The sequence below is a fragment of the Nomascus leucogenys genome, chromosome 22a (genome assembly GCF_006542625.1).
Source record: "Nomascus leucogenys isolate Asia chromosome 22a, Asia_NLE_v1, whole genome shotgun sequence".
Taxonomy (NCBI): Eukaryota; Metazoa; Chordata; class Mammalia; order Primates; family Hylobatidae; genus Nomascus; species Nomascus leucogenys.
In genome coordinates, this window is record NC_044402.1 from 142,169,404 (window position 1) to 142,306,347 (window position 136,944).

At 56.8% G+C, this 136,944-nt stretch overlaps 5 protein-coding genes across 7 annotated transcripts; 4 read left to right on the forward strand and 1 right to left on the reverse strand.

The window, feature by feature from the left end:
• The first annotated feature begins 4,242 nt into the window (after positions 1–4,242).
• Positions 4,243–37,068, forward strand: LOC100598101 (D-2-hydroxyglutarate dehydrogenase, mitochondrial). Its single transcript, XM_030802377.1, has 10 exons — positions 4,243–4,353; positions 4,783–5,169; positions 10,838–10,895; positions 11,803–11,942; positions 13,240–13,433; positions 14,299–14,467; positions 21,026–21,169; positions 22,166–22,308; positions 26,740–26,905; positions 35,996–37,068. Exons 2-10 carry the CDS (start codon positions 4,878–4,880, stop codon positions 36,073–36,075), a joined length of 1,386 nt encoding a protein of 461 aa, XP_030658237.1. The 5' UTR covers positions 4,243–4,353; positions 4,783–4,877; the 3' UTR covers positions 36,076–37,068.
• A 31,023-nt stretch (positions 37,069–68,091) lies between these two features.
• On the forward strand, positions 68,092–70,961 carry GAL3ST2 (galactose-3-O-sulfotransferase 2). The gene is made up of 2 exons (XM_030803384.1): positions 68,092–68,713; positions 70,019–70,961. Exons 1-2 carry the CDS (start codon positions 68,303–68,305, stop codon positions 70,838–70,840), a joined length of 1,233 nt encoding a protein of 410 aa, XP_030659244.1. The 5' UTR covers positions 68,092–68,302; the 3' UTR covers positions 70,841–70,961.
• A 4,267-nt stretch (positions 70,962–75,228) lies between these two features.
• Positions 75,229–81,223, forward strand: NEU4 (neuraminidase 4). Of its 2 annotated transcripts, none has more exons than XM_030803383.1 (4): positions 75,229–75,401; positions 78,087–78,290; positions 78,881–79,136; positions 79,913–81,223. In XM_030803383.1, the coding sequence occupies exons 1-4, from the start codon at positions 75,369–75,371 to the stop codon at positions 80,881–80,883; spliced, it is 1,464 nt and encodes a 487-aa protein (XP_030659243.1). In that variant the 5' UTR covers positions 75,229–75,368; the 3' UTR covers positions 80,884–81,223. The 2 variants fall into 2 exon arrangements, with proteins under 2 accessions (XP_030659243.1, XP_030659242.1); XM_030803382.1 differs by having other exon boundaries at positions 75,344–75,401; positions 78,084–78,290.
• A 17,279-nt stretch (positions 81,224–98,502) lies between these two features.
• PDCD1 (programmed cell death 1) lies at positions 98,503–107,713 on the reverse strand. The gene is made up of 5 exons (XM_003281970.3): positions 107,573–107,713; positions 101,417–101,776; positions 100,994–101,149; positions 100,744–100,778; positions 98,503–99,914 (listed from the first exon to the last, which is right to left on the reverse strand). Exons 1-5 carry the CDS (start codon positions 107,646–107,648, stop codon positions 99,675–99,677), a joined length of 867 nt encoding a protein of 288 aa, XP_003282018.1. The 5' UTR covers positions 107,649–107,713; the 3' UTR covers positions 98,503–99,674.
• Positions 107,714–117,022: 9,309 nt separating this feature from the next.
• RTP5 (receptor transporter protein 5 (putative)) lies at positions 117,023–120,738 on the forward strand. 2 transcript variants are annotated; one of them, XR_004027921.1, is made up of 3 exons: positions 117,023–117,270; positions 119,062–120,675; positions 120,720–120,738. XR_004027921.1 is itself a non-coding variant. In XM_030803381.1 (2 exons), exons 1-2 carry the CDS (start codon positions 117,113–117,115, stop codon positions 120,620–120,622), a joined length of 1,719 nt encoding a protein of 572 aa, XP_030659241.1. In that variant the 5' UTR covers positions 117,024–117,112; the 3' UTR covers positions 120,623–120,710. The 2 variants fall into 2 exon arrangements, 1 of the variants encoding a protein (XP_030659241.1); XM_030803381.1 differs by lacking the exon at positions 120,720–120,738 and having other exon boundaries at positions 117,024–117,270; positions 119,062–120,710.
• The last annotated feature ends 16,206 nt before the right edge of the window (positions 120,739–136,944 follow it).

Sequence of the window (136,944 nt, forward strand, 5' to 3'; positions counted from 1 at the left end):
GGATCACAGGCGTGAGCCACCGTGCCCGGCCGCTGCAGTTGCTTTCTAAAGGAGTACTGTGCTTGCTCTGGAAGGGCAAGACTTACTGTGTTGCACTTGCCCCTTGGAAGCTGCTGGAGTCAGCTTGGGCTCTGTATTAGTCCATTCTTGTATTGCTATAAAGAACGACCTGAGACTGTGTAATTTATAAAGAAATGAGGTTTAATTGACTCACAGTTCTGCAGGCTGTACAGGAAGCGTGGTGCGGAGGCCTCAGGAAACTTACATCATGGCAGAAGGCGAAGGGGAAGCAAGCACGTTTTACCATGGTGGACCAGGAGAGAGAGGGAGCAAAGGGGAAAGGAGCCACACTTTTAAACAAGCAAGTCTCCTGAGAGTTCACTCACTTTCACAAGAACAGCAAAGGGGAAATCTGCCCCCATGAGCCAATCACCTCCTACTAGGCCCATCCCCCAACACTGAGGATTATAATTCAACATAAGATTTGGGCGGGGACACACATCCAAACCATATCAGGCTGTTATCACAATACCACAGACTGGGAGGCTTAACAAAAATGTCTCGTATTTCTGGAGATTGGAAGTCCAAGATTAAGGCGCTGGTGTTGTCTGGTGCCTGTCCAGGGCTCTTCCCTTGGGTTGCAAACGCTGCCTTCTCATGTGTGCCTACATGAGTGACTGGGAGAGGGAGCTCTCTGGTGTCTCTTTTTTACGGATGCCTGTCCTGTCGGATCAGGACCCCACCCTTGTGACTGACTTTAACCTTAATTACTTCTTCAGAAGTCTCATCTCCAAATACAGCCATATTGGGTGTATGAATTCCGCATATGAATTCTGGGGGACACAAACATAACAGGAGCTGATGGGTCTCAAGATGTTGCCTTGAGGAGTGCATTAACAGAACCTGGGAAGAGCTTGGTCATCACGAGGTACAGTCGGCCTCTCACCCACCATCCAGGTGAAAACCAATCCACAGACCGGAGTCCCTGCTGGAAGAGGAGACTGAGATGCTGGGGGAAGGGCCCCACAACGTCGAAACCAGCACATGCCATCTCGCTGGAAGAGGAGGCTGAGATGCTGGGGGAAGGGCCCCACAACGTCGAAACCAGCACATGCCATCTCGCTGGAAGAGGAGGCTGAGATGCTGGGGGAAGGGCCCCACAACGTCGAAACCAGCACATGCCATCTCGCTGGAAGAGGAGGCTGAGATGCTGGGGGAAGGGCCCCACAACGTCGAAACCAGCACATGCCATCTCGCTGGAAGAGGAGGCTGAGATGCTGGGGGAAGGGCCCCACAATGCTGAAACCGGCACATGCCGTATTTTCCTCCAAGCATTCTCCGAGGGTACATGTGGGCTTTGCTAGGGTGACTGTGGCCCTGGGAAAAAGAAAAATCAGTTGTTATTATTTTTTGAGACAGTTTTTTTTTTTTTTTTTTTGAGACAGACTCTCGCTCTGTCGCCAGGCTGGAGTGCAGTGGCATGATCTCAGCTCACCACACCCTCTGCCTCCCAGGTTCAAGCCATTCTCTTCCCTCAGTCTCCCAAGTAGCTGGGATTATAGGCGCCGACCACCATGCCCAGCTAATTTTTGTATTGTTGGTAGAGACAGGGTTTCACCATGTTGGCCAGGTTGGTGTAGGGACCAGCCCCACAGGGTCGGTGGGTCCCTCCCCATGTGTGGAGACGAGAGAGTGTAGAAATAAAGACACGAGACAAAGAAATAAAAGGCAGCTGGGCCCAGGGGACCACTACCACCAAGTCGCAGAGACTGGTAGGGGCCCCGAATGCCAAGCTGCACTGATATTTATTGGATACAAGACAAAGGGGCAGGATAAGGAGAGTGAGCCATCTCCAATGATAGGTAAGGCCACGTGGGTCACGTGTCCACTGGACGGGGGCCCTTCCCTGCCTGGCAGCCAAGGTAGAGAGAGAGGAGACAGAGAGACAGCTTACGCCATTATTTCTGCTTATTAGAGACTTTCAGTACTTTCACTAATTTTGCTACTGCTATCTAGAAGGCAGAGCCAGGTGTACAGGATGGAACATGAAGGCGGATTAGGAGCGTGACCACTGAAGCACAGCATCACAGGGAGACGGTTAGGCCTCCGGATAACTGTGGGAAAGCCTGACTGGTGTCAGACCCTCCACAAGAGGTGGAGGAGCACAGTCTTCTCTAAACTCCCCCGGGGAAAAGGAGACTCCCTTTCCCGGTCTGCTAAGTAGCGGGTGTTGTTCCTTGACACTTAACACTGGCTGCCGCTAGCCCACGTTCCACTTGGCAACAGGCATCTTCCCAGACGCTGGCGTTACTGCTAGACCAAGGAGCCCTCTGGTGGCCCTGTCTGGGCATAACAGAAGGCTCACACTCTTGTCTTCTGGTCACACCTCACTATGTCCCCTCAGCTCCTATCTCTGTATGGCCTGGTTTTTCCTAGGTTATGATTATAGAGCGAGGATGATAATAATATTGGAATAAAGAGCAATTGCTACCAACTAATGATTAATGATATTCATATATAATCATATCTAAGATCTATATCTGGTATAACTATTCTTGTTTTAATATTTTATTATCCTGGAATGGCTCGTGTCCTCGGTCTCTTGCCTCGGCGCCTGGGTGGCTTGCCACCCACAGTTGGTCTTGAACTCCTGACCTCAGGTGATCCACCTGCCTCAGCCTCCCAAAGTGCTGGGATTACGGGCATGAGCCACCGTGCCTGCCAGAAAAATCAGTTATTTTAGGGGATGGTATGGGTGGTAATCTTTATGGGTTCTGAATCATTCCTAATCCCAGGGGTCCAAGATGCCACTGGCCTGCTAGTCAAAGGTACGGCGTTTGGAGGTCAGGTGGTAAGGGGGTCCACAAACCTCATCTGTGGTCGTCTTTCCAGTTCCTGAATGTGTAATTGAAACTGTTACACTTGACAATGGGCAAACTCCCACACTTATCTGCAGATCAAGGGCCAGCCAGGTAGGAAGGGCCAGGTGGACGTCTCCTTTCCAGGGTTGTAGTTGAAAGGCAAAATGCATTGCTGACTTGGAAGAGTCTTGCATGGGTGATTCACCTGGGAAGAAGGTGAGTGGCCCCTGGGGATGTGGTTAAGGAGGACAGGAATGACTCCATGCAACTGCTGCTCCAGAGCCTCATCACCAGGATACATCCAGCTCGCCGATTTTCTGTGTGACTACCAGGACCCATCTGCTGTCACGGGCGTAGCCTCCACCTCCTGCACAGCTCCGAAGTCCTGCCTCGGGCCGAGTGTGGGTTCCTGCTCTCTGCCCTCATCTGCTCAGAGATCTGCATCGTCTGCACCCCCTAGGGTTCTATGGAATTGGGTGAGCTGAAGTAACAAGTGCTTTGGGAGGCCGAGGCGGGCGGATCGCTTGAGTCCAGGAGTTCGAGACCAGCCTGGGCAGAACATGAGACCCCCCCCCATCTCTACCAAATTACAACAACAACAAAAAATTAGCCGGGCGTGGTGGCGCACGCCCGTAGTCCCAGCTACTTTGGTGGCTGAGGTGGGAGGATGGTTTGAGCTCGGGAGGCAGAGGTTGCAGTGAGCTGAGATCACCCCCGGAACTCCAGCCTGGGCAACAGAGCTAGACCCTGTCTCAAAAAACCACAAAACAAGTGCTGGCGATGCCTCAGGCAGGGGAGCCCAGGCCGGGAGGCTCCTCGGGACAGCAGTTACTGCGTCAGGGGGGCAGGAGCTCCCCAGGTGTGCAAAGGGTTTGAGGGCACGGAGGGCTGAACAGGCAGAAGGGGACACGGAGGCAAGAAAACACCTGCAGGAGGCAGCTGCCCCCTAAGCTAAGGCTGGGGACCCAGGAGGGGTGGTCCATGCAGGAGCTGGGGGAGGCCGCTGGGGAAAGGGGCGCCCCCGGGTTCGGCCTCGGAGGAGCGGGCCGGCCCCCAGGTCCCTCGGCCAAGCCCCCGTCCCGGGCCTCGTTCTGAAGAACGCTCCAGTTGCTGCTTGGGCGTCTTGGGCTGCGCTCAGCCTAGTCCCTTCTCTACCTGGAGGGATGCGCCCGACAGCCGGGGCGCCGGAGGCCCTCAGGGAACGCAGGACGAGGGAGTGGCCGTCGACCCTCCGGTGCCAGTCGGGGCGGGGCTTGGACGGCGGGGCGGGGACGGTAGGCGCGCGGGGCGGGGCTTGGACGGCGGGGCGGGGACTGTAGGCACGCGGGGCGGGGCCTGGAGGTCGGGCGGGGACTGTAGACGCGCGGGGCGGGGCTTCGGCCGCGGGGCGGAGCCGTTAATGCGCAGGCGCGGCGTCTCCACGCCCACTCCGGCTCGGCGGCTCTGGGCCTGCCGCGGACGCTGCGGGTTGGAGCCCGGGACGTGGTCGTGGGTGCGTGCGCGCGACCGCGCGGAGCGCTGGGCTGGGGGTCCCGGGCTGCGGTTCAGCCGCGGGGCGGGGTGGCGGGGCGCGATCTCGGGCGCCGTCAGCCAGTCGGTGCCTGTGGGGGGAGGGGGACGGCGCTGCAGCTCGTCACGTGACCGCGTGCAACACGCGCGCGTCCGCGGGGTCCCGTCGGGGACGAGCGTGGCGGATCGGGGTCCTTGGCAAGGTCCCGGCGAGGCCGCCCCGAGCCTGCGCGTCGCTAGGTCCAGGCCGGCTGCGTGGGGCTTCGCGCGCTCGCGGGGTTGCGGCCCGCGCTGGGGGAGGGCCCGGGTGCTCGGAGCCTTCGCTGCCCTCCTGCCCCCTCCCTGCTTCTGCAAGCGTGTTTCAATTTGTACAACGTGCATAAAACGTGAAATTCCCCTTGGCCACTTCCAGGCGCGCAGCCAGCGGCTCCCGGCCCTTCGCCTCCGGGCCCCGAGTACCACGCCCCCCCCCCCAAGGAGGAGCCCGAGGTCTCCGTCCCGGCGGCGATGCTGCCCCGTCGGCCTCTGGCGTGGCCCGCGTGGCTGTTGCGGGGTGTCCCGGGAGCCGCGGGTTCTTGGGGTCGGCCGGTTGGCCCCCTGGCCCGCAGGGGCTGCTGCTCCGCCCCCGGGACCCCCGAGGTGCCGCTGACCCGGGAGCGCTACCCCGTGCGGCGCTTGCCGTTCTCCACGGTGTCTAAGCAGGACCTGGCCGCCTTTGAGCGCATCGTGCCCGGCGGGGTCGTCACGGACCCGGAGGCGCTGCAGGCTCCCAACGTGGACTGGCTGCGGACGCTGCGAGGTGGGTGAGGCTTGGGAAGCTGCGGCGGGGCCGCGTCCCTGCTCCCCTGCGCCTTCCCGTGGAGGCTTCAAAGCGGGCTGAGAACAAGCTGGGTGGGGGTGCCAGCCTTGCGACGAGAGGGGCGTGGGCACCGCCACAGGCTGCTGGAATAAATGACCACGAACGAGTCGCTTAGAACAACCCAAGTTTTGTTGTTGTTTTGTTTTTTTCTTTTTTTTTGAGACGGAGTCTCACTCTGTCGCCAGGCCGGAGTGCAGTGGCGCGATGTCGGCTCACTGCAACCTCTGCCCCCAGGGTTCAAGCGATTTGCCTGCCTCAGCCTCCCTAGTAGCTGCGACTACAGGCGCCCGCCACCATGTCCCGCTAATTTTTGTATTTTTAGTAGAGACAGGGTGTCACCATGTTGGCCAGGATGGTCTCGATCTGTTGACCTCGTGATCCGTCCGCCTCGGCCTCCCAAATTGCCGGGATTACAGGCGTGAGCCACTCCGCCCTGCCAACAACCCAAGTTTGCCTGGCGCAGTGGCTCTGCCTGTAATCTCGGCTGCCCTGGAGGTTGAAGCCAGAAGTTTAAGACCAGCCTGGGCAGCATAGCCAGAACCCCCGCCCCCCTCACCTCTAAAAATAAAAATAAATAAATAAAATTAGCCGGCCCAGGATTAAAAAAACAAAAAGTAAAAAAGTTACTCCAGCCCAGGAGTTCAAGAGTGGACTGTGATCTCACCACTGCCTTCCAGCCTGGGCAACAGAGCGAGACTACATCTCTAAAACAAAACAGAATTCCCTCCCCACCAAACCCCACAAGTTTATTCTCTAAGCTCTGGAGGCCAAAAGTGTGAAATAGGGTATCACAGGGCTGCGCTCCCTCCACTGCCTCCAAAGCCTCCAGAGGAGGCTCCTTCCTGCCTCTTCTAGCTCTAGCTCCTGGTGGCCCCAGGTACCAAATTACTCCAGTCTCTGCCTCTGTTTTTCATACAGGTTTCTCTTCTCTGTGACTCTTCTCCAGTTACATAAAGACACTTCTCATTGGATTGAGGGCCCACCCTAATCCAGGATGATTGCATCTCAGTACTGTCAACTTAATTACATCTGCAAAGACCGTTTTTCCTTTTTTTTTTTTTTTTTTTTGAGTTGAAGTCTCCCTCTTGTTGCCCAAGCTGGAGTGCAATGGTGCGATCTTGGCTCACTGCAACCTTCCCCTCCTGGGTGCAAGCAATTCTGCTTTAGCCTCCCAAGTAACTGGGATTACAGGTGCCCGCCACCATGCCTGGCTAATTTTTATATTTTTAGTAGAGACAGAGTTTCACCATGTTGACCAGGCTGGTCTCGAACTCCTGACCAGGTGATCAGGTGATCCACTCACACTGGCCTCCCAAAGTGCTGAGATGACAGGCATGAGCCACTGCACTTAGCTGGACCGTTTTTTCTTTTTGTTTTTTTGAGATGGACTCTTGCTCTGTCGCCCAGGCTGGAGTGCAATGGCGTGATCTCGGCTTACTGCAAGCTCTGCCTCCTGGCTTCACGCCATTCTCCTGCCTCCGCCTCCCGAGTAGCTGGGACTACAGGCGCCCACCACCTCGCCCGGCTAATTGTTTTTGTATGTTTAGTAGAGACAGGGTTTCACCGTGTTAGCCAGAGTGGTCTCAATCTTCTGACCTTGTGATCCACCTGCCTCGGCCTCCCAAAGTGCTGGGATTACAGGCGTGAGCCACCGTGCCCAGCAGCCCCATTTTTTCAAATAAGGTCCCATTCGCAGGTCTTGGGGCATTGGGAAGCGGACGTATCTTTTTGGAGCCCATTAGGTAAGATGCAGGGCTCCTGGCCAGCCATGCCTGCTCCTCTCCTCCCACTGCACTCCTGCCCACTGGCATACAAGTCTGTGCACGAATGAAGGACTTCTCAGCCTCTGGGGCTGGCACTTCCTTTTGGTAACAGTGCCCAGTTTTCTCTTATTTTATTTATTTATTTTTTTGAGACGGAGTCTTGCCCTGTCACTCAGGGTGGAGTGCAGTGGCACCATCTCCCCTTACTGCAACCTCCACCTCCTGGGGTCAAGCGATTTTCCTGTCTCAGCCTCCTGAGTAGCTGGGACTACAGCTGGGTTACACACCTGTAACCCAGTTCTGTGGGAGATCGCTTGAGCCCAGGAGTTCAAGACCAGCCTGGGCAACGTGGAGAAACTCTATCTCTACAAAAAATTAAAAATTAGCCAGGTGTGGTGGCATGTGTCTGTGGTCCCAGCTACTTGGGAGGCTGAGGTAGGAGGACAGCTTGAGCCTGGGAGGTTGAGGCTGCGGTAACTATGATAGTGCCACTGCTCTCTAGCCTGGGTGACAGAAAAAGAAAATGATTTCTGAGATAACCTACGTGCTTACACAACTTGAAAAAATCCACATGGTGTTTTTGCTAAAATAGTAAAGCGAGGTAGAAGAGAATTGGTTGACTCTTAATTTACAACAAAATGATGTATTTAAACCTGTAGCACTGGCACCAGGTCCTGGGGCTAAATGTAGGGTGTGCTGTCATTGGGAAGACCTGGAATTGTTTTTATATTTTTTGTTGGCCCTTGTAGAAGATTGAAATTATTAAGAACACTCAGAAGGTTTCCAGACCGTGTAATCTGGGAGTGCAGTGTATGTTAAAACAGTTCAGAAAGTTAGCAAGTTGAACTGGGGTCTAGGCTAAGCTAATGCAAGCAGCTCTTTATCCGCAGAAAGCCTGGGAGTCACTGGAAATCGCTGGACCAATGGTCACTGTGTAGGAGCTGTCTTGAGTGGAAGGGCCCCCACCCTCACCCTGCCCCCTAAGTAAGGGCCCCTCTGGGGCGATCTCAAGCTGCTGCCTCGAGCGCCCACCATGGCCCAGGGCCTGTGGGCTCACGAATGTTGTCCCCGGAGGCAGGTGAGGATGGACGCCCACCCTGGGCTTGGCTAAGTCGGGCCCCAGTCCTGGCTCAGCACTGCTGTCTGGGTGGCCCTAGGCAGATGACCCTCAGTGCATGCCCTACAAAATGGGACTTGGAGTCACTGCCTCAGGAATGCCGTGTGGGTAAGTGGGGCAGGAACCTAGCATGAGCTCTGAGCACAAGGCTTGGGTTCCCGTGCTCCCAGTCTGCTTGGAGGCCAGCACCCTGGGCTATGCCGCTGCTGCCCTAGTGGGCAAGGGGGCCCCCCTGGGGCTTGCAGGAGCAGGGAGGGAGCTGTAACTGAGATTGAGGGGTGACCATATTCTTCCTCTCCTCTGCCTTGCCTGAGCCTGACTGGGCAAGAACTGGCTGTCCCCCTGGGTCCCCTCTCTCTGGTCAGCACCTTTCTGGGAATCCGTGGCCATGGACACCCTGTCCTGCTGCAGGGCCGCCCCTCGGTGTCTGTGTGCGCCTGTGGGAGGGCGCCTTCCTCTGCGTCCTGCTGCCCTGAGTTTGGTGAGGGCAAGGCCGAATTTCACTCATCTTTGAGTCCACAGGTTTGGTCCTGAATGTCTGCTCAGTAGGTGTTTGCTGATGTGAGGCTTAGTTGTGGAATTTTAGATGAATTATCCCTTCATGTGGCTTGCTTTTGGAGAGAGAGAGCTTGTCTAGACTTTTGAAAACTCATTAAGCATCATATTAAAAAATCTAGGCCATTGCTCAGGATGGATGCTGCAGATGTTTAGTGAGCACGCCTGCACTGGCGGGAAGGTGGGAGCTTCGCGGTGTGAAAACAGGCTGGGCCCTTGCGTCACCTCTGGCGGCTCTGCCCCCACGGCCCCCTCTCTGTTTGTGGGGCTCCCATCGTTAACACTGGACAACTGGGAGGGAGCCCTCCTTTTCATCTTTCCCGTTAGAAGGTAAACATCACAGGAGTGGGAAATTCTGTCCTCATTCTGTGTCTGGAACGCGGCCTGGCCTGCATTCTTGGGGTGTACTCATGTTTGTGTTGAGAACCCTGCCACAGGCGCGTCACAAGTGTGCCCGAGTCGAAAGCTTTGCCATGAGTCCTGGGGCCCCTGAGCCCACTCGGGGACAGGGACACCGTGAGCTCAGGTGCCAGAGTTCCCTCAGGTGCTGTGCTGAAGTGTCGGGCCGAGGCCCAGGGGCCCAGCAGGCCCCTCTGCAAAAATTGCTCATTTGATGAAAGAGAGATAAGTGGCTTTCCAATCAGAAAAGTTAGGTGGACACCACAGCCTGGTTCTCAGAGCTCCATGAAGAGGTGACAGGCACCTGTGACTGTACCTGCTGCCTCTCTGCAGCCCCCATCACCTGGGAAAGTCGTCTCAAGGAAACCCAAAGGCAGAAAGATGCCTGCTCACTTGGGGGCAGCAGTGGTTAGCAACACCGGCCAACTAGCTTAGACGGCTCTTGCTGGTCACATCCAGGCATTCAGCAAATAAGGCAGCCAAGACTTATAGTCCAGTAAATAAAATGAGAAGCCGAGAGCCCACATCACTGTGAATAAGCAGCTACATAAACACGTCAGTGGGAGCGAGGGGAATGCCCTCCCTCGTGGCAGGGTCAGCTAAGAGGCTGGGCGCGGCGACTCATGCTTGTAACCCCAGCCCTTAGGGAGGCTGAGGTGGGTGGATTGCTTGAGGCCATGAGTTCAAGACCAGCCTGGGGAACATGGCGAAACCCTGTTTCTACTAAAAATATCAAAATTAGCCCGGCATGGTGGCAGGCACCTGTAGTCCCAGCTGCTTGGGAGGCTGAAGCGGGAGGATCTCTTGAGCCCAGGAGGTTGAGGCTGCAGTGAGTTGTGATTGTGTCACTGTACTCCAGCCTGGGTGACAGAGTGAGACCCTGCCTCAAAAGAAAAGGAAATGTAGGTGGACGGATGGATTTAGGAAAATCACCATTTGGCAACCACCCTAGTAACTGATTTGGTCTAGGATAATCAAAGATGTCAATGGGTGAAGCTGGAGGAGCAGCAGGTTGTCCATGTGGTCTCAAGCGTCTCCTTGGGAGGTGCACACACATCACAAAAGGAAGTGTGGTGGCGTGGCAGGAGGGAAGCCTGCAGACACCCTGTTACCATGGGACCGAGCCGACCTCACCACAAGTGGGTGGGCAACCTCGGAGCTGCCAGTGCCTGGCCTGTGGGAGTCTCCTCCATGGGCCCAGCCTCACCCACCTCTGCACACTGCCCAGTGCCTGGCCCGCCACCTCCCACGTGGGACCTAGTTTTGGTTTTTTTGAGATGGGTTCTCGCTCTGTCACCCAGGCTGGAGTGCAGTGTTGTGATCATAGCTCACTGCAGCCTCCACCTCCTGGGCTCAGATGATTCTCCCTCCTCAGCTTCCCAAATAAGATCACTCTCTGGGGGCTGGGCAAGGTGGCTCATGCCTGTAATCCCAACACTTTGGGAGGCTGCGGCGGGCGGATCACGAGGTCAGGAGTTCGAGACCAGCCTGGCCGACATGGTGAAACCCTCTCTCTACTAAAAATACAAAAATTAGCCAGGAGTGGTGGTGGGTGCCTATAATCCCAGCTACTCGGGAGGCTGAGGCAGGAGAATCGCTTGAACCTGGGAGGGAGAGGTTGCAATGAGTCAGGATCGTGGCACTTCAGCCTGGGCAACAGAGTGAGTCTGTCTCCAAAAAAAAAAAAAAAAAGCTCGCTCTCTGGGGCAAGCGACCACTGGCCTCATCTGCAGCTCCCCCCACGCTGTCTCACAGGGTCTCCTTCCTGTCACAGGCTGTAGCAAGGTGCTGCTGAGGCCACGGACGTCGGAGGAGGTGTCCCACATCCTCAGGTGAGGTGGTGGCGCCCGGCTCCCTGAGCCGTTCTATGTTGCCTGTGGGTCATTACCTTATGGAGCCTGCGGGCAGCTGGGGTGATGTGGTGCGAAGCCAGCCGATGACATCTTGGTTTGTGTGTCAGTGTTCTGTGGTTTTTCGGTGCTGTCTCAATGCATCTGTGTTGTGTAACCATTTCCCCCCATTTGGCAATGCCCATACCCATTTCTTGGCACCGTCTGTAACAGCAAAGCCCCTCCCCCATGAACACACCACAGGGCGGCGCTGGTCTCCAGGTTTCCATGATTGTAGACAGTGCTTTAGACCATCCTCAGCAGGTGCTTTGGGGCAATGTGCACTTCCTCTGTTAAACTCCATCCCTGGGGCTTGCTGCCTCCAGGGTTGATTTCATGTATGTGGGCAGATTCCTCTCCCCAGGGCATGGAACTTTGGTTTCTCCAAACCCCTACCCACTGGGTGTGCTCAAGGCTTTGGGGCTTTGCAGAGGTGCAGACTGGTTGGGAGGGAGGTATCCTTGGGCACACATCTGGGGGATGATGGGCCAAGGGTCGGGAGATGCAGGCGGAGGGTGGAAGGGAGTGGGGGCAGTGCGGTCAAGGAGCCCTGAGCTGGACCCTCTGTGAGCACGGTGTGAATGGGATGGATGGGAGCCGGGCGTGTAGGACGTTCTGTCCTTTGAGGGAAGCCTTGTAGGACATTAGAATCGGGGCCTCCACTTCCGTCCCCCTGTGCACAGCTTTCGGATTGGCAGATGCGTGGGGTGGGGAGGAGTCCCCGCTGAGGCTGCAGGCAGGGCAAGGTAATCAGGGTTTGGGGTCAGGCACTGGTCCTGCAGCATGTCCTTGGGGATGGTGGCGTGGGGGTGGGGACAGAGCCCCGATGTCCCTCCTGTCCTCATCCCAGGCACTGCCATGAGAGGAACCTGGCCGTGAACCCACAGGGGGGCAACACAGGCATGGTAGGTGGCAGCGTGCCCGTCTTTGACGAGATCATCCTCTCCACTGCCCGCATGAACCGGGTCCTCAGCTTCCACAGCGTGTCTGGTAAGCCTGTGCCGCCCGTCGGGGCCCAGGAATCCCCCTGGTGCTGGTGGAGTTCTTCCTTGCCAGCGTCTGCGACTGTGGGGTGCTTGGGTGGGTGTGGCGCTGGGGAAAGAACCAGCGTCTGTAGTCTGGCCGCCTGGCCCCACCTCGCCTGGCCCCTCCAGACGTGCCTGCTGGTGAGGGCTTGTCACTCTGGTCCCTTCCGACTCCATCCTGCTCTGGAGGTGTGTGAGGTGCAGAGAGTGGCAGGTGTGAGGGGATCCTGACCCAGGGCGTCAGGGCGTGGCAGGCGTGAGTGGATCCTGACCCAGGGCGTGGCAGGCGTGAGCGGATCCTGACCCAGGGCGTCAGGGCGTGGCAGGCGTGAGCGGATCCTGACCCAGGGCGTCAGGGCGTGGCAGGCGTGAGGGGATCCTGACCCAGGGCGTCAGGGCGTGGCAGGCGTGAGCGGATCCTGACCCAGGGCGTCAGGGCGTGGCAGGCGTGAGCGGATCCTGACCCAGGGCGTCAGGGCGTGGCAGGCGTGAGTGGATCCTGACCCAGGGCGTCAGGGCGTGGCAGGCGTGAGTGGATCCTGACCCAGGGCGTGGCAGGCGTGAGTGGATCCTGACCCAGGGCGTCAGGGCGTGGCAGGCGTGAGTGGATCCTGACCCAGGGCGTGGCAGGCGTGAGGGGATCCTGACCCAGGGCGTGGCAGGCGTGAGTGGATCCTGACCCAGGGTGTCAGGGCGTGGCAGGCGTGAGTGGATCCTGACCCAGGGTGTCAGGGCATGGCAGGCGTGAGCGGATCCTGACCCAGGGTGTCAGGGCGTGGCAGGCGTGAGTGGATCCTCTCCCCACAAGGCCGGGCTCCAGGCCCCGGTCACTCTGTGGTCGGGCGCCTGCATTGTAGGGTGTTGAGCAGCATCCCTGGCCTCCGCCTACAAGGTGCCCGTGGCGCCCCCAACCCAGAACGTCTCCAGACATTGTCCCACGTGCCCAGGGGCAGGATCAGCCCCAGCTGAGAATCTTCCCTCTTCTACTCCTTTCCACGAGCGTGTGTGGGGGTGGGAAGTTTTTTCCTCTCTTTTCATGTCACCCATTTTTCTTCTGTGTCACTATAATCATAAAGGTCCCGTTAGGCCCGGACGTTTTCGTCCTTGGGCCAGCGATGTGGGGGCGCCTCTTCTCCTCGGCCCTGGCGCTGAGGCTGATGTTCCTTCTGGGTGGCTTGCCTGTGCAGGACGGGGGGTGGGACCCACCAGCCCGGGGGCCCACTGGGAGCCGAGTGCTGCGGCAGCCTGGTCACTCTCTGCAGGAATTCTGGTTTGCCAGGCGGGCTGCGTCCTGGAGGAGCTGAGCCGGTACGTGGAGGAACGGGACTTCATCATGCCGCTGGACTTAGGAGCCAAGGGCAGCTGCCACATCGGGGGAAACGTGGCAACCAACGCCGGAGGCCTGCGGTTTCTTCGCTACGGCTCACTGCACGGGACTGTCCTGGGCCTGGAAGTGGTGAGCTGGGGCAGCCGCTTGGTGCAGAGGTCGCCACGGGGTGTCCTCTCACGGCTCTCGTGGGCCCACATGGTGACGCAGGTGCATGGGGCCCCTCAAGGACATGCAGGCTACATACACCCCCATCCTGAGGGAGGCCTGGCCTGCCTTGTCCTCCCACGAGAGGGTGATTTTGTGTCCACTGCCTCGGGGCCACACAGAGAGGATGCAGTTACAGGGGACACCGCCCCGGCAGTGGCGGGCTTCTGGGAGCCGGGTGTGAAGGAAAGCTCATCCAGGGTCAGCTTTGTGACCTTCTGCCGCCCACTGTTCCTCCAGGGCCCCTCTGTTTACCTGCACCCTCGCCAACCGAGTGTCACAGGCAGAGCTGTCTGTCCTGTTTACCCAAGTGGACAGAGCAAACACGAAACCATGCTTTGCTGCCATCCAGTAAATTGTGACGCTCCAGTAGCTTTTTTTTCTGGCCAGCCACTGATTATCTTTATTGTAAATTACTTGTTTGCACTCACGAGCTGTATGAGCCTCCCACTGACAGTCCCAGCACACAGGACTCGGAGAGGCCCGCAGCTCGGGGGCTTTGATGCCTTATGGCTGGTGGGTCCGGAGGTGGCTGGGTCCTGGGCTGGGCTCACTGGGCTCATGCCCCACTTCCAGGCAGCCTCCCCACTGCCCCCGACCCCGGGCATGCCCCCCGGGCAGTGAGGTGCTGTGTGTGGAGGGGTGTCACTCGTACGGGAGGAAAGTCCGTCCTTCAGCCTCTTGGCATGACCTCAGGCTGTTGCAGAAGTGACACCTGGCCCCGGAGGTGACTGACGTCTTGTCAGGAGGCTGGCAGGTGGGTGAACGTGCTTCTCTTCGCCCCCAGGTGCTGGCCGACGGCACCGTCCTGGACTGCCTGACCTCCCTGAGGAAGGACAACACGGGTTATGACCTGAAGCAGCTGTTCATTGGGTCGGAGGGCACTTTGGGGGTCATCACCGCGGTGTCCATCTTGTGTCCACCCAAGCCCAGGGCTGTGAACGTGGCTTTCCTCGGTGGGTTTTCTCGATTGGTGCCTTGAGATGGGTGGTTGGGCTCGAGCGTCTGCTCTGATGGTGCTGCTGTGGGTGTGAGGAAGGGGACGGAGGGACCCACCCAGGACAGTCGGCTCCCGTGTCTCCTGACATCTCTGCTTCCAAAGGAATCAGGAATCCAGGACCTGGCCTTCCTGGTGGTCACGGGTAAAGGTGTGGAGTGAGGCCTCTCTCTGTCTCTGGTCAGAGGACACTTCATTTCATAACAAAACCGAGGCTTGTGTTGCCTCCTTCACCCCATCGTGTCGGTTAAGTAGCTTGTGGCGTAAGATTGAGGGGCATGCCGTCATTTGGCATCAGTTCAGGACACCACTCTTAGTTACAGCGGGGATAAAGAATTCTCTCCTGCATGGGGGGCTTCCCCAGTCAGCTCAGATTGGGGGTCTCCGCAGACCTGCCTGCTGCCCCGTCTCCACAGGCCTGCTTCCCTCACAGCCACTTCTTTAGTTCTCCCGGGACCTGCCTTCGGCTCCTTTCTTGCTCCATTTGAATCGGGCGGGTTTATCCAGCATTTCCTCCTCAGGAGTTCAGAAGTCGCACAGCCCAGCAGTCTTCGCGCAGGAGGTGGCGGGTCTAGCTCACCAACTCCCAGTTCAGTGTCTTGAGCTGCCGGAAGGTTGGGCAGCCCTGGAGGATGCCGAGACTCTGCGTGCTTGTTCCCTCGGCCGCCTACATCTTCTTCTTGTGATGTGTGTTCCGTGTTTTAAACAGTCTCACCAGGATTATTATTTTATGGCCACTTTCTCTGCCCTCCACTCTCTCGCGTCCGATCTTCCGTTTGGGATATGTTGCAGGCGTATCCTCGTTCATTTCCTGCGGTAAAGTCTCCTGGTGACCACTTCCTCACTTCTGCTGTGTCTGAAAATAACCTTTATTTCACCCTCATTCTCGAAGGCTCTTTTCCGCAGGCGCATGGCTTCAGGCTGGCGTTTGTTTTCTTTCATGCCGGTGGAATGCTGGCCCGCTGTCCTCTACCCTCCTTGCTGTTGGGAACTTCGCTGTCGGTAGCCGCTGCTGTGAAGGGATTCTGCCTCTCTCCCGGCCCGCCTTGGGCCACTTAAAGATCATTCTTTCTGATCTTCTAAAGTTTTCAGTGTGTGGTGTGTGTGTGTATATGTTCTTTTTCATCTTTTTGGAATTACTGAATTTCTTAAACCTGTGGCTTGATATCTTTTACCAGTTCTAGAAATTCTTGGCCATTATTGCTTCAGATATTGCCTGTGTTTCCCTCTCCTTTTGGGACTGTGATTCAGCATAGAGTGTCTCAGTCCGTCTTCTGTGTCTCTTAATCTGCCCTCCATATTGTCATCATCGTGTCTCTCTGTGCTGCATTCTGTGCAGTTTCTTCTCATCTGTCTTCCAGTTCACGAATACCCTCTTCTGCTGTGTTTTATATGCTGCTGAACCCCTCCGTGGGTGATTCCCTCCTTCCATTGAGTTTTACATTTTGATTATGAAAGTTTTCATTTCTAAAAGTTTTATTATTTTTTTTAAATCTGCAATGTTACTTTTTATAGTTTTCTATTCTAGGTATTCTCAAGCTCACCACTTGTGTCTTTAAACATAGTTTGATGTCTGTAATCCCAGCACTTTGGGAGGCCAAGGTGGGTGGGTCATTTGAGGTCAGGAGTTGGAGACCAGTCTGGCCAACATGATGAAACCCCATCTCTACTAAAAGTACAAAAATTAGACTGGGCACAGTGGCTCACGCCTGTAATCCCAGCACTTGGGGAGGCTGAGGCAGGCGGATCACGAGGTCAGGAGTTCGAGACCAGCCTGGTCAACAGGGTGAAAACCCGTCTCTACTAAAAATACAAAAACTAGCCAGGCATGGTGGCGGATGCCTGTAATCCCAGCTACTTGGGAGGCTGAGGCAGGAGAATCGCCTGAAACCGGAAGGCAGAGGTTGCAGTGAGCTGAGATCACGCCACTGCACTCCAGCCTAGGTGACAGAGCAAGACTCCGTCTCAAAAAAAAAAACTTTGAATAATTTTTTATGATGTTTTATAATCAGGCAATTCCATTTTTTCAAGTCTGTGTAGTCTGTAAAAGTTTTTTTTAGAGACAAGGTCTCACTCTGTTGCCCACGCTGGAGTGCAATGGTGTGGTCATAGCCCCTGGGCTCAAGCCATCCTCTTGAGTAGCTGGGATTACAGGTGCACACCACCACACCTAGGTAATTACAAAAATTTCTGTGTGTAGAAACAGGGTCTCATTATGTTGCCTAGGCTGCTCTTGAACTCCTGGGCTCAAACGGTCCTCCCACCGTGGCCTCCTAAAGCGTGGGGGTTATAGGTGTGAGCCTGAGCCGCTGCACCCAGCCTGTGTGGTCTGCTTTTAGTGTCTGTTGTTTCTGCTGGTTCATGCTCCTGGCTCCTTAGTTTCTTGTGTGCTTGGCTGCCTGGCAGTGTGCAGCTCATTATGTTTGAAGAATTATTTATAGGGGTTCCTAGATGCCAAAGATGAGGTACCTTCCTCCAGAGAGGGTTTGCTTTTGCTTTTGCTAGGGGGCTGTGTGTCTGTTCAGCCTGGGAGTGACCAAGTTCACAGGATGAAATTCTGTGAACCTCCCAGGCAGCAGGTCAGTGTAGGGCTGCGTAGGGCTGATCCATGGTCATGATTTATCAGGAGAGGTTTTTTTTTATTACATTATTCTTCTGTATTTTTTTGAGAGACAAGGTCTCGCTCTGTCACCCAGGCTGGAGTGCAGTGGTGCAATGGTGGCTCACTGCAGCCTTGACCTCCTGCGCTGAAGGGATCCTCCTGCCTCAGCCTCCCACGTAGCCGGGACCAGGTGTGTACCACCATGCCTGGCTAAATTTTTTAAATTGTGTTGTAGAGACAGGGTCTCCCGTGATGCCCAGGCTGGTCTTGAACTCCTGAGCTCAAACAGTTCTCGTGCCTTGGCCTCCCAAAGTGCTGGGGCTACAGGCATGAGCGCCTGCACAGGCTCCATTCTGCCTTTTTCTCATTGTGTTCAGCCACTTCCCCTGCAGTCTTCAGGGCAAGTTGGTTGGGACAGGCTTGCTTCTGGCCCTGAGTCCTAAGATGTGGCCCTGTGGGGGTCTCCTGGATTCCTCACTCTGGGTAGGCTGGGAAGCTTGAGGCCAAACCTGCTGGCGGGGCAAGGGCTGTCGGCCGAGAGCGTTAGCTTGGTGCTGTTCAGCCCCCAGGTCAGGCTCTTCCTCGCTCTTGATGCTCTTCAGCGTTTTTTTGTTTTTGTTTTTGTTTTTGAGACACAGTCTCACTCTTTTCCCCCAGGCTGGAGTGCAGTGGTGTGATCTCGGCTCACTGAAACCTCCGCCTCCTGGTTCAAGCGATTCTCCTGCCTCAGCCTCCCAAGTAGCTGGGATTACAGGCGCCCGTCACCACGCCCAGCTAATTTTTGTATTTTTAGTAGAGACAGGGTTTCACCATGTTGGCCAGGCTGGCCTCCAACTCCTGACCTCAAGTGATCTGCCCGCCTCGGCCTCCCAAAGTGCTGGGATCACAGGCGTGAGCCACCGCGCCAGCCTCTTCAGCGTTCTTCTTTGGTGTTTTTTGGCCCAGCGTTTGTGGTGTTTTCACTGGGCACTGGGTCATGTGGCCTAGCCCATTGCTGCTGGGTGGAGGCCCCTTCTTCTGGATCTGCCCTAATCAGGCCTTGCCCACTTCCCCGGTGCCCCTCCCACCATGGCTGCCACTGTCCTCCCACAGCCAACCCAGCCGTCAGTTCTCATTGCCCCTCTCGCCCATTGCCTCTGGCACAAGCCTGGCCTGTGATGCTGCCCCCACACCCTCTCCTTGCCCACCCTCCACCTTCAGCCCCTGGTGCGGCTCCTCACCCCCGGACCCCGGAACGGCTGGGGCAGCCCTGACTGCTTCTGCCGACTTACTCTCTGGGTGGCAGTGCCATCTGGATCAGTGGTTCCTCTTCATCCACGTTTTCTGTTTTCTGCTCTGATCCCACTCCGACTGCAGTCACCTGTGTGCCGCCCGCCTGTGGTCCTGGGAGCCCGAGGCCAGCCCGGCTGCCGCATCCTGCTCTTCCCACCTCCAGCTCTCAGATAGGAGTCACTCGCCTCTTTGTGCCACACCCACGTTTAAACCGTGTAGAACAGGCCCCTGTGAGGTTGGCCCTGGTGTCCCTCATGCTCGTGGGCTCGGTCTGGCTCTCCAGGGCCCCGGCCAGCCCTGGCTCCTGCCCTCCTGCAGCTGGGGCGACTTCCGACGAGGCACTCTTGTCCCACTTCCTGGGGCTTCCTACCTGCTCTGAGCAAGATGCCGAGTCCTCACCGCCAGACCCTCCAACACCACCGCCACCTCCCACACCCCCGCCCTCTACGAGTCTGCAGCCACACCCGGACATGGTGCTCGGGTCACAGGCCTTGAGGTGTTCCTGTGCCACCCAGTGCAGGTGTCTGCCCCCAGGCTCTGCACTTGTGAGACCTTCTCTCTGGAAAATTCTCTGATATCCACATGCCTTCACGTTGCCTCCCTGTCTTGCCCTGAAAGATGGGCACAGGCACCCTCCTGCTGCAGCGTCTCTGGGGCTGCCCGCCTGTAGACACCTCCACTCAGTTCCTTTCCATCTTTGCCCTTGAGGGTCGGCTTCCCCAGGGCAGCGGCCTCGCTGGTAGCCCCCCCAACCCTGGAGCACCAACACGCCTGTTGGATGAGGTCCCAAGTGCAGGGAAGACCTGAGTGCTGATTGTGTTAAGAGAAATGCAGCCATTCCCAAAGGCTGCCTGTTGCTGGCTCTGTGTTTGCAGAATTCCCAGGATATGCCCCCTCTGAGTCCCACTGCCATCTCAGGTGCTGTGTGGTTCTTTGGTGCCTTCCCCTCCTGATCAGATGCTGGTGGTAACACCAGGCGTGCACCTGCCCCTCCTGATCAGATGCTGGTGGTGACACCAGGCGTGCACCTGCCCCTCCTGATCAGATGCTGGTGGTGACACCAGGCGTGCACCTGCCCCTCCTGATCAGATGCTGGTGGTGACACCAGGCGTGCACCTGCCCCCCTGATCAGATGCTGGTGGTGACACCAGGCGTGCACCTGCCCTCCTGGTCAGATGCTGGTGGTGACACCAGGCGTGCACCTGCCCTCCTGGTCAGATGCTGGTGGTGACACCAGGCGTGCACCTGCCCCTCCTGGTCAGATGCTGGTGGTGACACCAGGCGTGCACCTGCCCTCCTGGTCAGATGCTGGTGGTGACACCAGGCGTGCACCTGCCCCTCCTGGTCAGATGCTGGTGGTGACACCAGGCGTGCACCTGCCCCTCCTGATCAGATGCTGGTGGTGACACCAGGCGTGCACCTGCCCCTCCTGATCTGATGCTGGTGGTGACACCAGGCGTGCACCTGCCCCTCCTGATCAGATGCTGGTGGTGACACCAGGCGTGCACCTGCCCCTCCTGATCAGATGCTGGTGGTGACACCAGGCGTGCACCTGCCCCTCCTGATCTGATGCTGGTGGTGACACCAGGCGTGCACCTGCCCCTCCTGATCTGATGCTGGTGGTGACACCAGGCGTGCACCTGCCCCTCCTGATCAGATGCTGGTGGTGACACCAGGCGTGCACCTGCCCCTCCTGATCAGATGCTGGTGGTGACACCAGGCGTGCACCTGCCCCTCCTGATCTGATGCTGGTGGTGACACCAGGCGTGCACCTGCCCCTCCTGATCTGATGCTGGTGGTGACACCAGGCGTGCACCTGCCCCTCCTGATCAGATGCTGGTGGTGACACCAGGTGTGCACCTGCCCCTCCTGATCAGATGCTGGTGGTGACACCAGGCGTGCACCTGCCCCTCCTGATCAGATGCTGGTGGTGACACCAGGCGTGCACCTGCCCCTCCTGATCTGATGCTGGTGGTGACACCTGGCGTGCACCTGCCCCTCCTGATCAGATGCTGGTGGTGACACCAGGCGTGCACCTGCCCCTCCTGATCTGATGCTGGTGGTGACACCAGGCGTGCACCTGCCCCTCCTGATCAGATGCTGGTGGTGACACCAGGCGTGCACCTGCCCCTCCTGATCAGATGCTGGTGGTGACACCAGGCGTGCACCTGCCCCTCCTGATCTGATGCTGGTGGTGACACAGGCGTGCACCTGCCCCTCCTGATCAGATGCTGGTGGTGACACCAGGCGTGCACCTGCCCCTCCTGATCAGATGCTGGTGGTGACACCAGGCGTGCACCTGCCCCTCCTGATCTGATGCCGGTGGTGACACTGGCGTGCACCTGCCCCTCCTGATCTGATGCCGGTGGTGACACCAGGCGTGCACCTGCCCCTCCTGATCAGATGCTGGTGGTGACACCAGGTGTGCACCTGCCCCTCCTGATCAGATGCTGGTGGTGACATCAGGCGTGCACCTGCCAGGCAAACCCTGGGCTGTTTGTTGCAGTGCCAGTCCTCGCGCTCCTCGCGGCTGCCCAGCTCACCCACCCACATGAGTCAGGCTGATATTGCTGCTTTGAAGGGGGACTTGGGTGGGCTGGGTTTGGCTCTGTGCGGTGCTTGACGTGCTGTGACCCGTTTCAGGCTGCCCAGGCTTTGCTGAGGTTCTGCAGACCTTCAGCACCTGCAAAGGGATGCTGGGCGAGATCCTGTCTGCATTCGAGTTCATGGATGCTGTGTGCATGCAGCTGGTCGGGCGCCATCTCCATCTGGCCAGCCCGGTGCAAGGTACTGACCCCTCACACAGCGGGCAGCTGGTCCTGCAGCTGCTTCTGCATGTCTGGACACATGGGACGGCTCAGAGACCCCGGGTGGGCGGGGAGTCCCCGGGCGGGTGGAGGGTCCCCGGGCGGAGCATGGAGTGGCCGTTGGGCTCATGTGTAAGAAAGCTGCTCTTAACATATTTAGGACAAAGAATAGGCTGCCCTGGTCCTGTGTAAGGTTTGTAGTTACACAGATTTCCTGATCTTCTGCAGGAAGGACGGGAAGGAACTAAGTGGCTATTTTTGGTGAGCTGGGAGACTTTCTTTCCATTTCTACTTTTTTTTGTTTTCCCACGTTGCTTTCTGTAAGCATGTTTTACTTTTATGCTGGGAAAAAAGCCAATAATTTTTTTTTTGTTGGGGGATGGAGTTTTGCACTGTGGCCCAGGCTGAAGTACAATGCCACGATCTTGGCTCACTGCAGCCTCCACCTCCCGGGTTCAAACGATTCTCCTGCCTCTGCAGCCTCCACCTCCCGGGTTCAAACGATTCTCCTGCCTCTGCAGCCTCCACCTCCCGGGTTCAAACAATTCTCCTGCCTCTGCAGCCTCCACCTCCCGGGTTCAAACGATTCTCCTGCCTCTGCAGCCTCCTGAGTAGCTGGGATTATGGGCACCTGCCACCACACTCGGCTAATTTTTGTATTTTTAGTACAGACAGGGTTTTGCCATGTTGTCCAGGCTGATCTCGAACTCGTGACCTCAGGTGATCGATCCACCCACCTCAGCCTCCCAAAGTGCTGGGATTACAGGTGTGAGCCACTGTGCCCAGCCAAAGACGACTTTTTAAACCTTCTGAAAGTCAGCTTAGCCAGAGAGCTGTGTACTCCGCAGGCTGCCTGGGTCTTTCTTGGCCACAAAAGATCAGTGGTTTCTATTACAGCCGTTCTGCCCGAGCAGCCCTGATTCTTGCCCTGGCAGCCGGAGCCTCTGCTCACTCTGCCTTCCTTGCTCACTTCTAGAGAGTCCGTTTTACGTCCTCATCGAGACTTCAGGCTCCAACGCAGGCCACGATGCTGAGAAGCTGGGCCACTTCCTGGAGCATGCGCTGGGCTCCGGCCTGGTGACCGATGGGACCATGGCCACCGACCAGAGGAAAGTCAAGGTGCCCTGTGTTCTGCCCGCAGGTCCCCCCTCTCTGTCCGTCCAGTCCAGCCTTGTCTCGGGATGCCTGGAGGGTCATTGGTGCGGCCTAGACAGTGTGGAATGTGGTTGAAATGTGACTGGGTTTCATGGCTTTGAGGGAGTAGCCTCTCTGGATGGAAAATGTGTTCCTGGTGTCTAGGCCATTTTCATTAATATTTAAAAAGTACTTCTTCCCCACCGTGTTCCTCCCCAACCCATGCTATGGGATGAGCAAGGGGACTGCCCCATTGCTGGTCCCCTGCAGCCTGTATTTCAGCGGCCAATCAGCAGCAGCTCCGCATAGAGTTGTGTGGAAGGAGTGGAGGCAGGAGGAGCCCCTGGGGCTGTGGAGGCTTAGCCTGGACCTCGGGAGTCCTAGGGTGGGCAGTTTTCCAGAGGAAGGGGCGTTGACTGTGTTGCCAGGTGATTTGGCCTTTTGAGGCCAAAGGAAGGAGGGGCAAGACCTGGGGCAGTGAGAGACCCAGTCACCGTCACCAGGGCCTGGGCAGGGGGATCCCTCGGTCACCATCACCAGGGCCTGGATAGTGGTAGCCCTCGCTCACCATTACCAGGACCTGGGCAGCGGGAGCCATCGGTCACCGTTACCAGGGCGTGGGTGGGAGGAACCCTCAGTTACCTTCACCGGGGCCTGGGCAGTGGGAGGCGCCCTCGGTCACCATCACCGGGGCCTGGGCAGTGGGAGGCGCCCTCGGTCACCATCACCGGGGCCTGGGCAGTGGGAGGCGCCCTCGCTCACCATCACCGGGGCCTAGGCAGTGGGAGGCGCCCTCGGTCACCATCACCGGGGCCTGGGCAGTGGGAGGCGCCCTCGGTCACCATCACCGGGGCCTGGGCAGTGGGAGGCGCCCTCGGTCACCATCACTGGGGCCTGGGCAGTGGGAGGCGCCCTCGGTCACCATCACCGGGGCCTGGGCAGTGAGTGCAGGCCTTTACTCCCGCTTAGTTGATTCCAGGCTCGTGTTAGCCTGGGTGTTGCCCTTACCATCTTCCCCCCTCACCTTTGCCGCCTGACTGTCGTGATTCCAGTGCTTCTGGGCAAAACGGTGTCTGCTCCCAAGGGCTGGGGTGCGGTCGGCTGGGCTCACTCGTGTGTCCTGGTGCCCAGCCCAGGGGCATCCTCTGGGCGAATGGCAGCTGTGTGATGCCGTCTCTGTTGACTGAGAGGTATGATCAAGTGTGCGTCCTTCCTAGGTCTCTGCCTGCCATTCCTGCATTTTTCTAAGTGGACTGTGACAGTCAGCTCCCTTACATTCTGCCGCAGTAACAAGCAGTCCTCAGGCCCCAGTGACCACACGAACAGAGGCTCACCCTCCCTTGCGTTCTGTGTGGGCGATCGCGGTGGCTGCATCTGCTCCTGTGCCTTCCAATCCAGGGGCCCGGGCTGAAGCAGCTGTTCAGCCAGTCTGTCTGTTTTCCCAGCAGAAAGAGCAGGACGGCCGCCGGGGCTTCTCTCAGCTTCTGCTTGAGATGGGGCGGGAACGTGAGCCCAACCGCCCTTGGTGGTGCAGGCGGGGACCCTCATCCCACACTGGCTGCTTTGCTGGAGTGGCAGAGTCATGCAGCCCCCACACCAGCCCCAGGAGGGTGACCCTGACACCCCGGCCTCCACACATCAGCCCCCCACCCCAAAGGAAGGCTGCCCCCAACACCCCCAACCTCTCTACCAGCCCCCACGCCACCCCCAGGGCGGACTGTCCCCAGTGCCCCCATCTGCATATCAGTCCCCAGCCCCTCCACAGCCTGGTCCAGTCCTAGATTTGTGCCTTGAACATTAATGCCCAGAGCCGGGTTCATGACCAGGACAGGGCCGGGCGGGGCTGGTCCTGTGTTTACAAAGTCACCTCCAGAAGCTTCCTGGGACAGGTTTAGGAGAGGCCTTGCGTGTCTGTCAGTACCTCATTCTGGCTCATGCTCGACGGGTAGGTTATCTGGCCTTTGTTTTATGCAGATAGCAAAACCACCCTTTCTTAGGTGTGCGGCTCAATGGCTTGGCCCGGATATGCGGTTGTGTGCAGTTGCCCTGAGGCTTTTCTGTGCCGTTGTTCGGCGTTGGCGAGGCTCTGGGCAGGTCCTGAGGCATTCTGCCTTCCACTCTGTGGTCTTTCCCTTCTGGGAGCCCTGGGTTTTTGGACTTGTTGAGACAATGGGGCTTGCGCAGGTGCAGCCGCTGCCGCAGGGGTCCTGCGTTTAACGGGGGACTCTCAGCCCTGCCCAGGCCCCGTTGTAGCCTCAGCCCACCCGAGTGGAAGCCACACTGGTCATGCCAGATGCCCCGGGCTCCTCTGAGTAGTGACCACGGCGGGTCTCATTGGCACTGCCTGTCCACCCGTCACGTGTCATTCAGTTAGCAAACCTGTTAGGGAGATGCCTCCTGTGCCCCGTGCCTGCCGGGCGGCAGCAGTGACCAGGGCAGGAGAAGCCTTGCCCCATAAAACTTACGCAGCAGAAGAAACAAGCCCAGCCCATGGCCCCTCAGAGCCAGGAAGCGCTGGGGAGGAGGGCAGGGCCAGGCAGGGTCATGGGGTGTGCCTGGGAGTGCCGGGAGGGCCGGAAAGATGACCCTGAGGGGTCATTTCAGCAAAGATGAGGTGTGGGGAGCAGAAAGTCTGGTGCAGGAGCACCAAGGCCCTGAGGGGCACGTGCCTGCCATGTTTTAAAACCTTCCAGAGATGGTGGGTGTGGAGCCGAGTGACTGAGGCATGAGCAGACAAGGGTAGAGCCCATCTTGTGGCCACGGGGACACATGGGGCGGCCGGTCTGATGAGGAGGTGAGAAGGCCCCGCAGGCAGCTGGTGCCTGCCAGACGGTGGAGGTGAAAGCCGGCCTTGCAGCCATGCACGTGTGGTGTGACGAAGGGTCTGTAGGAGGTGCTCTTGCTCAGGGCATGGTGTGACCCAAGGGTCTGATCTGACCAAACTAGCTCTAAAAGTTTATGAGAGGGGCTGGGCACGGTGGCTCATGCCTGTAATCCCAGAGCTTTGGGAGGCCGAAGCAGGAGGGTCACTTGAGCCCAGGAGTTTGAGACCAGCCTGGGCAACATGGTAAGACTTCAAAAAAATAAAAAATGGATGGTGGGGAAATGGGGGAATTTTGGACACTGGCTGGATTCCCAGTGGTGGTGAGGAGTTGTTATTTTTTTAAGTGTCAGTGTGGCATTGTGGTTATCTCAATAAAACAGAGTCTTTTTTTTCTTTTTTTTTTTTGAGACAGGGTCTCACTGTCACCCAGGCTAGAGTGCAGTGACACAGTCGCAGCTCACTGCAGCCTCGACCTCCTGGGCTCGAGCGATCCTCCTGCCTCAGCCTCCTGAGTAGCTGAGTCTACAGGTGCCCACCACCAAACCCAGCTGATTTTTATTGTTTTTAAGAGACGGGGTCTCCCTATGTGGCTCAGGCTGGTCTCAAACTCCTGGGCTCAAGTGATCCTCCTGCCTCAGCCTCCCAAAGTTCTGGGAATACAGGCGTGAGCCACTGCGCCCGGCCAAGTCTTTCTCTTAGAATTTCCTGAAATGATGGGGTCTCTGGAGGGGCAGGTGCTGGGCTTGAGCCCTGTGTGGGACCCTCCAGGGGGAGGTGGTCCTGCAGCCCAGAGAGGATGGCTCTGTCCTCTTCCTCGTGGTACAGATCTCCACAGTGGAAGTTCCAAGCAAGCCACAGGCCGATCTGTCTGAGCCCCAGGATTTGGCCCCAGGTTCCGCTTCAGCCAGCACCGTCTGCTCCTCCTCAGAATCCTTCCTCCCCCTTGGCCCGCCTGCCGTGTCCCTCCTCCCCCACGACCCGCCCACCATGTCCTTCCCTCCCCTGTGGCCCGCCTGCCGTGTCCCTGCCTCCCACCCCGACATGCCCCTTGAGCTGCCTGGGCCCTGCTGTCGTCCCCACTGCCTGTGTGACTCTTTGCGCCCCTTCCCTACCCTGCCCCGCCCTGGTTCAGGGAGTGTCCAGGCCCATCCTCATCCTCAGGGCCTTCCCTGGCCCCTGCCACTCCGTGCCGTGACATGAGCTGAAGTTGCAGGTGGGCACCTCCCCCTTCCGTCATCGCTATCCCCCTTCTGTGAGGTGTCCCAGCCGCCTGACTGCCGGAGTCCCAGGGTGCTCGGTGCTGTCGTGGAGCCTGGGACGTTCCCTGTCTGGGGTTGATTCCGGGGTCGGAGCCACACCTGGGGCATTCGCTGTCCGGGGTCGGAGCCACACCTGGGGCATTCGCTGTCCGGGGTCAATTCCGGGGTCGGAGCCTCACCTGGGGCATTCGCTGTCCGGGGTCGATTCCGGGGTCGGAGCCTCACCTGGTGAAGATGCAGAACGTGCTGCTGCCCTAACCCCGTGCAGTGTGCCCCCGTCCCTGGGTGTCGTTCCCATAGCCAGCCCTTGTCTCATCTCGTCTCATCCCCTAGATGCTGTGGGCCCTGAGGGAAAGGATCACAGAGGCGCTGAGCCGGGACGGCTACGTGTACAAGTACGACCTCTCCCTCCCCGTGGAGCGGCTCTACGACATCGTGAATGACCTGCGCGCCCGCCTCGGCCCGCACGCCAAGCATGTGGTGGGCTATGGCCACCTCGGTGAGCGGCGCCCCGGGGCCACGGTCCTGTGTGTGCTTGGTGGGGAGCGCCACGGTCACCGTCACCCCCCAGGCTGCGAGGCAGGGCAGATGGACCATGGTCTCTGGCTTAGCATATCTCCCGTAGACACTGGCAGGACCACGGTGTCTAACAGGGAAGGGAAAATCCTAATCGTTGTCATGGCTCATTTTGAGTATTTTGGAAAAGACTGCCATCCTGCACTTTTAATGGCAGAGTGCATGGCTCAGCCAGAACATTCTGGGATCTTCACTGGGATGCAGGGTTGGAGGGCATCAGCCTTAACCCCAGAGTCCGGGATGCGGGTCTCAGGGGCTCTCTCACAGGGCCCGGCCCCCAAGGCCTTTTCAGTGCTTGGCGCGCAGCCCCCAGCTGCGGCTACCCCTTCAGATGGGAGAGTTTCAAAACCACGTTCAGATCGTCTTTTTTTTTGCAGAAAAATCATGCTTTAACTTGCAAGCTATTAATTCATAGGAAGAAAATGTTTCAATCCTATCAGTTCTTTTTTTTGAGACGCAGTTTCACTCTTGTCACCCAGGCTGGAGTGCAGTGGCGCAATCTCGGCTCACTGCAACCTCCACCTCCCATGTTCAAGCAATTCTGCCCCAGCCTCCCGAGTTGCCGGGATTACAGGCGCCCACCACCAGGCCTGGCTAATTTTTATATTTTTAGAAGAGACAGGGTTTTGCCATGTTGGCCAGGCTAGTCTCGAACTCCTGACCTCTGGTGATCTGCCCACCTCGGACTCTCAAAGTGCTGGGATTACAGGAGTGAGCCACCGTGCCCAGCTGTTTTCCTGTCAGTTCTTTGGAGCCTTGGAGCGAGGTGTCTAAAAGGTCAGCTTATAGGGCAGGGGTGGGGGCAGGGCTGGGGGTGTGGAACGTGGCTTTGGGGCCTGACAGGTGCTCACTCTGGCTTCTTCCCTGGCCTGGTGGCACTGGAGTCACTGACCTGAAGCCTCCATCCACCTGCCAGTAAATGGGATTCAGGTGCCACCTCTGTGGTTACAGGAGGGTCTAGGGTTTTGTGCGTGACGATGATAACACGTATCACTTACGAAGGACCCGTGCTGTCCCAGGCATCATTCTAAGCACCTGATGTGGAGAAAGTTCTCTGCACAACAGCTGTCAGGACTGGTGTTGCTTCCCTTTTACACACCTGTAAACAGGTTCAGAGAATTTAAGTAACTTGCCCAAAGTTGCCCAGCCTGCGGAAGGGTACATCTGGAGGATTTGACATAGATGGATGGTAATCTTCTGTGATAGGAAGGCAGGACTCCTGAATGGGAAGGGGGTAAGGGCATGATCCAGAGAAGAGGGGTGCGGGAGCCCTAATATTTCAGAATATGACCGCAAGCCAGGAGGCTTCCTCCTGTTCAGGTAACTTCAGTGTCTCTTGGCCACAGATGAAGCAGACCATCTTGGTCAGAAATGGAATGAGCCCTCTGTTACTTTGTAAAAGCAAGAATGGGCCGGGCACAGTGGCTCATGCCTGTAATCCCAGCACTTTGGGAGGCTGAGGCAGGTGGATCACCTGAGGTCAGGAGTTCGAGACCAGCCTGGCCAACATGATGAAACCCCGTCTCTACTAAAAATACAAAAAATTAACTGGGCATGGTGGCGGGCACCTGTTATCCCAGCTACTCGAGAGGCTGAAGTAGGAGAATCACTTGAACCCAGGAGGCGGAGGTTGCAGTGAGCAGAGATTGCACCATTGCACTCCAGCCTGGGCAACAAGAGTGAAACTCCATCTCAAAAAAGAAAAAAAAAAAAGCAAGAATGAATGTTGAATTTTTAAACTGCTTTTCCTGCATCCACCATGGTGACCAGGTGCTTGTCTACCTGTAATCAGTGTGGTAAGTGACACTGATTGGTCCCCCTGGAGTCAGAGGAGTCTGTGTTTCTGGGGTAGGCCCAAGGTGGCCATGATCCTTTTTGTATCTTGCTAGATGAGTTTGTTTATGTTTGGTGTGGCATTTTGACGGGGGTCTTGGTGGGCGATTCTATTCCACACTGTTCCTTTCTTCTGTCCATGCTGGATTTTGGTATCAAACTCATAACGTGAATAGCCTGGAGGTTTTTTGGGGGGGTATTTTAAAATTATAGCTCTGTTTCTTCAATAGCTGTAGGACTTTCAAGCTTTCTTCTAGATTGGTATTGCTAATTTTTTTTCCATATCGGCATAAAGTTGTTCAAATATTCTTTTGTTGTCTTTGTATCTAGCATTTGTGGGATGCCCCCGACACCGTTTTTTTTTGTGGGGGCAGCGTCTCGCTGTCACTCAGGCTGTAGTGCAGTGGCTCACCACAGCCTCGACCTTCTGGGATCAAGCAGGCCCGCCACCTCACACACGCCAGCAGGCCTGGCTAACTAAAAAAAAATTTTTTGTAGGCCTGGTGCAGTGGCTCACGCCTATAATCTCAGTACTTCAAGAAGCCAAGGTGGGAGGATCACTGGAGTCCAGTAGTTCTAAACCAGCCTGGGCAACACAGTGAGATCTGATGTATACCGCCCCCCCCACACACATAATATGTGTGTGTGTGTGTGTGTGTGTGTGTGTGTGTGTGTATGTATACATATATATGTAGAGCCAGAGTCATGTAGAGCCAGTTGTGTGGCCAGACCGGTCTTGAACTCCGGGGCCTCAAGCAATGCTCCCTCCTTGGCCTCTAAAAGCCAGAGATTACAGGCGTGAGGTACTGTGCCTGGCATTATTTGCTGCTTGCATTATCATTTCTTCTTTGACCCATGAGTTATGCAGACGTGTATTTCTTAATTTCCAAACGTGGTGGTTTTCTAGTTATTTTAAAAATTATTGATTTCTTTTTATTGCATTATACCCAGGAAACTTGGTCCGTATCAGATCAGATTTTTGAAACTTGGTCAGTGGCCGGCTTGTGATCAGCTTTCATAACTGTGGAGGGCTTGAAAAGAATGTGCTCTCTGCAGTTGGTGGAATCAGTGTTTGTACAGATCCATCAGATAAAATGTATACGTCGCGTGTTCATTCTACATCCTGCTGACCTGTCACTCCCTGAGGGAGGTGTTAGAAATCCGCTGACAACAGACTACTGTCCCTCCTGTAGCTTTGCCAGTTCTGGAGACGTGTTCTTAGGGGCACAGGACATGAGGTTCGTCTCTTTGTTCTGGGAAACTGAATCTCCTAACGCGATGGACTCACTCTTTGTCTCCAGCATTGCCCGCTGCCTTGGTGTCTGCTTTGCTTATTACACAGTGATGCTCACTTTCTTTTATTTAGTGTTTGCCTGACGTGTTGTTTTTCCTCCTGTTAGTTTCAGCTTTTCCATCCTTAGTGATTGAGATGTGTTTCTTGTGGACGCCCCCGGACAGGTTTCTCACGTGCTTGTTTGCCGTCTTGAATGAGAGCGTTTGGCTGCTGAGCACGTGCTGTGGCCCACTGTTTGGATTTGTTTACTTCACCCTGCTCTTTGTCTCTCACTTCTTGTCTGTTTTTTCCTCTGTATTTTGCTCTTCTTCTGGTTTATGTTCTTTGTCATTTAGCTTTTTGCCGTTTACTAACTGTTGGTGGTTGCCCTAGCACCACAGTGGGCATTTCTAGCCCTCTGGGTTTGAGGTTAATCAGAGTCACTATCTTCCTCCCAAACAATGTGTGATGGTGAATTCTCTGTGTCCGCTTGTCTGGGCCCTGGTACCCTCGTTTGGTCAAACTCCAGTCTGGATGTTTCTGTGAGGATATTTTTTATGTGTGATTAACATTTAAATCAGATGTTGAGTACAGGAGATCTCCCACCACAGCGTGGGTGGGCCTTACCCAATGAGTCAAAGGCCTTTGCTACAGTCTGGGTGGGCCTTACCCAATGAGTCAAAGGCCTTTGCTAGCGTGGGTGGGCCTTACCCAATCAGTCGAAGGCCTTTGCCACAGTGTGGGTGGGCCTTACCCAGTCAGTCGAAGGCCGTAGCCACAGTGTGGGTGGGCCTTAATCAGTCGAAGGCCTTTGCTACAGTGTGGATGGGCCTTAATCAGTCGAAGGCCGTCACCACAGTATGGGTGGGCCTTACCCAATCAGTCGAAGGCCACAAGAGCAAAAATCTAAGATCTCTCAAGGAAGAGAGGATTCTGACCCAGATGGAGACTCGAGCTGCAGCACCAGCTCCTGCTGGGATCTCCAGCCTGCTGACTTGGACTTCAGATTTTAGACTTAGCTCCCTCAGTCACATGAGTCAGTTCATTAAAATCAGTGTCTGTCATCTCTCTGTTCTCAGTGTGTCTCTCCATCTTTCTCTCTCTGTATCTTTCTCTAAAGATGTATAATCTCACTCTCTTGCTCGCTCTGTCTGTACACACACATCCTGCTGGTTCTGCCTCTCTGGGAGCCCTGATGGCTGCATAGTGAGAGGACTTCAGGGCCCCGTCACTTTGGCTGTCGTTTACCCCCCAGTTTATGGTGGCCCCTGTATTTGCGGGCTCCACATCTGCAGATTCAACCATAAAAATAACAATACAACAATAAAAAATAAACAAAAGACGATGTAGTATAACAGTGACAGACACAGCATTTCCATCGTACCAGGAATCGTAAGTAATCTAGAGGTGATTTAAAGTATACAGGAGGGGCCGGGCACGGTGGCTCACATCTGTAATCCCAGCAGTACGGGAGGCAAAGTGGGTGGATCACTGGAGGTCAGGAGTTCAAGACCAGCCTGGCCAACATAGTGAAACCCCATCTCTACTAAAAATACAAAAATTAGCCAGGTGTGGTGGCGTGTGCCTGTAATCCCAGCTGCTTGGGAGGCTGAGCCAGGAGAATTGCTTGAACCTGGGAGGCGGAGGTTGCAGTGAGCCGAGGTTGTGCCACTTCACTCCAGCCTGGGCAAAAGAGCGAAACTCCGTCTCAAGAAAAAAAATATACAGGAGGATGTGTGTCGTTTATATGCAAATCCCATGCCATTTCATGTCAGAGACTTGAGCATCTGAGGATTTTGATATCCGAGGGGTCCTGTATCCAGTCCCCCAGGGACACTGAGGGGCCCCTGCATGCTGTTCGGTGGTGTATTCTGGTTCTGCCTTGTTCAGTCACGCATAACCCTGTCACCATGTCACCGTCCTGATTCTGTGTAGCCAGTTTGCACACAGCTTCTGCTTGAATCTCAGCCTCCAGAATTTTCCCTGGCATGGAAAAATAGGTGACGGAACAGCTCAGATTTTGTCTGGAAATGTACTGATTTAGTTGATGAAAATGTCTTTTCCTCAGTGGATTTCAGTGGTTCTGGGTTGACAGTTGCTTCCCAGTGGCAGAAGGGAGCCTCTGTTCTCTCTTCTGATGTCTGCTGGTGCGGAGACAGCCTCAGTGCAGGGCTGTTCCCCTCGGGGGAATGGAGAGAATGGAGGGAAATAAATAATTTCTTTCTTTTTCTTTTCCTTTTTTTCTTTTTTTTTTTTTTTGAGATGGAGTCCCGCTCTGTCACCCAGGCTGGAGTGAAGTGGTGCGATCTCGGCTCACTGCAATCTCTGCCTCCCGGGTTCAGGCGATTCTCCTGCCTCAGCCTCCCGAGCAGCTGGGATTACAGGCGTGCGCCACCACGCCCAGCTAATTTTTGTATTTTTGGTAGAGATGGGGTTTCACCATATTGGCCAGGCTGGTCTCGAACTCCTGACCTCGTGATCCACCTGCCACGGTGTCCCAAAGTGCTGGGATTGCAGGCGTGAGCTGCCGCGCCCGGCCCGCTTTTTCCTTTTGGCTGCTTTCAGCTCCTTCCGTTGTCTTTGGGGTTTCGCGGTTTCACTCTGGTTCGGCCGGGTGTCGGCCGGGTGAGTGTTTGTTTACCTGCCTGGCACTTGTGGGGCCCTGGGGTCTTGCTGGCTTTAGAAATTCCTCAGCCACCAGAGTCTCTTCAAACACCGTTTCTCCCTCCCTCTGTTCTCTTCCTGGAACTCAGTCCGAGCGCCCTCGTTTCTTGTCCGCCGCTGCCAGGGTCCCGCCTCTGGCGTTTGGATGCTATTTGCAGTGTCTCCAGCTTGGCGTTCTCTGCCGTGTGTGATCGGCCGTCAGACCTGTCTGCTAAGGTCCACAGGCCAGCCATGATGCGTTTCATCTCCGGAAGATTGGCGTGGATATTTAAAAATTGCTTGGTCAGATTTTTTGGTTTTATATTTTTGTCTTATTTCTTTACACGACACATTTGTGTTCTGTGTCTGGAAATGACAGCGTCTGAGGTGTTTGTGGGTCTGATTCTGACCTTACCCGTGGTGGTTTGTCTTCTTGTGTGTGTGATTTTTGGCATGAGCTCATATTCGTTAGATTTTTATCTGTAGGAATTATTTGAGGCCTGCAGGGGAGGTGGTTTGCTTCTGCAGTGGGTGGGGAGGGTGAGGGCCTGGGCCCCGCCCGGAACCTCTTTAATCTGCGCATTCTCAGCCTTTGGGACCCGAGGCAGTGTGAGTTCCGGGTGCAGGCTGGCGGTTGCTTGGGAATACAGTTGGGTGTTGCTGAGTGATGGGGATGCGTCCTGAGAAATGTGTCATTAGGTGGTTTCGTTTTGTGCGAACATCACGGAGGGCACTCACACCCAGATGGGACAGCCTCTTCCACCCCAAGGCTGTGTGGTGTAGCCATTGCCCCTAGGTGACAAACCACAGCTGTCATCCACTTAATTCCGGAAGCAGTTGTGACATGATGCTGAGTATGTGCCTGAACACAAAAGCTAATCCTAGAAAAGGGACCATAAAAATACGGTATAAAAGGTAAAATGCCACACCTGCGTGGGCTGCTCATCACGAGTGGGTCTCGCGGGACTGGAGGTTGCTCTGGCGAGGCAGTCGGTGAGGGGTGAGGGATTGCGAAGGCCTAGGAGATGACCCTACTCTACTCTAGACTTTATAAACACCGCACACTGAGGCTACACTAAACTGATATTAACAAGTAATTGTGCTACAACATGGTGACATCATCATTAAGGTGATGGCAATTTTTCAGCTCCATTTTAATGTCATGGGACCAGCATCATCTCTGTGGTCTGGTGTTGGGGGGAAACGTTGTTATGAAGCGTGACTGTATTCACATACTTCGTGGACGCCAGGCACGTGGCTCACGCCTGTAATCTCAGCGCTTTGGGAAGCTGAGGTGGGAGGATTGCTTGAGGTCAGGAGTTCAAGACCAGCCTGGGCAACATGGTGAGACCGGCCCCCCCCTCCCCGCCACCCGCTGTTTCTACAAAAAAAATAATCAGCCAGGCATGGTGGTACATGCCTGAAGTCCCAACTACTCAGGAGGCAGAGGTAGGAGGACTGCTTGAGCTCAGGAGGTTGAAGCGTGAGCTAGGATTGCTCTATTGCCCTCTGGCCTGGGTGACAGAGGGGGACCCTGTCTCAAAAAAACAAAACAAAACGAACACATTCTGTGGATGTGGTTTTTCTTCTTTCACAACCAGCCCTTCCTGGGCAAGTCCCTGGGCAGGGGTTGTGTTCAGCCCTCTCTGGCCTGAGCACGCGTCCGTGGGGACTGTGGGAGGGGTGGGGACGGTGAGAGGGGCGGGGACGGTGTGAGGGGCGGGGACGGTGTGAGGGGCGGGGACGGTGAGGGGCGGGGACTGTGGGTGGGGCGGGGACTGAGGGGGGTGGGGACTGGGAAGGGCGGGGACTGTGGGGGGGCGGGGACTGTGGGAGGGGCGGGGACTGGGAGAGGGGCGGGGACTGGGAGGGGTGGGGACTGGGAGGGGCGGGGACTGGGAGAGGGGTGGGGACTGTGGGAGGGGCGGGGACTGGGAGAGGGGCGGGGACTGTGAGGGGTGGGGACTGTGGGAGGGGTCCCTGCTGTGCTCCCTGCCTCGCGTTTGTTCTCGTAGAGATGGAGAAATCGTTTTCTGTCTACCCTTTCGAGTTCCCAGCTGGGATGGACCCTGCAGCTACAGGCAGATTAACAGGAGAAATACAGAGGCTCATGACGTGCATGTTTCACATCTACTTGGGAGTGGCCAGGGAATGAGTGATTCTCAAAGAGCTGGCTGTGAATTCAGGCCCACGTGGCGTCTTCAACAAACAGTCAAGTTTTAGGGACGTCACATGACAGGACATGGACTATGAGTCTCCAGGTGGCATCTCGGAGGAGGCAGGGAGCTGGCAGAGGACGGCAGGGCCTGAAGCTGCCTTGACCTTTGTCGGCTCTGGTGGAGGGAGGGGCCTTGCCCTTGTCAGTCATTCCTGTGCTGCTCTGAGGCAGGACCTGAGTTGGGGGAGCTTTTCTTGGATCTGCCGCTTCTCAGTTGCCCTTGTGGGAAAACAGCCCTCACCCCAACATGGCACAGTTTGGGGTGGTGCGTCCTTGTTTGCCTCTGGGGCTCCTCCTCAGTGTGCACCTCTGCGTTAAAAGCCACTGGCCTCGTCTGGGCAGCCCTTGAGCTGGTTGGTTTCTGGCTCCCTCTCCTGCTGGCCCGGAGGTGGGCTGGGGTCCTCACTTGACTCTGACGCTGGCGCTCCCCAGCCTCTTCTCTGAGCCGTCGCCTTCTTGACCTCTGAGGTCAGAAGAGGAGGTTGTGCGTGGGGCGGGCCAGGGCCAGGGTGTGCTTGGAGAGCCACTGCCCTGGGGACTCAGTGTGGGGTAAGTGGACCAGAGAGGAGGCGGCTGGGAGCCAGGGCTTCGTCTGCAGTGGGCACTGGCTGGGCAGCTCCAGGGGTGACGCCTGTGGGGTGGGGGCATCCAGATAGAGCTGCCCTGGGCGCCACTGTGGACCCCTCCATCTGACCAGGTGCTGGGGGTACAGACTGGGAGACGGTCTGGGCTCTTCCAGCTCGGGAGGGAGGCAGTGGTGGGCCCTGCGGTAACTCATGTGGTCACTCTCCGCCTGAGGAGATGGGGGCCCTGGGCAGAGGGAGTAGGAAGCGGGGAGAACTTGGGGACAGAAGCAGGGAGAAGCCAAGGTAGCAGCGGCCCCAGAGGAGGGGTCAGCACGTCCGGGATGAGTGGCATGAGGGTGAGGCTCAGCCAGGGGTCTCGGGGTTGCTGGGGAGGGGATCTTGGGGAGGGGCTGTTGGGGGAGGAGTGGGGTCCTGGGGGCTGCCCTGCCCAGCCTGACCCGTGTGCCCTTGTTCCTCCAGGAGATGGTAACCTGCACCTCAACGTGACAGCGGAGGCCTTCAGCCCGTCGCTCCTGGGTGCCCTGGAGCCCCACGTGTAGGAGGGGACGGCCGGGCAGCAGGGCAGCGTCAGCGCGGAGCACGGCGTGGGCTTCAGGAAGAGGGATGTCCTGGGCTACAGCAAGCCCCCCGAGGTCCTGCAGCTGATGCAGCAGCTCAAGGTCCTGCTGGACCCCAAGGGCATCCTCAACCCCTACAAGACGCTGCCCAGCCAGGCCTGATGGCCGCTCCCGCTGCTGCCAAGGCCCACTGGGGGTCAGCGGATGGCTCTCGGGCGAGGGTGTTGTGGTGGCTCTGAGTGGTGAGCCAGCAGTGGGCAGGGGACCAGGCACCTGGTCGAAGGGACCGGGAGACCCCATTGGGGAACTGCCGGACGCAGGCCCTCGGGCAGGAGCGTCTGGCAGAATGGGGAGCGCGGCAGGCTCCCTCCTTTGCAGGGCGAGGTGGGGCGTCTGCAGCCATCCTGGACAGGCCGGCGTGGCGGCAGCTTTGCCCACGTGGAAGCGGGGCTGGGTTTCACTTGCGTGGTAGTGGTCCCTGGCTCCACCTTGCCTGCTGCAGCCTGGGGAGAGGCACTGGGTGGTTATTCCACCTATTTGCTGCTCGTTCCCCGGGCATGCGTGGGCAGCGGGGGGCTGTGGGCAGGACCCCATGGGCCGTGATCGTGGGTTGCCGAGAGGACCCGAGGGCTGTGGCTCTGCTGAATGGAGCCGGGTCCCTCAGGCCGTGGACTCCCTTGGGAGGGTGACTGTGGCTTATGTCTGGGCCTGAGTGACAGAAATGTCATTTCCCGCCCCTTCTAGAGGGCTGCCAGCTGGGAAGACAGTTATCAGGACAAGCTGTGCTCTGAGTCTCGGGTTCTGCTTCTACAAAGAATGTGTGGTGCTGCGGGCGAGGCCCTGGCACGGGCAAGGGCCGCTGCAGCGTGCGTTTCTGCTCGTCAGCCGCCCTGGGCAGCGGATGGGCTGGGCGACGCAGCTGGACGCACATCTCTTTCTGTCATGAATGTCCAGTAAAAATCTGAATTGGTTGCAGCCTTCTCTTTGCTTCTGTTACTGGAAAATCATCTTTCAGAGCCCATTGTGAAGGGCCTGTGCATCCCATTCCCACAGCCCCTGGACCACTGGGGCCATAGTGTGGCCGGGCCTGACGCTACTGTGACTGTCACTGTGCCTCCTGTCCCCGTGCACTGTCCTGGTGGCGGCTGAGCTCCCACCGGCTGCACAGGGCAGGCCTGGACATGGAACGGGCACCTCGTAGCCCTTGGTGGCCCTGGAGGTCCTCAGCGGCTGGGCCTGACCGAGGTGGATCCATGGGCCCCTCCTGTCCCTGTGGGCATTGAGGACCTCGGATCCTGCTCAGAGGGGGAGACGTACCTCTGACCCACTGCCCTGCAGAGCGCGCCTGCCTAGCCGGGGCCTCTGTGTGGACAGGCCACGTCCTCCTGGTGGAGGTCCTCGGGGGGTGGGTGGGGGCCTTGGGCCAGCATGATTTTTTTTTTTTGAGACAGGATCTCACTCTGTCACCCAGGCTGGAGTGCAGGGGTATAGTCACAGCTCACTGCAGCCTCGACCTCTTGGGCTCAAGTGATCCTCCCACCTCAGCCTCCTGAGTAGCTGGGAGTACAGGTGTGAGCCATCATGCCCAGATAATTTTTTTTTTTTGAGACGGAGTCTCGTTCTGTCGCCCAGGCTGGAGTGCAGTGGCGTGATCTCAGCTCACTGCAAGTTCCACCTCCCGGGTTTACGCCATTCTCCTGCCTCAGCCTCCCAAGTAGCTGGGACTACAGGCGCCTGCCACCGAGCCCGGCTAATTTTTTGTATTTTTAGTAGAGACGGGGTTTCACCGTGTTAGCCAGGATGGTCTCGATCTCCTGACCTCATGATCCGCCCGCCTCAGCCTCCCAAAGTGCTGGGATTACAGGCGTGAGCCTCTGTGTCCAGCCGATCCAGCATGCTTTGAAGGCACAAATCAGGGGCACTTTGATGCTGGCCCAGCAGAGCCAGTGGGTCCCGCTCGATGCCTGGGCTACTTCCTGCTGTGCCTGGGGGCACCTGGGGCTGTCCTGCCTTGCTGGCCAAGGCCCAGCTCTGTCCCTGGGCTCTGGCCACTGTTCTGCCATCCCAGGCTGGGTACCCATGGGCAGCCCTACAGTATCTGTTGCACAGAGCAGACCCGAGGCCCCATGGGTGCCTGGCACAAAGCCCCACAGCGTGTGCCCGTGTCCCCCGAGGTCAGCCACTCGTGTCCTCTGAGGTCAGCTGGCGGCTCCTGCCCTTCAGTCTCTGCTACTGGGCACATGGTCCCTGCTGGGCAGGCCGCAGGCCAGGGGGAGTTGCTGACCCGCTGACCCTGGCTGTGCACCTGCCCTCCTGCCCTGGGTGGCTGCTGCTGGCCCAGGGGTGACTTGGGGGGCTTTCAAGCTTCTGCCCATGCTGGCCGCACGACCCCACGTCCCACCCCGGGTAGGGACTTGTGATTCTCAGACCTGGGGTCCACTGCTCTCCTAAGGACCTCCGGCCCTGGCCATGGTCTAAATGCTCACTCCTGTTGCTGGAGAGGCCAGCCGGGTGACAGCGAAAAGCCCAGAGCCCCGGGCTTGCCGTGAGGATCTGGGCTCAGCATGGGCTGTGGGGCTGCAGAGGCCTGGCCTTGCCTGCTGAGGGCGGAGGAGGGATTCCTTCCTCTAGTGCCCTCTGGACCCTGGGAGAGCAGGACCTCTGCGTCCACACTGCCTGCCGCTGGGCCTCTGGGGACTGGGAAAGCAGACACAGTCCCAGGACTGTTGGAGGAGGAAGAGGCCATGGCTGCTCTTCCCTGGGGTCTGGCTCCAGGAGGCTGCGGTGGCCATTGGGCCGGAGCAGGCCAGTGCCGGGCATGTCCTGCCAGTGCCAGCCCTGCCACCAGCCGTGGGCACTTGTTCCCGGAGCTCTGTGGCTGAGTCCCGCCGTCTCCGCTGCTGCCCTGCCCTGCCATGTTCGCCTCCAGTTTATCCAGCAATGGGGAGAGGGGCTTCTTAGATCCCCCTCAGGCTTTACTTTTGTTCCTTTAGATGATGTGAACTGCAACACAGCCAGGCGAAGCAGGTGCCGGTGAGACACCTGGCTGGCCCGAGCTGGCCCGAAGAACGGCCTGTCTGCCGTGAGGAAAACCCACACTGTGTGGTGGATGGGAGGCCAGTTTTCACATGCCAGAAACCTGTTAGATTTCTCTACCTGACAGCGGGAAAACCTGATGAGACCCGATCACATCCAGGCAGACTGTGTGCCTCGCAACCCGCGGAGTTAACACAGTGACGCCAATGCGGGAGAACTCGGTGGATCTGTGTGAGGCCGGCCACCGGCCTTGGTGCCCCGGAGACAGCTCCGCCAGCGGCCATGTACGGCGTTGAGCGTCCGTGGTCAGGTGTGTGTAAAAGACGCGCAGAAAATTCCACACCACCCCAACCTCCCAGCCAGAGGCTCTGACAAGGCCTGCAGCCACGCGGAAAGAGCAATGAAGAGCAGAGTGTGTGGGGAGGACCCTGTTCCTTTGTTCTTTCCGCAGCGGCTCCCGCCAGGCAGGTTCTGATGGAATTCTGCAGCGGATCCAGCCAGGGTCGTCGGGGTGGGGTAGGTGCCGAGGGGTGGCCTTTGTGTTCGGATTAGAAACTGGTGATTGTCACATTAAGACCTCTAAGCTGCTGCAACGTGAGAAGATGTTACACAACCAGGGCCCCTGAGCTGAGGCCGAGGAGGGGGCCAGGAGAGTGGCGGGAGGGGCCCCAGGCAGGGCCAGAGCTGCCCGTGTGCAGCAGGGGAGAGGGGAGAGGGTGCGGGCCTGGTGGTCTCAGCCCCAGGGAGAGTGGAGTGTGGGGGAGAAGACTGCCCGCCCCTCCCCTCCCCCAGGACGGCTGCCCCTGGGAGAGCCCCTGGGGGAGCCAGTTTCCTGTAAGCAGAAGGGCAAGTGGTCGGGACCCAGGGGTGTCTGACGGTTGTGGACTCAGCACCCAGTGGAAGGGTTTGGGGTTGGGGCCCCTGTGACCCCGCAGGCCCCTGAGGGTTCCTGTGGAGATGAGAGATTGTAATAAATAAAGACACAAGATAAAGAGATAAAGAGAAAGCAGCTGGGCCCCGGGGACCACTACCATCAAGACGCAGGGACCGGTAGTGGTTCCAGACGGCTGGGCCCGCTGATATTTATTACATACAAGACAAGGGGGCAGGGTAAGGAGGGTGAATCTTCTAAGTGATTGACAAGGTGAAGTAAGGCACGTGATTACAGGACAGGGGGCCCTTCCCTCTTAGGTAGCTAAAGCAGAGCGGGAAGGCAGCAAACGTCAGCGTTTTCTTCTCTGCACTTATAAGAAAGATCAAAGACTTTAAGACTTTCACTATTTCTTTTACTGCTATCTGCTACGAACTTCAAAGAGGAACCCGGAGTACAGGAGGAGTATGAAATGCAACAAAGAGTAATATTAAAAGCTAATGATTAATAATGTTTATAATAATGATTGATAATTGTCCATGATCATCTCTATCTAATTTGTATTATGACTATTCTTATTCTAACTATTTACTATACTGAAACAGTTTGTGCCTTCAGTCTCTTGCCTCGGCACCTAGGTACTTTCGCCCACATGGAGGCAGAGGTGACAGGCGTGCAGGGCAGTGGGTCTGGACCCAGATGGCAGGCACGTTAACGACCAGTGACCAGGGCTCTGCCCACCTGGCCTGGCGCGTTGGCCCCCCAGCAATGCGGCTTCACGCCAGCTGCTTTCCTGAGCACTCAGGGTTTAGGTCCTGTTCTGCTGCCTCTGAGCGCCTGTGACCTGCAAAGGCCCTACCCTCGGCCTAGGTCCCTTGGGGTACCACTGACCTTCTGGGACCCTGAAGCTGCCTGTGTGGCAGGCCTGTCCACCCCCACACCCGCCCAAACAACGCAGAGGAATGAAAAATGATTCCTCAAGGAGCCGGTCCAGGGCCAGGCGCGGTGGCTCACGCCTGGAATCCCAGCACTTTGAGGGGCCGAGGTGGGAGGATTGCTTGAGCCCAGGAGTTTGAGAACAGCTTGAGCACACATGGTGAGACTCTGTCTCTGCCAAAAATTAAAAATAGCCAGGCGCGGTGGCATGCACCTAGAGTTCCAGCTGCAGGAGGCTCTTACAGGGAGGAGGGACAAGCCTGAGCTCAGGAGGTCAAGGCTGTGGGGAGCCCCACGTGACTGCACCACTGCACTCCAACCTGGGTGACAGAGCGAGACCCTCTCTGGAAAAATAAAAAGGAGCTGGACAGGGAGGCCGAGAGCAAATAGCTGCAAGAATGTGGTGCTGCCCAGGGTGGGGAGGGCTGGGGAACCTTGGGGTAGACCAGGAGCCTGAATTGAGGGTTGGGGGCAGGTGGAGGGGCCGGGAGGCCCGGGGCTGTCTTAGGAGAGCCCTCCTGACACCTAGTCCCTGGGCCAGGTTCCTCCTGGTGGAGCATCCCAAACCTGAGCCCTCCCACTCTTTTCCTTGGACCCACATGCAAGGAGCTGGGGCGGCTGTCTGCTCCCAGGCTGAGGCCCCAGATGGGCCCTTCCTCGCTTTGGTAGCCGGTCAGACCCAGGGCGGGCGCAAGCCCTTGGCAGTGCTCCCCGACACTGCCCCTTGGACCTCAGGGTGTGGGGAGGACAGACCAGGGCAGGACCCAGGAGGCCACGAGGGCTGGTAGGGGTCATGGTCCTGGCAGTCCCACAGTCAAGGGCTCTGCCCTCCTGCAGGCACCCCCAGAGGGGGATCCTCTCGAGGGAGCATGGGCCCTGTCTCCCCACCTGCCCTTCTGGGAGATCAAGAGTTGCTGTGAAGTTTCTAGAACAGTGCCCAGCCTGGCAGACGGGCATGCAAGTGCCTCCTGGGTGTGCCCGGGTGCGGCCTGACAGGGCTGGGGTCCTGTTGGGCTGTGGGCAGGTCCTCAGACGGCCTCCTGGCTCCTGCTTTGCCCCCTCCCCATGGGCCCTGTGCCAGCGGCTGTGCAAACAGAGGCCAGGAAGCGAGGTGATGCTCCCTTTGTTTCTGGCAAAGTGTGTGGCACCTGGAGCCACCTTCCGGGTTCCACGGCCCTGGGGCCTTGGGGCTCTGGGGACAGGGAGGGAATGGGGTGCACAGCGGCCAGGGATGTTCAGCGTCACCGGTGGAAGGGGTGAAACCTGTTCTTCCTGGTGGTGAGGGTTTGCCCCTTGACTCTGGAAAGCAGAGACTGTGGAGCAGGGCCCACTTCAAAGCACAGGGCTGGGGGCTGTGGCCTGGTCCCTCTGTGGATGTGGCGGATGGGTGGCCCTGGACTGGTGAAGGACTGGCCGGGAGTTCTGTAGGGGCCCCCCTCCTGCCAGCCCCCAGCCCACAGTCGACCACTGCCTGCCCCAGGGCAGGAGACTTCCTTCCTGCAGCTCCGGACCTGGGATCTGAGACCCAGAAGCTGACTCCATCCTTTGTCTGCCCCTGCCCCGAGGTGGCCCTGGGCTTGCCCACCCGCCTGCAGTGTCGGCTGAAGAGGGCAACGTGCATGCGCCCCAGCTGCTCCCAGCTGCTCCCCGGCTGCTCCCGGCTGCTCCCGGCTGCTCCCGGCTGCTCCCCGGCTGCTCCCCGGCTGCTCCCCAGCCTTGGGTCTGGTGGGTGCAGCCCTCCTGGTGGGACCAGGCCACACACTGGAGCACATGGGCATGGCGATGCGGATGCCGATGGAGGCGGGTTCCTGGGCATGTGGACCTGTCCCTTACACGAAGCAGCCGAGGGGCCTCCAGCCAGCCCCGCCCCCACCCCAGGGGTTAGGGCTCTGCCATGGGGGTGTGGGCATCTGCTCTGGCAAACGACGTGTGCATTTGATTGGTGTTCCTGAGTCACCGTGGACCAGGCAGGCTGCCAGAGCGGCTGATTCTTAGCAGGGAGCTGGGGCTGGGCAGACACACCCTGACTCCCTGGGGCTCCCAGCAGGGCCCCACTGGCAACAGGCAGCCTCCTCCCTCTGGCCGCCGGGCCTCTGTCCCTTTCCCAGCCTGGGGCTGGGGCCGCCACTCCACGCCACACCGCACTGTCCCTGTCTGCCCCAGCAGGGGGTGAAGGTGGCTGGTGGCTGAGGACCTCCTGCCCAGGCCCACACTTCTTGCGCAGGCCCCATAAGTCACTTGGGATCTGGAGAGCTGGGGACTTTGACCTGGGAGGGAGGTGCCCGGCCGTGACCCTCAGGCGTGTGTAGGGAGGTGCCCGCCGTGACCTCAGGCGTGTGTAGGGAGGTGCCCGGCCGTGACCCTCAGGCGTGTGTAGGGAGGTGCCCGGCCGTGACCCTCAGGCGTGTGTAGGGAGGTGCCCGGCCGCGACCCTCAGGCGTGTGTAGGGAGGTGCCCGGCCGCGACCCTCAGGCGTGTGTAGGGAGGTGCCCGGCCGTGACCCTCAGGCGTGTGTAGGGAGGTGCCCGGCCGTGACCCTCAGGCGTGTGTAGGGAGGTGCCCGGCCGTGACCCTCAGGCGTGTGTAGGGAGGTGCCCGGCCGTGACCCTCAGGCGTGTGTAGGGAGGTGCCTGGCCGTGACCCTCAGGCGTGTGTAGGGAGGTGCCCGGCCGTGACCCTCAGGTGTGTGTAGGGAGGTGCCTGGCTGTGACCCTCAGGCTGTGACCCTCAGACGTGTGTCCCTGGCAAGTTGCTCTCCACCGGCCCCACCGTTTGTAATATGGTGGCTCGGCCAAGGTGATTCTGGGGTAAGGACCCATGAGATGCCGTCTTCTTCGTTCCTAGGCTGAGCCTAGGGCAGGGTGGGTGGAGGAAGCAGCAGGGAGGCTCCTTAATGGTGGAGTGAACACCTACACGGATGTCTCTGGATAGTGGAATGTGGAGGATGCAGGGCACGCCGGTGGAGAGCTGCCCAGCCGTGCCAGCAAGGCCCTGGCGGCGTCCCCCGGCTTGCCGTTAGCACCAGAGCTGCTCTGCTGGCCCCTCCCACAGACTCGGGCTCTGGAGGTCTACAGAGCAGCTGGGAGGGTGATGCCTAAGGGACGCCAGGCCCCTGGGCTGCAGGTGGAGGTAAATGGGGAAGGGAGGCCGGGGGTCTCTGGGCCTCTCGCCAGCAGCCGCCCAGCCCAGGGTCTCCGATGCCAGGGAGTCCATGTCTGCTTGGCCGCTCCTCTGAGCCCCTCAGCCCACCCTCGTTTCTGCCTCCATGGCTGTGGGGCCTGCACCCATCCGAGCCAGGCACTGGTTGGGGCAGGGAGGCCGCCTTGGGCTGGGGCCAATCCCAGAATCCAGGCTCAGTTGGCACCGACAGGGAGGGGTTGTGGGAAGGTGACCAGCCATGTGGAGAGCTTGGCGTCGGAGGGCATGGCGGGCACCAGGGCTGGTGGGATGCGGCGAGGGTGGTGGTGACTCGTGGCCCGTGGCCGGTAGCTCTGAGGAGCATTTGCGTTTTCCTGTGGATTTGCTGTAGTGCCTGGTCACAATGTTGCAGCATTTCTGTGGCTGCTTGTCTCGGAATTAATATCTATTTCCTGAAAAGAGAAATGAACTTTCATGCAATAAAATCTAAACAAATATTTATATTTATTTTCCACCTCTGTGTCCTATTTCAAACTTACTGTCCAGCCCAAGATTTTAAAAAGTCGGATTTTCTTTTGGTGTGAAGCAGGTTCAGGGGGAGGAGGGGGAGGAAGAAGAGGAGGACGAGGAGGGGGAGGAGGGGGAGGAAGAAGAGGAGGACGAGGAGGGGGAGGAGGGGGAGGAAGAAGAGGAGGACGAGGAGGGGGAGGAGGGGGAGGAAGAGGAGGACGAGGAGGGGGAGGAGGGGGAGGAAGAAGAGGAGGACGAGGAGGGGGAGGACGAGGAGGACGAGGAGGGGGAGGACGAGGAGGACGAGGAGGGGGAGGACGAGGAGGACGAGGAGGGGGAGGACGAGGAGGACGAGGAGGGGGAGGACGAGGAGGGGGAGGACGAGGAGGGGGAGGACGAGGAGGACGAGGAGGGGGAGGAAGAAGAGGAGGACGAGGAGGGGGAGGAAGAAGAGGAGGACGAGGAGGGGGAGGAGGGGGAGGAAGCTGGGAATTGGGCTGAGCTTTCCTTGCTCATCCTCCCAATGGCCACAGGGCCCTCTGCCCTCTCGTCTGTGTCAGGTCCTGAGTTCTGATTCCAGAAGCCCTCGCTGTGCTGTTGGAGCCCACCAAGCCGGTCCCTGGTGGGGACAGCTCCCTCCAAGCCCCCCGGGGGGTGGACGCTGAGGGTGGGGCAGGGGGGCAGGGGTAGGCCCAGGCAGGTCCTCCCAGGGCCTGGGGAACACAGGGGCCCATCGAGGGCTCCCCAGACTCCCTCAGCCAGTTCTTCCCGAGAACAGAACAGTTAAAACCGAGCCCTCCGATGGAGATGCGGGGGAGAGGGTGTGGCTGCCGTCCCAGGAGGCAGGTGAGCTTCTGAGGATTCCAGTTCACCTGCCCCACAGCCGCACCCTGCCTGTGCCTGCGTCCTGGGGAGCCCAGAGCCGCCAGGGGCCGAGGTGGTGGGACCTCAGGGGAGCTGAATCCTCGACTGCTCCTCGCTGGAGGCCATGCTGGGCGGCTTGCAGAGGTAAGGGGGGCACCTGGACCCTCCCAGGTGGACAAAGTGTTTCATCTGTGGCTATTCTGAGAGACTGACAGGAGTGGGGTTTTGTGTTTGTCTTTCAAAGGAAATGACTTGGATTTGGAGGCTGTTCCTACTCAGGCTTCCCTGAATTCACCTGCCTTGGCTTCGTTTCGGAAGTAGGGGGCCCCTCCTGCCCAGGCTTGGGGCTGCTTCTGGGTATTTGGGGGTTCTGGGATGTGGGGCCCAGTGAGAAAGCTGCCTCCCAACACTGTGGTATGGAGACGCTCGAGTGTCCGTGTGACGGCCGGGGAGGGCGAGACCTGCCGGGCTTGGGACCTCCCGGCCTGGGTCTGCGGCTCAGGCCCGTGGCTGGGCCGTGTTGGTGGGAGTGCTGGGCGCTTGCTGGAGCGTTGGTCGTGCGTGCACTTTAGGATGCTCCCGGGGCTGTGGGTGGTGAGGGGGAGGCTGGGCTCCGCTGTGCTGTCTCCCTTCTGTAAACAGAGGGGAGGTGGATTTCTTCCCACTTAGGTTTGGAGGGGTGGTGAGTGTGGCTAGGAATGCCTTGCGTTTTCCTTCTGCTCGCCATCCTGTCTGGGGTGATTCCAGGGCAGTTTGAAGCCGTCCCTGCGCTGGCAGGTCCCTGCCTCCCCGGGCATGTGCCGCCATGAATTCAGTTACCTTCCTTTAAGGGGTGACTTAAGACCAGCTGCTGGGACACTGGCCCAGGACACCCCGTCACAGGGCTGAGAGGTGTGGGGCCGGCTGCCTGGCCTGGACCATCCTAGGTGGCCCCTCCTGTGGATGTTGTGACCATATTGTGAAGAAGAGGCCCAGGGGCTGGGGAATCAGGCTCACCTGATTAGCTGGGGGCCCCCTGAGGTCGGCCAGGGCGGGTGTGCCTGACCCCAGCCGGGCTCTGTGGGTGACATGGGAGGCATATTGCAGCCGAAGGCCCTCGGGGAGCCCAGGGCACAGGCTCCTCGGCTGCTGGTCTCACCGCCTGGCAGGATGGGCTCACTGCGGCGGCTCTTGCAGGCTGCACGTCCCACACTAAGGCCAGGGAGCTTTGGCTCCGGGTGTCCCAGGCGTCACTGAGCACGGCCCCCAGGAGGGAAGCCCCGAGTCACTTCCCCACAGCCCTGGACAGCAGCCTTCCTGAGCCTCGCATTTATGTTCCTGGGATTGGGCAAGTGTGGGAGGCTCACCTCGCTTGTCCCAGCTTGCTTGGCCTGTGGATGGAACAAATCAACAGCCCTGGGGACAAAGGGGACGGTAGTGTGTGGTGCTGCCGGCACCCACCTGGGTGGTTCAAGGAGCCGCCCAGAACAGAGGAGAGACTTTGCCTGCGCTAGTGAGGCCTCGTCTTGACCACTGGCCACGGGAAATCCAGGCCGCCGGGCAAAGTGCTCACCTGGATGCTTGCTGATCTTTTGTTTTGCTGGTGATGATTCAGGCACAAAACTCTGAGCTATGGCACTTGGGGGTGTTGCCTCCCTGGGGTGTGGCCAGGTATCTGTGGTGAGGAAGGGACTCATGATCAGAGAAGATGTGGTACAGAGCCCATGGGGGTCACCATGCCGGTGTGAACCCCCAAAATTTGAGACAGGTCTTGGTTAATTTAGAAAGTTTATTTTGCCAAGAGTGAGGACGTGCGCCTGTGACCCAGGCTCAGGAGGTCCTGATGACGTGTGCCCAAGGTGGTCAGAGCACAGTTTGGCTTTATACATTGTAGGGAGACATGAGACATCAGTCAGCATATGCAGGACGAACATTGGTTCGGTCTGGAGAGGTGGGACAACTCGAAGCAAAGGCAGGAAGACTCCAAGTGGGGAGGGGACTTCCAGGTCATAGGCAGGTAAGAGACAAATGGTTGCATTCTTTTGAGTTTCTGATGAGCCTCTCCAAAGGAGGCAGTCAGATAGGCATTTATCTCAGTGAGCAGAGGGGAGACTTTGAATACAATGGGGGCAGGTTTGCCCTGAGCAGTTCCCACTTTGGCTTTTCCTTTTAGCTTAGTGATCTGGGGGCCCCAAGATTTATTTTCCTTCCACATTTCCCCTCATTTCTTTTTAAAAATCTTTTAGAGAAAGTATTTTAGAAGAAAATGAGTCTCTGGTCCCAGGTTTTGTCTGATCTCTCACAGCTAGGATAGTTTATTTCTAGACGGGCAGGTCCTGAGTTACTAGGAAAGGTCATTGTTTTTTTGAGACGGAGTCTTGCTCTGTCGCCCAGGCTGGAGTGCAGTGGCGCAATCTCGGCTCACTGCAAGCTCCGCCTCCCGGGTTCACGTCATTCTCCTGCCTCAGCCTCCCGAGTAGCTGGGACTACAGGCGCCCGCCACCACGCCCGGCTAATTTTTTGTATTTTTAGTAGAGACGGGGTTTCACCTTGTTAGCCAGGATGCTGTCCATCTCCTGACCTCGTGATCCACCCACCTTGGCCTCCCAAAGTGCTGGGATTACAGGCGTGAGCCACTGTGCCCAGCCCTAGGAAGTTCATTTTTTAGCAGGTTGTGAAGTGTCAAGTCCTAGGAAGACAAAATAGGAGGAGGAAGGGAGAAAAACAACAACAAAGAAAAATGCAATCCTGGAAAGTCTATACAGGCCACACTGCTCCGAAGTCCAAACATCAGTAGGCAAACATGAAAGTGGCTTATGTGGCCGGGCGCGGTGGCTCACACCTGTAATCCCAGCACTTTGTGAGGCCGAGGCAGGTGGATCACCTGAGATCAGGAGTTTGAGACCAGCCTGACCAACATGGAGAAACCCCATCTCTACTAAAAAATACAAAATTAGCCGGGCATGGTGGTGCAGCCTGTAATCCCAGTTACTCAGGAGGCTGAGGCAGGAGAATCGCTTGAACCTGGGAAGCGGAAGTTGTGGTGAGCCGAGATCGCGCCATTGCACTCCAGCCTGGGCAACAAGAGCAAAATCCCGTCTCAAAAAAAAAAAAAAGTGGATTATGTAGTAAATAGATTGCTGTTATTTTCTTCCGAAGTTTAAGTTGTCTAGCTTATTCCAAATCAGGACTCTCCGTGAGGGTCCTGACAGTTTTTTCCTCTACTCTGATGACACAGTCTCCAGCATCAGGACCCTGTATTTAAGAACACCTGTTAGGGTTCTATAGCTGATTATAAAACCACCGTAAAGAGGACCAAAGCAGGACAACAATTGTCCGTGGATGATAAAAAGTTTTAGGACAGCCATAGTCAAAGACACAATTGACAAGGAAATTGTTTACTTTTGTGGCACAGTATAATTTAACATAAGAATTATAAATATTATTGATAACATACATTAAATTATATCAGAATTATAGGAGTTTCCCATAATTTTGGTACACATACCAATAACATATTTATGCAAATACAGCCTAAAGAAAACCAAGTACCATTTCATACTTGACAACGCTTCCTTTATAACTTTTATACCAAATAAGCCAAACTATGTCATTTTTGGACTTTAGCAAACCTAATGTCTTAAGGGATTAATTAGGTCGGAAAAAGACATAATTTATAATTTGATTTTGGAAAGTTTGTCAAGTATCAAAGGTTTAAAACACTTTATATCACAAAACAGGATCATTCATTTAACCGAGGTGAGAACTCAAGGATTTCGAAACAGGCCAAAGCCTTCATTCTCTGAGAGAGGCAACTTAGTGCTCCAACAATAAACCCTAATAAAACCAGCGTGAAGCCAACGCAATTTGCTTTTCAAAATTTCACAAATGATCTATAACATTTTAATCTTGATCATAAGATACAACTTCCATAGGCCTTTATAACCTTTATTTAGGAGTCGGTTAATGCTTCAAGAAAACCTTGTTAATCTGACACAGGCCCATATGCTGGTCTTGCATCAGTGTGTCTTTGACGTTAATGATTAATTTATAGAGAAACAACTTATTTTATCTCTCAAAATCAGCCCTTATAATCTCACACACCTGGCCGGGCGCGGTGGCTCACGCTTGTAATCCCAGCACTTTGGGAGGCCGAGGCGGGCGGATCACGAGGTCAGGAGATCGAGACCACGGTGAAACCCCGTCTCTACTAAAAATACAAAAAAATCAGCCGGGCGTAGTGGCAGGTGACTCTAGTCCCAGCTACTCGGAGAGGCTGAGGCAGGAGAATGGCGTGAACCCGGGAGGCGGAGCTTGCAGTGAGCCGAGATTGCGCCACTGCACTCCAGCCTGGGTGACAGAGCGAGACTCCGTCTCAAAAAAAAAAAATAAAATAAAATAAAAAATCTCACACACTTACCTCTTCTGCGATGAGATAAGTATGAAATTGCTTGATTAATAAATGCAAACAAAAATGGATGCTGGCAAATTCTTAAGACATTTCTAGTATTATTTTACCAATGATTTAAAATCCAACCTATTACAGATTTGACTTAAGTCGTGTGAACTTGAAAGGCATTTGACTAGTCTTTTTTCTTTAGTATCTAAGTACTTTTATTTTTTAAGCCAATTAGTTGAGCTCTTTTATATGTTTTTACTAGTGAACACTGTGTACACAACACGTAAATACAGAGACATACTAGGCGAATAGAAGTACATCTTACTGATTTGTAAAGACTTTTTCTTTCTTTATCTCAGACTTTCAGATTCTCAATGACCTGTTTCAGAACCCTAGGCAGTTGTTAGCTAGTCTTAAATTTGCATATTAAAGGAAACAACTCTGGTGAAAATCAAATAGCAAAATTTAGAACATAGGATATGGAGAGAACAAGTCTGGTGTGCTAGAGGGAGGTTAAAGATGGATGCCAAGCCAGACATAAGATTATAAAAATCTACCATTGGATTATACAAGGAGACCAGTTTTATTTAGACAGGGACTACCTGTGTTGTAACTGGACCTCTGAGCTCTGGGGCAGAGCCCACACTGAATCCTGGGTTTCCAAAAAGGGAGAATTATTATGAGGCTAGATCACGGGATGCTTTTACAGTGCACTTAATTTTTTTTAAACAAAAACATTTCTAAGTGTCTAAACTACACTCTTCTGTAAAAACCCAAGAGTAGCCTCTGTTTCAAATAACTATTTTAGTCAATAAATCAGGTAACACAATACAAAAGCAAGCAGCTTAAAAGCTAAGACAGCCTGGGTGTGGTGGCTCACACCTGTAATCCCTGCATTTTGGGAGGCCGAGGTGGGTGGATCACCTGAGGTCAGGAGTTCAAGACCAGCCTGGCCAACATGATGAAACCTTGTCTCTACTAAAACTACAAAAAATTAGCCAGGCGTGGTGGTGGGCACCTGTAATCCCAGCTACTCAGGAGGCAGAAGCAGGAGACTCGCTTGAACCTGAGAGGCGGAGGTTTATTGAGCTGAGATTGCACCACTGCACTCCAGCCTGGGCAACAAGAATGAAACTCCGTTTCAAAAAAAAAAAAAAAAAAAAAAAAAGCTGAGACGAACTTGTCTGTTTACACATTTGGGGTTCCACAGGAACCCAAAGGGAGTCTGGCGCCTTCTTGGTTTTCTTTAAGGAACCTCAGGCTCTTATAAACTATTTTAGGTCTCTCGCGCAGCAGAGGGTGCAAGAGAAAGGAGAGACAGCAGAAGTAAATAAAGAAAAACAGAACTCTGTAAACTGAGAAAAAACAAAAAGCTTTTGCTCAAAAAAAGGACAAGGTCCTAGGAGAGACAAAAAACCCAAAAACATGAAGAACATGAAGAAGGCCTTTTAAATACACACACACACACACACACACACACACACACACACCCCCCTTGTATGTTAGCTTTTAATTAAGCTGACTTTAACAGTTGAGCTCCTTTAATAAAATGTTTTCAAATCTCATTACCATATTTCACCTGGGACAAGTTGCTGCTGTTTCAGAAATACAGACATTGCTCTTTCAATTTGGTCTGGCTAGCAAAAAGGGGTCTTGTTATGTAAATAAAGTCTCTTTAGTTGTAAAAATAAAAAATATTTCCTCTTTTTTTTTCTTTTGGCTGGCATCTTTCTCCCCCACCACACACCTTTTGTGTGTGTGTGTGGCGGGGGGGGGGGGACTTAACCATTTGACAGGTTTTGTTCCCAATAATTTGGAACTTTTCTTCAGATTTGATAAAGTCAGATAGAGTTGGTCAAACCCCATGGGAAAAAGACTGAAAAAACAACAAAAACAGAGACAAACAACAACAACAACAAACAGTTCAGTAAAACAAACAATCACACAACTTATATGCTTACTGAGTGCTCTAATGGTAAGGAGAAATTAAGACCAGCTGGTTGATAACTTTAGCCAAGACAGAACCCCAGTTCGGCTACTTACCTAGGGATGGGCCTCAGGCTGATAACTCTCTACCATCTTAGAAGCAGGAACAAAAGAAAAACCTCATCTTCCCTGTTGGAAACAAGCTGCAACTCCACAAAGGAGTTACCTGCCTTCCATCGTCATGGAAGCAGGAGAACTGGCCCTCCTTGTTGGAAGCAAGGAAAACTCCAAAACAAATAGAGGGTTGTACAGCAAAATAAACTTTAGATCTTGACCAAATTTTGGGAGATCAGGGATTTTTTGGAGGGGTGCTCCCAGACCTCAGCAAATTGTCCTATTGGTTTGAGCCATAAAGTTAGCTCATGTCAGTACCAAGCTCCGATAGGAGGTTTGCCAAAGGTCAACGGCATCTCCACCCAGAATCCCTCCGTGGTTACTGAAATGCAAACCCTGAAAATTTGAGACAGGTCTACAAAAGGAAAATATCTTGGGCCCCTGAAATCACTACGCTAAAGCAAAATGTCAAACTGGGAACTGCTTAGGGCCAACCTGCCTCCCATTCTCTTCAGAGTCTCCCCTCTGCTCACTGAGACAAATGCATCTCTGATTGCATCCTTTAGAGAGGCTCATCAGAAACTCAGAAGAATGCAACTGTTTGTCTCTTATCTACTTATGACCTGGAAGCCCTTCCCTGCTTCAAGTTGTCCTGCTTTTGCTTCCAGTTGTCACACCTTCCCAGACCAAACCAATGTTCATCTTGCATATGTTGATTGATGTCTCATGTTGCCCTACAATGTATAAAAAAAAAAAAAGCCAAGCTGTGCTCTGACTACCTTGGGCACATGTGTTCAGGACTCCCTGAGGCTGGCAAACAAACATCAACCTTGGCACAGTAAACTTTCTAAGTTAACTGAGACGTGTCTCACATTTTTAGGTTCACATTTTGGTAACCACAGAGGGATTCTGACCTTTGACAAATCTATTGGTGCTTGGTACTGACATGAACTAACTTTATGGCTCAAATCAATAGGGTAATTTCCTGACATCCGGGAGCATCCCCTCCAGAGAATCCCTGATCTCCCCACATTGGTCAAGATCTAAAGTTTATTTTGCTGTACAACTCCTCCTCCTCCTTTTTTTTTTGGAGTTTTACTTGCTTCCAACAAGGAGGGCCAGTTCTCCTGCTTCCATGACGATGGAAGGCAGGTGACTCCTTTGTGCAGTTGGAGCTTGTTTCCGACAGGGAAGATGAGTTTCTTTTCCTGCTGTAGGATGGTACAGAGCTGTTTTCAGCCTGAGACCCTTCCCTAGGTAAGTAACTGAACCAGGCTTCTGTCTTGGCTAACGAGACAACCAGCTGGTCTTAATTTCTCCTTTTTCCGTCAGAGCACCCAGTGATGTGTTGCTGGGGGATTTTGTTGTTGTTGTTCTTGTCTTTCTCTCATTGGATTTGACCAACTCAGCCTGACTTGGTCAAATCCGAGTGAGAATTCCAAATTGTGGGTAACAAGACCGCTCTAATTGGGCTAAAATTCCTTGCAACTGCAAAGGGGGAAAAAAGATCAAACATAAAAGCATGTGTTTGGTTTCTGTGCTTGCTTTCTGTCTTAAAAAAACAATTGTTCCTTCATTTACTTTTCTTCCATCCTATACCTCCTTCCCCCTTTGCCATCTGCAGTACCAAGGACTCTAGAGAAGGCTTCTAGTGACTTGAACCCCTTTAAATAATTCAGAACAAGGGCACCACTCACCCCTTTTGGGGTGTTCTGTCTTCATTGTGGAGTTTCAAGAGTCATGGGCAGGTTCTTCTTAGGTCCAAAGCTGTTTCCCTGTATTGCATGACCTGACCTCTTTGGCTTTGGGGGTACCATAGATGACCTTGCACTGTGAGAGGATTTGACCTTGGTGTGTATAATGGCAGATGAGAGCTACAAACTTATGGGTGGCTGAATACAGTTCACAGGAAGTGGCCTTGGCTGTATTTTTTTTTCTTTTCTCTCCTAGGAGGTTGTTGTTTAAGGATCCCAATTCTAGTTCGGAGATGCATTCTAAAGGGTCTTCTTTATTGCTTTTCTCCCAACATTAATCTCAGTTTGGTTTGTCTGTGTGCATTTGTGTGAGGAACTGAACTGTTTGTTTTCATAGGTAAATGAGAGACTTGAGTTTTTCAGCTCCAAAGAGAAAGGGTATTGCTTCTCCCAGCCAAAGGTGCCCCTGGGTGACCGGGGGGCCTCATGGGAGTGTCTAGGGGGTTGACCCCCCTGCAACATGCAGCAGCCCTTCAGGGAAATCCCCCCAAAAGTTAATTTAAAAATAGTTCATCCAGGAAATGCCTGTAGAGGCTGATCACCCAGTGTTTTGAGCCCTCTCTGAGGTCATAGATCTCTGGAGAGAGAAACCAAGACTCGTAAGAGGGCAGAAATGACTCAGTGGTGGCACGCTGTGGAGTCCTGTCCACAAGCAGCACACATCAGTCCACCACACAAAAACCTAGGCCACAGCTCAGTTTCGCCTTTTAAGAAAAAAAAAAGCGGGAAACAAATAATCCAAGAATGAGGAGAAAACACAGAGAATGATCCCCTTTTGAGCACTCTGTAGGTTTTAAGGCACATCTACTTGCCAGAGTAAAATGGAAGTAATACAGTCTTTGTGCACATTTACATTAAGGAAAAAAGAGCCCTAACGTCAACCCCAAACCAATAGAGTTCTTATGTCCCCTTTTCCCCCATTTTCTTTTCTGCCTGCTTTAAATCTGCTGTTACCTTTCTAGTGAGAGAAAAACCACTGTTTCGATCTAGCAGGTCTTTTTTTGCAAGCCAGTGAACTTATATTTATCTCATGGCTAAAGTACTGAAGTAAAAGCTATAGAATCTTTGTGTGTGTGTATGTGTGATATATATGTCTGTGTGTGTGTGTATAGTTGAAGGCCTTTATAATAGACTTATATAACTTTATGTTCAATTGGCAATTAAATCTGCTTTAGTTTCCCTCTAGCTCACCAGACTTTCTCTTTGTACCTTACTATGTGAATTTTGCTATTTGACTTTCACCTGAGTTGTTTCCTTTAATATGCAAATTTAAGACTATTTAGCTGACAACTGCCTTAGGGTTGTGAAACAGGTTATCAAGAATTTGAAAGTCTAAGATAGGGAAAAAAATGGCCTTTATGAATCTATAACATGTACTTCTGGCTGGGTGTGGTGGCTTACGTCTATAATCCCAGCACTTTGGGAGGCCAAGGAGGGTGGATCACATGAGGTCAGGAGTTCAAGACCAGCCTGGCCAACGTGGTGAAACCCCGTCCCTACTAAAAATACAAAAATTAGTGGGGCATGGTGGTGTAATCTCAGCTGTAATCTCAGCTACTCGTGAGGCTGAGGCAGGAAAATTGTTGGAACCCAGGAGGCAGAGGTTGCAGTGTGCTGAGATTGTGCCACTGCACTCCAGCCTGGGCCGATAACAGCGAGACTCTGTCTCAAAAAAAAAAAAATAAAAAGAAAGAAAAAATGTGCTTCTATCAGCATGCCTAATATGTCTATGTATTTATGTGTTGTGTGCACAATGTTTCACTAATCTAAGTAAATGAGTAAAATAAGATAATTAGGGAAATGTAATAGGATAAATACTTGTAGACAAACTTGTAATAATTTAGAATCTTAAGTTATATTAAATTAAAAAATAGATATTTCATTATTTATTTTCCAACAAAAATATATTGTAGGAAAACATTCTTACTGGAAAAAAGGTGTCCTTTTAAAAAGGTGAATAATTTTGGTCTAATTCAAAGCTTATTTAAAAGTTATATATGAAACAAGATAGAAAGTTATACAAATAATGAGTTTTTTTTGGTAAGAAAGCTTAAAGGGAAATAATTTCATATTAGAATCTTGTATGATAAATTTAGTCCTAAAGTAAAATGACTGGCTAAGAAGGAGGGAAGTTCAGGACAAACCAGAAAATCCAAGCATGTCATGAATGGTCTGTGTAAGTCACAATAAGAGGATTTATATAAAAAGAAACCAAAAACTTTTATGTGATCAAGTTGTCACATTATTATTAAATTTTGGTTTGCTTAGAAAAAAAAACTGGGATTAAAATTTTTTTTAAACTAAGGTTATTACTTCTGTGTATCTCTCTATATGTGCTTTTAAAGTACTTCTGACATGAGTTACAGGACTTTGACTCCTGAGTGTGAGAAGGACACCAAGTCCTGCTACATTTTCAACACTGACAGTAATTAAAGCCCCATCTTCTGGCCCAGTAGAAGATGCTAATCAAAATAAACTGCATTCTTGAAACACAGAGTCAGAAATTAAAGCTATTAAACTCCCTGGGGTCAGGCGTGGTAGCTCATGCTTGTAATCTGGGCACTTTAGGAGGCTGAGGCAGGTGGATCACCTGAGGTCAGGAGTTCAACACCAGCCTGGCCAACATGGCAAAACCCCAACTCTACTAAAAATACAAAAAATAGCTGGATGTGGTGGCAGGCACCTGTAATCCCAGCTACTTGGGAGGCTGAGGCAGGGGAATTGCTTGAACCTGGGAGCTGCAGGTTGTAGTGAGCCGAGATCACGCCATTGCACTGCAGCCTGGGCAACAAGAGTGAAACTCTGTCTCAAAAATAAATAAATAAATAACAAATTTAATTGACTTCTTGCTGTTTTTATTAGGGCTTATTGATTGGAACATTAAATCTCCTCTCTCAAAAAGAGAAGGCTTTTGCCTTTTTTGAAATCCTTGAGTTACCACTTTGGTTAAATGAATGATCTAATTTGTGATATCAAGTATTTTAAACCTTTGATATTTGACAAACTTCCAAAATCCAATTATAAATTATGTCTTTTTCTGACTTAATTAACCCTTTAAGACATTAGGTTTACTAAAGTCCAACAGTGACATAGTTTGGCTTATTTGGTATAAAAATTACACAGGAAGCATTGTCAAATATGAAATGGTACTTGGTTTTCTTTAGGCTGTGTTTGTATAAATACGTTATTGGTATGTGTTCCAAAATTATGGAAAACTCCTATGATTCTGGTATAACTTAGTATGCTTTATCAGTAACAATTATAATTGTTATGTTAAGTTATTGTATACCACAGAGGAAACAAATTTCCTTGTCAATTGTGTCTTTGACTATGGTTGCCCTAAAACTTTTTGTCATCCATGGACATTTGTTGTCTTGTTTTGGTCCTCTTTAGAAGGTGGTTTTGTAATCAGCTATAGAACTCTAACAGGTGTTCTTAAATATAGGATTCTGATAACTTTGGAGATTGTGGCATTAGAATAGAGAAATAAACTTTCCAGACCCTCATGGAGAGTGGAAATGTTCATGAATATCAAGCAGAACAGGAGTTAACTGTGTAAACTGAACTGATAGAAGACTAAAGAATCTTTTTGAGCTTTGCTTTAAATGTTGCTGATTCTTTCTTTTGTATTTTTCAGAGCTGAGAAAATTTTTCTTTTGAGTTATTGACAGCTTTTTACAATTCAGTATACTCCTATGAACAAAATCTGGGGTATATTTGTTTCTCTTAAGGACTAAGCTCTGATTTTGTATCTTGCCCAAATTCCTATCTAAGAGGTTTGGGAGTCATGTCCTATAAACCATAAATTCTCATCAGATGGCTTTTATTTGACCCTGTATATCATGATTTACTTTCCAATCTGACTCTGGCATAACAAGGAAGAAAATAAAAATGTTTTACCCCAAAATATATTTCCTTGCCATGCCTTGAAATTGCCCTACGACGTCACTTGTGGGAAAAATCCACATTCTATAGAGAATCACCTTTCTCCTTTGTTTTTCTTTCTTCCAAGATCCAGGAGATAATCAGCTAAGAGCCAAGCACACTTTTAGGTCTGATAAGAAACATTTTACAACCTGCGGCCTCTCTGAAGTCTGCTATCTGAGAGCTCCCTCTCTGCACAATAAAACTTGGTCTCCACAATCCTTTACCTTAACCCGAACATTCCTTACTGTTGATCCCAGGTCTTCAGATAAACTCAAACAATTGTCATCCAGAAAATGTTTAAATTTCCCTGTAGTCTGGAAGCCCCTGCTTTGATTTGTCCCACCTTTCTCAATCAAACCAATGTATTTCTTAAATGTATCTGATTGATGTCTCATGTCTCTCTAAAAATGTTTTAAACCAAGCTGTACCCCTACCAACTTGGGCACATGTTCTCAGGACCTCCCGAGGGCTGTGTCATGGGCCATGTCACTCATTTTGGCTCAGAATAGATCTCTGCAATTATTTTACAGTTTGACTCTTTTTGTCAACACTCTCTACCTGGTTTCCCCAGAATTTGGAAACTATATGTGAGTATTTTTAATTTATGGGAGTACAGTTATTTGTATAAGGGCAGTAAGATTTTGTTTTCATTTTGCAACAGGACACAATTGGAGAAACTGGTTACTCCAATGTACTAAGGCTTTGACTGGAATGGTGAGCTTTTATGTAAGGAATCAAACCTGACTTACGGAGCCAATGAAAGCCCCTTGGAAAAACTGGCCTCATACCTTTGTCTACAGAGTCCCTGTACAGGGTTCCTGACCTGTGGCAAGAAAAGAATATCACTTTCTGACAGGTCCAGGAGCCCCAGGTTTATCCTGGAACCTCAAGCGATGAGGATGACTCAACTCATAGGTATTTGATGGCACAAATTCGTGGCTGGGCTCGGCTTTAAAAAAGTCTTATCTGAGATTCCGCCTGTGGAGCAAAGTTCCATCAAAGCCAATTTAAAGGCCTATGTAAAAAGTAATTATTCTTGCTGCACTGTATGCAAATAATTAGGCCAAGTATAATAAAGCAAACTAGTCTTACCATGATTTGTCTTTAGTGAAAATGGGAAACTGGAGAGAGAAAAATTAGGTTTCAAAACTATGGTACACCTATTTTTAGATTCCAGTCTTGCCTAATGTTTTCAATTTTTATTATTTTCTACAGTTTGGACCAAATTCTAATTTTCCTTGGCTACAAGTCTTCAAAATAATGTCTGCAATTTTTTTCCTTTGTTTGCCCCACCCCCCATTTTTCTGTTTTCTTTTCTTTTCTTTCTTTTTTTTTTCTGAGACGGAGTTTTGCTCTTGTCGCCCAGGCTGGAGTGCAGTGGCATGATCTCGGCTCACTGCAACCTCTGCCTCCTGGGTTCAAGCAATTCTCCTCCCTCAGCCTCCCTAGTAGCTGGGATTACAGGCACCTGCTACCATGCCCAGCTAATTTTTGTATTGTTATTATTATTTAGTAAAGATGGGGTTTCACTATGTTGGCCAGGCTGGTCTCAAACTCCTGAACTCAGGTGATCCACCTGCCTCAGCCTCCCAAAGTGCTGGGATTACAGACATGAACCACCGCACCCACCCGCCCCCCTCATTTTTCCTAATTTGGAGTCACTACAACCTAAGCTGTGCTTTCTTAAAGCCCTGTGAACTGAAGCCAGACAACTTAAGCTTCAGAAGAAAATAACAGCAACCTATTTTCATACATAAGCCACTTTGATGGCCTACCAATGTATGGACTTTAAAGTTATGTGGACTTATTGTGGTCTATATCGATTTTTGCACGATTATTCTTCGGTTTGTTGTCGTTTTCTTTCTTCCTCCCCCTATTTTCTCTTCCTAGGACATGAGATTTCACAAACTGCTAAAAATGAGCTTTCCTAATTAACTCAGGACCAGCCCATCTAGGAATAACCCATCCTAGCCATGAGAGATCAGATGAAACCTGGGACCAAAGACTCATTTTCTTCTAAAATGCTTTCTCCAAGATTTTAAAGAGAAAATGGGGGGAAATGTGAAAGGAAAATATCTTGAACCCCCAGATCACTGTAAGCTAAAGGGAGGAGTCAAGCTGGGAACTGCTTAGGGCCAACCTGCCCCCCATTGTATTCAAAGTCTCCCCTCTGCTCACTGAGATAAATGCCTATCTGACTGCCAGAGGCTCATCAGAAACTCCAAACAATGCAACCATTTGTCTCTTACCTGCCTGTGACCTGAAAGTCCCCTCCCCACTTGGAGTCTTCCTGCCTTCTGAGTTGTCCCACCTCTCCAGACCGAACCAATGTTCGTCCTGCACATGCTGACTGATGTCTCATGTCTCCCCACAATGTATAAAGCCAAACTGTGCTCTGACCACCTTGGGCACACGTCATCAGGACCTCCTGAGCCCGGGTCACGGGTGTTCGTCAACCCTGGCAAAATAAACTTTCTAAATTAACTGAGACCTGTGAACCTCCCAAATTTGAGACAGGTCTCAGTTAATTTAGAAAGTTTATTTTGCCATAAAGTTCATCCATGTCCAGTGAGCTGGTCAGAAGGAACCGCAGAGGGATGTGTGTGTCCGTGTGTGTGTGTATGTGTATGTATCTGTATGTATGTGTGTGTATTGTGTGTATATGTATGTATTGTGTACGTGTGTGTGTATAGGTATGTATACGTGTATGTGTGTGTATATTGTGTATATGTATGTATTGTGTATGCGTGTGTATTGTATGTACGTATTGTGTATGCATGTGTATTGTGTGTGTATGTGTGTGTGTATATGTGTGCTTATATGTGTGTATGTATATGTGTATGTGTGTGTACGTATTGTTTGTGTGTACATATTGTGTATGTGTATATGTGTGTATGCACATATTGTGTATGTGTGTGTGTATGTGTATGTACGTATTGTGTATGCATGTGTGTGTATGTATGTGTGTGTGTATTGTGTATGTGTAGTGTGTATTATTTGTGTGTGTGTATTGTGTGTGTGTGTTTGTGTGTGTGTTTAATCCTGGAGTGTAAAAAACCATCGCCATAAGAATTTGCATGAGTCTTCCTCATAGTCAACAAGGTTTCTAAAACCAGAATTTCCCTGAGCTGGAGATGGGATGTCTTAAGGCGTTTTTGTTGTTGTTGTTGTTTATTTATTTTTTGAGACAGAGACTGGCTGTGTGACCTGGGCTGGAGTGCGGTGGTGAGAACAAGGCTCACTGCAGCCTCCACCTCCCTGGCTCACGTGATCCTCCTGCATCAGCCTCTCGAGCAGCTGGGACCACAGTCTGGAGCCATCACATCTGGCTAATTTTTGTATTTTTCGTAGAGATGGGGGTCCCACTGTACCACCTATGCTGGTCTTGAACTCCTTGACTTGGTTGATCCTCCCACCTCAGCCTCCCGAAGTGCTGGGATCAGAGGTGTAAGCCACCACACCTGGCCAAGACTTTATTACCCCTAATTTTAGATATTTTGTTGGTTCTGACTGAGAAGTTGCAGGATTCTCCCTGCACGCCCTGGGAACTGCTGTCCTGCAGGCACTCACAGGTCACTGGGCTGTGCTCGCAGGGCCGGGGCCTGGGCCTGGTGCCTCAAGCTGTCCCCTCTGTCCCCACTGGAACTGGGCCAGTGCCTCCCTGGCCTCTCTGCTCTTTCTCTTGGGGAGCCTCAGGGACTTGCTGGGGCCATTTGTCCGGGGCTGGTGCACTGTGGCCCCTGATGGCCCTGATCAAGAACCATCAGCCCCAGCAACCTGCCCAGAGCCGGAAAGCCAGACCTTCCGGGCGCTCCCAGCGAGGCAGCAGGTCAGTGGCCTCCAAGCCCTGAGGCCCCAACAGCAGGAAGTTTGAGGCTCCTTGGGAAGCACTGAGCTACTCTGGCAGCCCCCAGAGCAAAGGCAGCAGGGCCTGGCCGCAGGCCCCACAGCTGTGAGTCCCGTAAGGCAGCTTCAGCTTGAGGGGAGGGTCTCTGGGGACTTAGGAAGCCCCTAAAAGCTAAAGGCACTTGAAAGCAATGTCAAATGGTTTATAATTTTTGGCAATATTTCATTTTCCTTCCACAATCATTAGCTTTCAAGTTTTTTAGCAGCTGAACTCTTTAACATTTTTAATTGATTTTTTATTTTTTTAACATCCTTATTGAGATGCAATTCACATGCTAAAGAATTTACCCAATTAAAGTGCACAGTTCGGTGGTTTTTAGTAAATTCACAGTAGTGCAGCCACAGGCTCTCCTTAAAGAATGTGTAACAATGTGTAACTCCTGTGTGTAAGGACAGAGACACCATCTCTCTGCTTGTAGAACACATCACCCATTTACTGCCCCACAGTGCTCTGGGTCGGTCAAGTGCACCTGTGGCTGGGCTCACCTCCTGGGTCCCCAGGTCACCCCCTTCCCAGTTGCTCCAACACTGACCCCTGCAGGTGTGGGACCAGCAGGTCTTTTGGCAAAGGGAAGAGCCCGCCTTGAGAAAGCTGTAGCATTTCTCCGGAAACGTCATTGTTTTAATTGGGCAGTTGCAAAGAACAGAGACAGATTCATGTTGCCCCAAGGCCAAGGTGAGTATTGTTAAGTGTGAAAGCAACGTCTCAAACAGATGGCCAGTGCGCCCCATAAAAGTGCAGAGGGGCTATAAAAGTGCAGAGTGAGGGGCCATAAAGGTACAGGGTGTTTGAGGAAGGAGTTGACTATGGCGGAAGGAAGTGACGGCCAAGGGTGGCGGCTGAGAGACGCTGCTGGTGAAGTCGTGTGTGGGCCTTATCAGTGGGTTAATCTCTAACTGCGGGGAGCCGTAAAACTGCCCTTCCCACCCCCTGCAGCCACTCTCCCGGGGAGGGTCCTGGGAAGTCCGCAGAAGTGGCCCAACAGCACAGCAGGAGCTCAGCTCTCAGTGTGGGGCTCGTTTGGGTTTGGGAAAACATGTCCTCTCTCACGAAGATGTGGGTGTCTCCAGCGGGACCCTGATCCTGCGTCGGGCGCACGGCCCTCTCTGCTCTGCGGCCCCTCCCGCTCTCCTCTCTGTGCTTGGGAATTCTAGTGTTCACTGGGCCTTGGCCGCTGGGAGCCTCTTCAAGGTGGTTCTGTTTGGACGTAAGGACGGGAGGGGTGCATTGAAGAATTGTAGAGTGGAGGCGAAGGGAGGGCCGGGAAGCTCCTGTCCGGTCTCCTAGAAGCGTGGCTGTGGTGGCGCTGGCATTGGAGTCTGAGGTGCCGTGTGTGCCATGAGGATGAAATGTGAGAAATTATGGGAGGTCCTAGTTCTACCATCCCCAGTGTCTTCGAGACCCACACCCTTGGTGTGGAAGAAAGGAGACAAGATGTCATACGAAGAGGTTCTGTTGAAAGATGCAGTCTTGGAGCTGGAGGTTCCGGTGTGGACTTATGAGGGGTTCCGTCTTCGTATGTGTAGCTCTGAGCTCTGACTATGGAGAAGGCCCAGACATACGACCTTCTCAGGGCAGTGAGCACCCCAGCACCCCGACTGTGGTCCCTAAAGGCCACTTCCTACCAGTGGGACCCAGAGCTCCTTGGAGACGCAGCTGACTCCAGACCTGGGCCAGGAGACGTACAAAGCAGGCTGGGAGCATCCTGGTCAGCGGGAAGCCGTCGAGGACCAGAGCCCTCCCTGGGCCGGCCACGGAGCTGATGGTTCTCACGTATCAGGGCTCTGCTCAGTCATGGGAACTGAGTTGCTGCCACATTTCTGTGGTGAGCAGCTTCTGCAGAAGACAGATTTGTTTCATCCAAAGTTATTTATTCTGCTGTCATAGGTGGAGCCTGGTACACCCACGTCCCCACATCCCACTGTTCTCTCCCCGATGGCCGGGGGGAGCAGGGCCAGCTCTGGTCTTGTCTGATAGGGAGGCACAGAGCAGGGCCATCGGCTGGGGTCGGGGGAAACACAGTGGCCCTGACCAGCAGCTGAACGCCCAGGATAGATGGTTACTGGGTGGTTCCCGTGGGGGGCTGGGCTGTTGGCGGCCCTGAGCTGGCCTCATGTGGGGTCAGCTAGTGGCTGGGTGAGGCAGGCATTTGACCAGAGCCTTGCATGGCCAGTTCACTGCTGTGGCCACAGCCCCACGGGTGCCTTGAGGTCCCATGCAGGGTGAGGGGACTGCGGGGGCTTGAGGCCCTGAGGGCTGCCCCGTTTGCTGTCAGAATGCACCTGGCCGCCCTGGCGCAGCCATCCTTGGAACATTCTGACAGCAATGTTTTAAGAATGTAGAGATGGGGTCTCACCATATTGCCCAGGCTGGCCTCAAACTCCTAGGCTCAAGTAATTCTCCCACTTCCGCCTCCCAAAATGTTAGGATTACAGGCGTGAGCCGCCACGCCTGGCCTGAAACATTACGTGTTTGCCAGATTTGTCTTTCTTTTCTTCATACCCTCTTGGTTTTGTGTCTTGCTTAGACGGCAGCCTCATTCTCCTTTATCCTCCGACTTCGGTGGTTTTATTTTTTTACATTAAATCTTTGACCCATGTGGAACTGACTCCGATCTATGGAGCAGATCTGGGAGAGCCGATGTTCGTCATCATGACTGTTTAGAATTTTTCTGGCCATCACTATATGTTTTTTGTCCATTTGAACTTTAGAAGCGACTTCTTAGTTAAAAATTCTCTTCTTGGGGATTATGCTAAAATTCAAGATTGTTTTATGCAAAAATCATCTCCTTTCCCCAAAAGGAGAGGAGTGCCGGGCCCGCGTGTGGGAGTGAGGACCTGCTGCTCAGGAACTCTTCCTGGGCAGGGGCCAGTGGGGCCAGGCAGAGCCAGCCCAGCCCTCCCCGCGGCTCCCATGGCAGAGCCAGCCCAGCCCTCCCCGCGGCTCGCATGGCAGCGCATAAATGGTCGTGTGACCACTGAGCAGCGGGGCCGATACTAACCCAATTCCACGTGCCGGGGAGGGTGAAGAGTGATGTCGCACTGGGCCCGGGTCCTGCCTCCCTGCTGTTCTATAGCACCCCCAGCTCCCTGGCCCGCTTTGCCTTGGTTACAATTCCTCCTTCCCCACTGGCTTGTTGTGCTCCTATGTACCCTGTAAAGCCCCATGCAAAGGCCCCAGTCTGAGCAGGAAGCTCACCCCTTGTGTCCTCTCCAGATGCTGAGCTCGCCGAGTGCAGGTGTGGTGTCTGGTTCCCTTGTAGCCTGTGCCTGACCTGCACTGAGACGCTACGGCCCACGTGGCAACCCCCACCCCATCACGGAGGGGACACGGCCCACGTGGTAGCCCCGCCCCATCACTGAGGGGCCCCTTTGCTGCTCTCTACTGATGGGGGGCTTTGCCCAGAGGATGGGGGACCCTGGCTCCCCGCCCGACTCCGCAGTCAGGCCTTATCCAGATCTGCTCTTCCCTGGTTTGGCTGCACCTGCTGGGTTCCTGGGACCCATGCCAGACCTCCTCAGGCCTCCTCATGTGGGCCCCGCCTCTCTGTTTGGAGACATCATGCTTCCTCCAGGCCCAGTCCGCCTGGGCTGCCACAGCAGACACCACAGACAGGGTGGCCCCCGCAGCAGACATGTGCTTCTCACGGTTCTGGAGGCCGGAAGGCATGCGATCTCGAGCCAGCGTGGCGGGTTCCTGGGGAGGGCCCTCCTGGCCTGCAGACGCCACTTTCTCTCTGTGCCACCATATGGGGAGCGAGGGTGGGGAGTGGAAGCTGCACTCTGGTCTCTTCCTTGTCTTAGAAGGACACGAATCCCATTACAGGGACTCCACCTGCCCTCAAACCTCATCCAACCCTGACACCTCCCAGAGGCCCCACCTCCAGGCACCGTCACGCTGCGTGTTAGGGGTTTGGCCTGTGGATTTTGGGGACGCACAGTCCATTGCACCAAACTGTCAGCCTCTCCAGATCCCCTGGGGGTCTGGGGGTCTCCGTCCCATCACAGTCTCCCAGGGGGCCCTGCGTGGGTAGAGGTCCCTGACCTGCTCCCACCTCTGGTCCCAGGAGCGTGGCCCTGTCAGCTCCCGAACCCCAGGGAAGGGGATGGCTCACCCACTAGGCTCTTTCCGGCCCTAAGCCATTCAGGGGTGGTCGGGGTGGGGTCAGATTCAGGCCTGTCCTGGGTTGAGACTCCCTACCTCCTGGGCCAGCACCCAGTGGGTTTGAGGACAAGATGTTACAGAGAAGAGGGGAGGCCCAGACCTGTGTGGCCCAAAGACCTGGGCTTGGCCGCAGGATGGGAGGTGGGGGTGGGGCTGGCGCGACCCGGCCTGGGCACTCACGGCCTGCCCTTCCCACAGGTACCTCCGGGTCCTGCTCCTGCTCCTCCTGGCCCTGACTGCACTCCTGCTGGCCGGATTCCTGCACTCGGACTCAGAGCTGGACACACCGTAAGTCCCGCCCCGGGCGCCTCCTGACAGCCCCGAGGGCAGAGCCCAGGACCCCAGCATGGTCACGCCTCCCCACTGGGCCTGTCTCCCTCTGGAAGAGGAGGGGTGGATGGGCCCTTCCTTGGGGGGACCCTGAGAGTCTCCTGTTAGCCACAAACCCACCTGGGCCTCTGGGGAGGGCTCTGGGGAGAGGGGCCGGGTCTGGGTTTGGGGGCAGAGCCAGTGTGTGCAGAGGGTCCCTACGTGTGGGGGGCACAACTTCTTGCTCCCCACAACAGAGGTGGCCTGTGGGCCTGGGCTGGGCCAGGGCTGGGATCTGGGAAGGAAAAGGTCAGAACCGTGCTCAGGACAGACCTTGCAGCATGGGCCCACCTGGGACCCTCTCCCCTGCCTGCCCATGGCACATCCTCTGTGGAGCCCGTGCTGCATGGAGGTGCCCACCTGTGCCCACCTCGCAGCTCAGCTGTGCCTCCAGACAGGGCTTTAACCAGCCCCTCTGGTTGGAGGAGAGAGGGGAAGCACCAATCCCTCTGGGCCGAGCTGCCGGAGACATGTCCCAAGGACCCTGTCTTTGCTCACCCCCGTTGCCCAGGCTGGCCAGGCCTGGGGACCCTGACCCCACCATCCTGGTCACTCCTGCTGGCCCTGCTCTGGGGCAGGGAGGGCACCTGCTACTTCAGGCCCACTGGGTGGGTGTCATGATGGGGTTCTAGGAGTGGGCCCAGCGTCTACTCCAGCCCTACGTCTGGTTGCCGGTATCGGCTTTGGGGTCCTTCCTTTTCCTGGTGTGAAGGGACAAGAAGCACTGCATGTGTGGCTGAGGTCACAGAGCCAGCTGCACGTGCGTGCCTGGGCACCAGGGAGAAGGACGTGGGCCAGAGGGTGTAGCCCCTGAGGGAAAGAGATGGGTCTGAGGGCACAGTCTCCGTGGGGCCCTGAGGCTGGGGCTGAGGGTCTCTAGGTTGTGGGGCGCAGTGATGGGTCTGGTGGGGGTTCCAGGGTTGGGGGTGTCGACTGAAGAATCATGACATCTATAAATTTGGAGAGGAGACTTTGTTTCTCATAAAGTGTGGACATCCCACAGGCTGGCAGCACAGCCGCCGACACAAGCGGTGAGCGGGCACTTCGAGGGAGGGGGTGGGACAGGGGCTTACGCTGAACGGCTTGGCCAAGTACACATTCAGCAGGTGACGGGAGGAGCTGCGGACATTCATGAAGGGGGTCCTGACGCGCGTGTCCTGAACAAACACGTGTGTTACTTGTGACCCACGTTCACCTTGGGGTGGAGACTGCCCATCTAACTGCGTTACAATTAGGCCCTGCACGTCAGAAGGTGAAGCCGGGGTGGGAAGCACTCGGTGCACAGCCTCTGTAAACCGCCAGAACCAGTCCGGGGCTGGGGGTCCCTGCTCAGGAGACAGTTACTGAAATGAGGCTCTTGTCCGATTGCAGCTGTGGTTCTGGCTGGTGGAGCGGGGGCCGTCGAGGCAGCGTCTGGCAGGGGGTGAGCTGTACCTGCTTTAATGTTGTTCCTCTCAAGGCCAGCGTTTGGCTGCCAGAGAAAAAGAAAAGCTTGTGGCAGAGGGAGAACCTGGTTACTCCTTTAAGTGCAGCGTGTGTGATTTCGCCCCTGCCTGGTGTGGCCTCAGGTCCTGTTGATAATTTGGTGTCTTACGGCCACAGTCGGTTCTGCTGGGCTATGGTCTCTTTATTTTTTAATTTTTTAAAAATGTACTTTAAGTTCTGGGACATGTGCAGAACGTGCAGGTTTGTTACACAGGTATACATGTGCCATGGTGGTTTACTGCACCTATTAACCCGTCCTCTAGGTTTCAAGCCCCACACGCATTAGGTATTTGTCCTAATGCTTTCCCTCCCCTTGCCCCCCACCCCCCGCCAGGCCCTGGTATGTGATGTTCCCCTCTCTGTGTCCATGTGTTCTCATTGTTCAAGTCCCACTTACAAGTGAGAACATGCAGTGTTTGGTTTTCTGTTCCTGTGTTAGTTTGCTGAGGACGATGGTTTCCAGCTTCATCCATGTCCCTGCAAAGGACATGAACTCATTCTTTTTTATGGCTGCGTCGTATTCCATGGTGTAGATGTGCCACATTTTCTTGATGGTCTCTATTTAACACTCACACTGGGCAGCTGCTGTGTCTAAACCGCAAAGGGGAGGGGATGTGATGAGGTGTCTGACCTCCCATCCCATCACTGCTGGGAACGCAGTTTTAAGGTGGGTCTGGGGTCCCCTTGGCCCAGATGGGGTTCATTTAGGGTTTTATTTTTAGTTCTCGGGGGCACAGGGTTGGGGAGCATGGTTACGGGACCCACAGTTGGGGGAGTTTGTGTTCGGGCCACCAGATGGGAGGTTGTGGAGTGGGGCAAGGATTGGGGCCATGGGTCGGTGCTTACCCAGTTGGCCCCCTGGCCTAGAGTTGGGGGGCTCGGGTTGGGAGGTCTCTCGTTGCGGTTGCTGGGCTGGGGGTCGCCGTTGGGCAGGGGTTGGGGCATCTGCACCCTTGCTGAAGGCTGCGTGTGCCTTCCCTCCCAGCCTGTTTGGGGGCCAGGCCGAGGGGCCGCCGGTCACCAACATCATGTTCCTGAAGACGCACAAGACGGCCAGCAGCACGGTGCTCAACATCCTCTACCGCTTCGCCGAGACCCACAACCTGTCTGTGGCGCTGCCCGCCGGCTCGCACGTCCACCTGGGCTACCCCTGGTGCTTCCTGGCACGCTACGTGGAAGGTGTGGGGTCGCAGCAGCAATTCAACATCATGTGCAACCACCTGAGGTTCAACCTGCCTGAGGTGCCGCGGGCCTGCTGGGGAGGAGGGCGGGCTGCGGCCGTGACTGTGGCTGTGGGGTCGGGGTGGTGTAGCCTGGAGGCTGGAGAGAAGGGGTGTAAGCCTTGGGGGCGGGGCATGCCGAGAGCGGGTTGGGAGGGCCTGGGCCGCACGCCCTGCTGAGCCAACCCCTGCCCCTCCAGGCGGCCAGTCGCCTGCCATTGCTCTTGCAATGAGACCTGGGAGCCCCGCAGCCCCTGCCCAAGGGCGTCCCAAGGGCGTCCCCAGCGCTCCTCCGCTTCTCTGGCCTCCTCTGGTTCTGCACAGGCCCGGCTCTCCCCACCCCGTGACTTTCGCTCCTGTGGCTGCAGGCCCTTCTTTGTGTCCCTTGGGTCTCAGCATAGAGCCGGCATCCCCCCAGGGCTTCCCTGACCTTCCTTACAAAAGAAGCAGGGCACGGAGTGTCGGGGGAGGGCTGTGGGCAGGCACAGGTGTTTTAGGGTCACCCCGAGCGCTCTGTGGAGAATGGCCAGCAGAGGCCAGGTGACCAGGCGGGGCCAGAGGGAGGCCCGGTGGGGAGAGGTGATGGGCAGAGAGGGGGGCAGCTTGGGTGTGCTGTGGGGTGGGGGCTGCGGGGCAGAGGGAGGAGGAGGGGCCGGGAGGAGAGGAAGGAAGAGGGTGGGGGCAGGGAGAAAGCCTCCCACTGTTCTCTCCCTGGGTTTCTGAGGGCGGAGAAGCAGGTGGTGTAGTTGGGCGTGACTTTCTGCAAGACTTCACTTTCTGTGGGTGGGGTACATCCTCTAGGACCTCTCAGGGGGCACAAGAGAGGGTGAGTCCAGACCCACCCTGCGGGGAACCTGGGTCAGGGACCTTCTCCGGGCCTCAGTTTGTCTGTTAGGTGGGTGTCACCCTGGCCTGTGGGCAGCTGATGCAGTGCTGAAGCCCCCTGTGCCAGGGGCCCGTGGAGGACCCTTCGTGCTGTGTCTGTGCGCGCCACAGCATCCCACCCCTAGAGGCCCTAGAGATGCCAGTGGGAGCTCCTCCTCCCTCCTCCTGCTCTGCCCACGGCTTCCTCCTGAGGCCTCTTCCTGGCGTCCTTGGCCTGTTCTGGGCGCCCGGGAACCAGTGACTGGGCTGCAGGACCTGCGTGTGGCCCTGGCTCTGCTCCCGGAGCTGCCGCACGAGGAGGCGCCAGGCCCAGGTTCCTCCGCAGATGTGAGGATGGGGGTGCTCCTTGAGCGGGTGTGGCCAGGGCGCGCCTCCTCCCCGCGGGTGGGCCACCCTGGCCTGGGCCCGCGGTCCGCAGCCTGCCTCTCTGTCGCCACACAGGTGCAGAAAGTCATGCCCAACGACACCTTCTACTTCTCCATCCTGAGGAACCCCGTGTTCCAGCTGGAGTCCTCCTTCATCTACTACAAAACCTACGCCCCCGCCTTCTCGGGCGCCCCGAGCCTGGACGCGTTCCTGGCCTCGCCGCGGACGTTCTACAACGACAGCCGCCTCCTCAGGAACGTCTACGCCAAGAACAACATGTGGTTCGACTTCGGCTTCGACTCCAACGCGCCGCCCGAGGAGGGCTACGTGCGCGCGCGCATCGCCGAGGTGGAGCGGCGCTTCCAGCTGGTGCTCATCGCCGAGCACCTGGACGAGTCCCTGGTGCTGCTGCGGCGCCGGCTGCGCTGGGCGCTGGACGACGTGGTGGCCTTCAGGCTCAACTCCCGCAGCGCGCGCTCCGTGACCCACCTGGCGCCCGAGACCCGGGAGCGCGCGCGGAGCTGGTGCGCACTGGACTGGCGCCTGTACGAGCATTTCAACCGCACCCTGTGGGGGCAGCTGCGCGCCGAGCTGGGGCCGCGGCGGCTGCGCGAGGAGGTGGAGCGGCTGCGCGCCCGGAGGCGCGAACTCGCGACCCTGTGCCTGCAGGACGGCGGCGCGCCCAAGAATCACACGCAGATCAGAGACCCGCGCCTGCGCCCCTACCAGTCCGGCAGGGCGGACATCCTGGGCTACAACCTCCGGCCGGGCCTGGACAACCAGACGCTGGCCGTGTGCCAGAGGCTTGTGATGCCTGAGCTCCAGTACATGGCCCGCCTGTACGCCCTGCAGTTCCCGGAGAAGCCCCGCAAGAACATCCCGTTCCTGGGGGCGTAGAGGGGCCAGGCCGGGGACGAGGCCTCCTGCGGGCACCAGCCTCTCTCTCCGCCGTCACCGGGGAGGCCGGGGATCCTCGCAGGGCTTCTGGGGTGTTGGGAAACCCAGGCCCGCCGGCCACGGCTCTAAAATGAAGAGGGCGGAGACCCCAGTGAGAAGCACCCCCCACAGTCCGCCCAGATCCCTCCCAGAGGGGGCCCTGAGCCCAGGCGGCAGCCACCCGCCCCCCCCTTCCGAGGCTGTGCCTCTGTTCACTGAATAGAACTGAACACGAGGGTGGGGACTGGGGGATGCTGGATCACGGGTTAGCACCTGCCGGGCAGGACGCGCCTGCCCGTGAGCCCCGGGACTCCCCAGGGTCCTGGGCACTGGGGCTGTGGGTCCTCGGAGGAACTCAGAGTGGTTCCCCTGAATTTCCCGGCCCTGGCGACAAGGTGCTGGTCCCACAGACAAGTGCAGGCACAGGCAGTGCCACAAAGACCGGCCTGGGAGCGGGGCAGGGGCCAGGGCTCAGCCGCTCCCGAACAGCTCCGCATCTTTCGCTGTAGGAGGTTTGGTTCTGATGGAAGGACGTTTCCTACAGAGAGATGGCACAACTGCTCACAAGACCAGGGCTCTAGCTGGAGCCCAGGTCGAGCTCGGCTCCACGACCCCTACTAGTCAGCCCCTAATGCCTCCTGAAGGAGAGGAGTCTCACTTGCCAAAGGAGGCTGGAGTGGTTGGGGGTCCACACACCCTTGGTTGCCTTGGAGACCATGTTGGGTGTGGTGCCAGAGGGCAGCTGGGGGCACCCCTCTTTGTCATTCACAGGGAGGGACAGAGCCTCCCTGCCTGGCAGGACGTGATCCCTGGCTGCCAGGGGCTCAGCGGGTAAAGGGGGTGCACTTGCCAGGACCAGCTGATGCCTGGGGCACCCAGGAAATGCAGCTACTCTGAAGCACACTCAGCCTGGAGGCTGAGACCCCAGCAGTGGGTCTAGGCCTGCAGGTCTAGGTGTGTCCATGGTTTTTTTGGGGGCGGGAAACCAGCATTTCAAGAAGGGAGAGAACCTGAAACAGCAGCATAGGTGGCTCCCTCGGACCCCAGTGTAATGGGGGAGCTTCAGGAAGAGTGAATTTTCAGTGAGTCGGCCGTGAAGAATGGCAGGAGCTGCGCTGAGTCAGAGTCAGCCAGGGACCTCTGCAGGCCACCCTCCCTCCCCCCTCAGCCCAGGGACCTCTGCAGGCCACCCTCCCTCCCCCCTCAGCCCAGGGACCTCTGCAGGCCACCCTCCCTCCCCCCTCAGCCCAGGGACCTCTGCAGGCCACCCTCCCTCAGCCCAGGGACCTCTGCAGGCCACCCTCCCTCCCCCCTCAGCCCAGGGACCTCTGCAGGCCACCCTCCCTCCCCCCTCAGCCCAGGGACCTCTGCAGGCCACCCTCCCTCAGCCCAGGGACCTCTGCAGGCCACCCTCCCTCTCCCCTCAGCCCAGGGAAGGCACAGGAGAGGATCCTGCCAGGTAAAGGGAAAGCGGCCCAGGAGGCGCCCACGTGCCAACAACAGGAGTCCCAGAAGACAGAAAAGACCACATATGAGAAAGCAGGTCACGCAGAGAACAAAACATTCCCAGACCAAACCCAGGGTCGGGCTGCTCATTCCCGAGGCCCGACAGCGAGATGCAGATGAACTGGGGAAGAAGAGAGATTTTATTTCTGTAACTGGTTACAGGGAGAAGGCCTGGAAATGATCGCCAGACCAACTCCAGATTACAGAGTTTTTCCAGAGCTTATACACCTTCTAAGCTCTATGTCTACGTGTAAGTGTGCATTCATCTAAAGACATACGTAATTAAATTCTTCTAATCTCTAACTGAGGTCTGAGTCCTGAAGACCTTCCTCTGGAACCTCAGTAAATTTACTTGATCTAAATGGGCCCAGGTGTTTACCCTTATCTTGTCTTCTGCTAAATGTGGAGGTTTGGGGAGTTCCTTCAGACCTCAGTAAACTTGTTTGTGGAGGCCTGGGGAGTTTTTTCAGACCCCCAATAAAACTTGTTTAATCCTAAACGGGTCCTGCTAAGAATTCCTTCGTGGTCTCGTCATGCTTCAAGGCCCAGGAAAGCCCTGGGCAAAACTCTTGGTGGACTTTTGTTACGTCCCAGCCTTCGTGTGAGGGCGCTGGCTCACAGCTTGCAGTATTTCACTTCACCCTCAGTCAGTGCTGAACAGCTGTCGCGGAAGCCTGCGTGAGTGAGGCCTGGCATGCCCTGGAAACATTCCCCTGAGTTGGAGAAAGACTCACAGTTTTCAGCAACCAGTTACTCTCTGAGCATCAAGCAGAACCCGCCGGCCCCAAAACCAGGCCCCCTTGGCACCCGTGGGCCCGAGTGAGTCCAGCATGAGGAGGTGCCACTTCTGAGCAGAGCGCAGGTCGTCTCTGGGAGGAGGAGCGAGGGTTGGACGCGGTGGCCGCTGCGGTGGCAGCCCTGTCCCCAGGCATGGACTCTGCCCTCAGCTTCACAGTCACCGAAGAAATGAAGTCACAGGAGGGGCGCACCGTCCTTTCGTCTCTGCCTTCGAGGTTGGCGGGAACTGAAACTGGTACCATCTTTTTGAATAGAAATTTGGGGTCTTTCTGGTGACGTAAAACTGTGTGTGGTTTGCAGTAGAGAGTGTTGAGAACAGCCTGTCTGGGTTGTGCATTGAGAAGGGGCGGTTAAAATGCTGCCACATCGTGCAGCCCATAAAAGGGGGAACACAGAGTAGCCGAAACCGCTCTTGGGGGAGGGGGCACGTCCCAGCCTTCTGTGTGATGCTGGGGTCGGCGTGGCCCCTCGGCTGCCAGAGCTCACGAAGACGGTTAAGGAAAGCTTCCCCCTAGCGGCTTTCACCCCACGGGGACAGAGCCTCAGATGTGCCCAGGGACCTCTGAGCAGCCGTGGGCCACGGGGTGACAGTTGGGGGTTGGTGGGACCCGTGGCTGGCATATACCCCGGGTAAACGGTGGCTTGTCCAGGCAGAGATGCCCAGGGGAAGTGGGTGGCACCTGAGGGCAGATCTGACTTTTCAAGAGAAGCTGAAAACACGGGTTTTTCTGTGAAATCTCTAGATTGAAAAAAGTGGGTTTGAAAAGCCTGGAGCAGAGGGAGTGAGGCCTGCCCCCCACCCTAGCTCTGTGGGCACACCCTGGTCAGACAGCCCTGCTCCAGACCCGGCCTCTGTCTCAGGGTGGCCCAGGAGGGGGCTTTGCAAGGTGACGTGGGGCTTGGAGGCCCCGTTTCTCTGTAAGCCTGGGTACTTAGGGGATGGCCCTGGTCAGACTCCACCAGTCCCAGACTTGGGGGACAGGAGAAGGGCGATGGGCCGCCCAGTTCTGGTTGGGCTGGGGTGGGGCTTCTGAGGGGTGGGGAGCTTGTCCATTCCCACCCACCTGCCCCTGCCCCAGGATTCTCGGCTGTGAGTGGGAGGATGTGTACAATGGCCAATTTGCCTGGACTCCGTCCGCCCCTCCTGGGGCTGTGAGTGCACAGGGCACTGGTGAGCGGCCCATGGGGGCATGCAGATGAGTTGGAAGGAGCTGGGGCCCACCCCTCCCGCTTCCCTCTCCCCACATCCTCCCCGCCCCCCTCCCAGCTCCCCCCCCGTAAATCCCCTCAGGCCCCTAGGACCTGGAGGGACGCAGCAGGTTTATCATCTCAGCCTGGAAACCACGTGACCTACCTGTTTCCCACCACAGCCCCCCAGGTTTCAGAAGCAGCTGAGGACGCCCTTCGCAGGGGAGGGAGGGACAGTGAGAAAGGAGGGTGTTCAGGGCCCAGGGAGCCCCCGCGGAGGCTGCCCCAGAGAGCGTCCCGGGGACCTGTGGCCTCCTCTGAGATTCTGGCCTGGGCAGTGGCCATTGGAGCATCGGTTACCAAGGCTGCCTCCGAAATGGCAGGCCGGGGGCAGGCCAGCGTGAATGGGACTGGTAGGAGTCCTGCGGGGGGCAGCCGTGCTGGGGAGGGGTCACCCGTGCTGGGGAGGGGTCACCCGGGGCCCTGAGAGGCACAGGACATTGCGATGGGGTGCTGGCCTGCCAGGAGCACAGATACAGAGCTAGAACCCAGCGAGGCCTGTGCTGTGAGGGGCGGCGCTGTGCCAGGGGAGGCCCCGTACCCGGGAAGCCCAGAAGAGAGTGTGCACTCACGGAGCCCTCCTGGCAGGGCCGCGTCTCTGGAGCAGCAGAGCCCTGTGTCCCCCTGGGAGGTCATCTGTGGCCTCACAGCTGGGCCTGTTCCAGCACAGCCCTTGTTGGAGACCACACCTCTGTGTCCTCAGCACCCTAGCATTGAGTGCATTGACCTGCAGAGGGAAGCCTGTGCTGGTCCCGGGCATCTATGTGGCTCCGGGGTGCCTATCTGCACCCCTGGCCCTGCTCTGGCTTCAGCGGAGCCGTGCCACCGTGGGAGTGTCCAGGGTCCTGACGTAGCCCTGTGATGTGGCCAGCTCCCTGGCCTGCTGCCTGCACAGTGGGCCCTTGTCTCTGCTCTGGGTCAGGCGAGGCAGCCACCCATGATGAGCTCTGCAGCCTTCCCGAGGTGGCCGGTGAGTCCCTGCCCTTTGCACCCCCAGCACCCTCACCCCTCTACCCTGGCGCTCGGGGTCAGGACCCGCTCCTGAGGTATCTGTCCCGCTGGCCGCCCCTTCTGTCTGGGGGTGCTGGATGAGTCCCACCCCTTGCCAACCCCAGGGTGGCTCCTCAGCTCTCAAACAAGGGGCGGGCTGCATGGATTCCGAGGGCCCCTCCAGCAAGAGGTCCCACATGCATCTCCCAATGGGACACTTTCCTGGCCCACAGGGTGGGTGTGACACTGAGGGTTCCTGGGGGCAGATTCAGGGCATGGGATGGAGACAGAGCTGTTGTGAGGGGCCCAATGCAGGGGGCCGGCCCCAGCCCACAGGGTCGTTCTGCAGATGGGCTGTTTGGGGACGCTCTACCAGGTGAAGGGTCTGTGGTTGGAGTCTTGGCCCTGGCCAGGGCACAGGACGCTCACGGTGCAGGCTGAGGGTCAGAGCCGCCGAGGGCCCCCTGCCGGGATTCTGTGCAAAGGGCCTCTGCACTTGACATGGGCGCATGTGAATGCCCCTCGCCAAGATGTCCTACCCTGCACCTGACACATCCCACGACAAGAAGTGCGGACCCCAGAGGGTGTGTGCGGAGGGCCTGGGCTGACCTCAGGGCTCTGGGGGGGGCCCACACAGGATGGGCTGCGAAGGGTTGGGGGGGGGGTCTGTGATGGCCCCCTGCCGAGCCAGAGTGACCCCTACAACCGGTCCAGGGGTCCAGGGGTCCAGGGGCCAGAAGGCCAGGTTCTCCTGGAGGTCTCATCTCCCCCGGGCCTCGGTTTCCCCTTCTGTGACTCCATGCCCCCAAGGAGGGCCCTGTCAGGGAGGGTGGGGGGCACTGGTTAATGTCCAGGACACGGCTGTCCCAGTCAAGCCAAACCCCTGGAATGTGCTGAACTGGCCACACTGAGCAGGGCTGGTCCCCAAGACGGAGGGACCTCCTGAGGGCACGGAGGCTCTGTGGAACCCGGGGCCTGGCCATGGCAAGGAAGCCCCAAGCCAAGTGTGTGGCAGCCTTGTCCTCTCTGTGGGCCTTAGTTTCTCCTCTGTGCAACGAGGAGAGTGACCAGCTGGTTTCTGGAGACTCCTTCCCTCCCTCTCTGTCCTCGGGGTGGGCCTGGGCCTCGTGTCTGCAGGGGGTGCTGACACCTGCTCCTGTGGTCTGGGCCTTGGGGAGGGAGCCAAGTGCAGAGAGAATGTCTTGCTTGTGCCTGCTCAGCCCAGAGGGCCACGTGGCGTCTGCACCTGCTTCCCGCTTGGGCATAATTGCCCTTTGAGAGCAGAGCCAGGGGCTTCTTGGGGACAGGAAGCTGCTGTCAGAAGCCGTGCACTGGTGGTGGGGGAGCGGCAGGAAGGGGCTGGCCAGCTGTCCTAGCCAAGAGCCTTTCAGGAACCGGCGGCCCAGGGCAGAGGTGGCTGGAGGTGGAGCTGTGTGTTCGGGCCTCAGGTGTGGGGGCAAGGCCTGCTCGGGTGTCGCGCCTTTACCCGGGTCTCTATCGGTGGGTCCCGCCTGACTTGTGAGTGTACATGGGTCCCCGTCGTAGGCAGGCGTTGTGCCCTGGCCAGGCGTGGTGTCCGGCATCCGGCCATCTCCCTCCTCCCTCCTTCCCTTAGCCTCGCATCCAGGTGCCCCATGTGCCCGGCCTGGGTGGCTGGCCGTGGCTCTGACTGCTCCTGCATGGGGGGTACCAGCGTTCCCACTGTCTGCAGCTGCGCCACCTCCCTGTGCCAGGCTGTGCGTGCTCACGCTCGGCCCGGTCTGCCTTTGTGCGGTCAGACTGAGAGACCCCCAGGCAGGTCCTGCCTGCAACAAGCAGACCCCATGTGTGCCCCAAATGCCCCCTCACCCAGACCCTGCCCTGGTGGGTGTTGCTTGGGAGCAAACCCCCAGAATGGCTGCCAGGCCCCACTCGGCTTTGGAGCTTCTGATTCCTATGGGTGCTTCTCAGGTGCTCCTCAGGTCAGGGCCCTGCAGGTGGGAAGCACCAGACACCAGGGTAAGGGCACTGTGGTGCCAGCTGCCTGCAGGCAGGGGTCTGATCACCAAGTGCCTGTCCCCTGCAGGATCCCTGGCTGTGGCGACCCGATGACGTTGAGGAAGTGGGAGCGGATCCCCTTTCCCCAGAGAACCCCGTGGCTCCCACGGGTCCCTGTGGGCTCACCTCTTTGTGTCTCTGTTTGCTGTGGCTTCCACGGTGCTGTGGCCTCTATTCTGGGGACACTGAGCTCCTCCTTGCTCAAGGTTTTGGGTCCTCATTGTCCACATGACCTCCTGCTGGGCGAATTCTGGGATGACCCTGTGTCCTGGGCACATGGCTGGCAGGGTCCTGGGGGCTCCCTGGCCAGCATCCCCTGCACCCCGGCACCAACCAGCCTGGCCGAGGGACAGCTCCCAGAGCCGTGTTGAGAGGGGAAGGGGCTGATTCCACAGATATTTGGGGTGCAGTGGGTGCGAGGGAGGGTGGGGGAGGGGCTGCTCCAGATCTGGGGTGAGGGAGTCAGCAACAGGGCTGACCCCAAGGTGGGTGCAGGAAGAGGCCCAGGTGTGAGGTGTGGGCAGGAGCTGTCTGCACCTCCTGAGCCCCTTCCCCAATCCAGACGGGGAGCGAGTGTGGGGCTCCCTGGGCCTGTCTTGCTGACCTGTGGCCCTGTACTGACCAGCAGAGCATGGGGGCCCCTCGTACCCCTTCACGGACAGTGCTCTTCGAGCGGGAGAGGACGGGCCTGACCTACCGCGTGCCCTCGCTGCTCCCTGTGCCCCCCGGGCCCACCCTGCTGGCCTTTGTGGAGCAGCGGCTCAGCCCTGACGACTCCCACGCCCACCGCCTGGTGCTGAGGAGGGGCACGCTGGCCGGGGGCTCTGTGCGGGTGAGTGGCTGGCCGGGGGCTCCGTGCGGGTGAGTGGCTGGCCGGGGGCTCCGTGCGGGTGAGTGGCTGGCCGGGGGCTCCGTGCGGGTGAGTGGCTGGCCGGGGGCTCCGTGCGGGTGAGTGGCTGGCGGGGGCTCCGTGCGGGTGAGTGGCTGGCCGGGGGCTCCGTGCGGGTGAGTGGCTGGCCGGGGGCTCCGTGCGGGTGAGTGGCTGGCCGGGGGCTCCGTGCGGGTGAGTGGCTGGCCGGGGGCTCCGTGCGGGTGAGTGGCTGGCCGGGGGCTCGTGCGGGTGAGTGGGCTGGCCGGGGGCTCTGTGCGGGTGAGTGGCTGGCCGGGGGCTCTGTGCGGGTGAGTGGCTGGCCGGGGGCTCTGTGCGGGTGAGTGAGTGGCCGGCGTGGGGGGGCTCCGTGCGGGTGAGTGGCCGGATCCGCTAGGGCTGCGTACCCCGGGACAGGGGCGGGGGTGGCGGCGGCAGGCAGATGCCCGAGGTAGAGGTGAGCAAACCAGGTTCAGCGATCCCGGGTGCCCTGCGGGGGGGCTGCGCCCAGGTCCCTGGACGTCCTGGTCAGCGGAACTTCCTCCTCTGGGCAGTGGGGCGCGCTGCACGTGCTGGGGACGGCGGCCCTGGCGGAGCACCGGTCCATGAACCCCTGCCCTGTGCACGATGCTGGCACGGGCACCGTCTTCCTCTTCTTCATTGCGGTGCTGGGCCACACGCCTGAGGCCGTGCAGATCGCCACGGGAAGGAACGCCGCGCGCCTCTGCTGTGTGGCCAGCCGTGACGCCGGCCTCTCGTGGGGCAGCGCCCGGGACCTCACCGAGGAGGCCATCGGTGGTGCCGTGCAGGGTAGGAGGGCAGGTGCCGGTCTGGGTCCCTTTGATTGGCCATGGTCCACATGGAAGGGAGATTTCAGCTGGAAATTTCCATTCTGCCCCACCCCTGCCTCCAGCCACAAGGGAACCAAACGTCCCTCTCCCCAGGACTGTCCTGTGCCTCCCATCCCAGGCAAATGGGTATTGATTGCCCCCCAGTCACCCAGTGGGCAGGAGCAGGCCCTCTATGGCTGACCCAAGACTCTCTCTCAACCCCCCCGGTAATCTCTTTATCTGCAGAGGAGAAGGCTGGACGCTGAGGTGTCTCTCAGCTCCCAAACCAACAGCCACCCCGCCCCACCCCTTCCTCTTATTCTTTACTCCCTTCTCACCCTGCCCAGAGCCTGGCCAGGCCTCACCCACAGCTTTCCCTCCACCCCGTCCTCTGTGGCCACCTGACGCTGGCCCGTGGGAGCCACAGCAGGGAGTGGAGCAGACACATGGCTGACCCAGGGACCCCACCGCAGGGCCTCATGCCCCCCGCCTGCCTTTCGCTCTCTTTGTGTGGGCAGTGCTCGCCATCCTCCCTGGGTGCTGTCCACCTGGGCTCGGCTGCTAAGGGCTGTGAGAAGCTTGTTCAGCCTGGGAGGACTCAGAGTGGCTGGGATGAGTCATGTGGAAGGGCAGTCAGAGTGCGACGGTCCTAACCCGAGGCACCAGCCCCTCCTTCCCCGTCCCCCTGTGCCTTCCTCTATCCCCCTGACCTCGGGGACCCAGCAGCCCCTCCCACCTCCACCCTCCTCCCTGCAGACTGGGCCACGTTCGCCGTGGGTCCCGGCCACGGCGTGCAGCTGCCCTCAGGCCGCCTGCTGGTGCCCGCCTACACCTACCGTGTGGACCGCCGAGAGTGTTTTGGCAAGATCTGCCGGACCAGCCCCCACTCCTTCGCCTTCTACAGCGATGACCACGGCCGCACCTGGCGCTGTGGAGGCCTCGTGCCCAACCTGCGCTCAGGCGAGTGCCAGCTGGCGGCGGTGGACAGTGGGCAGGCCGGCAGCTTCCTCTACTGCAACGCCCGGAGCTCCCTGGGCAGCCGCGTGCAGGCGCTCAGCACTGACGAGGGCACCTCCTTCCTGCCCGCAGAGCGCGTGGCTTCCCTGCCCGAGACTGCCTGGGGCTGCCAAGGCAGCATCGTGGGCTTCCCAGCCCCCGCCCCCAGCAGGCCACAGGATGACGGTTGGTCAGTGGGCCCCGGGAGTCCCCTCCACCCTCCACTCCTCGGTCCCGGAGTCCATGAACCCCCAGAGGAGGCTGCTGGAGGCCAGGTGCCTGGTGGGCCCTTCAGCCGTCTGCAGCCTCGGGGGGATGGCACCAGGCCTGGGGTCAGTGGGGACGTGGGGTCCTGGACCCTGGCACTCCCCATGCCCTTTGCTGACCTACCCCAGAGCCCCACGTGGCTGCTGTACTCCCACCCGGTGGGGCGCAGGGCTCGGCTACACATGGGTATCCGCCTGAGCCAGTCCCCGCTGGACCCGCACAGCTGGACAGAGCCCTGGGTGATCTACGAGGGCCCCAGCGGCTACTCTGACCTGGCGTCCATTGGGCCAGCCCCTGGGGGGGGCCTGGTTTTCGCCTGCCTGTACGAGAGCGGGGCCAGGACCTCCTATGATGAAATTTCCTTTTGTACATTCTCCCTACGTGACGTCCTGGAGAACGTGCCCGCCAGCCCCGAGCTGCCCAACCTTGGGGACAAGCCCCGGGGGTGCTGCTGGCCCTCCTGACAGGCCTTCTGGCCGTGCCCATGCCCCTTGGGTGCCCGGGGCAGAGGGCTGGAATACGCTGGGGTGCCCCAGGATGGATGTGGGGGGCTCTTAGTGCGGGGTCCTGTGGATTAGAAACAAGTTGCTCCCCAGAGCTCTCAAGCAGCGGCTGCGAGTGAGCAGGGCAGGGTGGGGGCAGGGTGGGGGCACGAAGTGGGACCGGGGCGACCCCCCACAGCTCCCTTCCGAGGCTGCAGGGCCAGGCGCGGGACCGCAGGTAGCCCAGGGTGTTGTGGGTGGCAGCACTTCTTACTGGCTGCTTTCTGGCTTGAAATAAAGGAATCGTGCTTGTGTCGGGGTAGACGTTTCTTTCCTTTTCCGGTTCCAGCCCTGGGGAGGGGAGCTCTGCTGTAGCCCACTTCTCTGACCCCCATCCCAAAACCTCGCTGCCTTAGCAAAGCTCTGCTCCTAAACGTCCTGGGGCCAGCAGAGGGAGGGCAGGAGGGAGGAAGCGGCCTCCACCCTTGGCCTCCGGTGACGGTGATTTGCAAGTGGTCTGCTGCGCTCTCTGAACTTCCTGCCCGGGGAGTAGGAGGTAGGGCCTCTCCCCGCAGCGCTGGACGCCAGGAGGGGGCCGCCTTCCAGGACCAGCCCAGTGTCCCGCCCCCCTGACCCCACCCTGGAGGGGGCTTGGCCTCCACTGGGGCTGTTTCCCCAGGAAAGTTCCTTTTTATTTCTTCTCCTTTTATAGTCTTCATTTCTGATGATAAAGGCAACATATGCTTACTGTAGAAAATCTGGAAAATGAGACGGGCGCGGTGGCTCACGCCTGTAATCCCAGCACTTTGGGAGGCCAAAGCAGGTGGATCGCCTGAGGTCAGGAGTTCGAGACCAGCCTGGCCAACATGGTGAAATCCCGTCTCTACTAAAAATACAAAAATTAGCTGGGTGTGGTGGTGTGTAATCCCAGCTACTTGGGAGGCTGAGGCAGGAGAATCACTTTAACCTAGGAGGTGGAGGTTGCAGTGAGCCAAGATTGTGCCACTGCACTCCAGCCTGGGTGACAGAATGAGACTCCAAAAAAAAAAAAAAAAAGAAAATCTGGAAAATGTAGAAAGCTATAAAGAAGAAATAGAAGTGAGCCCCTGGGCCCCTCTCCCCACGGGCCCTTCCTTCTGGCTTCATCGGTCCTGCCCAGCCTGCTGTCATTCCCATGGACAACGGCGCCAGCCGGGGGGTGCACACGTGTGTCACGCCTGTGGACGATGGCATCAGCCGGGGGGTGCACACGTGTGTCACCTTCTTCCCGGCCCTGAATTGTGTGTGATGGGCTCCTTTGCGTGTCTCTGGGTCTGGTCACCCCTTGGGCTGGCTTCGGTGACCATTCCCAAGGGTGGGGACCCACGGCCAGCCCCCAGCAGTGTGGGGTGTCCAGGTGGTCTCTGAGTCGCCGAGGGTCCCCAGGGGAGCAGAGATGACCTCACCTTGAGGCCCCCCTTTTCCCCAGCAACTGCCCTGCCGGGAGGGCTGCTGCCTGAGAGGGGCCACTTCCAGGCATGGGCAGGAAGGAGGCCTGGATCCGGGGCCCCTGACAGCCCTGAGTTCCCACAGTCACCCCAGGCCCCTCCCCACCTCAGGCAGCCTCAGCCCCTCATACGAGGGGCCCCTTGCCCGGGCCCTGGCAGTGCTGGTTTTAGAGGGGTCTGCGTCTTAGTCCCTTGGGGCTGCCAAAATGAAATACATAGACCAGGGAGCTTGGAAACAACGGAAATGTATTTCTCATGGTTCCGGAGGCTGTAAGTCCAAGGTCAAAGTCTGTGATCATGAGGGCAGGCTCCGTGTCTGGTAAGGGCCCAGTTTCCGGCTCATGGATGGCAGCCTCTGGCTGTGTCACACACGGCGGGAGGGAGAGGTCTCTCCTGGGTCTCCTGTATGGGACACTATCCCGTTCATGAGGGCTCCACCCTCCCAGGAGGCCCCACCTCCTGACCTTATCACTTTGGGGTTAATATTTCAACATGGGAATCTGGGGTGTGTGTGTAGATCACGTGCTGGGTGTGCATCGTGTCACGCGTGTGTCCTGGCTCATGGCGTGTGTGTAGATCACGTGCTGGGTGTATCGTGTCACGTGTGTGTCCTGGCTCATGGCGTGTGTGTAGATCACGTGCTGGGTGTATCGTGTCACGCGTGTGTCCTGGCTCATGGCGTGTGTGTAGATCACTTGCTGGGTGTATCGTGTCACGCGTGTGTCCTGGCTCATGGCGTGTGTGTAGGTCGTGTGCTGGGTGTATCGTGTCACGCGTGTGTCCTGGCTCGTGGCGTGTGTGTAGGTCGTGTGCTGGGTGTATCGTGTCACGCGTGTGTCCTGGCTCATGGCGTGTGTGTAGATCACGTGCTGGGTGTATCGTGTCACGCGTGTGTCCTGGCTCATGGCGTGTGTGTAGATCACTTGCTGGGTGTATCGTGTCACGCGTGTGTCCTGGCTCATGGCGTGTGTGTAGGTCGTGTGCTGGGTGCATCGTGTCACGCGTGTGTCCTGGCTCGTGGCGTGTGTGTAGATCACGTGCTGGGTGTATCGTGTCACGCGTGTGTCCTGGCTCGTGGCGTGTGTGTAGATCACGTGCTGGGTGTATCGTGTCACGCGTGTGTCCTGGCTCATGGCGTGTGTGTAGATCACTTGCTGGGTGTATCGTGTCACGCGTGTGTCCTGGCTCGTGGCGTGTGTGTAGATCACGTGCTGGGTGTATCGTGTCACGCGTGTGTCCTGGCTCATGGCGTGTGTGTAGATCACTTGCTGGGTGTATCGTGTCACGCGTGTGTCCTGGCTCGTGGCGTGTGTGTAGGTCGTGTGCTGGGTGTATCGTGTCACGCGTGTGTCCTGGCTCATGGCGTGTGTGTAGATCACGTGCTGGGTGTATCGTGTCACGCGTGTGTCCTGGCTCGTGGCGTGTGTGTAGATCACGTGCTGGGTGTATCGTGTCACGCGTGTGTCCTGGCTCGTGGCGTGTGTGTAGGTCGTGTGCTGGGTGTATCGTGTCACGCGTGTGTCCTGGCTCATGGCGTGTGTGTAGATCACGTGCTGGGTGTATCGTGTCACGCGTGTGTCCTGGCTCATGGCGTGTGTGTAGATCACGTGCTGGGTGCATCGTGTCACGCGTGTGTCCTGGCTCATGGCGTGTGTGTAGATCACGTGCTGGGTGTATCGTGTCACGCGTGTGTCCTGGCTCATGGCGTGTGTGTAGATCACGTGCTGGGTGTATCGTGTCACGCGTGTGTCCTGGCTCATGGCGTGTGTGTAGGTCGTGTGCTGGGTGTATCGTGTCACGTGTGTGTCCTGGCTCGTGGCGTGTGTGTAGATCACGTGCTGGGTGTATCGTGTCACGCGTGTGTCCTGGCTCGTGGCGTGTGTGTAGATCACGTGCTGGGTGTATCGTGTCACGCGTGTGTCCTGGCTCGTGGCGTGTGTGTAGGTCGTGTGCTGGGTGCATCCTGTCACGCGTGTGTCCTGGCTCGTGGCGTGTGTGTAGGTCGTGTGCTGGGTGCATCCTGTCACGCGTGTGTCCTGGCTCGTGGCTAGCAGGGTCATCACAGTCCACTCTTCTGCCTTCAGATCCGAACCAAAGGAGCCACAGGCCTCTCTGGGGTTCTGGAAGCCGTGGAGCCCGCTGCGGCTCTGCATGGCCCATTCTCCGTCATTTGCTTCTATACTGGGGTGAGCGGCGTCCCCAGATTCATGTCCCCCTGGAAGCTCAGACTCTGCTACTTTATTTGCAAGTAGGGCCTTTGCAGACGTGATGGAGGTAAGAGGAGGTCATACTGGATTGCAGTGGGTTTAGCCCAGTGACGACTGTCCTTGTGAGCCACAGACGCAGGGAGAAGCCGTTTGAAGGCAGAGGCAGAGGCTGCAGTGATGCTGCCACCAGCCATGGGGGCTGCTCAGAGCTGGAAGAGGCTGAAGGACCCTGCGCTGCAGCCTCCAGAGAGGGTGCAGGCCTGTCACCCTTGGCTTCAGACGGCCTCCAGAGCCGCGAGAGGACATATTGGCATCGCTTCAGCCACCAGTCGGTGAGATTTATCGCAGCAGCCTGGGAAGCAGCACACCTTCCCGCCTTTGCCGTCCGTCCGTCCATCTGTCCATCCACGTGGGCCTCAGACCCCAGGGGGTCCTGGCCGTCACTGCCTGGCGGTGTGCAGCCTCGGCCTGTGTCAGACAGACTTGGGCTCGAGGTCCCCAGGAGCTCTGGTCACCGTGGTGGAGCCTCTCGACGTCCTGGGCTCTCCGTGGCTGGAGCACCCTCTGAGCTGGGGTTGGGTCAGGTCTGAAGAAGGGGCCGGAGCTGGCCCTGCCAAGGGCCCCTCCCAGCAGCCGTGGCCTCCTCAGGTGGGCCCTTCCTCCTGCCCTCCTGCCACTGCCCCAGCTGCGGCGGGCTCAGGACATCTGGTGTCTGCTGGTGGGGGATCGCTGTGCCTGGGGACAGTCCTTCCCCCTGCTGTTCCTCTGGCATCCTGGGAGGCCTGTGCCTCCAGAGAGACCAGCCCCCTAGATTCCCCCACCACGGGCGGCTCCCCTGGCACCTGACAGGCTCCTGAGCCCCTGCCCCACCTCCACACTCCTGACGGCTGCTCTCCCAGCCTCTTTTCCTTCCTTCCACCCCATATGATTTCGATCTGTGTCCCCTCCCAAATCTTATGTCGAATTGTAATTCCCAGTGTTGGAGGTGGGGCCTGGTGGGAGGTGATTGGATCATGGGGTGGATTCTCATGAGGGTTTACTGCCGTCGTCTCAGTGCTGTCCTCACGACAGCGAGTTCCCCTGAGACCTGGCTGTTTAAAGGTGTGCGGCACCTCCCCGCCTGCTGCTGCTGCTTTCACCATGTGACACGCCTGCTCCCCCTTCTCTTCCACCAGGATTGGGGGTTTCCTGGGGCCTCCCCGGAAGCTGAGCAGATGCCCGCACCACGCTTCCTGTAGAGCCTCAGAACTGGGAGCCGATTAAACTTATTTTCTTTAAGAATCACCCAGCCTCCGGTGTTCCTTCACAGTAGGGTGAGGGGGCAGACGAACACCCTGAGCCTTAGGGGCAACCCCTGCTGCTGTCCCCAGGCCGGGCAGTGGTTCAGGAACGTGGCGGGGAACACGGTGCCAGCGCCGGGGTCAGGGCTCTTTCATGGAGGCAGGATGTCTCTGTGGTTCCTTCCTAACCCTCATCCTTTTACCTCTTGTCCTGGCTTACTGGGCTGGCAAGGACCTCTAGGAAGATGTTAAACAGCCTTGATATCTGACAGGCCAAACAAGGGCCTGGAAGCCGTCTGCGTCCTCACTCCGGGGCCTACACCATGACGTCATGGTGAAGGGCTGCGCCGAGGGGGCCGTGAGAAATCATCCTGGTCATCTGGGTGGGCCCAGGGTCTCACCAGAGTCCTTATGGGAGGGGACAGAGGGTGGGAGAGGAGTGAGAGGCCTTGGAGCTGGGTTTGAAGATGGAGGAGGGGCAGGAGCTGAGGAGCCAGTGGCCTCTGGAAGCTGGGAAAGGCGGGAAGCGAAGCCCTGCGGACCCGTTGATGTTAGCCCAGGGAGGCTGTGTCAGACCCCCGGCCTCCAGAACTTCTGGGGATGCATTTGTGTCGTTTCAAGCTCCAGGTCTGTGTGATTTGCTACGCAGCCTCAGGAAACAGCTGTGTGGCCACCAGGGTCCCACCCTGCTCCCGCCTTCTGGGCTCCAGGACGCAGGCGTGGGACCTCTCACTGCCGCATGGCCCTTTGCTGTGCACTCTCCTCGTTCGTGTCTGTGCTATGTTCTGGTTGGTTTTTCTTGGCTTTTTTTTTTTTTTTCTAGTTCACTAATTCTCTCTTTGCTGTGTTTAATCAGCTGGGAGTTACTCTCTTGCTCTCTCTCTCCCCCATCCTTTCTCTGTCCTTGTCTCTCTGTCTCTGTGTCTCGGACTGTCTCTCTTTGTGTTTGTGTCTGTCTCTTTCCTTGACTCTGTCTCCCTCTGTGTCTGTCTCTGTGTCTCTGTCTCTCTCTGTGTCTCTGACTGTGTCTCTGTGTCTCTGAGTCTCTCTGTGTCTCTGTCTCTCTGTGTCTCTGAGTCTGTCTCTGTCTCTTTGTGTCTCTGATGCTGTCTCTGTCTCTCTCTGTGTCTCTGTCTCTGTGTCTTTGTTTCTCTGGCTTTGTCTCTGTATCTCTGTCTGCCTCTCTGTGTTTCTGTCTCTCTCTGTGTCTTTGTGTCTCTGTCTCTGTCTCTCTGTCTCTGTGTCTTTGTTTCTCTGTCTCTCTGTGTCTCTGTCTCTCTCTCTGTGTCTCTCTCTCTCTGTGTCTCTGTCTCTGTGTCTTTGTTTCTCTGGCTTTGTCTCTGTATCTCTGTCTGCCTCTCTGTGTTTCTGTCTCTCTCTGTGTCTCTGTGTCTATGTCTCTGTCTCTCTGTCTCTGTGTCTTTGTTTCTCTGTCTCTCTGTGTCTCTGTCTCTCTCTCTGTGTCTCTCTCTCTCTGTGTCTCTGTCTCTGTGTCTTTGTTTCTCTGGCTTTGTCTCTGTGTTTCTGTCTGCCTCTCTGTGTTTCTGTCTCTCTCTGTGTTTCTGTCTCTCTCTGTGTCTCTGTCTCTATGTCTCTGTCTCTCTGTCTCTGTGTCTTTGTTTCTGTCTCTCTGTGTCTCTGTCTCTCTCTCTGTCTCTGTGTGTCTCTGTCTGTCTCTGTGTCTCTGCTTCTCTGTCTCTGTGTCTCTGTCTCTCTGTCTGTGTCTCTGTCTCTCTCTCTGTGTCTCTGTCTCTCTGTCTGTGTCTCTGTCTCTGTCTGTGTCTCTGTCTGTGTCTCTGTCTCTCTGTCTCTCTCTTTCTCTGTGTCTCTGTCTCCCTGTGTCTCTAACTCTGTGTCTCCCTTTCTGTTCTTCTCCACCAAGTTCTCTTTGTTGGACTTTCTGCTCCTGCCCTGTGCGCAGAGGGGTGAGGAGGAAGCACTTGCGCATGCGCAGAAGGCTCGCTGCGCGCCCCGTGCTTCAAGTGCGTTGTTCCATTTAGAATGAAATAAAGCCCCGCGGGGCGGAGAACGTTTCTGTTTTCCAGCTGTGGAGATCAAGGCCCAGCCAGTCCTCTGTCGTTCACGGCTCTCAGGTGGTAGACACCATCTCGCGGCCCACCTGCGTGGCTTCCGAAACCATTCTCTTAAGCGTTTTCCACTTCATGTGATTAAAAAAGTTATCATGGCCCCAAGCACTGGCTTTACCTGCTCAAACCGGAGTGTCGTTCCATCCCATTCATTCCACAGCTTGCCCCAAACGCACACAGGTGAAATGTAAATGTCAGTGTGTGTATCTATCTCCCGTTTCTCCCAAAGCGAGGTCGTCAGCTGCTTTTACTGCACAGCGATGCGGGGACCAGGCCCGCCCCTTCAGCCCCAGGCAACCATAATTGGTGTAGGAATGCTCATGAATAGTTTTTGAATTCTGGAGGTAGAAGGTAGAGAGAGAAAGCTGAACTTCGTTATTTCACTCAGTTTCTGTCACCTATAAATAGGTTAAAAGAAAAAAGGTTTTCTTGACTTTGGAAAACAAAACAAAGAATCAGTAACATTTTAAATAAAAAGGCCATAAGCGCTGTTCAGTTCTGATAAGAACAGGAAAAGGAAGCTCATAGGTAGCTAAACGTCTAAAGTATATAGTACTAAGACATAGAGCAAATTATATTAATTCGGATAGAGGGAAAACTGTGAGGTGTCACAAGCCCAGCCCCGTGTCTCATGAAAGCCGTTCCCTTCGATGGTTGTCTTCTCCCAGATCTGAAGACGAGGCTTTGGTTAGCTTGAGTCTGGTTCCAGATACCAGTGTGGAATGCTCAAGATCCAGCAGGAGTTGGTGCCTTTTTTAGATGATGCGATAGGGTTTGGCTGTGTGTCCCCACCCAAATCTCATCTCGAATTGTAATCCCCACGTGTGGAGGGAGGGACCTGGTGGGAGCTGATTGGGTCATGGAAGCTTGTTTCCCCCACGCCGTTCTCGTGGTACTGAGTGAGTTCTCACGAGATCTGGTGGTTCGATAAGGGGCTCTTCCCACTTTGCTCTTTCTCTCTCCCCTGCCGTGATGAACAGGATGAACGCAAAATTAAATTAAGACGTGCCTTGCTTCCCCTTCACCTTCCACCATGATTCTAAGTTTCCTGAGGCTTCCCCAGCCATGGTGAACTGTGAGTTAATGAACCCTCTTTTGTTGACAAATTACCCCGCCTCGGGTAGTGTCTTTACAGCGTGTGAAATTGAACTCATACAGGCTCTCAGGGCATTTGTAGCTGCAATCCTCCCTGCCTGGATGCCTTTCCTTTACGTCTTCCTCTGGCTGTCATTTTGTTTATAAATTACCCAGTCTTGGGCAGTTCCCTATAGCAGTGTGAAAATGGACTCATACTCTATGTGTGCCCAGGAGTCAACTCCCTGTAACTTGGTAGCACATGGATTTGTTAATAGTACCTTTTAAGGACCCTTCCAAGGTGGGGATGGGGGGGAAGAGTCCTATAACTGATGTCTCTTCCAGTGTATGTAACCAGCAGGCTGGAGGTGGTGATTTTGGAGTTCATGACCCGACTGGAAGCTGCAAAAAGATTTTACAGGCCAGGTGTGGAGGCTCACTCCTATAATCCCAGCACTTTGGGTTCAGTTGAACCCAGGAGTTTGAGGCTGCAGTGAGCTATGACTGTGCCACTGCACTCCAGCCTGGGCAACAGAGTGAGACTCTGTCTCAAAAAAAAATGTATAATCTTGTAATGATTCATTTTTATAGCTTTGATGATCCTGCCTGCAATAAGTCTGAGTCAGATGCTTAATGCAGGATTTGATTTTGAGGACTCTTGTGAAAGATGTTAAAAGGCTCAAAACATTTGATCAAAATAGAATCCTAGGTCATTGTAAGATAATAGTTACTCATGTAACCATTGCCATCTTCAATGGCAAGGCAGAAAGTTACACAGATGTAAAAACAAGCTCAGTTTTCACAAGCAATCAAAAAACCAAATAAAAATGACACTGGAAATTATCTTGATAAAATGCAAAATCTTCGTTTTTTGAGGCCAGTTACTCAAAAGGCAAAGAAACGCCTTCTGCAGTGATTGCTTCTCCTCTGGAAGCCCGCTGAGCTAATCTGGAAGTCAAACCTGATGTAAAAGGATATTTGAATTTAGTCAGGTGTAGGAAGAGTGTGTCCAGGGTCACAAGTGTACCTGATATCACGGAGGAAAGTAAACAAGAAAACCAGCACCTTGAGCAGGGCAATGCGTGACTCTTAGTCACAGCATGAGGAGTTTCCTGGCTCTACTGAACAATGTATAACAAGAAAAGCCAAGAGTACAGAATCAAGTTACATTGAAGGAAAACATTGCTTTTCTAGACCTTTGAGATCAACAGTTCAGCATCAGGCCACAACAGTAGTTACAATTGGAAAAGAAAGTTACAGAGCTAATGAAAAGGCTGAAAGGGAAGGTTATCATCCCAACCAAGCAGAAAGATACACCTTGGCAAGGGCACAAGAGCAGAAGGCAAGGATGAACGCAGAATTAAACATCAATTTTTTTTTTTTTTTTGAGATGGAGTCTCGCTTTGTTATCAGGCTGGAGTGCAGTGGCACGATCTTGGCTCATTGCAACCTCCGCCTCCCAGGTTCAAGCGATTCTCCTGCCTCAGGCTCCTGAGTAGCTGGGATCACAGGTGTCTGCCACCACGCCCGGCTAACTTTTGTATTTTTAGTAGAGCCGGGGTTTCACCATGTTGGTCAGGCTGGTCTCAAACTTCTGACTTCAGGTGATCCACTTGCCTCGGCCTCCCAAAATGTTGGGATTACAGGTGTGAGCCACCGCGCGCAGCCTAAACATCAAATTTTATTAATAGCAAATTATTATTTTAACAAAACTTTTCTCTAACCGAAAACTTTGGTTTTATATTAATTAGTGTATTTTTTTTTTTTTTTGAGATGGAGTCTCGCCCTGTTGCCCAGACTGGAGTACAATGGCACCATCTCAGCTCACTGCAACTTCCGCCTCCCAGGTTCAAACGATTCTTCTGCCTCAGCCTCCCAAGTAGCTGGGATTACAGGTGCCCACCACCACATTCAGCTAATTTTTGTATTTTCAGTATAGACAGGGTTTCACCATGTTGGCCAGGCTGGTCTCAAACTCCTGACCTTATGATCCGCCCACCTTGGCCTCCTGAGTGCTGGGATTACAGGCGTGAGCCACTGCACCCGGCCCAATTAGTGTACTTTTAATATCAAAGTTCAATCTTTAGAAAGACTGTTATAAGCAATTTCCTTTTAGTAATAGCCAATTTAAACATATACAAAATTCCCTTCATACTTAAAAAAATTTTTTTTTTGAGACAGGGTCTTTCTCTGTGTCCCAGGCTGGAGTGCAGTGGTGCCATCTCAGCTCACTGCAGCCTCTGCCTCCCAGGTTCACGCCATTCTCCTGCCTCAGACTCCCGAGTAGCTGGGATTACAAGCGTGCACAACCACACCAGGCTAATTTTTGTAATTTAGTAGAGACGGAGTTTCACCAAGTTGCCCAGGCTGGTCTTGAACTCCTGGGCTCAAGTAATCTGCCCACCTTGGCCTCTCAAAGTGCTAGGATTACAGGTGTACATTTTTTTTATGAACCTTATCACAACTTATATGGACTGTTTACGACATGCTGGGACTTAATGGTTTGTCCTGTACTCTTGCTTTCTTAAATAACCAGTCATTTTACTTTAGGACAAAAATTTACCATACAAGATTCCTTTTCATAGAAAAGTTACAGAAATCAGTCTCTTGTCCAATCAAAGTGGTCATTAGTGCTGGTGGCCGGGGGGAGCGGGTCATAAGCCAGGGTCTGGCGGCAGGTGAGATGCAGCTGTGCGAATGTGGCTTCCCTAGAGGCTGGTGCTCGTTTAGCTGCTAGAGAAAAAGAAAACCTCGGCCGGGCACGGTGGTTCACGCCTGGCCCAGTCCTGCCAGTCTTATGGTCTCTATTTCAACATTCACTCTGGGCATTTGTGTCTAAACCACAAAAGGGAGGGGCTCTAACGAGGTGTATCTGCCCTCCTGTCCCGTCCTAGCTGGGAACTCAGGTGTTAAGGTTTCTCTGGGGTCTCCTTGGCTAATAGGTGTCCTTTTAGTTGACTGGGGGCTTAGAATTTTATTTTATTTTATTTTATTTTTTTTTTGAGACGGAGTCTCGCTCTGTCACCCAGGCTGGAGTGCAGTGGCGCAATCTCGACTCACTGCAAGCTCCGTCTCCCGGGTTCACTCCATTCTCCTGCCTCAGCCTCTCCGAGTAGCTGGGACCACAGGCGCCCGCCACCACGCCCGGCTAATTTTTTTTTGTATTTTTAGTAGAGACGGGGTTTCACCGTGGTCTCGATCTCTTACCCTCGTGATCCGCCCGCCTCGGCCTCCCAAAGTGCTGGGATTACAAGCGTGAGCCACCGTGCCCGGCCTATTTTTAGTTCTCAAAGCTAATCTGAAAAGGCTGCATACTGCATGATTCCAACTATACAACATTCCGGGAGAGGCAATCTACGGAGACAGTAAAAATCCTCAGTGGTTGCCAGGGAAGGGAGGGGTGAATAGTGGAGCTCGGGGGAATTTCGGGGCAGGGGAGCCGCTCCTGACACCATCATGGTGGATACCCGACCTCATGTACTTGCCAGGGACTCCCAGAACGCAAGACGCCAAGACTGGCCCCCAGTTCGAGCTGTGGACCCTGCGTGACGGGGCCAGGTCAGTGCAGATTCGTCGCACAGCAAGTACCCAGCACCAAGGCAAGGCGCCAACAATAGGGGTGCAGAGTCTGCGTGAGGGGCGAGGTGAGGGGCACTGTCTACTTTCCGCTCAGCTTTTCCATAAACCCCAAACTGCTTTAGATAGTAGAGCCTATTAATTTTTTAAAAAGTATAGCTATAAAAACTCCAAGAAAAGAGAAGGAAAAAAGTGGATGACAATTGGTATAATCTTGAGGGCATCCACATGGCCACTGGACTTGTGAAAATGTGATCGGCTGCAGGCCCGCCTTGGCTGAGGGACCCCATGCAGCACCGGCCATTCCCCCCACGAGCCCAGACGTCCTGGAAGAGCTGGGGTCCTGCGTGTCACCTGCTCTGTCTCCTTTGGCCTGCAATGGTTCATTCTGTGTCAGCTTGGCCAGGCCACAGGACTCTGATGTTTGTCAAACAGCAGTCCAGATGTTTCAGTGAAGGTATTTTTCGAAGATAAAATTACCACTGAAATCAGTAGACTTCGAATCAGGAGGTCAGCCTCCGCGACACAGGAGTCTCATACAGTCTATGAAGGCCGGAGAGAAAGGAGAGAAAGGAGGATGGAATCCTGCCTGCAGGCGTCTTTGGATTTGAGTGGCTACTTCAGCTCCTCCTGCGTCCCCAGCCTGCCTGCCTGCCACAGTCATGTGAGCCAATTTCTCCAAGTAAGTTTCTCTCTCTGTCTCCACATTCTATTGGTTCTTTTTTTTTTTTTTTTTCTTTTTTTGAGACGGAGTTTTGTTCTTGTTGCCCAGGCTGGAGTGCAATGGTGCGATCTCAGCTCACTGCAACCTCCACCTCCTGGTTTCAAGCGATTCTCCTGCCTCAACCTCCCAAGTACCTGGAATTACAGACATGTGCCACCACACACGGCTAATTGTGTATTTTTAGTACAGATAGGGTTTCTCCATGTTGGTCAGGCTGGTCTCGAACTCCTGACCTCAAGTGATCCGCCCGCCTTGACCTCCCAAAGTGCTGGGATTACAGGCATGAGCCACCACGCCCCGCCTATTGGTTCTATTTCTCTAGAGAACGCTCACTACTACAGCTACACCTCCCTGGGCCTCAGTTTCCCCTTCTGTCCATCAGCGAGGCCAAAGGCTGCCATGGGCTGAGGGCTCACATCCGGCCCTCCTGCCCCTGCCCCTGACTCCAGGGCAGCTGCATAGGCCAGGCAGTGGCCGAGGCCCACTTTCCCCACCCAGCCACTGCGGTTCAGCGGTTCAGCGGCTCAGCGGCTGACCTCCCAGCCCAGAAACAAACTTTTTCTCTTGCAAAACGGAAAGTGTCCCCATTAAACACTCACTTCCCGCTGGCTCCCCGGCCCCGGGCCCCACCGTCTGCTTTTTCTGCCTATGAACCGGCCCACTCTGGGGACCTCGTGTGTGTGGAGTCACACAGTGTTTGTCCTTTTGTGGCTTGTGCCCCTCGGTGTGACGTCTTCGAGGTTCCTCCACGCTGCGGCGGGTGTGGGAGCCCTTCCTTCCTGAGGTGACTCCCTCTGTGCGGAATCCCCGTGCTGTCTGCTCCTTCTTCCCGCGGTGGACACGGGGCTGCTGCTTCCACGTGGCGGCTGATTGTGAATTGCGCTGCTGTGAATTCCATCTTTTTAAGGCTGAATACGACTCCATGTACGTAATAACTTGGTTTTGCAGGTTGAATTGAGATAAAAACTTAAGACCCCAAACCAACCTTGGATTCTGTGGCTAAGTAGTTGGGGACGATGGTGCCCCCGTGCCTGGGGCAGGCGTCCTGCGCTCTCACAGCCCTGGCCGGCGGCCCCGGCAGTGCCCCTCCGGCCACACCCCGGCCCGGTTTTCTAAGGCTGGGCAAACACAGGGGCCCCCACTGGTGGGTGCGGCAGACTGACTGGGGTCAGAGGTTAGGGGAGGACACGTGGAGATCCACCCAAGAAGGTGAGCTCGTGGGCTCTGCGTCTGCACATGTTTGCCGGTGACCTCTGGGAAGTGTTTCTACGAGGACAGGGGGTTGAGGGGGCAAAGGTCACACGGCCTCGGTCACCCTCCAGAGGACCCCCCACATCCGGAACTCTCCAGAATGTCAGGAGCCTCACCCAGACGCAAAGTGAGGTTTGTCCACACTGGGGCCCTGACGCACGAGGGCAGAGACCACCAGGACTCCCACGGCAGCCCCTCATGCGGCCCCGCCAGCCCCCAAGGCCTCGGCGCTGCACCCAGATCGCCAGCCGTGTCTCCTGTAGCCCGAGGGTAGGTTCCCTTTCAGAGGCCCCCGCTGCTCACCTTCGCTCCTGCTGGGAGCCCTGGGCAGACGCCCCCAACCCCGCCCAATTCCAAGGACCCTGGGCTCCATCCACGAGGCCCACAGGACCTGCGGTCCCCCGTGCAGAGTAAGGCGTCCAGCGCCCACGCACTCCGTAGACCGGGCCGGTGTGGCCGTGGGCGGGATGGGGCGCAGGAGTGGGGGCGGCGCTGCAGGGTCGGGGCGCGGGGGCGCGGGGTGGGTGGAGCTGGCCGGGCTCAGGGGCCCGGGACACGGGGCGGGGCCGCCCCTCTCCCGCTCTGGATCCCACGCGCCCTGGCCTCCTCCCAGCACTGTCCCCCGGGGAGCCCGGAGGCCCGGCCACGCCCAGGGCGCTCGGGAAGCCGCAGCAGCCGCTGCGCGAGGCCGGGACGACCCGCCTGGGGCGCGTGGGTGGGGCGGGAGCGCAGCCGCAGCCAGGCGGCGACACAGGCCCGGGGCCAGCCAGGGACGGAAAAAGTGAGTGCGCGGCGGCGCGGGGCGGCCTGACGGGAAGGCGGGAGGCGAAGTGCTGACTGCGCCGCGTTCTCTCAGCCGCCGCCACCGCGGACGCCCGCCCGGCCCGGGACAGCGACCGCTTCCTCCCTCCCCGCCCGCCTTGTGTCTCTTTTTGTGAGTATCGATCTGAGCTCAGGTTCTTTTAAACATACTCAGAGTGTGTCAATCAATTAGGCTTTTTTTTTTTTTTTTTTTGACAGAGTCTTGCTCTGTCGCCCAGGCTGGAGTCAGTGGCACCATCGTGGCTCACTGCGGCCCCCACCTCCGGGACTCCAGGGATCCTCCCGCCTCAGCCTCCCCGGGAGCTAGGACCACCGCACCTGGCTAATTTTAAAATTTTTTTGTAGAGACAGGATCTCAGTTTGTGGCCCAGGCTGGTCTCAAACTCCTGGGCTCAAGCGACCCTCCCGCCTCGGCCTCCCAAAGTGCCACCGTGCCAAGCCTCAATTAGGTTTTTAATTTTAATTTGGCATTGTTTGATGCTCAGACTGCTGCCATGTCATTTTCACACGACAGCAAGTTGGGGACAGCGAGTTGTCCCGTCCTGCGCTTGCGTCCCCTCATGGTCTTGAGGGACCTGACTCTCTGGGGAGCCCTGAGCCTCGGCTCCCGCTGCCTGACGGAGACTCCAGGGCGGGCTCAAGCCCCCGGCTGGCTTTGGACGGCTTTGCCGTTGCCGAGCCAGCGCCGTGAGCTCGTGGGCTCTGCGTCTGCACGTGTTTGCCGGTGACCTCTGAGAAGTGTTTCTACGAGGACAGGGGGTTGAGGGGGCAAAGGGCAAGTGCCCAGCGCTTACCAGACAGCATGGGTGCGTCTCCAGCTCGGCTCCCCCGCCAGCCCCTCAGGCTTGCTCCCTGCAGCCTCGCAACAGCTGCACCGTTGTCAGAGCTCTGCCAGCCTGGTGGATGTAGTTTCAACTTGTATTTTTGTTATTATGAGAGAAACTGAACATCCTTTCATTGTTTAAGGGATATGTGTACGCACGCATGCACTGCCGTATATACGTATATTGTAGATACACACATCCGCACACCTGTACACACACACCCCACACATACCCGTGTATGTACATATACACATTTGTATGTGCACATATGTCCACACATGTGTAGACACGTGCACACACAGGCTCACACACACACATTTTCTCTGAGCTGTTGGGCTATGTCTCCACTTTCTCGCGTACTTTTGACCTTGCTTTTTCCAGACTCTTAGATCTTCCTACGACTGGCATATTCGCTCTTTTGTGGTGGTGCAAATATTTTCCCTCAGTTTGTTTATGTTTTTTTTGCTAAGCTAAAGTTTTTTGTTTTCCAATATATGGAGTTCAGTGTATCAGTCTTTTCTTTAATTGCTCCCTGATGTCCTTTATTCGTTGGGAATGCCTTCCCCTCCCACACTGTAAGAATGCACCCACGGTTTCTTGTTTCTTGTAGGGTTCCTTTTTTTTTTTTTTTTTGAGACGGAGTCTCACTCTGTCGCCCAGGCTGGAGTGCGGTGGTGCGATCTCGGCTCACTGCAAGCTCCGCCTCCTGGGTTCACGCCATTCTCCTGCCTCAGCCTCCCAAGTAGCTGGGACTACAGGTGCCCGCCACCACGCCCGGCTAATTTTTTGTATTTTTAGTAGAGATGGGGTTTCACCGTGTTAACCAGGATGGTCTGGATCTCCTGACCTCGTGATCCACCCGCCTCGGCCTCCCAAAGTGCTGGGATTACAGGCGTGAGCCACCGTGCCCGGCCAGGGTTCTTTTTTTATGCTTCTCTCTCTGCTGCATTTGGGATTTGTGCATATGAGTCTAACTTAATACCTTTCCAAATGGCTATCCCTATCCTTGGGCAGTTGGTTAAAGTCTTTTTCCCCCTCACCGATTTGGGTCGCAGGGACCGGCCTGTTCCTGTGTCTTCTGGTGCTTATCCCACCCTGTTTTCATTGCAGTAAGTTTCCCCTGAGCTCATAAAGCTGGTCCTCTTTCACTTTCTTTTCATGGTTTTTTTGGCTGTTACTTGCTTGTTAATTTTTCCATATGAGCATGATAGTTCCAGAACTGTGGTTTTTACTGGGGTCGTGTTAAATTTACAAATTGCATCGGAAGAACGTGCATGTTTGCAGCTGTGGCGCCTCTTCGGGGCCCAGGGTCAGGGTGCCTTTGAGTTCAGCCTCTGCGGCAGCTTTCCCACGTTTTTGGCTAGGTTTATGCTGGGAACATCTTCTATCTTGCTGTCCTAGATGAAACATCGCCCGCCACTCCATCTCCTAGGGCACTGCGCTGTGAATGGGGTGAATGGATGTATGAGAACCATGAGTTCTGGATGCTGGCGCGCTGCGCTGTGAATGGGCAGCATTCCCTGCCAGGCCTGATCTGCCGGATCTCACCGGGAGTTCCCAGAGCTGTGAGGTCTCTGTGCCTGTCCCTGACACAGGCATGGGGATTCTAACCCTCGCCCCCTCCAGGACCGGGCTCCAGGGTGGCAAGCACAGAATGAACCCTGGGGCGGGGCAGTGGGTGGGTGGCTGCGGCGCCCGAGGGCCTGGCAGGGCTCCCTTTCCAGCACCGTCCCGGTTGAGGGGGCTCCAGCAGGTGTGACCCCGCCTCCCCCACTGCCCCCACCCTGTGTACTTGGGGAGGGACCCGCAGATGCTGTGTCCCTCATAGCCCAGGGCAGCCCTCCCACCCGGCTGTGGAGGCCCTGGCACCAGGCACCACCCCTGCCCGGAGGGACTGGCAAGCATGGGGACACAGGGGCTATGGTGCAGGCACAGCCACTCAGGGACACCCATGCCTGGCCAGGAAGCCTGGGGGTGGAGGCCGTGGGACCCCCCAAAGGCCTGGGCTTGGGGAAGATGGTGCCCCCAGCCCCGTGATGTTGGAGGAATTTTTCACCGGAGGGCTGTATGTGTGAGTGGGGCAAACAGGGTGAGGAGGGCCTGTGTGTTTCTGGGACAGCGAAGGAAAGGCCTGACTCAGGCCAGGATCCAGGGGAGCTGCCAGCACCCTCCACGCGCAGCTTCAGCCTGGCTGCAGCCTTGCCCCTCCCTGGAGGCCTCCCTCCCTCCTGCCCACTGCCCCCACAGCCACCAGACAGGACAGAATTCCTTAGCATGCTCTCATATTTAATTATAATTATAATATAATAGAACCACAGGGAAGGGGGGTCCCTTGTCCCAGCCACTCAGGTGCCCGCTGGCTGCCTGGATGCTGGTGGTCCTGCCCCAGGAGTGGGGGTGCAGTGTGTGGATGTAAGGAGTGGATAGGCCGCGGCGGGGATACTAGGCCCCCGGGGGGAACGCCTGTACCTTCCCACCCAGGCCCTGGTGGGAGCCCGGCCAGACCCCTTTAAATAATTTTAGGAATGGGTTCCAAGGAGAGCTCCCAGGGTGAGCAAATGGGGGGGCTCTAGGTGCCTGCACTTCTGCCCTCACAACACCCAGGTGGTCACAGCTGGGAGGGGCCTGAGTCAGCCCCAGCCCTGCCCTCCTGACCTTGGGACCCTAGGATATCACTCTCCTTAGTGGTGTGAGGGGCTGGGGTGGAATGGGGTGGCGGGAGGCCAGAGTGCTGGCTGGGCCTGAAAGGCCTCCAGCTCTGCCTGCCTGCTTACTGCCTCAGTTTCCCTGCCCCACAAAGGGCCTGAGGTGCTGCCTGGGCACGTGTGAAGGTGGAGGGGTTTCCTGCCCCGCCTACCACAGCCAGGAGCTCTCCTGACCTTCCCTGAAACTTCTCTAGGCCTGTGGGGAGCAAATGACTCCCAGGGAGTCCCCAGCCCCATGCACCTCCCACCCCTGTGCCCAGTCTTGGGCCCTGTGTCCAGGGCGTCTCGGGATACCGCTGCCAGGGGTACCTTGGCTGCTCCAAGGCAGTCTCCAACCAGCCCCCAAGTTCAGGCAGGAGGCTCCGGGGGCATCAGGCAGGGCCACGGCGCCTTCAGCCCCGGGCCCCAGGCAGCAGCAGCAGCAGCAGCAGCAGAGATTCAGGGAGCTGGATGCAGGCAGCTCTGTGCCGGCAGGACCTGAAGCAGTGACTGCATCTGGCCCTCCCTGTAGGGGATGGTGACACCTGCTGCCTGGGCTCACTGTGGGCATTGAGACATGAGTCCTGTGGTGGGGCTGTGCCTGGTGCCGGTGCAGGCTGGAGCCCCCTTCGCCCCCAGGCAGCTCGGCCCCTGGACGGCCTGCAAGGGCCCGTTCCCTGCCTGCTTCTCCTGAGGAAAGGCGCTGACCTGGGCTCATGGTGGAGGGTCTGCGAACACCGGTGGCCAAGGAAGCCGGTCAGAGGGGCCAAGAGCAGTGTCCATCCTCAGGCCTCAGTGGCTGGGGACTCCGAGGGCCGTCGGCTGAGCCCCTGCGGGCGGGGGACGAGGTGCCCATTCCACTAGGAAAGACGATGGTGGCATACTCCGTCTGCTCAGGGACACAGGGCACGGGGGGCTCCGGGGTCTTCTCACGCCACTGGAAATCCAGCTCCCCATAGTCCACAGAGAACACAGGCACGGCCGAGGGGTCCTCCTTCTTTCAGGAGAAAGGGAGGGGGAGTCAGCCCCACGGCCCACCCCAGGAAGGAGGCCTGCGGCTCCACAGCCTGGCTGCAGCGCTGGCACCGATCCTGGGCCCCCTACTAAGAGCTGCTTACTCTGAACTGTCCCACCACTGCCCTTTGTGTGATCTGGGGACACCACCCCTCCTCTCTGGCTCAATGTCCCCGTTTTTTTTTTGTTTTTTTTTTTGAGATGGAGTCTCGCTCTGTCACCCAGGCTGGAGTGCAGAGGTGCGATCTCGGCTCACTGCAAGCTCCGCCTCCCGGGTTCACGCCATTCTCCTGCCTCAGCCTCCCGAGTAGCTGGGACTACAGGCGCCCGCCACCACACCCAGCTAATTTTTTGTATTTTTAGTACAGACGGAGTTTCACCGTGTTAGCCAGGATGGTCTCGATCTCCTGACCTCATGATCCGCCCGCCTCGGCCTCCCAAAGTGCTGGGATTACAGGCATGAGCCACTGTGCCCGGCCAATGTCCCCTTCTGAAATGTCCCTGGCATTCTTGCAGATTTAGGATTCCAAAATGTGACTTTTCAAGCTCTCCTGTCTCCAATGTAAGACAAGAAATGACCAAGCCTACCCCACGCCCTCGCAGGTGGGCTGGGCACCCCCGGAGACCGCAGGCGGGCTGAGGCCCCAGGTCGTGGCTTTAGGGATTGGGGTTGCTGCCTGGGGGCCAGGGAGGGGGTCCTGGCTGTAATAGAGTGTGAGCCCTGCAGGCCATGTGGTCCCAGCCTGTCTTCCACCTCTGTCCACCCAGGAAGGAAGGCACAGTGGATCATGCAGGAAAAGAGTGAGACTCACCAGGGGCTGGCCGGTGCGCCTGGCTCCTATGGTCCCTGCAGAGAAACACACTTGGGGTCACCAGGCCGACCCTGAGCTGTGCTCCCCAGGTGGGGGGTCTTAGCCCAGGGGCCTTCATCAGGGGCTTAGCCTTGTGGGGAGGTTGGGGGAGGTGGGGTGGGGTGTGGGAAGGGTGGAGGGAGGGGAGGCGGGAGGGAGGGCCGCCAGCACGGTTAGGGCAGGGCAGGCCGAGGGGCTGGGATGACGTTACCTCGTGTGGCCCGGGAGCAGATGACGGCCAGGACCCAGACTAGCAGCACCAGGCTGCCCAGCAGGCCGCCCACGACACCAACCACCAGGGCTTGGAACTGGCCGGCTGGCCTGGGTGAGGGGCTGGGGTGGGCTGTGGGCACTTCTGCCCTTCTCTCTGGAAGGGCACAAAGGTCAGGGGTTAGGACGGGGTCAGGTTGGAGGGTCAGGGTCTGCGGTGAGGGCAGACCAGAGGGGCTGGGGTGCTTCCAGAGCGAGAGGACAGAGATGCGGGTCACCGTTCCCCAGGTGCAGGACAGAGCCCTGGACTGGAGCCGGGGGGTCCCTGCCCTACGACCCTGGAGCTCCTGATCCTGTGTAGGAGGGGACACCCACCCCAGGACCGGCTCAGCTCACCCCTGCCCCGGGCCCTCCGAGGCCGCACCTGTCACCCTGAGCTCTGCCCGCAGGCTCTCTTTGATCTGTGCCTTGGGGGCCAGGGAGATGGCCCCGCAGAGGTAGGTGCCGCTGTCATTGTGCTGGGCCCTGACCACGCTCATGTGGAAGTCGCGCCCGTTGGGCAGCTGTGTGACGCGGAAGCGGTGGTCCTGGCCGGGCTGGCTGCGGTCCTCGGGGAAGGCAGCCAGCTTGTCCGTCTGGTTGCTGGGGCTCATGCGGTACCAGTTCAGCACGAAGCTCTCCGATGCGTTGGAGAAGCTGCAGGTGAAGGTGGCATTGTCGCCTTCGGTCACCACGAGCAGGGCTGGGGAGAAGGTGGGGGGGTTCCAGGGCCTGTCCGGGGAGTCTGAGAGACAGAGAGAGGTGAGGAAGGGGCTGAGCGGTCCTGCAAAGCCTCCCGGCCACCTGCTCACATCCCTCGGGCAGCAAGGGCTCTGGAAGGGCCACCCCAGCTGGAATATGTCGTCGAGAAGTCTCTGCTGGGGCCTCTGCCGCCCGGGGATGGGCACTCGCCTCCACTGCAGAGCCTCTTCCTTCTACGTGAGGCTGCGGCTTCTGCCCAGAGCCTGGCTCTGACTTGGGTCCCCCCGATTTCCTACTAAGAGCCTTCGCCGCCTTCCCTGTTGAGGCCAGTCCCCCAGAAAGGGCTGTTTGGGGGCTACCCATCCCCAGCCCCTGACCCTCGGGCACCCTGGCCTGGTCCTGTCTGCACTGCTCTGGCACAGGGGAGTGTAACTGGGCTGGGTGGGTGGGGGGCTGCCATGGAGACTGCAGCCCTGGGAGGAGGGTGGCCCCTTGGCAGGCTCCAGGTCCAGTCTTTGCCCCCTTTTCAGGACAAGCTCGGAGCTGGGACCATGTGGTATGGGCATTGCTGCCCTGGGAAGTGGGCAGTGGGCAGTGGAGCCTCCACATTTTCCAGCAAGACAGTGGGGACTAGAGCTCACAGCAAAGATGCTTCAGAGACGAGATGGGCCATTGACTCGGACGTGGACAGACATGGGGCCCCCAACCCTGGGATCCCAAGACAAGGACCTCCTGAGACATATGCCTGCGAGGGCCAGGGCCTGGGACGCCCGCATGGCAACGTGGGGGTCGCGGCTCTTCCACCAGGCAGAAGCACCAACACAGGGGCTTAAGATCCAGGCCTGAGATGCCCTGCAGTGGGGTGATTTTCCTGGCTCACCCACACGTCCCATGCCACAGGGTTCCCCAGATATGGCGCCAGCCCCGCACTGTCAGACCCAGGCCACTGTCACTCAGCTCCGCCTCAGGCCTGGGCATGGCTCCCCCGACGAGGTGCTACAGAGACCAGGCCCTGGTTGCCACAGCTGCGGTCCCTCTGCTTCCTGGGACAGGTGGCCTCCATGGCAGGTGGTGGTGATGACTCAAGGAACGATCAGCTCAGAGGAGGAAGGGGCCGCTGCCCTTGTGTCCCTGCAGCCAGGCTGGCCCAGGGCGTGCTGGCTGGACACCAGAGGTGGGTGGGTCTGTCGTGTGACCAGGACCAACTCCTAGTGCCAACCTCACTGGGCACCTCCCAGGGGACGAGTGAGGGGTCTGAAGTGACCTTGAGGCCACCTGGGTGTCCCTGTTCCCTCTGTGCCCCATGGCCTCCTGGCTGCCAAGCGCTCGCCTCCTTCACCTGCGTGCCCGTCCCCCATCTTCCTGGTGGTGTGCCCAGAGGTGGCAGGGGCGAGGGCCGGCTACACAAGGGGCTGCTGAGGTGAGCCCCCTCTCTGAGACCACCCTTGTCTGCCGGCCGGCCAGGGGAAGCTCCCTGCAGAGGCGTGTGCAGGGTGGGCCTGGGGAATCTCCCAGCCACTCCAGAGTGGATTTTGACCAAGGAGGGCTGTGGGGTAGTGTGACTCTCAGGGCCAGCGGGCAGCCAGGCCAGGGCACTCAGACCTGCCTGAATGGAGGAAGATGGGCTTCTGGCTTCAGGGCCAAGAGGGCTCCTGGGAGGCAGCCTGGGACAGGGTGGGCTGCAGCCCTTACTGGGACTAGGCTGGGGCTGGGTGGACTCAGCACAGAGCGGGGGAAATGCCCTGCCCTCTGGGCTTCTGGGAATGCAGTGGGGACCCAGGGGCCCCACCACCACAGGCAGCCCCTCAGGGTCTCCATCTCCCAGGCCAGGGCTGCCATGCAGCTGTCGGGACAGACAGGCAGGTGAGGAACAGGGGTCATCACGGGAACTGTGAGCAGGGACCCTGCATGGCTAGGAAGTGCTGAGGGACCCCCCCGCCAGCTGTAGGGCGAGGTGCTGGCGGCAGGACCAAGGCTGCTGCTTGTCCACACCGCAATGTCCATACCACAATGTCCATTGAACCATCTGTGCATTGTTCGTGTAACTAGAAACTTAACTGCTATTTATTTGCACACATTGGTGGAGGGACCTGCCCCTGACTTGATCTGTGCTGGCGCTGACAGGCTCAACCCTTTTCCTGTCTGGCTCGCACCAGCGCTCGGCCGCTGGGCCTCTAGCCAGGACCCTGGGCTCCTGCGCCGCCCCCCCAACCCCCCATTTTGGAATCCACCCTGGGGAGCAGGCTCAGCTGGGCCCCTCGGCCTCCCCTGCCCCTAACGACTGGCTGGGTGGGGTGGGGGCTAGACCTCGGTGCCTGTGGTTCAAGCAACCCCCTCTCCCACCTCCCCCAGCCAGTCTCAGAGACTCTGGCTCCCAGAGAAGCCCAGTGTGGGGGTGTTGAGTGGTGACCCCCACGCAGGCCCTGCCTCACCTCAGTCCTCAGGCCACCTCCTCCAGGAAGCCTTCCTGGCCTCCCTTGGCTGGTAGCGTCTACTAGGAAGGTGAATATTCAGAAACGACCCCTGGCTGGTCCTGGGTCAAGTTAGATTTGGGGTGTTTCCCCAGGCGCTCCCTCTCGGACTCTCGGATCCATGTAGGATCGTGGGTTGATGAGAGAGGGCTGTGCCCTATGCAGGGTCGGGAGGGAGACAGAGCCCATCCCAGGGCTGTGGAACAGGCCTGTGAGGCGGCGGTGGGGGTGCTCCCGCAGAGAGAGCACATTGCAGGACGTTGCTTTCCAGAAGCGCACGGAAGGCGTGCCTGCCCCGGGTGGGGGAACCTGCTGGCCCAGACCAGACCCAGCATCTCTGACCGTGGTCCCATTAGGGACAAGGAAACCGGCCCACGGGCTGTGCTGGGACGAGGACAGTGAGCTTGTCCCTAGAGGACCTGGCAGGGGCGAGGAGTGGGGTCTTCCAACTCCTCACAGTCGTGTGTGGGTGGAGGTGGGAAGGGCTGTGGGCCGAACCATGTCCCACAAATTCCTATGCAGAAGTCCTAACCCCGTGACCTCAGAAGCTGGCCTTATTAGGCATAGGGTGACGGCAGCTGGGACTAGGTAAGATGAGGGCACAGGGCCGGGTGGGCATTGGCCCAGCAGACCTGGCTTCCTGTACCAAGTCAGAGTCACCTGTGCGGAGATGAAGGCAGAGCCCGGGGGATGCTTCTGAACCCAGGAACACAGACAGTGGCCACAAAACCCCCCAGCCAAGAGGCTGAGCAGAGCCCTCTCGGAGCACAGGGAGCCGACCCCGCGGAGCTCCGTCCTGCGTGTCCAGTCCCCCCCCCCACAGTGAGAGGACAGGCTCTATTTTTAAGCCACAGCCGGGAGAGGCTGAGCAGACCCCCTCAGAGCACAGGGAGCCCACCCCGCGGAGCTCCGTCCTGCACGTCCAGCCGTCCGTCGGTGAGAGGCCAGGCTCTGTTTTAAAGCCACAGCCGGGAGAGGCTGAGCAGACCCCCTCAGAGCACAGGGAGCCCACCCCGCGGAGCTCCGTCCTGCACGTCCAGCCCTCCGTCGGTGAGAGGGCAGGCTCTGTTTTAAAGCCACTGGGTTGGTGGAGCTTTGTTACGGCAGCTCCAGCGGCCCAGTCCCCAAAGCAAATGTGTCAATATTCTTAGTTATTGATTCTGGGTGAGGGATATTCATTGTTTTTAAACTTTTTTGTATATTTTTCAAAATAGTCGGTTTAAAATCTGACTTTAAAAGTTTGACTTTAAAAATCGGACTTTAAAAATATGTGTCATGGAGGCCAGATGCAGTGGCTCACGCCCGTAATCCCAGTACTTTGGGAGGCTGAGGTGGGAGGACCATTTGAGCCCAGCCTGGGGAACATAGTGAGACCCTGTCTCTAAAAAAAATGGAAGAAATTAGCCTGGTAGGGTGGCACGTGCCTATAGTCCCGGCTGCTCTGGAGGCAGAGGTAGGAGAATTGCTTGAGCCCCGGAGGTCGAGGCTGCAGTGAGCCGAGATCACACCACTGCACTCCAGCCTGGGTGACAGAGCAAGACCCTGTCACTAAAAGAAACAAACAAAAAAGTGTCAGGGGCTGGGCTGGGCAGTTTCCACAGATGACCCGATTTAATCCTCAGGACGCAGCATTGCCAGGAGGCGTCCTCACCCATGACCCCGAAGCACACGGAGGAGTCAGTAAGGGGTCAAGTCCTGCCAAAGGCCCAGAGCTCAGCAGTGGCAGCGCTGACCGGAGCTCACAGTGGTCCCACACCAAAGCGGAGGCTCTTATTTACGCTCCTGCCCTCGGACAGGGCCAACAAGCAGCCGGGTTGGGAATATCTCATAAAACCCAAGGGAAACACACGCCTGAGGTGGGAGTGGTGACCGTGGGAATGACCGAATGGCAAATGCAGTGAATAGATGAGGAGGGAAGAGAGGCATCCCGGAATGAAGACCACTGCGGCCGGGGTGGCCACATCTGGGTCAGGACACACAGGACTCCAGTCATGCCCACTGCGCCTTGCTGAGTGCCCTGTGCTGAGTGTTACCGGTGGGGAAACTGAGGCATGCTACCTGTGAGAGTCTTGTCTGGCACAAGCGTGGGCACCTGAGGCATGAGTGTCTGGCTGTAGACACCTTGCTCTTATCTTTCCCGCCTGGGTCGGGGAGGGTGGCGTCTCGAGGACGTGCCTGAGGAGCCGGGACACAGGGGAGAGGCTCGGCTCCCCTCCTGCCTTACTCAGCTCCTCCTCCCCTGTGACGAGCGCCCCTCTGCACTCTGGTTCCCCCACGAACGTCTCCCTGGGATGCCTTTTGGCTGCAGGCCCTTTATCGAGCATCTCCAGTTCTGAGTCCTGAGTGATCCACGGGCCTCCCTTAAGAGGTGGCTCTGAGGCAGAAAGGCAGGGCCCCCGGCAAGGATGCTGCCTCAGGTGCCAGGCAGCAGGCCCCAGGAGAGGGGCCGAGGTGGGGAACCCCCAGTCGCCTGCCACAGTGAAGGGGCACCAGGACCCCCGGGACAGGAGCCTCCAGGGGGTGTCAGGGCGGCCCCAGGGGTGCCCCTCATCTTGTCCTCCCAGTGGCGTCACACCCTGGTACCCAGCAGGGCCCAGAGGGACCGTCTTAGGCTTGGCCTGGGGAAAACCACCCTCCCCAGGCCTTGGCATCCCCAGGTGCAGGCCGGCTGGGCACAGAGGGCCCAGAGTCACGGGCAGCCCAGGAAGAGGCTCCCTCTCTCCTCAATCCCGGAGAGTGAGGCCAAGGCCTCCCTCATGGATGGTCTGAACAGGGCTCAGGGAGAGCCCTGGAATCTGGGCAGAGACCCAGGCGGGCACAATCCCCACCCAGGAGGGATCCTGGAGACAGAAGAACTGTCCTCACTCGAACAGGTACACTTTGGATACAATGAGAAAAATATCACCAGCTCATCTAAACTTTGACGTCCTAAAGCCAAGGTTAGTCCCACATGGGGCTCGTCCCATCCTTAGGAAAACTCGAGTGAGGACTGAGGATGCCCGGGCAAGGCAGAGCCGCCACGCAGACTCTCCACGGCCAAGGTTTGGGGTTCTGGCCAGCCTGACCCATCATTCCACAGAAACACGCAGCCCCAAGGACCGGCTGAGAGGGGACAGGGGTCCTGCCTGCCCAGGAGCAAAGAGGGGACTTGGGCCAGGGGAGGAGTTGGGGCCCAGAGAGGAGCCCAGGAGTCTGAACTGCCCAAACTTTGGGCGGTCACCTGCCCAAAGCCACACAGCTCAGGGTAAGGGGCAGAGCTGGGGGCCAGGGCGGGGCCGCCACAGCACCCCCCGACCTGCCAGGGACTGAGGGTGGAAGGTCCCTCCAGACCCCTGGCTCCGGGACCCCTGACCGCCGACCCCACCTACCTAAGAACCATCCTGGCCGCCAGCCCAGTTGTAGCACCGCCCAGATGACCGGCCAGGGCGCCTGCGGGATCTGCATGCCTGGAGCAGCCCCACCAGAGCCGCCGCCTTCTCCACTGCTCAGGCAGATGTGAGCGGAAGGGAAACTGTCCCAGGTCAGGTCGAAGGGAGGGTGCCCGCCCCTTGCTCCCGCCCCCTCTTCCTCCACATCCACGTGGGCGGGAGTGACAGAGGCAGTGCTAGGGGAGGAGGGGTGAGGAGGGGGTAGGACGGGGGAGAGGGTGGGGGAGGGAGAGAGAGACAGAGACAGGGAGACAGAGGAGATGGGGAGGAGGTGGGCCGTGGTCCCCACCCCTTACCCCGTGGGGGTCTGCCCAGCTCAGGCCCTCCCTCCTCTGCGTCTCTGCTCACTGCTGTGGCCTCTTTCCACAACCCGCCCGAGCTGCCCCTCCTGAGGCTGCAGGGTGGGGGCAGGCCCTCCTCCTCCCCAGTCCCCCTCTTCTCCCTGGGGGCCCGGCCTCCCTGCCTGGGGAAGGTGGGTGGCCCCCTCTGGGCTCAGGTTCCTGGGCTGCAGTGAGGGGTGGGCTCGACCCCACTCCCATTCTGTCGGAGCCTCTGGGAGCCTCCCGGCTGCCCACAGCCTCTGCCTTCCCGGCCCAGCCCCCTTCGCTGGGGCACAAGTGGCCCTACTGAATGACAACTGTCCGTGGCTAATCGGCTCCCCCTCAAAGCTTCCACTTTCTGGATGGCCCTACACCATGGCCACGGTTCTAGATCTTTCCACAGTGTGAGCCTCCAACAGCCTGACGGAGGCCTGGGTGGTGGCAGGGGCTGGCTGTGAGGCTGACCTCCCCTTCCAGCCTTGACCTTCTTCCCCGGGGCCCTGCCCTCCAGCCCACTCGTGCCAGGGTGGGGTGGTTCAGGGGGTCCAGTGCCTGGCCTGGCTGACGGCCTGGCATTTGTGAAGTGGCTTGCTTATCTCCTTGCATTCTGTGCTGAGCATTTTATTACAGCGAATGGAAAATAGGAGAAATGAAACTGCTGATATTAGTGATGAGATGCGTCAGGCTCATCAGCTTAAAATAACTGAAGCGAGGCTAGAAACCGCCTGACAGCTGGCGCGGCTGCCTGGCTCCGAGAGACACTCGGCCCGGCTGTGAAGGGAAAACATTAAAGCACCGAAACGGTGGAAAAAGAGCATCAAAGATGATGTCTGCGAGGCGCGGCCACGGCGAGGGAGCTCTCGCTTATGAACAAAGGGCCACTCTCGGGTCTCAGAGACGTGAGGCTGTGTGGGTGGCTTGGCGGGGAGGTGGGGGCGCCCGGCTGGCCAGGTGGGCTCGGCGGGGGGGCCCCCAGGGAGCCTGGCAGCACCCACTGTGCTGCCAGACAGCTAAGGTGGCCCGCGGCACTTCTCCTGGCACACCCACCCTCGTGCCCCAGGGGCCGGGGCTCTGGGGCTGGAGAAGTGTTGGTCGGTAGGTGCCTCCATAGTGCTGCGCCTCGCTCAGGCAGTGGATGAGGGGCTAAGCTGCCCCTGCTGGCTGTACTTGTCCTGAAGGCAGATTCTGGACAGAACCTTCCTCTGCCCCCAGCCCTGTAGAGCCTTGTTCCAGCCTCCGTTGAATGTTGTCTCTGTTCTGGGGCAGCAGTGAGCCTTCCTCAAGGCTCTGAGCTTTGTGGGACAAAGCTGTCATCTGAGGACTGGGAATGCCACTGTGTGGGCTGGAGTGGGGGCTGGGCCCAGGAGGGAGGCTCTGAGATGGGAGATGCTATCAGACCCCTAGAAGGTCTCCTCACCACCAAGGCCCTGCCCCCACAATTCCACCTGCCAGGGCTTGGACACGTGTCCCGGAGTAGGGGGCGGGCACAGGGAGAAACCCAGCTTCCATCTTGCCCCTTCCTTCTCCTTCTCCCACCTCTCTCCTCTCTCTCTGCAGTTCCTCCCTGTCACCTGCTCTCCTTCCCTCTTCCCCTCAGTCCCACTGAAGGCCCCTGGCTCATGGGAGAGGAGACCTGGTGGGGTGGGCCCAGCGTGGAGCCAGGGGACTGTGGCCACTGAGGCCAGGGCTGCCTGATGGTCTCTCCACGTCGCCACTCACCGGAGCACCTGCAAAGGGACACGTGGACCCAGGGAGGGTCTGCAGGGCTGCGAGGCGTCTGGGGTCTGAGCCTGGAGAGCACAGGGCCTGCAGGGATGCAGGCATTGGGCATTGGGCCTGGACTAGTAGGCTGAACCTACAGGGTCCTGGGACCCCACCCCAAAGCAGATAGGCGGTCCCAGGGCTCAGGTGTGGAGTGGGGACTCATGGAGCCTGCACCCCAATATCTCACTCCAGACCACTTATCGACACCCTCCCCCAAACACATACAGTGTCCCCAACACACATGATTTCCAACACACACAACCCCCAAACATACATGCTCCCAGCACACACTTTCCTCCCACACACATCCTAAGCCCGTGCCTTCCACCCACTAGGCTTCCACTGTCTTCTGTCACAAGGAGGAAAGGCAGGTGGAGTCCAGGGAGCAGGGTGGATGGGGCTGAGGGGCCCTTGGCTGGCCGGCCCTGCCCACCCCTCCCCCATCTCCTTTTCTCAGCCTTCCTTCCCAGGGAACCTGGACACCCAGGCCCTTCCCCCACCACCTGCTCCTTCCACACAGAGGGTCATGCCCCCTCCAAATCACTGGCCCTGAGACGGGAGTGGCCAGATTCAATCCAGGGCGTTCAGTTAAAAGATAATTTACAACAAGCAAAGTTGTATGTGGTTTTTGTCTGTTTATTTTCTTTTAGAGACAGGGTCTTGCTCTGCGCCCAGGCTGGAGTGCAGTGGTGTGATCTTGGCTCACTGCAGCCTCGACCTCCTGGGGTCAAGTGATCCTCTGAACTCAGCCTCCTGAGTAGCTGGGACCACAGGCGTGCACCCCGTGGCCAGCTCATACCTAACATTTTTTCTGTAGAGATTGGAGTGGGGGCAGGGGAGGTCTCTCTATGTTACGCAGGCTGGTCTCGAACTCCCGGCCTCCAGCAATTCTCCCACCTTGGACTCCCAAAGAGTTGGGATTACAGGCGTGAGCCACCACACCTGGCTGATGGCTGTATGTTTTGGTTGAGTATTGTATCATTTACAATTGAGACAACTGTAGATTTACTTGCAGTTGTAAGAAATTACACAGATGTTTCCTCATACACTCTGCTCAGACTCTCGGAATGATAACAGTTTGGAAAACCACAGGACAACGTCACAACCAGGTTAATGACTTTGAGGTGATGCCTTGATCCCATCCTGAGTCCCCGTTCTTGGCTGATGTGTGCCTATCAAAGGCTGCACGATGTGGGCACAAGCGAAGGCTCCAGCGTCCCCCGACAGCAAAGCTGCAGAACGTCCCCGTCACCACGGGGTCCTCGGGGTGCCCTTGGCAATATACCCACCTCCCTGCTGGTGGCCACGAGCCTGTGCTCCACTCCCATCACTGTTTCATTCCAGCCACAGCCGTGGGAAGGTGCGGTTCGCATCCTTCCGGGATTCCCTGGAGATGCCTCCAGCGCGTGTGTTTCAGCAGCCCGTTCCTCTCTGTGCCGAGCCATCCAGGCTGTGGTGTGGACCTACGTGCCATTCTTCAGTTTAAGTGAGTCTGGGTGGACTCCAGTTCTTGGTGACTATGAGTAAAGGCCCCGGAAGCCCTGTGTGGGCCAGGGCGCCCAGGAGGCCAGGGGATCTAGGACTGCCTTCCGAGACAGGGGCCTTGCTCCCCGGGGCCTGGAGAAGCTTCCCCTCGCTGGGGGCCCTCCCGTGCTCCTGGTCTGAGAAGAGAAACCCTAGAGTTTCCAAGGGCCTGCATGTCATGACGCATGGCGCCGGGCACACGGCGGTGATGAGATGGGCCCGGTGTGCTGGAACATGAACCAGCACCCATGGAAAGTGGCGGGGGGAGGGGAATCCCCGCGCTCGCTCGGGCCAGTGGGAAGTTTCCATCCGCGCAGGGACGGTCCGGGGAAGCACAGGAAACAGCAGGACCATCCCGAAACTGCTTCTGCAGTGGGAGGCGGCGGCGCCCGGCTGGCCGGGTGGAAACCGTGCTGCAGCCGCCGGGCCAAGGGCACCGCGGTGGGGAGGCAGCGCCTGATTCACAGCAATTTCTGAGGTTGGAACAGGAAATGGTTAATAGTGTTTGCAAATAAAAACTCTCTGTTCTATCCTGTTTTCGAAACATTTCCCAGAAGTTAAAAAATAACACCCAATTTATCTGCCCAATTTAAGAATAAACTTTTAAAAAATTGAATGAGATATTTCCACAATTTATTATACATAAAAATAAAAATTGTTGGGCTGTTTGTTAAGGTGGCAGGTGATTTCTACCCCCCGCCGCTGTTTTCTAAACTTTCTAGAATGTGGTTAGTAGTTTAAATGTCAATTTATGTTTTAAATCCCCCAGTGTGTACATGTAGATGTGTGTGTGTAGGTGTGTGTGTTTATGTGTACTTATGTGTACTGTATGTGGTATGTGTATTGTGTGTGTTGGTGTGTAGGTATCTCTGTTCATGTATATTGTGTGTTGTGTGTGTTGTGTATAGTGTATGTGGTGTGTGGTGTGTGGTTGTAGTGTGTGTTGTGTGCGTAGCATGTGTGCCGTGTGTACTGCGTGTGTTTGTGTGTGATATGTGTGTGCTGTGTGTGCTGTGTGGTGTGTGTAGTGTGTAGTGTGTGTGTTGTATTGTGTGTGCTGTGTGTGGTGTGTGTAGTGTATGTGGTGTGTGTTGTGTGTGAGCTGTGTGTGATGTGTGTAGAGTGTGGTGTGTGTAGTGTGTGTTGTGTGTGTGGTTTGTGTGATGTGTTTGTTGTGTGTAGTGTGTGGTATGTGTGCTGTGTTGTGTGTGAGCTGTGTGTGATGTGCATAATGTGTGATGTGTGGTGTGTGTGGTGTGTGTAGTGTGCGTTTGTGTGTGGTGCGTGTAGTATGTATGTGGTGTGTGGTGGGTATAGTGTGTGTGTGGTGTGTGTAGTGTGTGTTGGTGTGTGTGGTGTGTGTATATGTGTTGTGTGTGTGGTGTGTGGTGTAGTGTTTGGTGTGTGGTGTGTGCGTGTGTGGCATGTGTGGTGTTTGTGTGGTGTGTGTAGTGTGTTTTTATGTGGTGTTTGGTTGTGTAGTGTGTGTGTTGGTGTGTAGGTATCTGTTCATGTATATTGTGTGTTGTGTGTGTTGTGTACAGTGTATGTGGTGTGTGTAGTCGTGTGGTGTGTGTAGTGTAGTGTGTGCAGTGTGTGTGGTGTGTATGGTGTGTGTGGCGTGTTTGGCGTGTGTGGTGTTTGGTTGTGTGGTGTGTGTAGTGTGCGTTTGTGTGTGGTGTCTGTAGTATGTGTTTGTGGTATGTGTAGTATGTGTGGTGTGTGGTGTGTGGTGTGTAGTGTGTGGTGTGTGTGGCATGTGTGGTGTTTTTGGTTGTGTGGTTGTGTGGTGTGTGTAGTGTGTGCTGTGTTGTGTGTGTAGTGTGTGTGGGGTATGTGTAGTGTGTGTAGCGTGTGGTGTGCGGTGTGTAGTGTGTGGTGTTTTTGGTTGTGTGGTGTGTGGTGTGTGTAGTGTATGGTGTGTGTAGTGTGTGTGTGGTATGTGTAGTGTGTGTAGTCTGTGGTGTGTGGTGTGTGGTTGTGTGGTGTGTGTGGTGTGTGTGGTGTGTGTAGTGTATGGTGTGTGTAGTGTGTGTGGGGTATGTGTAGTGTATGTGGTGTGTGGTGTGTGGTTGTGGTGTGTGTTGTGTGCGTAGCATGTGTGCCGTGTGTACTGCGTGTGTTTGTGTGTGATATGTGTGTGCTGTGTGTGCTGTGTGGTGTGTGTAGTGTGTGGTGTGTGGTGTGTGGTTGTGTGGTGTGTGTGGTGTGTGTGGTATGGTATGTGTGCTGTGTTGTGTGTGTAGTGTGTGTGGGGTATGTGTAGTGTGTGTAGCGTGTGGTGTGTGGTGTGTAGTGTGTGGTGTTTTTGGTTGTGTGGTGTGTGTAGTGTATGGTGTGTGTAGTGTGTGTGTGGTATGTGTAGTGTATGTAGTCTGTGGTGTGTGTGGCGTGTGTGGTGTGTGGTTGTGTGGTGTGTGTAGTGTGTGGTGAGTGTAGTGTGTGTGGTGTCTTGTGTGTGTGTGGCGCGCCTGCCTTCTCACTCCAGGGCAGTGGGTGTCACTCAGGCCCCTGCCGGTCCCCCTGCTGGTCGGCCTGCTGGGCTCCCAAGCCGCGCTGAGCTGCGGGGGATGCGCAGCGGTGAGTGAGCGATCCCCCAGGGAGGGATGCCCCGAGGCTGAGTGCAGGAGGTCCCTTGCATTGCTCCTTCGGAATGGCCTTCCCAGCCCCGCAGGACCGCGGGTTGGAGGGGAGAGCAAGCGGCCTCTTGGACAGTGGAAGCGCCTTCAGCAACAGAATGGCTGGACAGAGGCTGCGTCCCCAGCTGCAGGTCCTGGGATCCCCGCCCGCCTGGGCAGCGCAGGGGCAGACTTGCCCGTGGGGCCCGTGGGGCCCGTGGGGCTGCAGGGCCTGGGGTCTGGGAGGCAGCCTTGTCCCTGCCGCTGCAGCCCCAGCTGAGGTCTGTGGGGGGGAGGGTGAGCCCCAGCACCTGCGAACGGCCACCGTTCTCTGCCCGGCTCCTTTTCCTGCCTGTCTCTTTCTCCCTCTGAGCAAGGACCACCATCCCGTCAGCTGACCGGCCCTCTGGCCCCAGCGGGCCTTGGCGTTTGCTCCTCCAGGAGCTGCTGCTTCTACTCCTCCAGGCCCAGGCAGTGCATCCGTCCGGCAGGAGACTGTGGTGGGACTCACCTGAGCTGCAAGTTCTGTTTCCCAGCAGGGAGGGCTGTCCCCGCCTGCCAGCTGCCTTCCCCAGCAGCTGAGCTCAGGAAGACGGTACCAGCGTGTGAGGAAGGGGCCCCAGAAGGAGAGCATGTCTGCAGGGAGAGGGAGCGCTAAGCCACCACACCAGGTGGGCAGCAGTGCTGAAGAGGCACCCGGCTTCCCCTGACAGTTTCTTTTCCCTGTGGTCCGATCTCCCACGCCCATCTCACCCTGTCCGGAGCCAGCCTTCGGGGAGGCTGGGCAGGGAGTGGGGTCAGAAGGCGTCTGCCCCAGGCCTGGGTCCTCGGGCCTGTCCTTGGAGGGACCACACATGCCTGGTGAGAGGCTCCCGTGGCCGGCTCCAGGCGGGCGCTGATCAGAAGGCCCAAGGAGGACCCCTGGATGCTGTGCACACTCTGCCTTATCCGTCCCTGGCAAAGAAGAGGGTGCTCATGGCTGGCTGATTTGTGAGGGGGCCACGTAAGCAGCTCTTACAGGGCGTGGCTTGTGGGTTTGGGAGACAGACAAATGGGCAGTCAGACAGAGGCGTGGACAGGATGCCCTCTCTGCTGTCTGCCGCCCAGGCCTCTGGAGGTGTTCTGGGATGGGTCTAAGGAAGACTCAATTCTTGAGCGAATAATGCCCGGGCAACTAGCTCCCTGCATTTCATAAGGGCCGGAATTGCCATCCAAAAGTTATTTTGGGTGACTGTGGTCAGTCATCATTCCAAAGCTTTTCCCTAAACTCAGAGCCAGGTGTGGCCTCCAGGGCTGAGGAGCCTGAGAGGTGGGACTGGCAGGCAGGGCTGTGGCCCCAGCGTGGCAGGGAAGCAGCCAGGAAACACTGGCTCTGGGGGGGCTGTGGTGGGAGGGGGTCCTCTGCAGGGGCCCTGTGGACCGAGGCTTTTGGAGGCAAGTGGACAGCAGGTGTCTCTTAGACCCCTGCAGGGGCACACGACCAGGACCCCAAGGGGCCCACACACGCACAGTGGCTCCGAGCCAACCAGCAAACCCCAGGACCTCAGGTGCAGCCCAGCGAGCGAGTTAGGATTGCTCCTGCCAGCTGTGTGATCATCCGCAGTGCCCGAGAACAGTGCCTGGAGACCACAGTGGCAGCTGGCTTACTTCTCGTGTGAACAGGAAACCCAGAGGCGGGCGACCCTCTAGTGGTGTGACGACTCCATCTGTCACCACGGCCCCGGGCTCCTGCCTTCCTGCTCCTTGGGCTCACAGCCCTGTGCTCGAGGAGGGTCTAAGATAGGCTGGAGGGCAGCCATCATCCCAGCACTGATGGATAGAAGAAAATGAAGCTGGGATGAGACACGCAGGGCTTTCCCGGGCAGTCTGGCCCTGTATGGAGGCCCCTTCCCAGAGCACGTCCCAGTGGCTTCCTCTTCTATCTTGCAGTCACACCTAGCTGCAAGGCAGGAAGATGTCACAGGTTTGAAAGGGCCGAAAGGAAGGTTCAGAAATGAAAACTATGACCAGGCACTTGCTTGCCAGCGCTAGCTGCAGAGTGGACAGAGACGAGGAGATAAGTGTGAAGTGGTAGAAAAATGAGAAGAGGTTGTTCAGTGTGCAGGGCAGAGAGAGGGCGAGATGGGAGCTGTGAGGAGAGCCGGGCGGCCCGGAGGCTCCCGGGGGCAGATCTGTGCTGAGGTTTTGCAGAGGGATCGGCTGGCTGTCTCCACCCCTGCACATCCCGGCTCCTTCTCATCTCACCCTTTCTTGTTGTGCCATGACAGGTGGCTGCCATGCACAGCAGTGCTGTTGAATCTCACAAATTAAACAACCTGAAAAGGCGTGAGAAGCTGGGCACACACATCAAGTGTTTATGTAAAGCTCAGAAGCTGCACAGCTAAAGGGCTCGGTGAGGGAGGCATCAAAGGTGTTGCAGCCTCAACATGGTCTGTGCAGGCACGGCCAGGCTGGTGGCACCTCTGCCAGGAGGGCAGGGGGTGGGGGTGGGGCCGTGGGCTGAAATCGGAGGGGAACAGGCAGAGGCTCTGGAGGCTGGCAGAGCGAGGTTCTGTTTCTTTCTCTAGGACGTGGCGACTTAAGACTTTAGAATAATTTGTGAAGCTCTGCATTTATGTTTTAGGCATCTTATGTAAATATTTTATGTTTCTCACTAGTAAAAAGTTTAAGAGAATACACCCACGGGACAATCTGCAATGATACACGTTCTATAAAGTTCTTCTCAGCTTTGTTTATGTGAAAAGTATTAGTGCTGTTTGCAGAGAGAAGCTGAGTGAATAAGTTACATGATAGCCACAAGCTGGAAAAATACCAAGTGTTCAGCAAGGGATGACTGTGGGCCACTGCTCCTGACGCACAGTAGAAAGAGAGGGCTGTGGATGATTCCTCAGTGCGATGTGTGAAAACACCCGGGCCTCTGCCCGCACAGGTCTGGGGAGGCCCCTGCGTGCCCACGGGCCCGCCACGGCGCTGCCACTGCCACGGTGCTGCCACTGCCACGGTGCTGCCACTGCCACGGTGCTGCCACTGCCACGGTGCTGCCATGGGGATGCTCTCTGGGGGGTGGGGTCACGGGAGATTGCATTGTATTGTATTTTTCCTTTCCGCTTCCCATTTCTCGGAGACAAATCTGGTTGCCATGGAGACCGTGCTGTTGTCAAGGTGGCTGATTGGCCGGCGCCGGATGCGGGGACGTTTCCTTGGGCCCCCGGCGGGCGCAGCCCTCAGCCCGCACTGCGGAGCCAGGCGACAGCATGGACGGGGCTGGGGCAGACATGTGGGCCAGCATCTTCACCCTGGCCATGGCCGAGAGGAAGCCCCAGGACGTCTGGGTTCTGCTACCTGAGCACAGCCTGGTCCCAGGATGCCTGGACGGCGGTGGTGTCCAATACCTGCTGGTGGGGCTCTCAAGGTGCGGCCAGAGGCTGGGGACCCTGGGAGAGGCAGGGGGCTGAAGGTGCTTTTCCACGGGACCTTGGGTGGTCCCAGAGGCTGGGTGGGGCTGTCGGGCCTCGACTTGTCCCCGAGACCAGAGGGTGGGGCTGGGTGCTCCTTCTCCTGCCTGAGCCCCTGCCTCACCATGCTGGGCACACGGCTGCTGACGCAGGGGTCCTGGGGAAGACATGGCAGGTGCCTCATGGAGAGTTTGGTTTCCCTCACTCGGCTCCTCGGGCCAGCGCTGCCCTTGGACACAGGCTCATCTCCTGTTTCCATGGCACTGCCGTGGCCTTGCAGCCATCAGTGCTGACAGGTGGGTCTTGGGGCGTGCCAGAGCCTGTGTTCACCACCTGGCCCTGTGCTGCAGACGGTGGGGTGCTTGGCCCTGATTGGGGGTCTGGGGTGGCTGTGGGTCACATGTGAGCCTCACAGGCCATCGCCATGGTTGTGGTGCCGTCAGCGCAGCAGGGCGGGCGCCATGCGCTTCTCCACCTGGCAAGGCATCCACAGCTCTGCCGGGCGCCAGCCAGGAGGGGCGCAGGGCAGCTCCACAGCCTCGCAGATGCCCGGCCTGACAGGCCCCCAGGCTGCTGGCTGGTCAGTCCCTCTGTAGAGACACCCTGGGCAAAGGGGGTGTCGTCCTGCCCTTTGACACAGCTCCTCAGTGCCTGAGACCCCTGGAGCCAGGTGTGTGCAGAATCCCAGCTTTTTCAGAAGTTGGGAAAGTAATAACCCGTGCTGGGGGTCTGAGAAGTGCGGGGAAGCACATCACTGTTCCCACGGCCAGGGGGAGGTGGTTCTGAGCGGCTCCCAGCTGGCGGGAGAGAACCGAGGACGGCTGCCCCAACACGCAGCCGCAGCGCCTGTGGCTTTGGCTCCTCAGTCCTGTTTAAATAAAGTCAGCAGGTCAGTTCCTCCAGCACAAACGTGTCCATGGGCTCTGTGGCCAGTGTGGTTGGAGGCTGCAGGCAGGGCAGTGTGGCTATAGAACACTCTGTCATCCAGAAAGTTCCACTGCGTGGAACTGAATCAGAGCCTCTCACTCATGCAGGGTTTCCTGAAGCTCACAGCTGCTTGTGTGACTAGCAAATGGTCACCGGTCCGATGACCGCCGTGGACAAGCCAACCCCTCCCAGTGCTGTCCCCAAATCTCCCCTCTCCTGGTGACGCCCAGCAGGGCTGCCTGGGCCATGACCACAGGCCTCCACGATATCCTTCCCCTCAGCTGGCAGGCGACCTCCTGGATGGCCTCCTCTCAGTCAGGACAGGGACCCCGACTTGCTGAACCCCCAGGGACAGCCCCCACATGCATGCTTTTCCCCTCCTAAGTGTGTCGGCAGGCCTGCCTCTTCCTGTGTTAACCCCAACTCTCAAAACACCAGCAGAGCCACGCAGGCCTCACGGAGGCCAGGCTGGAGCGGGTTCTGTTGAAAAACTGCTGAGAGGAGGTTTGCTTTGCTTCTCAGCGCTCCACATGAGGGGGCTGCAGGCTGGTGTGCATGGGCCTGCTTTTGCCTGTGTGTGGCTGAGGGGTTGGCGGTTTCAGAGCCTCGGCACAGGCAGGAGCAGGTGCGAGGCTGCCTTGGCCGCGGCCCTGGGTGGCTGGTGGGTGAGGTTTGAGGTTTGAGGTTTGAGTGTGGGATGTGAGGCAGGGGGCAGCGAGGCGCTGGGGTCGGATGGGCAAGGAGGCCGCAGAGCAGAGTGCGAGGGCCGGCCGTGGGGCCTCTTTCTCCTGCACTCACACACACTTCTTTCCCCCCTGCAGGCTCCAGTGCAGTCACTGTCCGGGGACCTGGGACTCGGCCCACGTGCACGTCCTCTTCCACCTGTGGTGGGACAGGGCCGGCCGCCGGGGGCTGGTGAAGATGCGCATCTGGGGCCAGCGGTGCAGGCTGTGCCCTGCGCCCGGGGACTGCCAGGTGAGGCCCCCGGGCGAGCAGCCCTTCCTCAGCAGGCTGGTCTTGCACATCCTGCAGGACTGCTACGGGGATGGCCTCGGCCCAGCCCGGCACCCCAGGGAGGCCTATGAGGGCTGCTGTGAGGCCTGTGAGCTGGGGGTCTGCTTCCTCCAGAAGGCCCCAGACCCTGCCTGGAGTGCCAACACCACAAAAGGCAACTTCCCCGCCACGGCCTGGGATGGCACTGGCGCCGTCTCCAGGGGCAAACCGCTGCCCACCCCTGGCGACGACCTCGGCGAGGGTGGCGGTGTCATCGCCATCCCCTTCTCCCTTGTGGGCACCAGCAATGACCAGGTGCCTGCCGCTGAGGGCCCTGCCACCCCTGCAGGGGCCTCTCTCCCTGTGACCGGCAGCCGTGGGGCCCTGCTCATCGGCCGGGGTTCCATCTACCTGTCTGGGGATTCTGTGGCCGTGCCTGGGGGCAAAGGCTTCCCGGTGGCCATTGGAGACCCCCTCCTCCACGGCCCCGGCCTCCTCGGCAGCAGCATCCAGACCTTCGAGCTCAAAGGCTTCGTCTTCAAGGGCCGGGGCTCCCTCTGCAGCCCCGTTTGCGTGGCCCAGGGCCAGGGCCCCGTCTCCCTCAACAATGGCCTCGTCCCTGCGGGGAGACACACGCCCACTGTGTTCTACTGCGTGAGCCTCTCGGCCAGCGGGGAGGGCTCCCTCACCTTCCCCTCCTCCCTCACCAGCATCTTCACCAACACCCTCTCGGAGGCCACCGATGGCCCTGTGGCCACTAAAGAGGCCTCCATCACCTTCCCCTTCATCTTTACTGATGTCAAGGATGCCGTTGCTGAGGTGGCTGAAGGCAACGGGAAGGAAGGAGGCGGCCAGGGCCTCGCCCCTGCGGGTCACGACCCCCTGCCAGAGACCAGTGCTGGTGGCCTCCCCTCCCAGGTCAAGGGCTCCCTTGCACCCTCCTTCCCTGCTGACGTCCAAGGCACAGATTCCTTTACTGACATCACTGAAGGCAAAGAGAAGGAAGGTGGCCTGGTCACCGCGGGTCACGACGCCCCTCTGGGGGCCAATGCCGAGGGCCCCATCACGGTTAGTGAGGGCTCCATCACCATCCCCTTCTCAGTCTTCGATGTCATAAAGCGCAAGGGCGGTGGCCACGTTGCCTACGGCCCCCAGGGCAATGGCTGCGTCTCCCAAGGCTATTACCAGAAGAGGCGGCTGAGGTCCAGGTTCCACAAGGCCCGCTGTGGGTGCCGCCGGGAGGAAGACGAGCGCCCTGGCCGCGCCTGCCGCAGGCTGCACACCGAGCCCTACGAGGACTTCTGGATCTGGGTGTCCATGGCCGTGTGCGTCTTCTGGCTGATGTGCATGTGTCGGCTGAACCCCGGGATCTACCCGCAGCAAGTGTGACGCCCCGAAGTTCAGGCAACCCTCGCCTCTGAGATCCCGCCTCGCCTCCGAGACACCCCCCAACCCCGCCTTTGAGACGCCCGCCCCGCCTCCGAGGCCCCGCCCCCGCCTCCGAGACCCCGCCCCCGCCTCCGAGACCCCGCCCCGCCTCCGAGACCCCGCCCCGCCTCCGAGACCCCGCCCCCGCCCCGAGACCCCGCCCCCTCCGAGACCCCACCCCGCCTCCGAGACCCCGCCCCCGCCTCCGAGACCCCGCCCCCAGCCTCCGAGACCCCGCCCCCGCTTCCGAGACCCCGCCCCCTCCGAGACCCCACCCCGCCTCCGAGACCCCACCCCGCCTCCGAGACCCCGCCCCCGCCAGCAGCCCAGTCCCTCCTGTCTCTTGCCCCTGGTGGTTTTGTGGGTCTGCCCTGAGCTGTTCCTGTGTGCTCCAGCCTCTTCCTGTGTGTGTAACTCCAATAAAACCAAGCAAAGCCAGCCAAGCAGCCCTCCACCCAGGGGAGGTTTCCAGGCCAGAGAAACCTGGGCCGGTCCTTCTGTCCCTCCAACCTGCAGGGGCCCCTCACGCCCACCGCTTCTTCCCCTGGGGAGAGCTCCCTCTTGGGGATTCCGAATTCCTGGCCATGTGTGGCTCCTGGGATAGGACAGGAAGCTTTGGCTCAGGCTCCGTGTCAGGTGCAAATTAACCTCCCTCCTGTGTGGACCCAGGGGGCTTGTGGAAGAGGCCACTTACCTCTCTCCAGGAAAGACTCAAGTCCCCGCTGACACTGGCCTGTCACACCCTCCCTCTTCCCTCCAGCCTCAGTGTAGCCTCGGGAGGGATCTTGGCACCTCTCATCCAGAGGGTGGGGGGCCACGGTGGGGCTCTGAGCCTGTCTGGGTTTGAGAAATTCTATCCACTGCTGATGACAGAAAACTCTCCTGTTACTCAAAGCCACACACTGGATTTTCATTTTAAAAGAGCCCTGTTTCCATTTCCTAGGGGCGGGAGTGTTGGGATACCTGGCTGTCCCAGCCAGGTGGGGGCCTGACAGTGGCAGTGTCTGGGTCCGACTGTCCGGCCTCTCAGGCAGGGTCAGCCCTGAGGGTCCTGGGAGGTTGGGAACTGCCTGGGGAGACCCTGGGGTCTGCGACTGGGGAAGCCCTGCCCTGTAGAAAGGGGAAGCCACGTCCAGGGCCCCTGGTGGGGAGGGGTCCAGCCCGGAGATTCTGCCTGCCAGGCTGGCCTGGACCCCTGGGGTGTGCGGGCGAGGCATGGCGGGGGGGTTCTCCCACACAGCTGTGGTGGGCTCGGATGCAGGTGGTGCGGGGGCTTCAAGGGGAAGCAGCAGAACCTCTGGTCCCAACCCAGCACCCTCTGCTTACGGGGCGTGGATGGAGACCCCAGCGGCCCCAGGAGGCTCCACCCTGCACAGAGGCTGGAGACAGCAGCCAGCCTGCAGGTGACATGGATGAGGGTCCAGGAGAAACCCGAATCCAGGGCCTCAGGGCCCAACTGCAGGGACGGGGTCCCAGGAGAAACCCCAATCCAGGGCCTCGGTGGCCAACTGCAGGGACGAGGGTCCCAGGAGAAACCCCAATCCAGGGCCTCAGGTCCCAACTGCAGGGACGGGGGTCCCAGGAGAAACCTGAATCCAGGGCCTCGGGGGCCAACTGCAGGGATGAGGGTCCAGGAGAAACCCCAATCCAGGGCCTCAGGTCCCAACTGCAGGGACGGGGGTTCCAGGAGAAACCCCAATCCAGGGCCTCAGGGCCCAACTGCAGGGACGAGGGTCCCAGGAGAAACCCCAATCCAGGGCCTGGGGGGCCAACTGCAGGGACGAGGGTCCCAGGAGAAACCCCAATCCAGGGCCTCGGGGGCCAACTGCAGGGACGAGGGTCCCAGGAGAAACTGGAATCCAGGGCCCCGGGGGCGCAACTGCAGGGACGAGGGTCCCAGGAGAAACCCGAATCCAGGGCCTCCGGGGCCAACTGCAGGGATGAGGGTCCCAGGAGAAACCCCAATCCAGGGCCTCGGGGGCCAACTGCAGGGTGGCAGGAGCCCTACACGCCGACTCAGAGGGCCCAGGCCAGCCTCGTCCTGGGATGGGTTTTGGGAATCTGCTTTCCTCTAGTGGGGCACGGGCGCTGGGGGCCTCCTGGGTGGGCAGCTTGGCCGCCTCAGGCCGACAGCAGGTGCCCCTCCCCACCCCTTCTGCCCAGCACTATGGGGTGGTGGTCTCAGGGGCTGTGGGCAGGGAATCACAGGAGCACCTGGGGCCCCAGGCAGGGAGCACAAGGCCGTGACCTTGCCCTTCTCCCATCGCCTGCCAGGCCACCTCTGGCTGGGAGCATGCTGGGGCCCAGAGGGTGGGTGAGTTCTGGGGCCCAGGGCAGGGAAGGGGCAGGGAGGCACTGTGTTCTGGATCCACGCCCCTGCCCTCAGCGCCACCCACGCCAGGAGCCTGTGCACAGGTGTCCCCGTATGAGCACAAGAGGGGCCACCCTGCAGTGACCTTGCTTGGTCACATGGCTACTAAAATGTGGCCACCGAAGAGGAAGAAGGGAAGGCTGGCACCTTCACTACAACCCACCCAGCTCAGCCTTCAGGATGGCTCCCAGCCCACCCTTGCCGTCGGGCAGCTCCCAGCATCTGACCCTGTCAGGACACAGGACATGACTGTCACCTGGGACCCCCTTCCCTGCAGGCCCTGGGGGCAGGGGGGGCAGCCTCAGCAACGGTGGGAGACCCCCACCTCTCCCAAGGGGCTTCCTTTCGTCTGCCTCGGGGCTGCCCAGACACTCCAGCCCTCGGGGTCCTTCCGCACCCTGCCAGGGGGCCCTGAAGGCTGCAGGTGCCCGCCCATCCTGGAAGAACCCCCTCAGGGTTTCCAAAGGCACCCGGGATTCCCCAGCTCCCCGGCCACCGCTCAGCTCCCTGGCCTGCTTGACCCCGACTGCTCCCCACCCCCCTCCCCGACCTCCCCAGGGCCCCTATCTCGCCCTTCGCCCCCCACCCCCTTCCTGGTGCTTCTTTCCTACCCCTCCCCAGACCCTCCTTTCTCGGTCCTCCCAGCCCCCTCCCCGTCCCTCTCTCCTCCTCCTGTCCCTCTCCAGCGCCCCTCTTTCTCTCTTCCCCTCCCCTCCCCTTCCTCTTTCCCCCTTCCCCCTTCCGGCCCCCCCACCCTGTCCCTCTCTCTGCTCCCCTCCCTCTCCTGGCCGCCCCCCGACCCCATCCCTCTCCTCGCTCCCCTCCCTCTCCCGGCCCACTCCGCGCTGTCCTGCGGCGCCCCCGTGTGGCTGTGGGGGAAGAGCAGACCCCGTGTCGGGGGAGTCCTGGGAGGGCGTGGATCTCTGGGGCCGCTCCCTTGTCCTCATTGCTGTTGAACTGCTTCTCGGCTTAATCAGATGAGTTGTTAAAACTAACAGACTACCCATCATCAGCATTGTTACTATTGGTTTCATTAGTAATTGTATTTATTTAATTAATTGTTACATTCACTAGTAAAAATGGGAGCTGAGGCAATGCATGCACTCCCCGGTGTGCGGCTCACCGCTGTGAAGGCAAATGCGGTACTGTGAGTGCTGAATGCACCGCCATGGTCGCGGGAAAGTCCAGGCACAGACATCAGCTCAAAAGCCAAGGGCAGGCCTGGGGTTCACATACCAGGCAGCAAGCTGAACTCTCACCCTGAGCCCACACCTGAGCCCTCATCTCAGGCTGCACCTGGGCCCACACCTGAGCCCTCATCTCAGGCTGCACCTGAGCCCACACCTGAGCCCTCATCTCAGGCTGCACCTGAGCCCACACCTGAGCCCTCATCTCAGGCTGCACCTGGGCCCACACCTGAGCCCTCATCTCAGGCTGCACCTGGGCCCACACCTGAGCCCACACCTGAGCCCTCATCTCAGGCTGCACCTGGGCCCACACCTGAGCCCTCATCTCAGGCTGCACCTGGGCCCACACCTGAGCCCTCATCTCAGGCTGCACCTGGGCCCACACCTGAATCCACACTGGAACTTTAGCCTGAGCCTGCATCTGAGCTCTCGCCTGAGTCTTCTATATGGTTTGAGTGGCCAGGTTGGGCCTAATTAAATATGACGTAGCAGTAACGACTTTAGGCAACTGAATTAATAGTAGAGATATTTAATATCAAAGTCAAAGAAGATGAAGGGCAGACACATTTTTAATGTAATTGCTATTAGTTCAGCCAAAGTTGAGGGGACTCAAAGTGTGAATAATTTTCCGACTTAAGGTACATTTCCTAGTGATGGGGGTCAGCTCATACAGGGTCAGATGTGGTTCCTGCTGAAACCAAGTCCACCCAGAGCATGTGAGGCTGAGCACAGGCTTGGGGTTCCCTGAGAGGGTCTGGCGAGAACTCTGACAGCAGCTCCCATCACCCTGCGGAGGATAAAGCGAATGCTGCTCTAAGTGTCTTGGGTCTGTGCTGATTTGTGTAACTACCTGTTGCAGGGTTGGGTTAGGGTCCGGTTGGTTACCCTGGACACTGGGTATTCAGGTGGACAGGCAGGCCTTGGCCTTGGACAATGGCTGGCTAGGGTGAGCTGGGGCTGCTTTACCCGCAGCTGTGGCGAGGGGAGCGGGAGGCCAGGGAAGTCCCCAGGAGGAGTGGCCACACGGTGATCCGGGCCCCAGGCTGGCTGGTAGGTGGAGGGTCACACCACCTGGGTCTCAGTGAGGTCCTAGCTGGAGCAGAGGTTCGGGGATCTCCTTCCCTTTCCTTCTGGGGCCTGGGACTTTGCACCTCTGTACAGGAGAGGCAGCAGAGGGCTGGGGTCCTGGCGATGCCTCCACTCTGCCTCCCAGCCTTTGGGGAATGTCTCCACCTGTTATGGCAAGTGTCCCTGTTTGCCTGGGACTTTGGGGGCTAAATTGGAGTGCTTTCTCTTTTTCCCCAAGTTCTCCAGCACACTTAGAAGCATCTGCCCACCCAGCTACACCCCTAAAATTTTCCCTTGATGCCTAGGGCCAGGCATCCTCTGGGCACTTGATTACAGATGTCTGCAGGTGACAATCTGAGTGCCTGCATGCTACTCCTGTGGGCAACTAGCACCCTGGTACCCCTGGGAACAGAGCGTGAATGCCTTTAAAGCTAGTTGGAGCAGAGAACCAATTCCAGACACCCAGAGACATTTAGATAACTCATTACTAGGGTCCTGGCCTTGGGATCACTCCCAGGACTAGTTCTGTGTCTGTCCAGGTGTGATCCAGGAGTGCAGTGAGGGATGTGGATGTGGGATTGGCACAGGACTTTCACCAGCAGAAGAAAGGAAGGGAGAGGAGGGGAAGAGAGGGCAGGGGAGCAGAGGGGAGGGAGAGGGGAGCAGTCTTTCCAGCTGGGGCTGGCCCAGGCTGCTGGGGTCATTTGGGAAGAAAAGGTGATTTGGAGTCCGGGAGACTGAGGGTGCCCTCGGGCCAACATCTGAGGAGAGTGACAGGGGTTTCCTCGCTCCACAGCCCCAGGTGGCCTTGGTGGGTGCAGGCAGAAAATGACCTTTTCAAGTCCAGTTCCAACCCAGAGCTGGTTCCTAGACCCAGCGCCGATCAAGGGGCACCAGGGAGGCAGCAGAGGTTTCTGCAAATCCAGTGTAGAGTGACTGCCAGACACCCCACATCCTTTTCTCAGCAGACTGAAGGCCATCCCACATTTGGAGGAGCCCGGGTGAAGCACCTGGGGAAGACCCTCAGCCCGGGGAGGGTCCCTCCAGCGGTGAGCAGGTGGGCTGCCCCTCAGAGTGCGGCTCATTTCGATGGAAGTTTTATAAAATAAGAAAAGGCACCCTATAAGCACCCCTTTGGGAGCCTTGTGTCACCCCCAAACATATAACTCGCTTCCAGGTCAGAAGTAGTGAAATGACCATTGCCAATGCAAATGGAACTGCCTTACGACACATGGGGGAGGTTAGGGCCTGCTGTGGGCCTTATGGTGGGCCCCGAGGAACCCCGCACAACTGTGCCCACCTCCCAGGTCATCGCTGGGCCGCCTCTGTCCCCGGGGAGGCTCTGCCTCGGGGAGCCTTCTTCCCATGCTCCCAGCAATGACTTCCAGGCCTCCCTCAGCATCCAGAGGAGCCACGTCTTCTCCTTGTGACCCAGCGGTATAATTCACCCTAAATAATGGCAGAATGGGCTGTGTGTAGTCTTTAAAAGTCAAAACAATTTTGTACACAACAGGAGTCATTCAGCGGTGGCTAACACAGCTCTGACCTGTGTGGGCGCTGGGCTCCAAGGTGGACCTCCGCACGCATGGGGTTAACTACACCCCCATGACCATTCCTGGCAGGAGGGGCGGGACAGAGGACTGCGTTATGTTTCTCCTAAAAGAAAATCATAAAAGTCACACACTCCAGGTGCCACACTTATTATGGAGGGAGGGAAAGCAGATGAGCGGGCGGGAAGACTAGCGGGCTTGCCACGCCCAGGCAGCGCTGGTCGGGTTTCGGCTTCCTCCGCCCCTTCCTTTTTCTCTGTGCATTCTCAGTGACGCGGGGCACAGCTCTGCCCGGGGGCCTCCCAGAGTCCAGCTGGACCCCACACTGGGTCAGCCCTGGTGCGGAGGAGGCCGCTTGGGTGGGCACGGGGGGCAGCACGCGTTAGGGGGCTGGAAGGGGCGTGGCCACGCGTGTGAGGGGGCTGGACAGGGGCGTGGCCACGCCTGAGGGGACCGTGCGGGGGCGTGGCCACGAGCGTGGAGACTGAGAAGGTGGCGTGGTCACACGTGTGAGGGGCGGGGCAAGAGGCGTGGCCGTGTGTGCGGGGGCTGGACGGGGGCGTGGTCATGTGCGAGGAGGCTGAACAGGGGGCGTGACCACGTGTGAGGGGGCTGGGCCGGGGCGTGGCCACACGTGTGCTGGCTCTGCTGTGGGCTTCCTTCCCTTCCTGTGCAGGTGGTGGTGCCCTCTGCGCCTTCACTGGGGCCCAGCCAAGTGACTGAATCCAGTCAGGAGCAAGGGCAGACGCTGGCACAGGTCCTGCCACTGTCCCCAACCTGGGTTTCAACACAGCTGAGGCCTGGCATAGTTTTTCTGGGCGCCTGTGGCTGTCTCGGTCTGAAAGGTGGGACAGACGCAGCTGGGGCCTCCCCGGGTGCAGCGTGGGTGGCTCCTGGCCGGGGAAGTGAGAAGCCCTCCGTGCAGTGTCTCTGAAGCAGCCCCAGGCCAAGGCTGTGGCGTGCTCGGTGGTGCTGTAGGCCCAAGATGTTTATGGGTCGAGGGTCCCCGGGGCCGGGATTCTGATCCCTGGTGAGAGGTGGGTGGGAGGAAGTCCAGACGTGTCCTGAGTGGCCATTCCTCACAATGAAGTGACACCGCCTCTCCAAACACGTGACGTGGCTGGAAGCAGATGCTGCTGTCTGGTTCTCCCTCCTCTCTGTCCCTGCCTGGGACATGTGGATCTCACCCCCAGCCACTTTCTTCTGGCCTGTGTCCCCCTGCCTGGGACACGTGGACCTCACCCCCAGTCTCCTTCTCGCCTCTACCCCCTGCAGGCGCGGCCAGGTCACAGTCGGCACCAGAAGTTTGGCAGATCTCAGTGAGGCGTTAGTTTGCTTTTCCTTGTGACGGGTGAGTTGAATACACTTTCATGACTGTATTGATCACTGTGTACCTTCTTTGTTGAAATGTTGTCAGTATTTAAAGTCACAAATCTTTCTCTAAGACTATGCTACAATTTTTGTGTAATATTTTGATGGATATTTGAAGTAAGTGCTAATTTTCTTTGGATTTCTTCTTTGACCCGTGCTTTATTTAGGAGAATCTCTTTACTTATGTATTTATTTTTTAACCCCCCTATTCTGAGAAGCATATTTAGAAGAGTATTGCCCACTTTCCAAATATGTGGAGAGTCTAAAAGGGATCTTGCTATTACTGATTTAATTCCATTTTGATCAAGGAACAAACTGCAGGATCTCACTTTTTAAAATTACGGAGACTTATTCTTACTGTTTAACATAAGCTCTATCTTCGTAAATGCTCCGTGTACACTCAAAAATTACGTGTGTTCTGCAGCTGTGGGGTGGGATGCTCTCCAAGAGTTAATGAGGTGCAGCTGATTGACAGTGCTCTTTAAACCCGCGAATCCTTCCTGTCCCGTCTGCTGTGCTTGCAGTCCCAAGTGAGCTGTTACATCTCCAACTAGGACAGTGAATTTCTCTATTCTTTCAGTTCTGTCCGTTTTTACTTCGTGTTTTTTGAAACTGTTATTATCTTTTTAGGCATTTAGGATTTTTCTGTGATCCTGATAGTGGCTGACCGTGGTGTCATCATGGAATGTCCCTCTTTATCTTCAGGGGTGCTACCTGGTCTAATGTGAGTGTCCCAGGGCTGCTTTCTTATGCACAGAATTGGCGCTGTGTTATCTTTTCCTTTTTCTATTCTTTTTTTTTCTTTTTGAGACGGAGTCTCGCTCCATCGCCCAGGCTGGAGTGCAGTGGCGCGATCTCAGCTCGCTGCAAGCTCTGCTTCCCAGGTTCACGCCATTCTCCTGCCTCAGCCTCCCGAGTAGCTGCGACCACAGGCACCCGCCACCATGCCTGGCTAATTTTTTTGTATTTTTTTTAGTAGAGACGGGGTTTCACCGTGTTAGCCAGGATGGTCTTGATATCCTGACGTTGTGATCCGCCCACCTTGGCCTCCCAAAGTGCTGGGATTACAGGCATGAGCCACCATGCCTGGCCACTTTTTTCCTTTTTTTTTTTTTTTTTTTCGAGACAGGGTCTCACTCTGTTGCCCGGGCCGGAGTGCAGTGGCAACATCTTGGCTCACCACAGCCTCGACCTCCTGGGCTCAAGTGATCCTTCCACCTCAGCCTCTAGAGTAGCTGAGACCACAGGGGCGCACCACCACACCAGGCTAATTTTTTTTGTATTTTTCAAACTCTTTTTTTTTTTTTTTTTGAGATGTAGTTTCACTCTTGTTGCCCAGGCTGGAGTGCTGTGGCGCGATCTTGGCTCGCTGCAACCTCCGCCTCCTGGGTTCAAGTAATTCTCCTGCCTCAGCCTCTCCAGTAGCTGGGATTACAGGCACATACCACTGTGCCTGGCTAATTTTTTTTTGTATTTTTAGTAGAGACAGGGTTTCACCGTGTTGGCCAGGCTGGTCTTGAACTCCTGACCTCAGGTGATCCGCCTGCCTCAGCCTCCCAAAGTGCTGGGATTACAGGTCAAACTCTTAGACTCAAGTGATCCTCACTCTTGTGCCTCCCACAATGCTGGGACCACTCCTGGCCCACTGTGGATCTTTTTCTATCCTTTAGACACCCAACCTGTCTTTGTATCGTAAGTGGGTGTCCGTAGATGGAGTTGGGTCTTGGTGACAATCCCTGCTTTGCACGTGGAGTTTCTCCATTTGCAACTCCTGTAATGATTGATGAGGTTGCTGTAGATCCCCCATCTTGCTACTCGTTTTCTAAGTGTCTTATCTTGTCATTTGTTTTTTATTTGTCATTTTTTTGTTCCTTTGTTCCTCCATTCCTGCCTTTTCTGGGTTAATTGAAATTTTTTAGTACTTCGTTTTACACCTCCGTTGGCCTTTTAGCTGTGCCTCTTGGTATTACCATTTTTAGTGGTTATTCTAAAAACAACAAAATGAATCCTTAATTTATCAGCCTATTCACGTCACACAAAATGTGGGAAACTTGTAACAGTGTAATTCCTCTAACCCCGTTCTTCCTGTTATAGTTGCCATATGTTTAACTTCTACCTACATTACAAACTCCGTAACACAATGCTACTTTTGCTTTAGACAATCTTTTGAATAAATTAAAGTTAACTTTTTAAGAAATTAACTGTCGGTTGGGTGTGGTGGCTCATGTTTGTGATGCCAAAATTTTAGGAGGCAGAGGCAGGAGGATTGCTTGAACTCAGGAGTTCGAGACTGCTTTCGGAAACACAGTGATACCTCGTCTATTAAAAAGAAAAGAAACTAGCCTGGTGTGGTGGTGCGCACCTGTAGTTTCAGCTGCTCAGGAGGCTGAGGCAGGGGGATCCCTGGAGCCCAGGAGGTCAGGCTGCTGTGAGCCATGGTCATTTTCCTCCCCATCTCCCCTGTCCGGCCCCCACACAGCTCCTTCTGTGTTGCCCCAGGCCAACCCCACCCCTGGTGCTGTGCCCTCCTCTCACTGCCGTCCTTGTTTCCCCCGAGCTCCGCCTCCTATGGTGGCAGAGGGGGAGGGGGAGGGTGCGAAGCATGGCTCACAGTCGGCTCCATCACAGAGGCCCTGTATTTGCCCAGTTTCACAGCCGTTTGCTGGAGGAACCCAGGTCCAGCACTGGCTACCCTGTCACGGCAGGGGTGACCTCTTACCAGCCTAGCAGCCCAGAGGCGCCCCAGGCGGGGAGATGGCAGGTGGACACCGGGTCCCGCATGTTATGGCAGTGAAGCCTGCAGCCCGCCAGAGCTCCGACAGCAGAGAAACAGGCTGCGAGTATAAACGTGGAATTGCTGTGAGCCATGGCGCCAGCAGCATGTGCTGCAGAGACATCCAATCAATTAGCCCCTCCGTGCTGGGTGGGTGAGGCGTTGCTGTGCGTGCACCATTCAGGAGCTCATGGGGAGAGAAATGCAAACTCCTCTGGGGGCCCCAGAGTGGATTGCACCACCACTCAGCACGTTCTATCGAGTGCCTTTCCCCGCAATGTGTGCTTTCTGAGGCTGTAATTTTGAGTGTGTCTTTCAAGGCTGCAGCCCTTAAGCAGCACCGCCTGGGTGTTCAGCTGGATAATCCTGTAAATGAAGTTTGCGTGGTTTAACTGCTCACAGCAGCAGGTGGGAGCTCGGGTGGTGGGGAGCATCTGGGGTTTCGAGGAGTCTGAGCCTGTGTGCAGTGCTGCAGGCTGTGGACGGGTTACGCGGGTGCTGGTCTTTAACGAGAGGACCTTCAGAGAGATGCAACAAAACCACACGTGAGGCAGAGATGAAGCCTCCGAGCTGTATTGGAAGAGCTGCTGTCCATGCAGCCACTGCCCCCTAAATACTCTGTGAGGGTCCTGGCTCCAGTCCATCTGTCCATCGTCTTGGGAGCAGCCCATGCCAGCCACGTTGTCCTCCAGGCTTCTCTGCACAGACCTGGCTGCTGCGGGGTGCAGGGCATGCTGGTTGCACGTGTGCGCTCCACCTCTCTTTCACATGTGCGTTTTCTGTAACACTCAGGACAACCCCGTGAACTAGAACTCAGGTCCCCTGTTGAATTGGAGTTGGCCTGAGAAAGATCTTGGAGGATTAAGGCAGAGCTTTGCTCTGGGTCTGCCTCCAGGAAGGTATGTGAGTCTCCACAGGGGCTGTGCCACAGAAGCCCCCCACAGCTTTTGGAACCCCAGAGCCCTTCACTGCACATTTGCCCTGTAGCCTCAGTCTCCAGGGACCTGGCAAAGCCCCAGCGTCAGCTTTTATGTTCTTCTGCATCACCGTGTCCTCTGCCTCTCTATGAATGAGTTTATCAGGCCTCATCCTTGGGGAGTGAGGTGGGGGCAGGTGGCAGACCTCGGGGCCAACAGAGAGTCATTAAGTAATCTCATAGTAAACGTGGCCTGGAGTCTTGTTTTTCAGATGGAAAAGGGAAAATTGGGCAAAGTTCGCAGGGGAAAAATATCAAGTTTTGTGGTGGTTGTGTTGATGGAGGGGATTGAGCTGAATCCGAGAAGCAAGTACATTTGAGGCTTGGCTGCCACACGCACGGACACTGCAGAGAATGAGGAAAAATGTCTGGCTGTGTTTTCTTTCCTCTGCACAAAAGAATAATTGCTTTTGTTTATGGATTTTCTGAAATGTCCTTCCAATTCCATTGCCCCTGAATTATGAGCTGTGCCAGCTTGTGTGCAACAAATGGGTCTTATTGAACACAAATACATGGGTGCAGAGCGTCTTTCAAAGAGGAGGCATCAGGGAGCCTCCTTCGGTCTCCTGCCAGGAGGCTGCTTCTCGAGATCCAGACCTGCCTGGGCTGCTTCAGGGGCCTCCCTGCCCTTCCCGGTGTGGCAGATCTGTGCCCACAGCAACGCATCCCCCGCACCTGCACCACCGCTTTTTCTGAGGCCCAGTGTTGATCTCTTTGTGGCCCCAGTGAGGACATTTTTGAGGCTTCGTGATCTCTGTAGGATGCTGTCCAGGCCCATGCACACAGCAGGTGCATCCGTGAGGCACACCTCATATCTTAGCACTGCTGTGCTGTGATGCAAGTCCTCAGGGAGCTCGGCTCCACACTGTCACTCAGGGATCCAGCAGCCCCTTCCACCTGTGGTGCTGCCCTCCTCTGGTTTGGCATGCTCTCCGTTCAGTACACAGCTGGGGAGGAAAGTGAAGAGGCTGTTGCGAGGGCCTTATGAGCCAGGGCCAGGAGTGGACCGCATCACCCCTGCCCATGTTTCTTGGCTAGAACTAGCTATGTGGCCAAGGCAAACCCCTGAAGTGGAGGATGCAGGCAGCGCCCGCCTCTCTCTGTCTCTCTGTCTGCCATTTGCCCCTCACCCCCACCCACCTGACCACCCGCGCCCCCCAAGGAGGCTGCCTCAATGCCTTTCAGTAACCCACTTCTGTTGTGCAAATTCCACTCTGAAGAGCATTTCCTCTTCAGAGCGACTGCCTGAGAAAACTGGATAATCGCGCCTTTTTCTGTGTTTCTGTGGTTCTTTTATAATCCCGGTTTTAAAATCTAAAATAGTGCATGCTGGTATTTGCTTTTTAGGGTTGTAGAAGAAGGTTAACAAGGTACCACAAACCGGATGGCTCAAAACAGCGGATACTGACTGTCTCACGGTTCTGGAGACCAGAAGTCTGAAACAAAGAGGTGGTGGGGTCGGTTCCCTCCGGAGGCTCTGAGGGGGATGCGGTGGCTCTGAGGGGGATGTGGGGGCTTTGAGGGGGTGACGCGGGGCTCTGAGGGGGCGGCGGGGTGGTCTCTGAGGAGAATGTGGTGGGGCTCCGAGGGGGATGTGGGGGGCTCTGAGGGGGATGTGGGGGGGCTCCGAGGGGGAGGCGGGGGGCTCCGAGGGGGATGTGGGGGGCTCCGAGGGGGATGTGGGGGGGCTCTGAGGGGCATGTGGGGGGGCTCCGAGGGGAGGCGGGGGCTCCGAGGGGGATGTGGGGGGCTCCGAGGGGGATGTGGGGGGGCTCTGAGGGGGATGCGTTTCCTGCCTCTCTCCGCCGTGCTGGGCTGCATCTTCGTGCTCCTCTGCTTGTGGATGCGTCACTCTGGCTCCGTCCTTCTTCACGGGGCTTCCCTCTCCCTGCGTTCTCTCCTTTATAAAGGCACCTGTCGTTGGATGCAGGGACCGCTCTAATCCACCATGATTCTATCTGGAGAACCTAAACTTAATTACATCAGTAAAGACCCTTTCTCCATGAGGTCCCACTCGCAGGTTCTAGGGGGACATGTCTTTTGGGGCCACCATTCCTCCCCGCTCCGATGCTCCTTTAAGCTCATTAAGCTTCATAGAGGGGATTCAGGTGGGGGTGCCCTCGGCTTCACTCCGTGGGCGTCGGGGGGCGCATCGCCTGCAGGCCGGCCCTTCTGCCCTCTCAGAGGCAGCCACAGCTCAGGCCACGCTGGAGGGTGGGGTGGATTTCCTCCCTCCCTCCTCCTCACTGCCCTCCAACCCCCTCCCCACCTGCTTCCTCCCATCCTCCCTCTTGCTGCTTCCCCACCCTGCCTGCGTCCTCCCATCCTCCCTCTCACTGTCCCCCCAACCAGCTTCCTCCCATCCTCCCTCTCACTGCCCCCTCCTCTGCGCCTGCTTCATCCCATCCTCCTTCTCACTGGCCCCTCCTCCCCTGCCAACCTGCTTCCTCCCTCCCGTCCCCTCACTGCCCCTCACTCCCTGCCTCTTTCTCCCATCATCCCTCTCATTGGCCCCACCACGAGTAAATGTCTGTCAGGCTGGGAGGCAAGAAGCAGCAGGTGCCTTCTGTTTGGCCTTGTACACTTGTTGTCATGAGCTGGGTCTGCTCCTCTGGGCTCAGACCCTCGATTTTCAGGGTTCTTGGTGGGTGGGGGGTGGGCACCCAGGACAGCTGCCTGGGAATGGCTGCATGAGACCTCTCAGGGGACATCAGCTGCTGTCTAGCTGGGGCTGTTACTTCTATTCTTCAGGTCTGGTGCCTTTTTATGCCATTGCATATGGAATTGTTTAACAATTTCATTTTTAAATTGTTCATAGAAATATAGGAAGATAATTGAATTTTGTACTTGATCAGATATCCTGCAACCTGACTAGATTCACTGAATCATTTTCAGTAGTTTGTTTTGTAGATTACATAGGGTTTTCTCAATACATAATCATGCTTGCAAATAATGGCTTTCTTCCTCTCTTTTTCCCCTCCCTCCCCCCATCTTTCTTTCTGATTTTTATGCCCTCTGTTTCCTTTTCTTGCCTTATTGCATTGGCTGGGACCGCCAGTACTGTATGGAACAGAAGTGTCAAAAGTGACCTTAAGTATGGGTCACTTTCAGTTTAGTTTTAGTTGTTAGTTTTCTATAAATGTACTTAATCAGGTTGTGGAAGGTCCCCATTATTTCTGGTTTGCTGAGAATTTTGTCATAAGTACCTACTGAATCTTTTTTTCCTGTTACTGTAGGCTTGGGGTTTTCTTTGTGGGAAGGTTTTTATGTACAAATTTAATTTCTTTAATAGGGATAGGGTTATTTGCAGCTTCCCCCTTATTTCCAGTATTTCAAGAACTGGCAATTTTAATGTTACATTGTGACAATCAAGACAAACCCTGGTTTCTAATAGAGAAATGGCAGATTTCTGGTTGGGGACAGCCAACGTGCACAAGGGTCCCAGAACGTTTCATTGTGCCTGAAAGCGAGGGGGCTTTCCAGGACGAATGCGGCCTGTCGAGAAGACAAGGAGACAGTTTGAAAGAGGTGGCATTGGTGGCATCTGGGACAACCTGAGCATCCAAAAAATGAGGCCCATAGTTAACTGGGATACATCCAATCCATTTACATCCATGAATCCACAATGACACTCTAAGAGAAAGCCTGAAAAACTCATCTCAGGCAGATCTTAAACCAACTCTTTATTTTGAATATTGGCAGCCAAAGGGAAAAATCGAACATTATCTTGTTTTGTGCTAGAAAGAGGATGCCAGTCTAACCAAACGGCACTAGGTATGAGGAAAGACCTCCTTTAAAAAGGAATGTTGGGCCGGGCATGGTGTCTCATGCCTATAATCCTAGCACTTTGGATTACAGTGTTGAGGAGGCCGAGGTGGGTGGATCAACTGAGGTCAGGGGTTCGAGACCAGACTGGCCAACATGGCGAATCCCCATCTCTACTAAAAATACAAACTTTAGACGGGTGTGGTGGCAGATGCCTGTAATCCCAGCTACTTGGGAGGCTGAGGCAGGAGAATTGCTCGAACCCAGAAGGCAGAGGTTGCAGTGAGCTGAGATCGCACCATTGCACTCCAGCCTAGGCGACAGAATGAGACTCTGTCTCAAAAAAACAACAACAAAAAGGAATGTCGGCCCATAAATGTGAATGAGTGACTGAGTTAGAAAAATTGTCTTTTCCAAACACCACCGAGATCATGGACTAGGACAAGGTTAGCCCATGAGTGTTTAGACCGTGAGGTGAGCAGCTGCTGGGGACACGACCCTTGTCTGATATCGGCGGCAGGGAAGGCTGTGAGCCTCCCCTCGTGTGGGCATCAGCCTCAGCCTCCCAGTGAGGGTCACGCAGGGAGCATATCTCCTGGTGAGAAGTGCAGGAGCTTCACATCCCTTGGATACATCCCAGCCGAAATTTTTACCGTGAATCCGGCAACCTGTGGAGCTGATTTCTGTTTCTAAGGAATGAGGGGGGATGGGGAAGAAACCCCCAGGACAGCACCGACAGGCCCGGCGGGGACCTTTCCCGGACACCCGGCCTTCTTGGCGAGGCAGGTGGCGGAACTGGTTCCACATCTGATCTTCTTAGACAAACCTGCCCTCAGAGGAAATTGTGGACAACTGGAGAAATTGGAAAATGTACTAGATATTGGCTGATATGAAGGATATATGTTTTGTTAAGTATGATAATTCGATTTTGGCTCTGTAGGGAAATGCTCTTATTTTAAAAAGATGTGCACTAGAGAAAAAAGAAACAGCACGTAGCAAATACATCCACGGATGTCCTCCTGGTTTAGTTGGTTCTGTGGCCCCGGTTTCTGCCTTCTTGATGGCACCTCTGTGATTGGAGCCCAGACCCCGGCATCAGACCGGCCTCTGCAGGGAGGAGCTGCGGTGCCCAGGCCAGGCCGGGAAGCACCATTGCCCACTGCCTGGGCCTCACCTCACGAACGCCAAGCACTGTGGCGGGCACAGGCGGAGCCCGGCGGCT

What these genes read in the sequence shown, in the direction of transcription:
- PDCD1 (XM_003281970.3), bottom strand. Translation starts at nt 107,648, where the DNA reads ATGCAGATCCCGCAGGCGCCCTGGCCGGTCATCTGGGCGGTGCTACAA. An exon ending in CTGCTCCCGGGCCACACGAG is followed by an intron (nt 100,779 to 100,993) that starts GTAACGTCATCC and finishes GTTTCTCTGCAG; the next exon opens with GGACCATAGGAGCCAGGCGC. An exon ending in GGCGCACCGGCCAGCCCCTG is followed by an intron (nt 99,915 to 100,743) that starts GTGAGTCTCACT and finishes TTCTCCTGAAAG; the next exon opens with AAGGAGGACCCCTCGGCCGT.
- LOC100598101 (XM_030802377.1), top strand. Translation starts at nt 4,878, where the DNA reads ATGCTGCCCCGTCGGCCTCTGGCGTGGCCCGCGTGGCTGTTGCGGGGT. An exon ending in CTGTCCTGGGCCTGGAAGTG is followed by an intron (nt 13,434 to 14,298) that starts GTGAGCTGGGGC and finishes CTTCGCCCCCAG; the next exon opens with GTGCTGGCCGACGGCACCGT. An exon ending in CCGACCAGAGGAAAGTCAAG is followed by an intron (nt 22,309 to 26,739) that starts GTGCCCTGTGTT and finishes CTCATCCCCTAG; the next exon opens with ATGCTGTGGGCCCTGAGGGA.
- NEU4 (XM_030803382.1), top strand. Translation starts at nt 75,369, where the DNA reads ATGATGAGCTCTGCAGCCTTCCCGAGGTGGCCG. An exon ending in TGGCCGGGGGCTCTGTGCGG is followed by an intron (nt 78,291 to 78,880) that starts GTGAGTGGCTGG and finishes TCCTCTGGGCAG; the next exon opens with TGGGGCGCGCTGCACGTGCT. An exon ending in CATCGGTGGTGCCGTGCAGG is followed by an intron (nt 79,137 to 79,912) that starts GTAGGAGGGCAG and finishes TCCTCCCTGCAG; the next exon opens with ACTGGGCCACGTTCGCCGTG.
- GAL3ST2 (XM_030803384.1), top strand. Translation starts at nt 68,303, where the DNA reads ATGGGTCGGTGCTTACCCAGTTGGCCCCCTGGCCTAGAGTTGGGGGGC. An exon ending in TGAGGTTCAACCTGCCTGAG is followed by an intron (nt 68,714 to 70,018) that starts GTGCCGCGGGCC and finishes GTCGCCACACAG; the next exon opens with GTGCAGAAAGTCATGCCCAA.
- RTP5 (XM_030803381.1), top strand. Translation starts at nt 117,113, where the DNA reads ATGGACGGGGCTGGGGCAGACATGTGGGCCAGCATCTTCACCCTGGCC. An exon ending in CTGCTGGTGGGGCTCTCAAG is followed by an intron (nt 117,271 to 119,061) that starts GTGCGGCCAGAG and finishes TCCCCCCTGCAG; the next exon opens with GCTCCAGTGCAGTCACTGTC.